General features: G+C 38.5%; 1 protein-coding gene across 1 annotated transcript; it reads left to right on the top strand.

The window, feature by feature from the left end:
• Nucleotides 1-16,281: 16,281 nt before the first annotated feature.
• Nucleotides 16,282-121,599, top strand: STAT4 (signal transducer and activator of transcription 4). The gene is made up of 24 exons (XM_005902977.3): nt 16,282-16,414; nt 19,038-19,166; nt 20,451-20,595; nt 76,983-77,081; nt 79,590-79,682; nt 80,596-80,674; nt 83,521-83,606; nt 85,296-85,447; nt 87,232-87,390; nt 88,189-88,281; nt 91,806-91,865; nt 92,169-92,186; nt 92,276-92,369; nt 94,989-95,033; nt 104,656-104,739; nt 106,402-106,500; nt 109,983-110,118; nt 111,869-111,918; nt 112,157-112,251; nt 113,372-113,508; nt 113,842-114,033; nt 115,676-115,742; nt 116,645-116,762; nt 121,212-121,599. Exons 2-24 carry the CDS (start codon nt 19,039-19,041, stop codon nt 121,236-121,238), a joined length of 2,256 nt encoding a protein of 751 aa, XP_005903039.1. The 5' UTR covers nt 16,282-16,414; nt 19,038; the 3' UTR covers nt 121,239-121,599.
• The last annotated feature ends 297 nt before the right edge of the window (nt 121,600-121,896 follow it).

The following is a 121,896-nucleotide window of genomic DNA, read 5'->3' on the forward strand; positions in this document are numbered from 1 at the left end:
ATATATGCTTATTTGGTCTTTGCTGTCAATTTGGTATCTCCTCAAGGAGATCCCTCCCTACATCATCTCATTCTGATGAGTGCAGTGTAGGAGCTTAGTGAATATTTCATACTGAAGTGAGTGGATTTACAAACAAGAATACAGCTCCTGTACCTAAAAGAGTCTCTGGGGACTTCTGCTTCAGACATGATGGATTAATAGGGATTAAGGTCACCAGATAAAGTCTAAGAAGCCCCATTAAGTTTGAATTTCAGATATAATTATACTGTAAGTATGGATTATAATAAAAAGTATTTGCTGTTGGTCTGATATTCAGATTTAAAAGAGTCTTTCCTTGTAGTTTTTGGGTTTTTTTGCCTTTTTTGTTTTGTTTTGTTTTTTTGCCTCGTGTTTTGTTAAATCTGGCAAATCTTCCATGTGTGGATTTACCCTCCTGCTTTAAACAACTTTGAAAAAGCTGAAAAATATATGAAACAATGGTTTTCAGACACAGTGAACAGGCAGTGCAAGAGAATAATATTCCCTGAGAAGAGTGAAAAAATGAAGGAATTTTTATGATTGCCTAGCTTATTTTTTAAAAGGACAAAATTTCCAGGCTGCAGCACAGTAAGAGGGAACTCAAACAGAGCCTGGCAGGTCCCCTGGAGCTGAGAGTTTGAGGAGGCCAAGTTGGCTAGAATCCAGAGAGCTGAGCACCAGAAAGGAGACTGTAGAAGGTGCCCCTTGACTCTTCAGCTGAGTACTGATCAGTATCCGTGTGTGGAGCAATTACCCAAAGTTGGAGGGAAAACCACTAGAAAGGAGAGGGTGGAACAATTTCTGGAGTTCACAGAGGACTAGGCATAGTCCCAACATACTCCCAACAGCCAGAGTGGAGGAAGTCCATAATACATGATAATAGCAGAAATTGGCCAACTGGTTAAAAAAAAAAAAGCAAGACCCAGTGATAGGGTACCTGCAAGAAACCAGCTTCTAATATTAATAAGTAGTTAAAAGTAAAGTATCAGGAAAATTGTATACCACATTAATGTGAATCAAGGAAAAGTGAAGTGGCTATATAAATATAAGACAAAGCAGCCTTCAGAGCAATATGCATTATCAGAGCAAAACACGGATAAAGAGGGATTTCATAATGATAAAAGGGGAAATCATCAAAAGGACAAAATAATCTTAAATGTTTATGCACTTAGTGTTCCTAAAAAAAAAGAGAACAGAACTAAGAGGAGAATAGACAAATCCAGAATTATAGCTCAAGATTTCAATACTCCTCTGATAATAATAAGATTAAGTCGGTTCAGTCATGTCCGACTATGTGACCCTGTGGACTATAGCCCGCCAAGCTCCTCTGTCCATGGGATTTTCCAGGCAAGAATACTGGAGTAGGTTGCCATTTCCTTCTCCAGGGGATCTTTTTGACCTCAGGATCAAACCCACATCTCTTATGTCTCCTGAACCAGCCACTAGTGCCACCTGGGAAGCCAAAACATATATTTTATTTATTTATTTAGGCTATTTTATTTATTTATATAGGCTGAACCGCTCTCAGTTGTGGCATGTGGGATCTAGTTCCCTTCAGGGATCGAACCTGTGCCCCCTGCATTATGAGCACAGAGTCTTGTCCACTGGGCCACCAGGGAAGTCCCAAAATGAAGGTCACTCAGTTGTGTCCAACCCTTTGCAACCCCATGGACTATACAGTTCATGGAATTCTCCAGGCCAGAATACTGAAGTGGGTAGCCTTTCCCTTCTCCAGGGGATCTTCCCAACCCAGGGATCGAACCCAGGTCTCTCACATTGCAGGTAGGTTCTTTACCAGCTGAGCCACAAGGGATTGAATAAACAGGCAAAAAAAAAAAAAAAAGAAATTATATAGAAAACTATCAGACCTAATTGATGTTCATAGGACACTCTACTCAATGGCAAAAGAGACTAGATTTTTAAAAACACATCCTAAATATTGAACAAGATAAATCATAGTTTATGCTGTAAAATAAAGTGCAATAAATTTAAAATAATTCAAATAACACAAAGTACAACCACAATTGAATTAAAAAGATAATACCAGATATTATCTTTTATTAAAAAGATAATAAACAAAAAGATACCTGGAAAATCTCCACATATCAGAATATTAGATGACACACTGGTTTAAAAACATCCATATGTCAAAGAAAGAATCATAAGGAAAATTAGAAAGTATTTTAAACAGAATGAATGAAAATTAAAAACAATACATAAAAATTTGTGGGATGCAGCTAAAGCAGTGGTAAAGGGGAAATATATACAGCATCCCATTCCAGTACTCTTGCCTGGAAAATCCCATGGACGGAGGAACCTGGTGGGGTGCAGTCCATGGGATCGAGAAGAGTCAGGCACGACTGAGCGACTTCACTTTCACTTTTCACTTTCATGCATTGGAGAAGGAAATGGCAACCCACTCCACTGTTCTTGCCTGGAGAATCCCAGGGATGGGGAATCCTGGTGGGCTGCCGTCCATAGAGTCACACAAAGTCGGACACGACTGAAGCAACTTAGCATACTGGGGCTTCCCTGGTAAGCTCAGCTGGTAAAGAATCCACCTTCAATGCAGGAAACCCTGATTCGATCCCTAAGTTGGGAAGATCCACTGGAGAAGGGTTAGGCTACCCACTCTAGTATTCTTGGTCTTCCCTGTGGCTCAGCTGGTAAAGAATCCACCTGCAATGCAGGAGACCTGGGTGCGATCCCTGGGTTGGGAGGATCCCCTGGGGAAGGGAAAGGCTACCCACTTCAGTATTCTGGCCTGGAGAATTCCATGAACTGTGTAGTCCATGGGTCCCAAAGAGTTGGACACTGAGCAACTTATATTGTACTAGGAAAGAAGAAAGATCCAATCAATGATCTAAGCATCCACCTTGCTGCTGCTGCTGCTGCTGCTGCTGCTAAGTCGATTCAGTCATGTCTGACTCTATGTGACCCCATGGACTGCAGCCCACCAGGCTCCTCCTTCCATGGGATTTTCCAGGCAAGAGTACTGGAGTGGGTGCCATTGCCTTCTCTGAAGCATCCATCTTAAGACACATAAAAAATGTGAATTGAAACCAAAGTAAAAAGAAGAAAGGAAATTTAAAAAACCAGAGCAGAGGTCAATAAAATAACAGAAAAACAGTGAAAATCAATGAAATCAAAAGCTTGTCTTTGATATGATCAATAAAATTGATAATCTAGTTAGATTGTTATGGAAAAAAGAAGACATAAACTATCAGTATCAGAACTGGCAGAGGTGACATTATATATATACTACAGATATTAAAAAGAACAAGAAGAGACCATGAACAACTTTATGTCTATAATTGTAACTATTTATATAAAAAAGATAAATTTTCAAATTGAAGTATAGCTGTTTTATAATATTGTGTAAGTTTCAGGCATATATAACAAAGTGATTTGTTTATACATATACATGTTTATGGGCTTCCTGGGTGGCGCTAGTGGTAAAGAACTCAACTACCAATGCAGGAGACATGAGACACAGGTTTGATCCCTGGGTTGGGAAAATCCCCTCTGGAAGTAGGTATGGCAACTCACTCCAGTATTCTTGCCTGGAAAATCCCCATGACCAGAGGAGCCTGGTAGGCTACAATTCATAGGGTTTCAAAGAGTCAAACACAATTGAAGCGACAAATCCCGCACTCATGCATATACGTATTTATCTATATTCTTTCCCATTATAAATTAGTACACAATACTGAATATAGTTCCCTATGCTATACAGTAAATCTTTGTTGTTTATCTATTTGGATATATGGTACTGTGCATCTGTTAATCCCATACTCCCAATTAATCCCTCCTCCCCTTTCCCTTTAAAGAATTTGCCTGCAATGCAGGAGACACTGGTTTTATCCCTGGGTGGGGAAGATCGCCTGGAGAAGGGAATGGCTACTCACTCCAGTATTCTTGCCTGAAGAATTCCATGGACAGAGGAGCTGGTAGGCTACAGTCTGTGGGGTCACAAAGAGCTAGACGTAACTGAGCAACTATTACTATCACTTTCCTCTGCCTTTGGTTACCATAAGTTTGTTTTCTATATCTGAGTCTGTTTTGTAAGTAAGTTCATTTTTATTATTTTTTTAGATTCCACATGTAAGTAATATAATATACGTCTTTGACATACTTCACTTAGTATGATAATCTCTAGGTGCATTTATATTTCTCCAAATAGCATTATTTCATTCATTTTTATGACTGAGTAGTATTCCATTGTGTGTATGTACCACATCTTCTTTATCCATTCATCTGTTGATGAACAATTAGGTTGTTTCTGGGTCTGGGCTATTGTGAACAGTGTCGCAGTGAACACTGGAGTGCACATATCATTCTAATTCAGTTTTCTCTAGATATGTGCCTTAGAGTGGGATTGCTGGATTATATGGTCACGCTACTTTTAGTTTTTTTAAGGAACCTCCATACAGTTTTCCATAGTGACTGTACCAATTTATATTCCTATCAACAATGTAGGAGGGTTCCCTTTTCTCCATATCTCCAGCATTTATTATTTGTAGACTTTTTAATGATGGCCATTCTGACTAGTGTGAGAATGTTGCAGGTATTTCGTTGCAGTTTTGTTTGGCATTTCTCTAATAATTAGTGATATTGAGCATCTTTCATGTGCCCATTGGCCATCTGTATGTCTTCTTGAAGAAATGTCTATTTAGATCTTCTGTCTCTTTTTTGATTGGGTTGTTTCTTTTTGTTATTGAGTTGTATGAGATGTTTGCATATTTTGGAAATCAAACTCTTCTTGGTTGCATCATTTGCAAATATTTTCTCCCAGTCTGTAGATTGCTCTTTGTTTATGGTTTCCTTTGCTGTAAAAAAGCTTACAAGTTTGATTAGGTTCCATTTGTTCATTTTTGCTTTTATTTCTATTGCCTTGTGAGATGAACCTAAGAAAACATTGGTATGATTTATGTCAGAGAATGTTTTGCCTGTGTTCTCTTCTAGTAGTTTTACGGTGTCAGGTCTTATATTTAAGTCTTTAATCCATCTCAAGTACCTTTGTTCAGGGTATGAGGGCGTGTTCTAGCTTCATTGATTTACATGTGGCTGTCACACTTGCCCAACACCACTTGCTGAACAAACTTTTCTTCTCCATTGTATTTTCATGCTTTCTTTCTCAAAGATTAATTGACCATAGGTGTGTGGGTTTATTTCTGAACTGATTTATTGAAGCAAATCAATTAGACCAACTGAAGGCAGCACTCAATGAAAAGCATCCAAAATGAGTCAAAAGAAAGGGCATTGTCTTCCATAAGTGGAGCACAAGATCATGTGTTCCTTGATGACCAGGCAAAAACTGTTGTAGCTTGACTCGGGAGTTCTGATTCACTGTTTTGATTACTGTAGCTTTGTCATATCATCTGAAGTCTAGAAGGTTTATGCCTCCAGCTTTGTTCTTTTTCCTCAGGCTTTAGCAGAAATTCTTTTTTTTTTTTTTTGGTTCCATATTTTAGGGTTATTTTTTCTAGTTTGGTGAAAATGTCATGCATAATTTGGTAGGGATCACATTAATGGATAAATTTTTTGAATTATACAAACTATCAAAGTTCACACAAAAGAAAATATTGGGTTGGCCAAAACTCTCCTTCAGTTTTTTAAGTAAGAATAAAAGACAGTTTTCATTTTCACCAGTATCTTTGCTGAATGAGGTATTAAGCATGTTGTTCCATGACCTTCTGCCATTTTTCAGGCAACTTCATAATTCCATCTTCCCAAGCTTTTTATCTTTTTAATCAAAGAACTCTTTCAGGTACCTTTTACAGTTTTTCAGGGAATTGAAAATTTTTTACCATTAAGGGAATTTTGTAAAGACTGAAATAAATGGATGTCCAAAGGTGAAATGTATGATAAGTATGGCAGATTAATTAGAACTTCCCAGACAAACTGCAACAATTTTTCCCTGGTCATCAAAGAAACATGTAGTCTTCCACTATCCTGATGGAAGATGATACATTTTCTGTTGACTAATTTTGGATGCTTTTCATTGAGTGCTGCCTTTAGTTGGTCTAATTGATTTGCTTCAAAATGGGGGTCAATGGAAAGTTTTGAGCAGTAGAGTCAAATGACCCATGTCTAATGATCTATATCAAGTTTTTTGTCTCTGTTGCACACCTTCTCCATCCCCCCAGACTTCATGAATGATCAGTATGGTTTTTGTTGCAATGGTATGAAAGAAATGAAAAGAGTATTTGAGGCAAGTTTTGTGCCATGTTTTGTTCTCTCTCTCATTCTTTCCCCATTTTCAGCTTCCTTTACCTTCCTGTATCTTCCTCTTTCCTTTCCTCTCTTATTTTTCTCTCCTATCTATTCCATTGTCCCAATTTCTATTTATGTCTTTAAGTGGAGTCCTTTAGCTGTTTTTTCACTTTTTCCTATCACCCCAAACAGCGTAACCAAACTCTTTTCCTAAGTAAAGATTATTCTCTCCCTAACATATTTGAGAAAATAAGAAAGAGAGAAATTGAAAGATGACTTCTTCTCTTCAACTTGTATTCAAATAGAATTAATGCACATCAAATTGCAGTCTTGAAATTGGAAGACACTTACTTCTTGAAAAGAAGGCTAAGACAAACCTGCTGCTGCTAAATCACTTCAGTCGTGTCCGACTCTGTGCGACCCAGTAGACGGCAGCCCACCAGGCTCCTCCATTCCTGGGATTCTCCAGGCAAGAACACTGGAGTGGGTTGCCATTTCCTTCTCCAATGCATGAAAGTGAAAAGTGAAAGTGAAGTCGCTTGGTCGTGTCCGACCCTCAGCGACCCCATGGACTACATACAGCCTTCCAGGCTCCTCCATCCATGAGATTTTCCAGGCAAGAGTACTGGAGTGGGGTGCCATTGCCTTCTCCTAGATAGCATATTAAAAAGGAAAGACTTCACTTTGCCAACAAAGGTCCATATAGTCAAAGCTATGGTCTTTCTTTTGTACAGATGTTAGAATTAGACCATAAAGAAGGCTGAGCACTGAAAAACTGATGCTTTCAAGCTGCAGTACTGGATAAGATTCTTGAGAGTCCCTAGGACAGCAAGGGGATCAAGCCTGTCAATCCTAAGGAAAATCAACCCTGAATACTCACTGGAAGGATTGATGCTGAAGCTCCAATACTTTGGCCACCTGATGTGAAGAGATGAGTCACTGGAAAAGATCCTGATGCTGGGAAAGATTGAAGGCAAAAGGAGAAGAGAGTGGCAGAGGATGAGATGGTTGGATGGGATCACTGACTCAAGGAACATGAACTTGGACAAACTCTGGGAGATGGTGAGGGACAGCAAAGCCTGCTCTGCTGTAGTCCATGGGGTCACAAAGAGTCAGACATGACCTAGTGACTGAACAACAACAACATAACTACTAATAAATGTATAAATGTGAGATGTCATAATAATCAAGTGTAGGGTCAAACTTGGCAGGGATGAAGGGACTTGACAAGGAAAGTCACTAGAGAGAGCCCTTCTCAGAACAGACTTTGATGATGGAGTCCTTCATCAACTCTTCTTCTGTTCAGTAAACATTTCTTGAAAACCTGCTCTGTTCCAGGCACTGAGCTGAACACTAAAACACAAAGAAAATGAGCATTTAGTCCTGACTCCCTAAATATTCAGTCCAGAGAGAGAATTGCATATGAAAAATACACAAAATAAAATGAGGTAGTTGAGGGCTATTTAACTGTCCACATAAGCAGAATTTTTTGGGAAAAGTCTACAACTCAAATATCCTAGCCTGCTATCAAACTTCATTGTCTCATTTGTGGCTCAATAGAAACACTCACCTCATGTACAGTATAAACAAGATGCTATAGAAGCATGTAATTTGCTAAATGTTTTGGAACACTGTTGGCAATGTGCCTATCATCATGATACATCAAGGACTTTTAAATGCATGGCTAATTGTCCATATGCTCCATAGGAATGCTGGAGAATCAGAGGATACGAATCATCTCTAACCAATAGACTATGTAATGAGTGTATTTTGGAATTTGTGTTTAGATCCTTAAATTTACCTCTTCCTTAACTCTCTGAGCAATTTATTGCTTTTATTATCAGAGCAGGTAAGGTTTTTTTTTTAGTAAAGCTGAACGGTTACAAATGTTTCTGGAGTCAGACAGTCTGGCGTTTCAATCCTGAAACTGTCCCCTTATCTGCTTAAGATTTACCAGATCCTCCAGCCTCATTATCTCCTTATCTGTCACTTGATGATAAGAATAATACTTAATCCTGGGGTATGTTGTAAGGATTAGCATTGTTTTAACAATGCATGTGAAGTTCTCAGCCCTTGCCTGCCAAGGAGTTAGAGCTGAAAAAGTTGTTGTTATTCAGTGGCTCAGTCATGTCAGACTCTTTGGGACCCCATAGACTGCAGCATGCCAGGCTTCCCCGTCCTTCACTATCTCCACCAGCTTGTTCAAACTCAAGTTCATTGAGTTGGTGAGGCTATCCAATCATCTCATCCTCTGCTGTCCCCTTCTCTTTCTACCTTCTATATTTCCCTTTATCAGGGTCTATTTCAATGAGTCGGTTCCTCGCATCAGGTGGCCAAAAAAAAGTTCTATTGCAGGGTGGGGGGTGGTGGGGGGGGGTGGTAAGGAGGTGAGAGGTGGGGTGGAGTAGGGGGATGGAGCGGGTGGGGGAAGGCAGATTTATAATTTGCAATGTTTTAGAGGGGACAGTAGAGGGAGCACTGTCATTGGGAATTGGACTTAAGTAGGTAGCAAGGCCTTAGCTTACAAAGCCCTTAGGTTACAAAGCCCTTAGCTTACAAAGAATAGCAAGGAGAGATAAGAAAGCCTACCTCAGTGATCAGTGCCAAGAAATAGAGGAAAACAATAGAATGGGAAAGACTAGAGATCTCTTCAAGAAAATTAGAGATACCCAGGGTTGGACATGACTGAGCGACTTCACTTTCACTTTTCACTTTCATGCATTGGAGAAGGAAATGGCAACCCACTCCAGTATTCTTGCTTGGAGAATCCCAGGGATGGGGGAGCCTGGTGGGCTGCCATCTCTGGGGTCGCACAGAGTCGGACATGACTGAAGCAACTTAGCAGCAGCAGCAGGGAACATTTCATGCAATGAAACAGCTCAATAAAGGACAGAAATGGTATGGACCTCACAGAAGCAGAAGATATTAAAAGAGGTGGCAAGAATACACAGAAGAACTGTACAAAATGGATCTTCACGACCCAGATAATCAAAATGGTGTGATCACCCACCTAGAGCCAGACATCCTGGAGTGTGAAGTCAAGTGGGCCTTAGGAAGTATCACTACAAACAAAGCTAGTAGAGGTGATGGAATTCCAATTGAACTTTCAAATCCAAAAGATGATGCTGTGAAAGTGCTGCACTCAATATGCCAGCAAATTTGGAAAACTCAGCAGTGGCCACAGGACTGGAAAAGGTCAGTTTTCAGATTCAGATTCAGATTCCAATCCCAAAGAAAGGCAATGCCAAAGAATGCTCAAACTACCACACAGTTGCACTCATCTCACATGCTAGTAAAGTAATGCTCAAAATTCTCCTAGCCAGGCTTCAGCAATATGTGAACCATGAACTTCCAGATGTTTAAGCTGGTTTTAGAAAAGGCAGAGGAACCAGCGATCAAATTACCAACATCCATTGGATTATCAAAAAAGCAAGAGAGTTCCAGAAAAACATCTATTTCTGCTTTATTGAATATGCTAAAGCCTTTGACTGTGGATCACAATACACTGTGGAAAATTATTAAAGAGATGGGAATACCAGGCCATCTGACTTGCCTCCTGAGAAATCTGTATGCAGGTCAGGAAGCAACAGTTAGAACTGGACATGGAACAACAGACTGGTTCCAAATAGGACAAGGAGTACGTAAAGGCTGTATATTGTCACTGTGCTTATTTAACTTATATGCAGAGTATACCTCATAAGAAACGTTGGGCTGGATGAAGCACAAGCTGCAATAAAGATTTCCAGAGAAATATCAATAACTTCAGATATGCAGGTGACACCACCCTTATGGCAGAAATGAAGAACTAAAGAGCCTCTTGATGAAAGTGAAAGAGGAGAGTGAAAAAGTTGGCTTAAAGCCCAACAATCAGAAAACAAAGATCATGGCAATCCAGGTCCATCTCTTCATGGCAAATAGATGGAGAAACAGTTGAAACAGTGGCAGACTTTACTTTTTTGGGCTCCAAAATCATTATAGATGGTGACTGCAGCTATGAAATTAAAAGATGCTTACTCCTTGGGAGAAAAGTTATGATCAACCTAAACAGCATCTTAAAGAGCAGAGACATTACTTTGCCAACAAAGGTCCAACCAGTCAAGGCTATGGTTTTTTCAGTAGTAGTCATGTATGGATGTGAGAATTGGACTATAAAGAAAGCTGAGTGCTGAAGAATTGATGCTTTTGAACTGTGGTGTTGGAGAAGACTCTTGAGAGTCCCTTGGACTGCAAGGAGATCCATCCTAAAGGAAATCAGTCCTGGATATTCATTGGAAAGACTGAAGCTGAAGCTGAAACTCCAATACCTGATGTGAAGAGCTGACTCGTTTGAAAAGACCCTGATGCTGGGAAAGACTGAAGGCAGGAGGAGAAGGGGATGACAGAGGATGAGATGGTTGGATGGCATCACCGATGCAATAGACATGAGTTTGATTAAACTCCAGGAGTCGGTGATGGACAGGGAGGCCCAGCGTGCTGCAGTCCATGGGGTCGCAAAGAGTTGGACATGACTGAGCGACTGAACTGAACTAAAACCCTTAGCACAAGGCATTGTCTCTGTTTTTTGATTGAGCTTGAGTGACCTACACAGATGAGCTGGTAAGACCCACACCAGACTGCCTTGTTCCAATAATCCTGTGTACCGCTCATTTGATACTAGCTACCTTGGAATCCAGTGTATCTTTCTGTGTGTATGTATTCTGTTGGTCCAATCAGCTAACCTACCCCTGTTCCCTTGGGACACACAAGAGAGGAAGCTTGGACAGAGAGGTAAGGTGCCACCACAAAAATCAAAACAAACAAATGTTTATGTTCTTTGTATAAGAATTGGGGAGAAGGTGGAGGTGGCTTGTATCCCGTGGAGGGAAAGTGACACCCCTTCTCTTCCTGTCTCACGGCCTCCAAAACAAACAGATCTCCTGAGCATAGCGGAAAAAGCAGTCAGAAGAACAGACTGAATCCTCTCTGCCACCGACTTACAGATGTGAACCTGTTTACCTCACCTTACCTGTCTTCATCCCATCTCCATTTGAAACCCTGTCTGTACAACCAGGGGGAAGGGAAAATGGAGTTTATTAACCTAGTGACCTCCAAAGTTTCTTACAATCTGGCTATGTTTATTATTCTATTCACAATAGCTACTGAGCATTTTTCCTTATCTCATTCCTGACATTAGACCTTTGAATCTTCTCAGCAATTTTGTATGGGCTATGGTATTGCCATTTTTATGGGTAGTTTGGAACTCAGAGGTTAGGTAGCTAATCCAACTTTGTACTGCTAGAAAGTGGCAAAATGAGTACTAGAATCTATATTTCAGGAAGTCTATAATCTGTTATTTCCGTCTTAAGATGAGACGAAAGACAACAAGACAAAACAGCAGTAGGGCTTATAAGAGGGCAGTTAGGGGACAATTTAAAGCGGAGAGAAATCTCTGAAGGTCTTTGGGTTTGGGAAACTTTATGGGGATTTCACATTAGAATGCTTTTGTTTGATTTGCTTTGAATTGTTTTGGGGAAGGTTGGTTTGAGGTTTTCTGTTTTTGTTTTGTTTGTTTCTGACGAGGCGCTGATGAGGCCAAGGCCAGTGTAGTGTCAAGAAATTGGGGACCTAGCTTTTTAGATTTAATTCAAAGAAAGAGAAGCAAGGGGGATATAGGGATACCCTTTCCTAGAAGCCTGGCTTAGTTCGTGAAATAGGAAAAGAACCAGAATTTAAGTGTATGTATGAAACCAAGAGACTGTTCATTTGAGTGGAGATTCCCTCATGATCTAGAACTCTGGGTAACTGACTACAGTAGACAGGAGATGGTGCATGGAGCAAGGATTCCGAAAGTGTTGTCTGAGGACCCCTGGGAGTAGTCCTCCAGGTCTTTTCAGGCTGTCCTCCAGGGTAGCACTATTTCATAATAATACTGGTTTGCCTTTTCACTTTGTTGACATCTACACTGATAGCATCAAAGCCATGATGGGTAATCTTGGTGCCTTACAATGAACCAAGGTGTGGTGCCAAATTATCCTAGTATTCACTGCATCCTTCACCACCACGCACTTCAGTTTTTATTTACTTATGTATTTATTGGCTGCGCTGGCTCTCTGTTGCTGTGCACAGGCTTTCTCTAGGTTTGGAGAGTGGGGGCTACTCTCCAGTTGTGCTGTGTAGGCTTCTCATAGTGGCGGCTTCTCTCGTGTGGAGCACAGGCTCTAGTTGGTTGCAGCCTGTGGGCTCAGTAATTGTGGTGCACGGGCTTAGTTGCTCCGTGGCATGTGGGATCTTCTTGGACCAGGGATCAAATCAGTGTCCCTTGTGTTGCAAGGAATATTCTTAATGACTGGGCCACCGTGGAAACCCCTAAAATTTTTTAAATGCCAGTGTGAGTTAAGAATTTACAAAAAAGTAGGAAAACATATTAATTGTATTAAATCTCAGATCTTGAATCCATGTGTCTTTAATATTCTGTGTGATGAAATGGGACATACACATACTAATATACAATGGTCACTTCAAAGAAAAGCAATTATGTGATTCTTTAAGTTGTCCACCCACTGTCCTGGCCATTTTTACTTGAAAAAAATGACTGACTATGGCTATGAAGACTTGGGTATTTGGAAGACATTTTCCTGAAAACAAAGTGAGTTATCACTTCAAGGAAAACAGTTGGCAATATTTGTTGCCATTAACAAAACCGGAGCTTTTAAGCAAGTTTGGAAAACTTGTATCTGTCATCACGAATTTAACAGCTTTCTAATACTTAAAATGGGGCTTCCCTGGTGGCTCAGCAGTGAAGAATCTGCCTGCCAATGCAGGAGACAGGGGCTTGATCCCTGGGTCAAGGAGATACCTTGGAGAAGAAAATGGCAACCTACCCCAGTATTCTTGCCTAAGAAATCCCATGGACAGAGCAGGCTGGTGGGCTACAGTCCTTGGTGTTGAAAAGAGTCAGACCCAACTTAGTGACTAAACAACAATACTTAAAACACTTTTCTAAAGAGATCAGTAGTGATGTTAACTACTGTGATTTTCTGTTATTGTATGTTGAAATGTGTCAGCATTTGGAAGAGTTGTGTAATTCAGTGAACCAATATTTTCCAAACTGAACAATGTGTGATATTACAAAATTCTGAGTGTGTTAAGAGTTCAATTCAAAAAACAAGGTATACCAATGGACTTTAATGTAACAGTGTATGTAAAGTTTGCTGATATGGCTTCACATTCCACAATACAACTAACTCCTAAGGAATTACCACTTGTTGAGTTTTGGTGTGGTACCAAAGAAGAATACCAACATTATCTGAAAAAGATTAAAATGTTCTTCCCTTTTCTAGTTACGTATCTATGTAAGTCCAGATTTTCTCCAGATACTTTAAGCAAAACAATATTTTGCAATAAATTAAATGTAGAAGTGGCTGTCTTTTCTCAAATCAGACATTAAAGAGATTTCTAAAAATGTAAATCAATGCCAATCTTCTATTTTGCCTGTCTGTTGGAAAATATGCTTGTTTTCCATTTTAAAATGTTTAGCACATAGTGGGTTTATGACTATAATTTTAAGTGAATAGATGTTTTAACTTTCAGAGTTAATTTTGAGTACAATAATTAAAAATGAATACAGAATAGAAATACACAAAAGTTCTTTGGGGTTGTCAACAATTTTTTTAAGAGTATAAAGGTGTCTTGAGACCAAACAGTTGGAATACTGCTGGGAGTATCCCAAGGTGAGGTTTTTAAGAGAAGGGAACAAACTCTCAGCTTTCTATAGCAGTCACTCAATAGTTGACTATAATGATGATAAAGACCCACAAAACCAGTGTGACTAATGTTGTAAGGCAGGAAGTGAAAAGTGTTAAATGAGTGGGCTGGTTCTACACTGTCCAATATGGTAGCCACTAGCCACATGTGGCTATTAAGCACTTGAAATGTGGAGACTCCTAACTAAAATGGCAAGTACACACCAGACTTCAAAGATTTCGTATGAAGTAAGGAGTATTTTCTCTCAGTCTTCTTTTTTCTTTAAGTTTAAAAAATTGAAGTACAGTTGATTTACAATGTTGTGTTAGTTCCTGGTACCCAGCAAAGTGAATCAGTTTTGTATATAATATACATATATATGATATTAAATATAGTTCCCTGTGCTATATAGTGGGATCTTTTGTATATGGAATGCTGTCTCTCATTAATAACTTTTTATACTGATTATATGCTGAAATGTTAATATTCTGTATGTATTGGGTTATTTACAGTATTAAAAGTAATTTAATTGTTGCTTTTTCCTTTTTTAACATGGCTACTAGAAAAGTGAACATACGTTGCTTGCATTTTATTTCTCTTGGACAGCATTAGCTTGGACATGATCAGAATTCAGAGCAGGGAAAAGTTGCTTACAGGGTTGGAGTCACTGGTGAAATCTTCACTGAGAAGGAGAGGATTTCAGTGAGTAGACAAGTTGGGGAAGAAACTGCAGCTGAAGGGAGCATCAGTACTAAAATATGAGAGGATAATCTAGAAAGCAGAGGAGACTGATACATCAGATCATGGGCTCTCAGGGTGGGCCAGGAGGGTGGGGGAGAGAAGTTTCTGAAAGAGGTTAGGACCAAGTTGAACAGAACTTTGAGTGCCAAGAATTTGGACTTTTTCCTATAAGGCACTGTCCGTGTCCCCTGAAGAAAACCAGGCTTTGCCTCATGGCTGCTGGAGCAGCCCAGATGAGGCACTTCTTTCAGGTGGGGACAGAGCAGCATAAGTTCCTGGAAACTGCCCAGTGAGCAAGCAACCAGGACTAGCTCTACCTGACAAATGAATTTAGATGATGACTTTGAATTTAGATGTTTGACTTTGGGGTTGATTGACTTGTTCTTTGTAAGTGAGGGAGAGGGGTGGTAAATTTAATCACATGATGATATCTCCTGAAAGAGGAGGAGAATCCTCTGTGATGCTGGCTAGCACCATGCTGTGAAGCAAGGGCTTTGACCTTGGCAGATCTCTCCAGGCATGTGCATAAACAGATTGAGTCGTTCTTTCTACCTCTTTTAGTCTATCGTCCATTTTTGTTTTTGTGTCTTTATTTTCCTGAACGTTTGTAGAACTCTTACTGCATGTCAGGGGATGTTAACATCTGGCTCAGAGATGAAAAGAAAACAGCGCTTAGGAGGTAGTTGAACTCCCCAGGTTCTTATCCAGTCTTTGCAGGTAAATCATTGAGTAACTCGGGTCACCTCTTTGGGCCCCGTGTCTCTCCAGATAGGAAAGAGGAGTCAGAACCAGATGAGGCCAAGACTCCCTCCAGCTCTGGGGTTCTAGAACCAGTCCACCTCACAGAGGGAGAAACACATCCCCTTGCAACCAGACGTAGCTACTGGGTAGGGGCGGATGATTCTGGGCTGGTAAGGGCAGGTGTCCACCTGCGCAGGAGCTGGTTCCAGCCGCTGGGTGAGGTTCGTCTGCTGGTGAGCAGACCCTGTTAGAATCCGCGCACAGTGAAGTCTTCCATTGGCTGTTTTCATCCTGGCGACCCACTCCTTTCATCCCTGGGGCTGGCTGCCACCGTGGTGAGTAGAGTCTGTAGGGAGGAAGCCGGGAAGCCAGGAATTTAGGTCGGGGCAAGTAAGTCTGCGCTTCCCTGATAGTTCAGTCAGTAAAGAATCTGCTGGCAATGAGGGAGACCTGGGTTCGATCCCTGGGTTGGGACGATCCCCTGGAAGAGGGCATGGCAATCCACTGCAGTATTCTTGCCTGGAGAATCCTCCTGGCCGGCTACAGTCCATGGATGGGGTCGCAAAGAGTCGGACAGGACTGAGCGACTAAGCGCGGCACAAGTAAGTCTGCAGGGGCTCTCGGTCTGGGGAAACCGGAAGAAAAAGAGAGTGTGGCCCCCACCCACCCTCTTCTTCCTGACACCCTCGGGCCACAGGGAGTGGCTGGAGTGATTGATGGGGATGAGGAGAGGGCGCCCCGCGTGGTGGCTTCAACCTGTTTCTGCTCTTTAGCGTTTCTAGAATAGGCAGTGGGTGGGAACGACCCTAGTAAAGTACCGGAGGTTCTAACACTGACGCACAGGAAAGCCTCAAGTAGGAGGAGAAATGCAAATCCCCTCTGACGGAGGCGTCAGCGGCTAGGTCCTGGGGGACCGCGCTGGGCGATTCCCATCCCGGACTTGAGCACCGCCTGGGACGCGGGCAGAGGGAGCCAGGTAAGGAGGCAGACCGCACCTTGGCGTGGCTTCTCTGGAGGAGGGCGGGCCAGGACGTGGTTCTGCAGGACGCTGCTGAGGTTTTGCCGCACCCGTGCTGTATTGACAGTTACTTCACGGTAATCTAGCTGAGGAAGAGTAGTTTTAGAAACAAGCGGTCGACTCCATGATTCAAAGGTTCGCGGTGGCGCGGGTCTCTCCGCGGCAAGACCCGGGCACTCTGCCCGGGAGACTGTGAACTTGGGTGGGTGCGACCGCTGTGGCTGCAGCGGGGGTGTGTCCACGCCGAGTGTGGCCCCTCCGCTTCACTTTCTTAGCCAGCGGCTCTTAACTCTCATGCTTGGCATTAGATTGCTTGCCTGGGTTTCAGCCAGAAGCCCGCGACGGAGGTAGCCAGTGATTGAGGCTTTGATAAGAGCAGTGATGTTTTAGGGTAAGTCGCCCCCTTTTCACAGAACCCCAAAGCGGCAGCGTTAGCCCCCAGGCGGTGGGAGAAAACGCCCGTTTATCAGGCTTCTTCTAGGGCCAGGCATTCAAAGAGACTAGGCAGGCACTCAGTCTTCAAAAGAAATGCTCGGTAGTTTTCTTGGGATGGGAACAATTAGCCCTTAGAGAGTGAAGGTGTTTTTAGGTCCTTTAAAGACATTACTAGAGGCTGCAACAGAAAAAAGTGTCCTGAGTCTATAAACCTGTCTTTCCCCCGTTCAGCCTTGTGTTCATCTCTCTGGAGGGTGGATTCAGATCCTAGGAGTGATCTAACTTTAGGATGGGTTCAGTCCAGTTAATTCTTAGTTAGAAAATAGATTTTCATCCAGATCATAGCAGAGATTGAACAATAGTAGCAGTTACAATTATAATGCTATTCTCAGCACCTGTTCTTTTATCATTCACTAGAATAAACTGATAGAGCAGAGCCATGGGGATAGTAGCATGGCAACACATGTTGCAATTTTGAGAGGAATATATATACACCCAACATCAGGAAAGACAACCATGTGTAGTGTCAGGAGACCTCAGGTTGTTCCTTAGGAGCTGTGTGTCTTGGGCAAGTCATTTTGCCTATGTGTCCCTCAGATTTTTTTTTCTTTTCATTTTAAAGTCAGAATAATACTAGCCACCTGTGCTATTTACAGCATCCAGAGACCCACTCATTCTTCTCTTAATGAGTACTTACTGAGCACTTTTGCCTAGGATTATATGTATAAATATAATGATAAGAAAGTGAAAAAATTTTTTCCAGTCACTTTCGTTTAGCAAAACATTGGCATTAATCTTTTTTAAATACAAAAGGTACTCCTGAAATGGTTCCCTTTGAAACCTGAGAAATTTATCATCATAATGTTCTGTAAGCAAAAGGAAATCTTAATATACCTACAGGGTAAGTTGAAACACCATTGTGATTGATCACATAAAAGGTTTCTTTGTTTGATCTAGAATTAGTGACAAAACAATAAAAAATTTGACTTTGGGAAAAATAAAATACTGTAATTTCAAGGAGAGATGTCATATTCATTTCCTTGAGTTAAGAAATACGTCTAAAGCTTCTAAATTGGACAGAATGGGGTTATGTTGGGGAAACACATACTTTTGTTTTATGACACACCGCCAACTGCATCAAGTGGTTTCTTCTTCAGTATGTTGAGGGTTTAACCACTGTCAGATACACATCAGAGACTGATTACAAGTAGACTTTAAAAGCTTTGCCCAGCAATAGTTGATCATTCCAGAGAGAAGTGAAAATATTTCTTTGTTCAGAGGTATTTTGAACTGAAAGAAAAGCCCACATGAAACTCTTCATATAGGTAAGACTGAGACTAGAAGTCTAGGAATATGACTGATTCTAGAAGCCAGACAAATCTGGAATAAAAAGGGATTGGACAGTTTTATATAAAAGAAGTTTTTATTGGGTAGTCCTCACATCAGGTGTCCCTGGTGGCTCAGATCGTGAAGAATCCACCTGAAATGCGGGAGACCTGGGTTCGGTTCCTGGTTTGGGAAGATCCCCTGGAGAAGAGAATGGCAACATACTCCAGTATTCCTGCCTGGAGAATTCCATGAACAGAAGAGACTGGTGGTCTACAGTGTATGGAGTCACAAAGAGTCAGAAAGACTGAATGACTGATGCTGCAGCACATATAAAGCCTTAAGAGAATCTTAAGAGATATAGTTTAGTTTGTTGTTTACCTTCAAGTTGCTCAAAGTCTAATTAATAGTGAGGGGGAGCACAGACTAGGGAAGGAGATTGTTGAGAATACACATATCTGTGTAGACAGATGTGAGGGGTTTTGAGGGGGAATGAAAGCTTTCTAGAGAAGGTGGATCTGGCGTTTCTTTTAGAACAAAGAAAAATATGGCTCAGGGTAGAAAAAGAATCCTTTTTCCTTCCTTAGGAATGCCTTAGGAAAAAGCTCAGAACTGCATTATCTTTGGATTGAAAACATTTTCTTGTTTCTGTTTTCTTTAATTGAGTGACTATAAAATAAATTTTTTTTCTCCAGTTACTTAATGGATAACATTGTCTTTGTCCGAAATCCAAAAAAAAAAAAAAAAAGGAAAAGAAAACATGTACCATAGTTCTTAATTAACATTATTTTTAAGTTCTATTTTTTCCTCTTCTTTATAGCATGTCTCAGTGGAATCAAGTCCAACAGTTAGAAATAAAATTTTTGGAGCAAGTTGATCAATTCTATGATGACAACTTTCCTATGGAAATTCGGCATCTGCTGGCCCAGTGGATTGAAAATCAGGACTGGTAGGATCAAATGTTATTGTATTTTCCCTAGAGGACTTACACATGGACTTACTCTATGGTCCACTTTTAACTCAGTAGATACATTCTTTTCAGGTACAGAACTTTCTTTGAGGCTTTGGAAAGCTTCCTTAAGGGAGAAGAATCATTGTCCTTTCTGGTTTCATCCATTGTAGATTAAACCTTTATGGTTCTAGTGCTTTGTTTTTATAAGCCAACCCCCAGTGATTTTCTAAGTATTAAAAAGCCAAGAAGTAAGTCTATTGTTTATATCAATTCTCCACCATAGACTCAATAAAATAAACATTTTTTCTTAATATGTTTTATAAACATTTTTGGAAGCTCCAGTCACCTTGTACAATTTTTTTTTTTGCTTTTGTCTTCTTAAAATTTTTATTGTGATAAAATATGCATAACATAAAATTTACCATTTTAACATTTGTTAGGTGTTCAGCTTAGTGGCCTTAAGCATATTCACATTGTTGCACATCCATCACCACCATCCATCTCCAGAACTTTTTCAACTTAAAACTGAACTGAAACTGTGTACTCATTAAATAATAACCCCTCATTCTTTCTACCCCAGCCCCTGGCAACCACTGTTTTCTGTCTCTTAATTTAACTAGCCTAGGTACTTCATATAAGTGTAGTCACACCAAATTAGTTATTTTGTGACCAACATTTTATGTAGCATATTCTTTCAAGGTTCATTCATATAGCATGTATCAGAATTTCCTTCCTTTTTAAGGTTGAATAATATTTTGTTGTATGCATATACTGCATTTCTATATTTATCCTTCAATGAACATTTGAGTGATTTCTTCTTTCAGCTATTGTGAATAAAGCTGATTTAAATGTTGATGTACAAATTATCTACTCAAGTCCCTGCTTCAGTTCTTTTGAGTATCTACCCAGAAGTGGAATTGTATGTAATTTTATCTTTATAATTTGAGGAATCGCCATACTGTTTTCTACACTGGCTATACAGTTTTCCACTGCCATTGGCAATATACAAGGAGGTTCCAGTTTCACATCCTCACCAAAACTTATCTTGTGTTTTCGATAATAGCCATCCAAATAGGTGTGAAGTGGTATCTCCTGGTTTGATTTGCATTTCCTTAATGATTAGTGGTGTTGAATATACTGTCATGTGTATACAATTTAATTTTTAAAACCATTAAATGCTTATCACTGTGGGATATATTTATCACTTTAAAATGATTATGGTAAAAAGTAGGCATTTTTATAAGTTGTTTCCCGCTGTGTAATAACAGTTTTGTTTTTTAGGGAGGCAGCATCTAACAATGAAACTATGGCAACAATTCTTCTTCAAAACTTGTTAATACAACTGGATGAACAGTTAGGCCGTGTTTCCAAAGAGAAAAACCTACTTTTAATTCACAATCTGAAAAGAATTAGGAAAGTCCTTCAGGTGAGAATGCATTCTACTTTTTCAAAATATTTGTCTTTATAAGTCTTAAATTCAATTAAAAAAAATGTAGTCTTATTGTATTTCTGTATCAGATTTAAAAGGGAAAAAGCTGAAGTCTCTTATGACTTTACCTTTTGTGCTCAATTTTATTTCATTACCCAACGTTTGTTTTTCACCAACTTTTGAATCTTAAGATGCCCACAAAGGGGAGAAATCATGCTCTCCCCTTTGTGGGCATCTTAAGATTCAAAAGTTGGTGAATTTGCATGTGACTGTTTACTAGTTAGATCAAATTGATGAGAGTCTGGGACAGGGATCTGAAAGATGCTCATTTCATAGCTGTCCCTCCAAACCTTTCTTGCCTTTGTCTTCTATGTAACAAATCAGAGTTGGTATTGTTTTCATTCATAGGTGGAGGCATTATGGTCGTATGTCTTCTTCCAGATTTGGTTCAAACTTCACCTTCAAAAACGTTCTTTGGTGTCCTGTAGCTTCCCATTCCAAAAGTTCATCCAGGGTTCCCTTTCCAAAAGTTAATTCCAAAAGTTCACCAAGGTGTTCCCGTAACTGCAACTCATCTGTACTGTAGCATTTACTGTATTCTACATTAGTGTTTCTTCTGCATTTCTTCTCCCTCAAATTGTGGGTTACTTAAGGCAAGGACTTTAACATTCAGTTTTGAATTCCCAGTGACCACCACAAAGTTGGACATATGGTAGATGTGTAATATTCATTGATTAAACAGATGAATGAATAAGTGAAACAAGGATCTAAAGAATTAAGAGCAGGCTATTATTGACCTAAATGCAGAGATGCTAATGAAGCAAACTCTGAACGGACTGCTCTAATATTTATAAAGTGCTTATACAACATATTAGAGAACATGAAATATACATGTACCATTTCTTAGTGATACATCTTTAGAACCTCAAACTTAACAATGAATGCATTTTTAGAAGACTTTTCCTAGACTATAATAGAAATGTCCTTGATATTACTAACATCTGTGAGAGGGAAATAGATATTAATTTTTTATTGTTGTTTGGATTGCTGTTTTTTAAATTGTTAATGTTTTATTGTTGTTAGGATTGGATTTTTTTTTCATTGTCCTTTTACTGTTATCTTTGCCTTTGTAATCCCCTACAAATTTGCAAGAGACTAGGCCGGGGTAGGAAATGAACTTGTTACCAGCAAAACAGAGTTTTTCACAGTGTAAAGCAAACTATCTCTTCCAGAGATAAGACATTTAATCTTGGCTTCATTTGCTATTGTTCTAATCAATGGACATAAAACAGGGGTTTGGCATACTGGTAGCCACAAGTCAAATGTGGCTGTTGCCTGTGCTTGTATGGTCCATGACTAAGAGTGGTTTTTGCATTTTTAAGTGTTTAAAAAATAAAAGTAAAATAAATAAGTTTGTGACATGAAAATTATAGGAAATTCAAATTTCTGTATTTTAGTGAAATGTAACTTACTTAATTAGTTATGTATTGACTCTGGCTGCCTTTGCACTGCACTGGCACAGTTGAGTAGTTGTGACAAAGACTGTATGGACCTACAGCCTAAATTAAAAATGTGTGCATATGTATATGTGTGTGTGTCTGTATTAAGCACACTTATCTGGCCCTTTATAGGAAAGTTTGCTGACCCTTGGTCTTTGCTAGAGGGACATAGATGGATAAAATGGGTGATTCATGGTCTTTGGAAATTCTGAGTCTCAAAATGTGACCTTGGGCAAGTCACTTAATTTTTCTAAATTCTTATATCTTTTCATGTAAATGAGGATAATTATTTGGGATTATAAGAAAAACTGGAGCTTTTATCCTGGCAAAAAAAAAAAAATAGGCTTTCAAAAATGGACCTTGTTATTGATAGAGAAAACAGTAGGATCTTCTTATTGAAGAGTAAGTATCCAACCCAACATTTTTCTGAGTGGGGATAAGATTGTGAGGGAGCCCAAGAACCCGTGGTAATTCCAGTCCCATTTCAGCTCAAGCACAAACGTCTCTGCTTATGTCACAGACCTCTCAGCATCTTGTCTCTATTCACCTTTTCAATAAACTGCCCCAAACTCCTCCACATTCCTGCCCTAGGAACCATAGATCTACTCCTTGTTCCTGAGCACAGCAAGCTCACTCTTGAATGACTCTGAGCCTTTGTCCGTGACAATCTGGTGGCGAGGAACGCTCTGCCATCTCTCTTCCTCCAGTCCAGCTCCCAGCCATTCCTAGAGGACCTGTGAAGGCCCCAGGGCAGCAAGGGAACCTTCACCTGTACTTCACCCCTTTTTCTCATTCCCTGTGGAGCATGGGCCGTAAGATAACCAGCCTCTCGTCTGTGGGGGATGTATCCAAGAAGGTCACAAGCTCTTTGAAAGTAAAAATTTGGGATCCTTTTGTGACCTTCCTCTTCCCTCCAGTACCCAGTGTGGTACTAGAAGCAAACTAGAAACTACTACAAACTAGAAACTCCAAAAATAGTTTGATTGATTAGGGTATTTTGAATAGACAAAACCACTTGCTTTTACTTTGACTTATAAACTATACTTATTGATATTTGTATTAATTCAAAACAATAGAAAATAGTGATAAAGAACATCACCAATTAAGACAAATCTTTTTGGTAAAGCAAGATCCCCTCCCCCAAAACGAAGGAGAAAAAAAAAAAAACAAAAAACCTGCTGCTGAAAGAATATTGACACTATGTTTATCTGGTTTGAACATTTTCATCCTATGGGATTTTAAATGCAATCTGTTTTAACTTTTATAGAATAAAAGATCAAACAACATGATCCCAGGGGAACTAAGCAGGTGTAAGGTAAATTTATTTTAGCGGTTGTCAGAGCAACTGAGGTCTCCGGTTTCAATATTTTAATTTACCGTTTATATCCCACCTACTTCTGATAAAAATTTGGGATGGCTTGTTATAAAAGACAAATTAAACAAAACCACTGAACCAAGAGTCAAGGCAATCTCTGAGTTGGAAGCAGTGAACACTGATGTCCAGGTTACCTTAGTCCTTTTAAGGGGAGGCAGCCTCAGATCAAGGTCAGGAGGTAGGCCTGTATTGGGTTGAATCCTGGTTCTATGACTTGCTTGCTGTGTGGCCCAGGGCAAAACGATCACATTCTCTGGCCTCAGTTTCCTCAGCAGTATGAGTGGAATCACAGTGGTATCGACCCCACGAGGATGTTAGGAGCATTAAAAAATTGCAGAACATGTAGTAAGGACTGTGTTAGGATTTTATAAAAATAAATATCTGGCCCAGATATTTCAAGAACACTTCACTCTGTTCTTGGGGCTTATTTTTTAAACTAATAGAATTTCTTTTTTAGAGCAGTTTTAGGTTTAAGGAAAATTGAATAAAAAGTAGAGTTCTGTATATGCTCTCTCTCCACCTGCCTCTCCCTACTTTCTCTTATTATCTGGCAATTTTCTGTACTTTGTTTCAGTTGATGAACCTATTGTAGTACATTGTTACTAAAGTCCAAGATTGCATTAGCATTTACTCTCTGTGGTGTACAGTTCTGTAGGTTTTGGCAAGTGCATGATGTGTTGGATCTGCTATTTCAGTTTCACTGCCCTGAAGATTTCCTCTGCTCCACCAATTTATTCCTCCCTCCCTCCCCACGCCCCAGCCCCTGGCAATGACTAATCTTCTTACTCTATAGTTCCACCTTTTTCAGAATGTCATATAGTTGAAATCATATAGTATGTAGACATTTCAGATTGACTTTCCTCACTTATTAATATGTTTTAAATTTCCTCTGTGGCTTTTTGTAGCTTGGTAGCTTTTTTAAAATCGCTGAATGATAATTCCTTTTTATGGAGGTACTACAGTGAGTTTATATGTGTTGGGGAATTATAAACAAAACTCATATTAATATTTATGTGCAGGTTTTTGTGCGTTGAGTTTTTAACATATTTTTAGCACCTTGGAGTTTGATTATTGGATCTTTGTTCTTCAATTTTCTATTGAAAATCTCTTGTTTATTCATCTTCCTGTCTGGGTCTTAGTCTGTTCTGGATGTTATAACAAAATACAATTGATTGAGTAAATTTTACATAAAAGACATTTATTTTTCACAGTTCTGGACAGGAAGCCCAAGATCAAGGTGCTGGCATGTTCAGTGTCTGATTCAGCTTTACTGTAACCTCACAAGGAAGCTCTCTAAGTTCTCTCTTAAAAGAATGCTAATCCCATTCAAGAGAGCTCTGCCCTTACGATCTAATCATTTATCAGAGGCTCTACCTCCAAATACCATCACTTTTGGGGGTTGGGTTACAGCATATGAATTGGGGAGGCACAAACATTTAGCCTCCAGCAACCTTCTACTGTCTCTTTTCCTCAGATAAAATGACTTTAAAATAATTAAAATGGTGCATATTCATAATTTAAAAAATTGAAGCAATATAAAATATGCAAAGAAAATATGAAATAATACAAAATCTACTGCTAAGATATAATCATATTAATATTTGATAAACATCATTCCTAACATCGCTCTCTCTCTCATTCCATATGTGTGTATATATATATATGGATGGATAGTAGAGCAGGCTACTTTTGACATTTTATACTCAGTTGCTATCAGTATCTTAGTAGCCTCCTGTTTCCCCACGCCCAGTTCCTCTCTGCTCTCTCCCCACTCGCAGTAATCACTAATTTAAATTTTGCATTTATCAGTCTCTTTCTTTTTGTTACAGTTTACCATATATTGGCATCCTTAGAGGATATATAGGTTTGCAAGTTACCAAATACCACTTAAATAGGATCATATTTTTTATCCTATTCACATTAATAGGATCACATATTTATTCTTCATGACTTTTCTTCATGCAACATAATTCCTGAGATTCACCCATGTTGGTGTATATAGCAGTAGTTCATTCATTTTCATTGCTACAGAGTATTCCATCGTGTGACTATGTCATAGCTTATTTATTTTACTGTTGATGGACACTTGGGTTATTTCTGTATTTCTTCTATTTCAGACACTGTGGTCTGAATATCCTTGTGTGTGCCCTTTGGTGCATGCAGTTCTCTGAGACATAGACCTAGGAGTGAAACAATGAATCTTGGGTTATGTCTATCTTTAATTGTACTGGATCATGCCAAAATTGTTTTCCAAAAATAGTTATACAAGTTTACATTCTCCCAGTAAAGTAAGAATTCTGGTATTCTTGTCCATACTTGTAATGGACACATGCGTGCATGTATGCATAGTTGCTAAGTCACGCCCAGTGACTCTTTTAAACCCCATGGACTGTAGCCCTCCAGACTCCTCTGTCCATGGGATTTCCCAGGCAAGAATATTGAAGTAGGTTGCCATTTCCTCCTCCAAGTGATATTTCTGACCCAAGAATTGAACCTGCATCTCCTTTGCCTCTTGTGCTTCTTGCATTGGTAGGCGGATTCTTACCACTGATCCACCTGGGAAGCCTAATGGACATATATCATGTACCAATCTGGTTCTATATCCATCTAATTTCTTCAGTTTAGTTTATTCTTTGTCTAAATTCTTTACTCAAATACTTAATTTCCAACCTTTTTTTCCTTATACATGAATTTAACACTATACATTTTTGAGTGAGAGAAATGTTCTATATACTTTAATATGGAGCGCTCTTGTTTATATCTAATCTAAATGTTTCATTAGTCCAATTAACTTCTATTTCTAGCTAGCTAAACTTAAAAATGGTCTCACTAAAAATACATAAAAATGCTAGATAAAATGTAATAGATTTTAAATGCATAGATAAATTTATCACAAATTAAGGCAAGTTATAGAACCAAAAGGGCTTCCCCAGTGGCTCAATGGTAAAGAATCTGCCTGCACTGCAGGAGAAGCGGGTTTGACCCCTGAGTCAGAAAGATCCTCTGGAGGAGGGCACAACAACCCACTCCAGTATTCTTGCCTGGGGAATCCCATGGGCAGAGGAGCCCAGTGGGCTCCATAGGGTCGCAAAGAGTCAGACATGACTGAAGCAACTGAGCATGCACACATACACATGGAACCAAAAATTTTTTTAACTATAAAACAGATCTGTGAGCAGCAGCTGAACTGGTGGCTGTCATATATCCTGTCATTTATCCACGTGCATGCATGGTAAGTAACTTCAGTTGTGCCTGACTCTTTGTGACACTTTGAACTGTAGCCCGCCAGGCTCCTCTGTCCATGGGACTCTCCAAGCAAGAATACTGGAGTGGGTTGTCATGCCTTCCTTCAGGGGATTCTTCCCAACCCAACGATCGAACTCAAGTCTCTTATGTCTCCTGCATTAGCAAGCAGGTTCTTTGCTACTAGCACCACCTGGGAAGCCCATCATATATCCTTTAGTTCAGTTCAGTTTCTCAGTCGTGTCAGACTCTTTGTGACCGCATGAGTTGCAGCACGCCAGGCCTCCCTGTCCATCACCAACTCCTGGAGTTCACTCAAACTCACGTCCATCGAGTCACTGATGCCATCCAGCCATCTCATCCTCTGTCGTCCCCTTCTCCTCCTGCCCCCAATCTCTCCCAGCATCAGAGTCTTTTCCAATGAGTCAACTCTTTGCATGAGGTGGCCAAAGTACTGGAGTTTCAGCTTTAGCATCAGTCCTTCCAAAGAAATCCCAGGGCTGATCTCCTTCAGAATGGACTGGTTGGATCTCCTTGCAGTCCAAGGGACTCTCAAGAGTCTTCTCCAATAGTACAGTTCAAAATCATCAATTCTTCGGCGCTCAGCTTTCTTCACAGTCCAACTCTCACATCCATACATGACCACAGGAAAAACCATAGCCTTGACTAGACAGACCTTTGTTGGCAAAGTAATGTCTCTGCTTTTCAATATGCTATCTAGGTTGGTCATAACTTTCCTTCCAAGCAGTAAGCGTCTTTTAATTTCATGCCTGCAGTCACCATCTGCAGTGATTTTGGAGCCCCAAAATATAAAGTCTGAGACTCTTTCCACTGTTTCCCCATCTATTTGCCGTGAAGTGATGGGACCAGATGCCATGATCTTTGTTTTCTGAATGTTGAGCTTTAAGCCAACTTTTTCACTCTCCACTTTCACTTTCATCAAGAGGCTTTTTAGTTCCTCTTCACTTTCTGCCATAAGGGTGGTGTCATCTGCATATCTGAGGTGATTGATATTTCGCCTGGCAATCTTGATTACAGCTTGTGCTTCTTCCAGCCCAGCGTTTCTCATGATGTACTCTGCATAGAAGTTAAATAAGCAGGCTGACAATATACAGCCTTGACACACTCCTTTTCCTATTTGGAACCAGTCTGTTGTTCCATGTCCAGTTCTAACTGTTGCTTCCTGACCTGCATATAGGTTTCTCAAGAGGCAGGTCTAGAAATACAGGCCCCAAGCATAGTAAATCAAAAGAAAGTATAGGACACCAGAGAGAAAGAAAAGATCCTGAAAGTAGCAAAAGAGCCCAAATATATTACCTACTTAGAAATGAGAAAAACTGAAAGCCAAATTTAAAAGAGTATCAAGTGAGATAAGAGTGTAATATCTTCACAGTGCTAGAATACAATATCCAGAAACTTAGAATTCTATACCCAGCTCAATTATTATGCAAAATTAAAAGTTTTGTATAATACTATACAAAATCTACAATGGTATGCTCACAGAAGGAATTACTAAAGGAAATCAGACACAGATGATAAGCACACATGATAAAATTTCAAAAGTTTCACTGCAAAAAAGTAAAAATAGAGTACATGAAAGGTTGAAAATGTGCAATAATATACCAGAAAAAACTATTCACTCTGTGGATCAAACTTAGCAGTTTAAGACAAATTATAGTTTTTACAAGAATGTGTCTAGAACATGAAATAAAAAAGTGATGAGATCAAAGACGTGAGCCTGGGTTGCCTTGTACAGAATCTTGTGGGCCCTTGTCAAGATTCTGAGTCTTATTCTGAGTGTGATGAGGAGCCATTGAGAGGTTTGGGCAAAGGTGTGACGTGAACTGATTTCTGTTTTTCAAAGCTTACTCTGATTTTTAAATGAAGTGTAGTTAGTCAAGAAAGAATCAGGGCAACCTGTTAGAAAATCCCATTGATTTTTAAAGTGGTATACTGAGTCAATCTTTTCTATTATTGGGGTTTATCAACACTTGAACTTCTAGAAGTTTTTGCTTTGTGTATTTGTTACTACGTTGTGAGGAGCATAAGTACAAAATAATATTGGTGAATTCAACTTTAAAAAATTCATATAAAATATCCTCTTTGACCAGTTTATTATATTTGCATTTTGAAATTGTATTGTGTGGCTTTCTTTTTGTTACTGTTTCCTAATAGGCAAATGATTGTATCTTTCCATTTTCATACTTTGTCACTTTGTATTGAGTATTTTATAAATATCACATAGCCAATCTTATTATCTGGTCAACAAATATTAGACAAGTTCTTATTATATTATCAGTTACATCTTAAGCACTAGGAATACAATTGGAGGAAGTCATGAAGTTTACAGTCTAAAAAATTCACACCTCCTATGTTTTGTTTTTAACGTATAGGACCCTCAATGGCTGTCCATCACAAATTAGCATCAGGAAGGGGAAACAGACAGTAGCAAACTTGTCTGATTTAAAATAAAAACAAAACCCTCCATTAGAACGCTGAGTTCAGGGTTTTGGTGACAACTCTGTGGTTAGTAGTCCCCTCACCTACAGAACATTTTTCACCCACCAGGGCAATGAGTCTGTTAGTGAGAGTTTTAGACCCTATGAGTGAGGGGGCACGAGCAAGTGCAAACCACACCTAACATGTTCTATTCTCTGCAATCTTGTGGCCTCTTTGTCAGAGGTGTTTGGATTTGCCTGAACAAAAATACATGCTGGGGTTGAAAGGTCCTCTAAAGTTGGGTAAACCGTGGTTCCTTCTGGTCCAGTCTGTAAAAATCCTACTGTTGGTTCTGAGTATCGAGCAAAGTGAGATTTTTAACACGACAAGGTGAAAGATTAGAAGCACATTTTTGCAGTATAATGGAGAAAAATGTTTGGGTTTTTTTTCCAACTATTGAGTGGCTCTGAATCTACCAGACGGTCTCCTCTAACTCGTGCTGCTTTCTTAGTTCACTCCTCTTCCTTCCCCTCGGTACACCATATACAAGAGAGGCGACGAGATGACCTCAGCCTCCAACCTGAACAGAGCCTGGTGTAGCCAGTCGGTGTTACCTCTGAAGGAGCCAAATGAAAGCTTCGTCCTTCAGGTTATTTTCTACACATGGGCAGCAGCCAGTTTGCCATTTTCATGCCACAGTTATTTTCCCAAATCCTCAGGACACATCCCTATTTTCCTTCTGAGATAATTACCTGATGCCAATATCAAAATGCTCACATTTCAAAGGCTAAGAGACCTGCAAGTCATGCAATCTAAGATGAAATGTGAGTTAGGTGTCAGGATTTTGTTTGCTGCATAATCTGGGACAGCCAACAAAAGGTGGAAAGTGTACATCACAATGCTCATGCACATCACACTGAATTGGAAATCCCAGGTGATCAACTCAAGATCCCACCCACCTGAGACTTCATTCATGGATCATTTTTTGCATATTCCTCCAGGCCTTTATCTTATCCAGGCCTGCCAGGATTGCTCTCCCTCCTTATTAAGTCTTCTCTCACAGTGTATCAAGTCTCCGTAATGATTTGTTCTTTCCCTCTTATGAAATAATTATTTGTTTATAGTCTATATGTATTTAAATTCCAAATGATGATTTGGATTTCTTACAGTCACAACAGAGTTGGAAACATTTGAGCTGGTTCTAAGAGGACGATTCAGAACTCTGACAAGAAGAAGGGAGGGAAGGGAATCATGTACAGAGGAAAAGCAGGAGCGGGAACACGACAGGGGAATGAATCCCCATCCCTCAAACAAGCTTAGCACTCAAGCATTAAAAGGGGGTTGTATGAGGACCTTGTATGAGGTCCATCTAGTCAAATCTATGGTTTTTCCAGTGGTCATGTATGGATGTGAGAGTTGGACTGTGAAGAAAGCTGAGTGCCGAAGAATTGATGCTTTTGAACTCTGGTGTTGGAGAAGACTCTTGAGAGTCCTTTGGACTGCAAGGAGATCCAACCAGTCCATCCTAAAGGAGATCAGTCCTGGGTGTTCTTTGGAAGCACTGATGCTGAGGCTAAAACGCCAATACTTTGGCCACCTCATGCGAAGAACGGATTCATTTGAAAATACCCTGATGCTGGGAAAGGTTGAAGGCAGGAGGAGAAGGGGACAACAGAGGATGAGGTGGTTGGATGGTATCACCGACTCAATGGACATGAGTTTGAGTAAACTCCAGGAGTTGGCGATGGACAGGGAGGCCTGGCGTGCTGCAGTCCATGGGGTTGCAAAGAGTCAGACACGACTGAGCGACTGAACTGAACTGATGAGGACTTTGAATGCCATGCTAAGCAACCTAGACAGCATATTAAAAAGCAGAGACATTATTCTGTCAACAAAGGCCCATCTAATCAAGGCAATGATTTTCCCAGTAGTCATGTATGGATGGGAGAAGGCAATGGCAACCCACTCCAGTACTCTTGCCTGGAGAATCCCAGGGATGGCAGAGCCTGGTGGGCTGCCATCTATGTGGTCTCACAGAGTTGGACACGACTGAAGCGACTTAGCAGCAGCAGCAGCATCTATGAATGTGAGAGTTGGACTACAAAGAAAGCTGAGCGCTGAAGAATTGATGCTTTTGAACTGTGGTGTTGGAGAAGACTCTTGAGAGTCCCTTGGACTGCAAGGAGATCCAACCAGTCCATCCTAAAGGAGATCAGTCCTGGGTGTTCACTGGAAGGACTGATGTTGAAGCTGAAACTCCAATACTTTGGCCACCTGATGTGAAGAGCTGACTCATTTGAAAAGACTCTGATGCTGGGAAAGATTGAGGGCAGGAGGAGAAAGGGATGACAGAGGATGAGATGGTTGGATGGCATCACCAACTCACTGGACATGAGTTTGGGGTAGGCTCCAGGATTTGGTGGTGGACAGAGAGGCCTGGTGTGCTGCTGTTCATGGGGTCACAAAGAGTCAGACATGACTGAGCGACTGAACTGAACTGAACTGAAGCAGTTTGGACTTTGGCAATGGGGAGCCATCAAAGGTTTTTAAGCCAAGTGGGACATGAATGTAGGTTTTTTTGAAAACACATATAGAGCAATCTTTCTCTCTAGAAAGATCCATCCCTTATCTGCTGTAGGCAAAACAATTTTGGAGATTTATCCTAAGACTTAAAGCTTTTTCTTTCCTCATTCCAGCCCCTATTTTCCCTCTCCTCAAATCATCTAAATTTAGTGACTGGATAAGTTTTATTTCCCCTAATACAAAGCCTAGCTATAGTGTTCCCAAGGGAAAGGAAAAAAAAAAAACTATTCTTTTTTTTTTAATGATTTTTTGATGTAGACCAACTTTTAAAATCTTTATTGAATTTGTTACAATATTGTTTCTGGGTTTTTTTGTTTTTTTTTAATGTTTCTTGGCTTTTTGGCTCCCAAGACATGTGGGAGCTTAGCTCCCTATCCAGGAACCAAACTCGCACCCGCGTGCAATGAAAGGCGAAGTTCCAACCACTGGACTGCTAGAGAAGTCCTGAAACTAAACATGAAGCTCATGAAACTTATCCAAGAGCTATCATGAAAATTCCAGACATAGGGATGAGGCCTGAGTCTGTCAGCCTGTAACAGAAACTTTTAGAGGAGCTGCCAAACCCCAGAGAGAGCAGTCACCCCCAAGAATATGATTAAACAGATTTCTATAGCCCCTAGTATGGTGACTAATCTCACCATTGAGAACGTGGGTGGAGAGACACAGATACCAGTTAGGGCAGAGGATATGAAAATGTTAAGTGTCATAAGCTGATGTTTACTATCCATGGGTTCCATTTGCTGGTGGCATCATGGTGACTGAAGAAAAAGCTGAGCAGATGTTCATCTTAAAAGTGGAATAATTGTATCATTCTGCCAGCATTTTTTTTTTAATTAGTTTCTTTTTTTAGTTGTCCCCATCTCATGGAGATGAAGACTTATAGGAAAAGCTTAGTTAAACTTTTCTGAATCCACTGTGACCTGGAAACTTTCCAAAGAGATACTTAGTCAAAACCAAGGTAATTTATAAGGCTTGCTTGTTACCTTAGTGTTTGCTGCTTTAAATATTTTTTTACAAGTTTAGTGAAAGCATAAAAATTGGAGCAAAAATAAACAATCCACTTGTAAACAAGTTAGTCAGTATAATCCAAGTTTGTAAGAAACCATTTTATTTTAGCTTTAAAACTGTGATCTGAGTGAATAATGATCAAGTTGCTATCGAAACTTAGTACATAATTAGATTTAGTTCATAGTGCCTGTGTGTTAAGCCAATTCAGTCATGTCTGACTCTGTGATCCTGTGGACTGTAGCCCACCAGGCTCCTCTGTCCATACAGTTTCTCTAGGCAAGAATACTGAAGCAGGTTACCATTTCCTGCTCCAGGGATAGAACCTGTGTCTTTTATGTCTCCTGTATTGGCAGGTAGGTTCTTTACCACTAGGACCACCTGGGAAGTTCTTAGTTCATAGGCATTGAATGATTGCCTTTACTTGATCCAAATAACTTTAAAGGTATCAATTGTAATTTGTCAATGAAAAGTTCATTGTTTGGGGAAGAAGCTATTTTCTCACCAAGTCACCAGTTCACTTCTGGGCTTATCTTACTGATTTCTCCAGAAATGACCTGGGAGGCAGAAGATTTGCTCAGTTGACACCTATCTCTTACACTACTTCCTTTAAAAAAAAAAAATCAGGGTATAGAAAGGCAATGCCAAAGAATGCTCAAACTACCACATAATTGCACTCATCTCACACGCTAGTAAAGTAATGCTCAAAATTCTCCAAGCCAGGCTTCAGCAATACGTGAACAGTGAAATTCCAGATGTTCAATCTGGTTTTAGAAAAGGCAGAGGAACCAGAGATCAAATTGCCAACATCCGCCGGATCATCAAAATAGCAAGAGAGTTGCAGAAAAATATCTGTGTCTGCTTTATTGACTATGCCAAAGCCTTTGACTGTGTGGATCACAATAAACTGTGGAAAATTCTGAAAGAGATGGGAATATCAGACCACCTGACCTGCCTCTTGAGAAATCTGTATGCAGGTCAGGAAGCAACAGTTAGAACTGGAGATGAAACAACAGACTGGTTCCAAATAGGAAAAGGAGTGTGTCAAGGCTGTATATTGTCAGCCTGCTTATTTAACTTCTATGCAGAGTACATCATGAGAAACGCTGGGCTGGAAGAAGCACAAGCTGGAAACAAGATTGCTGGGAGAAATATCAATAACCTCAGATATGCAGACAACACCACCCTTATGGCAGAAAGTGAAGAGGAACTAAAAAGCCTCTTGATGAAAGTGAAAGTGGAGAGTGAAAAAGTTGGCTTAAAGCTCAACATTCAGAAAACAAAGATCATGGCATCTGGTCCCATCACTTCATGGCAAATAGATGGGGAAACAGTGGAAAGAGTCTCAAACTTTATTTTTTTGGGCTCCAAAATCACTGCAGATGGTGATTGCAGCCATGAAATTAAAAGACGCTTACTCCTTGGAAGGAAAGTTATGACCAACCTAGATAGCATATTCAAAAGCAGAGACATTACATTGCCAACAAAGGTCTGTCTAGTCAAGGCTATGGTTTTTCCAGTAGTAATGTATGGATGTGAGAGTTGGACTGTGAAGACAGCTGAGCGCCGAAGAATTGATGCTTTAGAACTGTGGTGTTGGAGAAGACTCTTGAGAGTCCCTTGGACTGCAAGGAGATCCAATCAGTCCATTCTGAAGGAGATCAGTCCTGGGTGTTCTTTGGAAGGAATGATGCTAAAGCTGAAACTCCTGTACTTTGGCCACCTCATGAGAAGAGTTGACTCATTGAAAAAGACCCTGATGCTGGGAGGGATTGGGGGCAGGAGGAAAAAGGGACAACAGAGGATGAGATGGCTGGATGGCATCACTGACCCAATGGACATGAGTTTGAGTGAACTCCAGGAGTTGGTGATGGACAGGGAGGCCTGGCGTGCTGCGATTCATGGGGTTGCAAATAGTTGGACACGACTGAGCGACTGAACTGAACTGAATGGAGCCAAATATTTGGTACTTGGTGCACTTATTACCATAATCCTGTGATTGGCTACCTTGGTCAAGGACATAATGACGTCACTTCCTGTGTGTTGAGTACACAGTGAGGTGCTAACATGGTACAGGTAGCCAAGAACTATGCTTACCAGAACAATGAAGACCCTCCTGTGTGCCTGGGGAGTCAAGAACCTGCCTATTTTCTGTCCTTTAATCTGTCATCTCAGTCTCAGTTGCAAGATGTGGAAATGAGAAAATAAACAGTGTCATATCAAACTAAAAAAAATACCAGCCAACTGCGTTTTCTACTTGCCAGGTTTTCATAACTTACCTCATTTCTGTCAAGATTTTTTTTGGGAAAAATTAATATCTCATTGGTTCTCTGTAGTTCAGTATACCATCAACTCAGTATTTCTCCTCCTCTAGACTCTTCTGTATCTTTCTCTAAACAATAAATAGTCTTCCCAGAGAAAGAGGTAGAGATGATAGACAGATAGGCAGAGGCTTCATGGCAACAGTGTGGAGCAAAAAGTGGCAGAGGTGAACACTTAGGCATGGAGACCTGTCCAGACATTATTGCAGTAGTTCAAGGGATGTTGAGCTGGGCAATAACAAGGGTGAAAAAAATGTGCTGGAGTTGTGAGATAATTTGGTAAAAGAATGTATCACTTAATGAGTGGATAGATATGAAATGTGTGAGATGGCAGAGCAAGAAATGAGAGATGATTGAGAGTTTTAGTTTGGGTTACTGTATGATGTTGATGCATAATGATTACATTTGGGGCAGGAAGTGGGATAACAAAATAGAGGAGTTTGATAAATTCTAGTGGAGTGCAGCAGAAAGTTAATGGAAAATAGCTAGAACTAATGTGTCTACATACTTACCTGTTTTCTCCCCAAGGCTGTGAGCTCCTTGGCATGTTCATCTCTGCATTCCCAGAGCTTAACACAAGCCCAGCACATAGTAGGGGCTCAGTGTCTCATTTAATAAACAGTGTAGTTGATGTTGAAAATGTGAATCTCTCCTTGTTACAATCAGTATCCTAAATAAATGGAGCAAATGTCATGTCATCATTGCGATTGCAGTTTAGCGTCCATAAGCTCAACTTTGATAATAAAACTTTCTTGCTGAAATCACCAGTTTCTAAAGATGAAGGGGATTGGGTTTGGGAAGAGTGTGTTGTACATATGAGGGAATTTGGACTGGATGGGACCAGAAGCAGCAAAAGCAGAGAAACCTTTGAGGAAAGGATACAAAACCACAGTCTAAAGCTTTTATTCTTATATATATATATATAAAATATATATTTAATATGCACAGTATGATGATTTGATATACATGTACATAATGAAAAGATTACTGCAGTCAAGCTAATTAGTATTATCTTAGGTATCACTTTCGTGTGTGTGACAAGAACATCAGAAATCTATTCTCTTAGTGTATTTCCATTATTTGATACAGTATTAACTATAGTCAATCTTGCTGTACATAATTTCAACTTCCCCACTCTTCCACTACCCCCAAACTTCTGGCAGTCACCTAAAACATCCATATGGTTAAATCTTTCATTTCTCCTGGCAATGTTTTTCACTGTTCTTCTGTAGGTCTTTCCTATCTTATGGATGTACCTTACTTTACCCAGTCTTCTAGAACTGGGCATCTAGTTTGCAGTTTTCACTCCATTGCGTCTCTACAAGTACAATGAAATTTAAAACCTCACGTCTGTCTTTTGCTTGTCATTTTAAGTGCTATAATTATCATCTTGCCGCTAAGTCACTTCAGTCGTGTCCGACTCTGTGCGACCCCAGAGACAGCAGCCCACCAGGCTCCCCCGTCCCTGGGATTCTCCAGGCAAGAACACCGGAGTGGGTTGCCATTTCCTTCTCCAGTGCATGAAAGTGAAAAGTGAAAGTGAAGTCGCTCAGTCGTGTCCAACGCTTAGCGACCCCATGGACTGCAGCCTTCCAGGCTCCTCCGTCCATGGGATTTTCCAGGCAAGAGTACTGGAGTGGGGTGCCATTGCTTCTCCATTTTAAAGTGCTGTATTGGTACTGAACACTATTCATTCTCCCCCTTCTATATTCTCATCTATAAGCAAGAAGCCAAAGGGCAAAAACAGATTACCAAGGGTGTCCCACCCTTTGGTTTTTAAAACCACAGCTGAACCACTTCAATCTATTTCCTGTTATTTAAAATCTCTAGGGAAGGCTACTGCATGAACAGACTTTGTAGCTTTCCAGTACCAACATGGTTATCAGAAAATGCCTTCTTTTGTCATTTTGCTATAAATTGAACCCATTTTCCCATTGTTCACTTGTCAGTGAATGAAAGAACTTATCACTGAATGGAAGAATATCTGATTTTTATTTTTTAAAAATAGTTCTCCATGAATTAGAAAACAAACCGTATTGGGGGCCCTATTAATTTGCCGTGTCTTTAACTCTTTTTATCTCTACATATTGGTCCTAAACTCCAACTTTGCAAATCAACTAATAAACATGCACTTGTTGGTAATCTGCTCTATAGGAGCCCTTTTAATAAGCACGTAAACACTTTAGCTTCAGGTCTCCTCTCAGAGGCAGCCAACTGTCCTGAGTTATTAAGCCTCAAACAACACACATCCAGAGCCTTATAGGTGGTTTATCTCCGAGTTCCTATAGATTATATCTTTCTGCTGATGTAGTTCAATATTATAACTACTGATTTTTAAAGAACTTTATTTTTTTATCACAAAAATATTTATGTATTGGGTACACATCCAATAATGAAAGTTTAGAAAACATAGATAAAAAGGAAAAAAGAATCATCTGTAATCCCATCTTTAACTGATAACCACTGTTAACATGATAGTATCATAAAATAGTATAGTATATTTCCTGCCAGTGATTCTACTCAAATATATCTTCTAACTTAAAAAAAAAAAAACAACTGATATTGTTTTGTATCCTTCCTAAGCTTGCATGCATGTGTGCGTGCTAAGTTGCTTCAGTAATGTCCAACTGAAACCCTGTGGACTGCAGCCAGTCAGGCTCCTCTGTCCATGAGCATTTTCCAGGCAAGAATACTGGAATGGGATGCCATGTCCTTCTCCAGGGGGGATCTCCCTGACCAAGCCTGATCAAGCCTGATGTCTCCTGCTTTGGCAGGCAGGTTCTTTACCACTAGCGCCACCTGGGAAGCTTAATACAGTTAAATAATCACTTTCACTTTTCACTTTCATGCATTGGAGAAGGAAATGGCAATCCACTCCAGTGTTCTTGCCTGGAGAATCCCAGGGACAGGAAGCCTGGTGGGCTGCCGTCTATGGGGTCACACAGAGTCGGACACAACTGAAGTGACGCAGCAGCAGCAGCAGCAAGCAACCAACCATGGAATAGCATTCCATGTCATTAAATATTCTTTTTCAGCATTATTTATATTCACCTATTATTTAGATATCTACTACTTTTTCCTATTTTTCACCCATTTAACAAGTGAAGTGCACATGTTGTTTAGTGACTGAGTTGTGTCTGACTCTTTTTGTGACCCCATGGACTGCAGCTTGCCAGACTCTGCTGTCCATGGGACTTCGTAGGTAAGAATACTGGAGTGGGTTGCCATTTCCTTCTCCAGGGGATCTTCCCAACCCAGGGATGGATCCCACGTCTTCTGCTTTGCAGGCAGATTCTTTACCACTGAGCCACCAGGGAAGCCCCAAAGTACACATACCTGTTATTAAACTTTCATTCATATTTATGATTATTATGTTAAATGGTGGGTTTTAACACTATGCATCAAAATCATTTATAGAGTTGTTTTTAATACACCCACTGCTGACATGAGTGTAAACTGATATATTAATGAGAATAATACTAGTTATTTTATTAAACTATCAGACAGTAGGATTTTATTTATCATGCACATAATAGTTTAGTATTGGTTAGTCTATAGATAAGTGGGTGGCTTTCATTTTCATTACAATTCAGGGATCCAAGTTTCTTCCACACAGGGCTTGGCTATTCCAAAGGGATCTCTTTGGAGATAGACAGGAGCTGGAGAAAGAGAAAGAGCATGAGGTCACAGCCACATCCAAGATTCCTTGGCCTAGAAATGACACACTGTGTCTATATCCCATTAGTGTGAACTAGTTACACACCTTCCACATCATGTAAGGAATGCTAAGCAGTGTAATCTCTGGATTTGGGGGAATAAGTAGGTTGGTTTGCCACATTTGGTAAAACTATTTTTGAAAAGCAGTTTGTCAGTATCAAAGTTTAATGCAACTCATGAAATCCATTTCTGGATATTTATCCTATAGAAGTTCTTACACAGATAAAAAGAAGGATATCCATACAATTATGTTCATTGTTTTCTTATTTATAATAGCAAAATGTGAAAATGATCTCAAATGTCCATCTTTAAATAATCTCAATTCTTTTGTCATTGTCTGTCACTCGGTTGTGTCCAGTTCTTTGAGACCCCATGGAATGCAGCACAACAGGCTTCTCTGTCCTTCACCATCTCCTGGAGTTTGCTCAAACTCATGTCCATTGAGTCAATGATGCCATCCAACCATCTCATCCTCTGTCATTCCCTTCTCCTCCTACCCTCAATCTTTCCCTGTATCGGGGTCTTTTCTAATGAGTCAGCTCTTTGCATCAGGTGGCCAAAGTATTGGAGCGTCAGCATCAGTCCTTCTAATGAATATTCAGGGTTGATTTCCTTTAGGATTGACTGGTTTGATCTCCTTGCAGTTCAGGGGACTCTCAAGAGACTTCTCCAACACCACAGTTCGAAAGCATTAATTCTTCATCACTCAACCTTCTTTATGGTCCAACTTTTAATTCTTAAATAAGTTGAATTATTTCTGTTGAATAAACAGATATTAAAATATTAGATCTGAATATGCTTAAGTGGAATAAAAATATATGTTATGGGGTGAAGAAAATGCAGAACAACATATTCTGTGTGATTACCCACAGGAAATGAGGGAAAGAAGTAGAACATGGAGCTGTCAGCAATTTTTAACTTTTCTATTACCTGAAATTAAAACCAAAAAAAATGTCCAATTGACATGAGTATTTTCAAAACCCAGATTCCCAGACCTTGCCCCAAATCGACAGAATCATAATCTCCAGGGAATGGGGCCCAGAAATCTGTAGTTCATATAAAAGCCTCACAAGTGATTCTGATAAATTGCCAAGGTTGAGACCACAGCCTTAGGGTAAATTTCTAAACGTGGAATTACTATGTCAAAGGGTATGAAAAATGTCAAGGCTCTTGATCAGAGTTGCTAAATTGTCCTTTAGTAATGTACCATTCACATTTCCACCAGCAGTGTGTAAAAGCTCATTCCATCATCAATGCTGAGTGGTGCAAAGTGTGTTAATCTTTGCCAGGCTGATAAATGAAAAATGGTATATCTGATTTATTTCGACAGAAGCACTTGTTTGTTGCATTTGGTTCTCTTTGGGGACATTCTGTCCCATCTATCTTCCTCTTGAATTGTGTAGAAAGATTCATTATGCTAAATTAGCGTTCCATTATAAAAATTGCTTGGGGGACTTGTTAAAAACTTCTAGCACCCACTTCCAATTCTGACTGAGCAGGTCAAGAATGTGGTTTGGGATGTGGATAGAAAGGTAGGATTCACAAAGTTTACAAAGGAGAGACACATTCCAGGCAGAAGCAACAGAAGCCAATATGAACAATGGTGGATGTAGTTTATGAATGTTTCATATGCCCAGAATAGAGGCATTGCTCATGACTTGCGCTGCCCTCTGCTCCCCTTTCCTTCCAACATCTATTCAGTTCCAGTCCAAGACCTCTCTCTGTGTCATTAAAAATCCACATTGATTTCTCCTTCCTCTGCACTCCCCCAGCCCTTTGTGTCCAAACAACTTACCCTGACAATCATATGCTGCAATTACTTTAGATAGATTGGCATTGACTTACAGTAATAAAGATACAGGCTTATGAAAGTTGTAGAAGTATTGTTTCAGGACAAGAAGAAATGCCCCAGGATAGCCTGGAACATAATCCTGAAGTAAATTACTTTTGTGTTGACACTAAATTAGAAGCATTGCAACTCTGCAGAAGGTGAAATTTGAAGTCAAATGGACTTAAAGAATTAGAAATGAGTGCTTCTCCATCAAAACAAAACAGAGGGCACTTTTTATCTTCCAAATTGGCAAAGTTTTAAAAACCACTCAGGTTGATTGCAGACCGAGCAACCCGGGTGATTCTTATAATCAGACAAGTCTGGGAAAGAATGCCTTTCCATCAGTGTTCCCAACATTGCATGCTTATTAGAATCATCAGAAACACATTGAAAAATTCACCATGCTCGGCCAACCCCACCGCAGAGATTGTTTCAACTGGGTTTTTTAACCTCCTCAGATGATTATAATGTGCAGCCAAGATGGAGACTCATCAAAAGTAATGCAAAACAACCAGGTGTAGATCTCACATATAATGTATTTCATAATTTTTGCCACTTTAAATGCAGGGGATAAGTGAGTTGCTTTTCCAGTGGAAATGATTCCCAAGGGTTTATTTACCATCTCCCTCAAATCCTTTGTCATCTGTTATGAGAAGTTTGAGTAAATTTACTTTCATTTATTCATTCATCCAACAAGTATGCATTGAGGAGTTTCTCTGTCAGGAGTCTGCTGATGTTGGGGATATTGACTTCCTGGTGTGTTTAATCTACCAGAGCAGATGGAAATTAAATAAGTAATTGCAAATAATTACACTGGAGCTGAATCTGTGAGTAGGCTTCAACCATTATGGACCATTCCCAAAATATGCCATCTTTGTCTTAATTGAATGCAGTGTGTTTAAGAACAACTTTTCTAATTCTTTGAGGTTATTTCTTCTATTTTATTATAAATCAGTTATTTTATTCAGTTCAGTTCAGTTCAGTTCAGTCACTCAGTTGTGTCCGACTCTTTGCGACCCCATGAATCACAGCACGCCAGGCATCCTGTCCATCACCAACTCCCAGAGTTCACTCAGACTCACATCCATGGAGTCAGTGATGCCATCCAGCCATCTCATCCTCTGTCATCCCCTTCTCTTCCTGCCCCCAATCCCTCCCAGTGTCAGTGTTTTCCAATGAGTCAACTCTTCTCATGAGGTGGCCAAAGTACTGGAGTTTCAGCTTTAGCATCATTCCTTCCAAAGAACACCCAGGACTGATCTCCTTCAGAATGGACTGGTTGGATCTCCTTGCAGTCCAATGGACTCTCAAGAGTCTTCTCCAACACCACAGTTCAAAAGCATCAATTCTTCGGCACTCAGCTTTCTTCATAATCCAACTCTCAAATCCATACATGACCACTGTAAAAACCATAGCCTTGACTAGACGGACCTTTGTTGGCAAAGTAATGTCTCTGCTTTTCAATATGCTATCTAGGTTGGTCATAACTTTTCTTCCAAGGAGTAAGCATCTTTTAATTTCATGGCTAATTTTCTATACTACTCTCAACTTATAACATTTCTCAACTTTAGTTAGGCTATTATTTTTTATTATGACTAAACTGATTCTTCTTTATGTAAACTTTAGATTGCAAAGTAATTGTATATCAACAAGACCACCTGATGAGGGCTTGAGGCCAGGTTGGAATGTAGTGACTAGTATGATCCTGTAGAGAAAGGGATACCAGATTATAGGTCTAAAACTATTGCATTATCAAACTGTTTCCCTCTTGTCAACACCAACGGACAAAGGGTACATGTGACCCTTGTCTCACGTTGGGAATGGAAACAGTGGAAGGAACCATCAAGATTTCCATCTGTCAGTCATGGCCCTTACCAAAGTATTTCATGTTATAAGCAGGATATACTCCAAGCAAATGCTGTTTTTCTGACAATCCAGTATCATTCAAAGTTTTTCTCATGATCATAAGGTTCATTTGAATAATAGGTTCCATGACCATAGGTCCATTAATCCCATTTGACCAATCTCTTATTCCTGCAAGAATTAAGCACTACTACATAAAAGACATAATCTTCTCTGGCATCTTCACTTAATCCTGCTTGAAAAGGCAACAGAAGACCTAGTATGTAGAATCTGAGTACATTTTTGGACCCCTCAAGAATTGATGTATACAATTATTATATTCTTTGTATAATGTACATAAAATGATTCCTAATTTATTAAGGAATTCTTCACTGTGCATTGGTAGGAAGTCATTATTTTTGAGGACCAAGGTTATGTACCAGCCTGGGCCCCCAAATAGTTAAATGTAGCCTAAGATCCTCATTGGAAACATGGAACTATAAGCTATTGCAATTTTCCTACAGTGGGAGCATCATTCTGTCCAACTGTACACAGGTGAATAAAGACCCTAATGAGACACAATAAAAATGATGCATAGGTTGGGGAGTCTGATAAAGTAGCATTAAGCACAAAGCCAATGTAGATGCTTTTCAAAACAGTAGAACTTTCAAAGTCTTGAAGTATGGTTGACAGGCTATGCCTTGTACAAATACATGAGACTTGGGGACAAACAGGGATCCCTCTTATGAAGCTGTGTGTCCTGGTGTGAGACTGCCTAGGTTGTTTTATTACAAGTCACATTAAGTCATCCTAGGGACCAACAGCTGCTTTATTTTTCTTTTTTAAACAATTTTTTTTTAATGTACCACATGGCTTGCATGATAGTGCCAAGTCCTATCTGCCTGTGAGCCCTGACCCTTCCTTAGCCAAGATATATCCAGTTTTTTATCCTCTTGGGTTGGCATTTTTTATGATCCTTTCTGACATCATGAGGCAAGACATGACCACCAGCCACAAGGGAGAGAGTCCAGTGTACACATGACTACTTCAGGAGCAGTTGAGGCATCTTATTGAGTGAGGTCAGGACTTAAAAACTCGTCCAACTTCAGGGCTGTGTATGCTTAACTAAGAAATTATGGAGCTGGGAGAATGGTGTTGCTCTTTTGCTTCAGTGAGGCTGTATGTGTGAGGAGGCTGTGTTCAAATACTTCTAAAAAAATGATACAAATGAATTTACACAACAGAAACAGACTCACAGACTTTAAGGTGATGGGGTAGTAGGGAGGGATAGATTAGGAGTATGGGATTGACATATACATACTACTGTATTTAAAGTAAAATGCTTTTCAATGAAAAAAGTTTTTTATAAGCACAAGGTAAAAGCACATAAACTAAAAGGAAGTACCCCCCAGTGCTTAGTTTGGAACAAAACCTAGAGTTTAAACTAGCCTTTTACCCTTTTCATCATCCTGCTGAAGTCATGAAGAAAAACTAAAGGACACAATACAGATTAAATCCAGCTCCTGCTTCAGAGCCCAGATCAAATTACACTCGCTCATTGGATTCATCTCTCACCCCTAAGAAGAGCTATTTTCTTCTCTGGGCTTTGAAAAGTAACTTTGTTCACACCACTAATAAAGCAGACATGTCATGGCTGTTTACATATCTATATTTTCTATTAGATTCTGAGTTTTTGAGAGCAAACAGCCTGAAATTACTTTAACAAATGATCTTTTAGTGAACTGGTTTTTGATGAATTGAATTTATATGGCAGTAGAATTGTGTTTTATTCAACTTTCCCCATCACTTAGCACAATCTCTGGCACATAGCAGATGTTCCTTAAGTGTTGGAGGAATTGAAAACCAGGTAATATTTTTTTTTATGTTTATAAAAGTAATGCACTTCCATGCTTGTCAAAAAAATGTGGAATACAGAGGAAAATATCAACAAATTTACCTTTTAATCAAACAAACTAATGTACACTAGCACATCAGTTTTGAGAACAAAAAAATAATACTAGAAATGATGATGATGTTCAGTTACTCAGTCATGTCCAACTCTTTGTGACCCCATGAACTGCAGCATGCCAGGCTTCCCTGTCCCTCACCATCTTCCAGAGTTTGCTCAAACTCATGTCCATTGAGGCAATGATGCCATCCAACCATCTCATGCTCTGTTGCTCCCTTCTCCTACCTTCAATCTTTCCCAGCATCAGGGTCCTTTCAATGAGTTGTCTCTTTGCATCAGGTGGCCCAAGTATTGGAGATTCAGCTTCAGCATCAGTCCTTTCAATGAATATTCAGGGTTGATTTCCTTTAGGATTGACTGGTTTGATCTCCTTCAAGTCCAAGGGACTCTCAAGAGTCTTCTCCAACACCACAGTTCAAAAGCATCAATTCTTTGGCACTCAACCTTCTTTATGGTCCAACTCTCACATCCAACCTTCTTTATGGTCCAACTCTCACAGCACGATGTCATGATTTTACACAACTACTGGAAAAACCATAGCTTTGACTAGATGGACCATTGTTGATAAATTGATGTCTCTGCTTTTTAATATGCTGTATAGGTTGTTCATAGCTTTTCTTCCAAGGAGCAACCGTCTTTTAATTTCATGGCTGCAGTCACCAGCCGCAGTAATTTTGGAGCCCAAAATTGGAGTAGCAGTGATGACCACACTGAAAACAAGGTATATGAAATTTTGCCATTAGGGGTGGGAACATAACAAAATGCCAGTTGGCTGCTAAATTGAATGAAAGCAGAACTCTGTCCTCTTCTATTTTCATATTTGCTGTCTCCGCCTCCAAAGGAATCTCTAATTTCTCTACCCTTCAAGGGGCATGATTAATAACACTGACCCTATTTAGTGATGTATCTTAGTAGGGAGAGCCCCAGGGCTCTGGCTGAGATGAAGGTGACATCATATGTGATAAGTTGTGTCGTGGTATTCTCACTAGAACTGACTTCATATTTCTAATAAAGGCTCAGCTGAAAAACATACAGAAAATGGAAAACACAAATTATGCAACCGAGAGTTGTAACTTCCTGTTGAACTTCATGGAGGAGGTGATAATAGAACAGTAAGAGATAAACTATTCTTAAACGCTTTTTTTTTAACATATTGTTTCTTCTTTTGCTTTTCCTACTGTCTATACTATACACAGAATACTATATTATCTGTTTATTACACTATATGTATAAGCATCCTAGAAAAATAATATTTTTGATATGAAAGGGACCATAAGAATAATGAACATGTGTGCAACAAATAAACAGCAAAATAGTTTTTGTTTCTTTTTGTTGTTGTTGTTTTTTAGAAAAAGGAACATTGTTTTGTTAACAGTCTCATTATCATGACTTTGAAAAACCTTCAGGCTATAAATTTTTAAAAATTTTATGTCTTGTTCAATTTTAGAAATGCTATTAGCAGCCGAGCATTGCATACAATAACACTTAAGGCTTGGGGGTCTTTCATTAATTTCACTGATAATTATTCTCCTGTCTCTATTGCAATTTAGTTGCTTAAACGAAGTCTAAAAAGCTACCTATGTTGTAAAACAACTGTGACCCAGACTAAATTCTAACAGCAGCTTCCTGTATATCACACCTTTGCTCAGACCACAGCTTTCTTAAGAAACAGTGTATTTTAAACATCAGATTTGATCAACCATAAACTCCAGGCCTTAGAGTCTAGGGGAACCTCCAGTCTGTGGCAGTTCTGAGCAGAAGAAAAAGACGTAAAGCTACGTAAGAAAACATTTTCTCTATATAACTCACTTTCTCTGTTTTAAAAACCTCTAACGTTCATACAACATTCTCTGTGGCTCTTGGGGAGAACTTTCTCTGTGAAAAGCTGCTTTTAAAAACATTTTAAATTTCCACAGATTTTCATTATACTGATCTCTGTAATTATTTTCCTTGATACTATTTCCCAGGTTCTTTTGTTGAAACTCCCAGGTGAAGTACTCTCTAATTCTTATCCTTAACCTATTTAATCCCTCTTCCAAACGACAAGAGATGGTGAGAGTTGTCCGCAATGACATCTAGTTGCCTTCCTGCATCTCTCTGGGGAGGTCAAAAGTTTCCTCGAGTTTCTTAAACCAATTCATACTTGTTCAGGTTTGGCTCCCTTGTGTGAATTTCTGATCATTATTTACATCAAACTTTTTAAAAATTGTATCAGATTCAACACTTTCCTTTCTCTTATATTGATACATTTCAAATAAGAGTTTGCCTCCCACATCTCAAGTGCTGTATACTGAACCTGTCATAGCTCTAAGGCTAAAGGAACAACTACAATATAGGGCTTCCCTGGTAACTCAGATGGTAAAAAAAAATCTGCCTGCAATACAGGAGACCTGGGTTCAATCCCAGGAATATCCCTTGGAGAAGGCAATGGCAACCCACTCCAGTATTCTTGCCTGGAGAATTCTTGGACTGGAGACAGTCCACAGGTTACAAAGAGTGGGACAGGACTGAACAACTAAAACTTCCACTTCATTTCACTTCACAGTATAAAAGTGAAGGTCAGATTCAAAAAAGGGAAGAAAGATGGAGGAGGTGATGCTTGTTCGGTGTGGTTTTCTGAGCATCCAGATCAGTGCCTGGCAATACCTGTTGTTTAATACAAATTTATGGAGTGAATGCATGAATAAATAAGTTGCATCAGTAATGTCTGCAAGCATTGGCAGGATTTTCATAAACAGAGGTGTGAAAGATGGACAAAGCCATGTATGCAAAGGCAGAGAGGTAGGAAAACAATGTGAAGAGACATAGGAACCTGGACTAGGCAATTTGTGGTCACCCTTGACTCATGCACTTGAGTCTTGGGAAGACAGGTCAGAGCGATGGAGGACTTATATGGGCACTCTTCCCATGAGGGAGCACAGGGAACTGGCAGTGGGGCGCAGGGGAGAAAGATGCTTTTCCTTAATATTTGCTCTACAGATACATAAATATAGACATAGGACTACAAATTGTCTGTTTACTCTGAGTCCCAGAATACTTATTAACTACATTTGAGAAATGACCTTGAATTTCCTTCCTGTGATTTCTTCAGGTTTAAGGTGCTCGAGAGCCCTAGACCTGAAGTCAGACTGTCTGTGTTCACTCATTAGCCAATGACTTACCCTGCTTCTGCTTCAGTTTTCTTAGCTGTAGAATGGGGGTACTAATAAGCCTTACCTCACATAGCTGTTAAAACTAAGATGATGTTTGAGAAAGCAATAACAGTAATAACAAAAGTCTCATTTTTCATAGATCAGTTCATTGCTTCTTTTAGGTTCATCACTATCCTATATTCTATGTCGATTGTGCCACATTATCTGTGTACATGTCCATACATGTTCATACATGTTCTTGAATACATCTTAGAATAACGGTGCATGCTTAGTGTATGTGGAGTCCATTCTGATACCTACTTTCATTAGCTCTGTTAATCCTCACAACAATCCTATGAGATAGCTACTGTTATTTTCCCTATTTCACAGATGAGAGAACTGAGGCCTGGAAAGGTCACACAGCTAGGAGGTGAGAGAACTAAGATTCAATCTCAGTTTTTCTGAATCTAAAGACTGTGCCTCAAATAGTATACACACATAGGTACTTTCCCCAATTCTGAGTTTATATTTCTCTGAAAAGTATAGTTTATGATAGTTGTTAATAAATTATTGAGGCATAATGACATATACTAAACACATACAGTGTACAATTTGAGAAGTTATGACATAAGTATCCACTCATGAGACCATTGCCACAGTCAAGATAATGAACATATTCATCACTTCTAAAAACTTCCTTGGGTCCTCCTGTATACCCCTTCCTGCCCTGGGTTCCTTCCACAGGAAACCACCTATCTCCTTTTGCATACTAAAGATTAGCTTGCATTTCTTAGAGGTTTTTTTCTTTTAAAATAGAATTAAGTTTTTTTTTTTAAGATTTATTCATTTATTTATTTTACTGTTTTTGGCTGCACTGGGTCTTTGTTGCTGCACATGGGCTTTCTCTAGCTGTGGTGAGCCAGAGCTACTCTCCTTTGTGGCACTTGGGCTTCTCATTGTAGTGGCTTCTCTTGTACCCAAACACGGGCTCTAGGCCCTCGGGCTTCAGTAGGTGCAGCAGAGGGGCCAGTCATTGCAGCTCCTGGACTCTAGAGCACGGGCTCAGTAGTGGTGCACGGGCACATAGACTTAGTTGGGCTTCCCAGGTGGGTCAGTGGAAAAGAATCTACCTGCCAATGCAGGAGACCTGGGTTCAATCCCTGGGTAGAGAAGAACCCCTAGAGAATGGCAACCTACTCCAGTATTCTTTCCTGGAAAACCCCATGGATAGAGGAGCCTGGCAGACTACAGTCTCTGGGGTTACAAAGAATTGGACATGACTTAGCAGCTGAGTATATGCACACACACACATGCACACACACACACACACACACACACACACACACACACACACACACACACACACATGCAGACACACATACGCGTGTGAACACACACACACACACACACACACACACACACACACACACACACGGGCTTAGTTGCTCTATGGCATGTAGGATCTTCCTGGATCAGGGATCAAACCCATCCCCTGCACTGGCAGACAGATTCTTAATCACTGGACCACCAGGGACACCCTTGAGTTTTTATGTAAATATAAGCACACCTTGTGCTGTCCATTTAAACTGGCACCTTCAGTCGCTAAATTGTGTCCGACTCTTTGTGACCCCATGGCATCTTTAATACATCATAATTACTTGAGTTTATTCCTTTTTGTTGTTGAGTAGTATTCCAGCAGTATGGACATATTGTAACAAGTTTATCTATGATAATTTTTAATAATTCCCCATACTCTAGAATATTCAGGAAGTACAAAAGCAAATTATGTTCTTAAACTTGTGATATTCTGATCCTTAATTTCTATTTCTCTTAATACTTCATGCCCTGTTTCCCTGAAATATTAAGTAGATGTCTAAACTGAAAAAGAATAAGATAGGGAGTTAAGAGAGGAGAGAGCACAGGATGGATAAGAGTTTATCTCCCAGATGTGATATCTCTCTGGTCTTTCAAAACCATAAGTTAATTTTGAAATTTTACCCTCACAAGCATGCACATAAAATCTGTATTTTTGAATTCTATGCATAAAATTCTGCATTTGAAATACTATGTTTATAATTAACTTAATCCAATATGGTGCTACAAACTATGAAAACTCACTCTCTAATCCAGTGCTTCAGTTGTATCTGTTGAAATACATACATCTTTTCCTTGGTAATATAGTTGTAAGTGGCCAATAACTGTTCCCACTTTAAAATGGTATTTCCTCTCCCTGCCCATCCCAGGTCCTTTTTTCTAGAGACTTCTTTAGGCTCCCAGGGAAAGTAAGGACTCCTTTTACCATTTCTGGTTTAGTACTTTTCATATACTTTCCTCCCATCAACTGTCACAGAGACAGGCACATAGCTAGTGCTGGAATACTTGTTGAATACATGCCTGAACGGGACCTTTTTATCCAGCCCTGGCAAATAGTTGTGTAGACTGAGGAATGGGAGGGCCTGTCCATGCCAGGAAAGGCATGAAGCACCGTCTCTCTGGGAGACTGAAGCTATTGTGTGGTTGGCATTTGCTGCAGGGGCCTTGTAGATGGTGCTGTTAGTTGGATCTTTGGTGGAAGGTGACAGCTCAGATTAGAAACCAGAGGTTTGCTAATTGTGATCTTTCTTTGTGAATAGGGCCCCCCTGGCAAATATAACAGCTTATCAAAGGCCGTTTAGAATAGCTTAGGTGTTGACACACCCTCAAAGTCAGTGATGAATAAACCAAGTACCTTGCCATTGTGCAAAGTCAGAATATTAGTTTCCAGGGAGTCGATCAAGAGACCCTTGTGAGACTTTAAATCTTAGAAAATTGACCATGTTGAGTGAGAAAGTGAAAAATGGCAAACTTGTTGCCAACATCAATAGGTTTCCTTAGACAATGTTTCTGGGTCTACAGTTAGCCCTTTGGCCGTCAATGGTTGTTCTGTGTGTGCTGAGCCTCTGTCGACCGCACTTGCTCCCACTCCAAAAAAGAAAGCCAGAATCGAACTCTAAATGAAAACATAAACACATAAAACCATTGGGGTTGTTTTGAGGGATGGAGTAGGACATGGGAAATAACAGGACTGAGAAATAAAATGTTCTCAAGAACATTTTAAAAACCGCTGGCATAAGATAAATTCAATGCAACATAAAACTTAAAAAAGAATGGCCAACCTGTGTAACCTTCTCCCTTCACCATGATAGAAAGACTTCTGGAGGAACAGGAAAATTTGGTCTGGATTTCAGGTCAGCTTCTAACGAGGTCAGTGACCAGGGAAGCCACTTTACTTTGAGGATGCTCATTTCTCCCTTCTGTGAACTAGTGATTCATGGCATTGATCTTAATCAGACTACTTAGAAGAGAACTAAATGAGATCAAAGGGAGGACAGACAAACTGAACACAAGACTTAGCACATAGTATTCAACAGGTTTTTGTTGTATGACTGCCCCCGCCAAAGCCTCCTCCTCTTAGCTGCACAATGGAGAACGTCATTCAGGCTTTGCTCCTTCTCTTTAAAAAATTTCTTCATATTTTATAAATTTCCTGAAAAGCTGAATTTTTATCAGAACTTCTCTTCTGCCTCTCTTCTGTATCTGTAAAATGAGTATAAATTCACCTGCCTCCCAAAGTGTGTGTGAGAACCACAGGTAATCAGGGAAAGTGCTTACTGCATACCCAGCATACCACCACTCAACAAGTACCTAAAAGCACTGCTTTTTCTCAGGAGCAGAAACACACTGCTGATTGCCAATACTAGTCAGTATGTGAACCATTCAGAAAGGTGGAGAGTGTCTTTGACAAATAGGAAAGTAAATAAAGCTAATATTTTGTAATTTTCCATTAGAAACCAAGAGGTTTCTGTTTTTGCCAAAATGGAAAAAGATTTGTCACATGCAATCTTATTTTTCAGGTAGTTTAGTAGACATGGAAAATTCAATTTTAAAAAGCTATTTTGTTAGTGAATCTCTATCAAATTTTTAAGGGTATGTACCCAGGGTTTTAGAATTTTAGGGGAGTTTCCATTAGTGAATAGCACTTGCTTTGGCTGTGACCTTTTGGCTGGTTTAAACCTGTTGGATCCAACCACAGAATCATGGTCCCAAGACACAAACTTGTTTTCTCATTTTAGCCTGTTCATCACCCCTGTTTTGCTGATGCTGACCAAAAGGTTTCCTTTTCTAAGTAAGAAAAATTCATCTGCTTAGCCTCGTCTAACTTGCACGCACAAACTGAAGTGAAATAAACCTTATTTCATGTCCCTTTCTTCTTCCCCCACCGCCTCCTCTTCATTTTATATCCTGAACACACCAAAATCAGTTTCTGATTCTGTTTCTCAAAGCATCACTGCATGTAAGTGAAAAAGTATCTGTTTCCAAAAGAACAGATATTCATGTAGAACAGCACTGCAGCTATCATTACATTTACAGATAAATAAGTTCCTTTTTTTCTGTTACATCTCCATAAATTAAATGATAGATAATCTCTTTATTTCATCTTTTGTATGCTTCATAAATTATATAATTTAGAGGTCATAAGAAACTACCTCTATGTTTTCAGAGATCATAGAAACTACCTCTTTTTGTAAAATGTGGGCATCAATCAAGTAAGAAACATTCTATAGAAATTGGGACGCTTCAGCCTATAGAAAATGTGGGACTTCCCCACATCATAAATACTTGATAAAAAGCTAGAGCTATCATTGAGATTCTCTTTCTGTGACCAGATGGTAGAACAGCAGGAAGGGTGGATAATAATTCAGATTGAGACAATGAAAAACAATTATATTTTGAATATTTCTACTTAACATGGGTAAGCGGCTAAGCCACACTCAGTGACCTTCAAACATATATATCAAAACTAAACTAAGAAGTGGAGACAATTTAAAAATAACAGCATAATCTTTAACTGTACATGCATTCATGAATCAGACTACTTGGATGGACTCCTGGTTCTGATTTACAAGCTGTGTAACCTTTGACAAATTACTCAATCCCTCTGCACTTCACTATCCTTATATCTGCATTTCTGCCCTATCAAATGGGGAAAGTAGTAGTGCTATGCCCCTTATCATAGGGCTGTTGTGGGCTAGAGGATGTAATTCATGTAAAGAGCTTAGCACAGTGCCTGGCGCTCAAAAATCCCTCAGTATATGTTGTTTTATAAATATTGCCATATCTAGAACTGAGTGTAAATGACACGGTAGACTAGTAACAGGCAGGATAATTACAAAGAGAAAATAAGGATGATTTGGGGGAATTTCAGCTCATAAACATGCTTGCAGTACATATTGAGGTCATCACAGATTTGACATTGGAGATGAAAAAATGACTACAGGCTTCCAGGGTGGTGCCTAGTGGTAAAGAACCTCCCTGCCAATGCAGGAGACATAAGAGATGTGTGTTCGAGCCTTTTGTCAAGAAGATCCCCTGGAGGAGGGCATGGTAACCCACTTTAGTGTTCTTGCCTGGAGAATCCCATGGACAGAGGAGCCTGGTGGGCTATAGTCCATAGGGTGGCAAAGAGTCTGACATGACTGAAGCAACTTAGCATGCACGCATTACACTACAGATCTTACAGAACAAGAAGGTTGATCTCTGAAACTTTTCAAAATAGGTCTATGTATATACATTTAAAAAAATATTTAAATATGCATTTATTTGACTGTGTCAGGTCTTAGTTTCAGCACTCGGGATTTTCACTGCATCACCTGGGATCTCTAGTTGTGGCGTGTGGACTTCAGTAGTTGGGGCTCATGGGCTTAGTTGCTCCGAGGCATGTGGGATTTCAATTCCCCAACCAGGGATTGAACCCTCATCTCCTGCACTGCAAGGCAAATTTTTACCCACTGTACCACCAGGGAAGTCCCTCTGAAACTTTTGAACACTTTTTGTCTTACTGACCTCCCTGAACACTGCATTAAAAAAAAACACCAAAAAAAGAACCCGCCTCCCCCAAACCCTATGTTCTGTGCAGTCACAAGTTTCTGCTGATGGTGTTAAATGTATAGAAGCACTTGAATTCAGCAGATATGCTGATCAGCAGATCACTGGCAAATCCAATATCACGTGACTGACACTATAGGTATATCATAAGCACTAAACATGGCACCTCTCAGACAGCAACATCCTGTACAGTTTGCTTTACAATATCTTCCTCACCTAGAGGATTCTAGGAATGCTGTCTCACAAAAATGAGGTTTCTCCATATACTGTGGGCTTCCCAGGTGGCCCTAGTGATAAAGAACCTGCCTGCCAATGCAGGAGAGAAGTAAGAGATGCAGGTTTGATCCCTGGGGCGGGAAGATCCCTGGAGGAGGACATGGCAACTCACTGCAGTATTCTTGCCTAGAGGATCCCATGGACAGAGGAGCCTGGTGGGCTAGAGTCCATGGGGTCACACAGAGATGGACATGACTGAAGTGACTTAGCACGCATACACACCATCTACTGCAATATTCCTAATGGGATCTGGCCTAATTCTAATGCTGGGCATAGGCATGCTGTCACATGAATGCAGTCTTGCTCTGCTCCTGAAGGATGTATGTTTGCTTTTCCTAAAATGATTTGTTGACTCATACACATTCTTTTTCCAGAAAGCTCCTTAAATTTGGAACATTTTAATTTTTTTCCTATGCAGTCACTAAACCATAAAACTTAAACAGAATTAGGCATGTGTTTTGATTTGTCTCCTGCTCTGCCAAGTTGGAAGAGTTCCCAGTACTGAGTGATTTATTTGCCAGCAAAGCCACAAAAGCACAAATGAGACCCCAAGGGTTACAAATGCTTTTGTAATATCTGTGTTCTAATGGATGGCTAATTATTTTTGGCTTGAGACCTGTTTATAACAAAACAAAAATTAGGAGAGCTGGAATTCTAACATCATTTAATCTAACTCTTAATGTTACTGATGAGGTCATAATGACCTGATCAAAATTCCTCAGTAACAGAAAAGCTGATGGGGGATCTTTCTCCTGCAGAGCTCACAGCAAATCCCAGTGATGCACCTGTAGTCTTAGACTATCATAAGCCTCTCTGCTGACACCAGCACTGTCCCCCTCCAGAAGCTAGGAGTTAGCTATTTTCCGTTCATATTATTAACAAGGATGCCTGTGTGTGCACGCACGCACGCTCAGTTGCTCAATCGTGTACAACTCTTCTGCAATCCCACGGACTGTAGCTTGCCAGGCTTCTCTGTCCATGAGATTCTCCATGTAAGAATACTGGCGTGGGTTGCCATTTCCTACTCCACGGGATCTTCCCAACATGGGGATTAAACCTGAGTCTCCTGCATTGGCAGGTGGATTCTTTCACCACTGAGCCACCTGGGAAGCCTGATTAGCAAGGATAGTGAATACTACCATTTAGAAATCAGGAACAACCTGAATATTTATAACAGGAAACTAATACTATAACTGTGGCCTTGCCAGATAACTCAGTAACACACATTTATCTAACACCATGTTTTTGAAGACTGTTTAATGACAATGAAAAATAATTGGGACGTATGTACCCATGAACTCATGACTTTGGCTTGGCTAGGACAGTGTAAAGACTGTGGCTTTTATTTTGAAATGAGAAACTGCTGGAACGTTTTGGTTGTGGAGTGGTATGATCCCGCTTAGTTTTTAATAAGATCGCACTGTTTAGCCATACTGAACAAGGCTGGTTGTGGTAGAGGTGATGAGGTTTGGATTCTAGCTAGTTATCTATCACAGTGTTAGGTTTTGAAAACTATTTTCCCACAATCTATCATTTATTATATGGGGATTTAAATATGTATTTAATATATTTTATCAATAGAATTTATGAGGAACTGCAAAAACGTTGGGTGATAGGTCTTCTCCATGAAAATAACACCAAGTCTGATTTTTCCTTTCCTTCTCAAACACCTGCTTCTATACCAACCATTACTCTATCTCTATGGAGCCAGGTAAGATTCCTTTGGGACTTCTTTGTCCAGTCACCAGAAGAACCAAGTTGAGGTCCAGGAAGCATCAAACATCAGTTAGGGCCCATCCTTAATAAAATATTCACTGGTCAGCAACAAAATAAGAAAATTTACAAAGTCAAATATATTCCTTTTAAGGGATTTTTAAAAAAATTCTGTAACATTTTGTATCCTTGGGATAGAATGTTCTGTTTTCTTGAAATGATGATGTGCATGGTAATATTTGTGAAGCTTTCCTTATATACTTATTTAAAGCAGAATAAAAAGTTTGCAACTTTATATTAGTCACCAAAAGTTCTACTGTTTCTGGTCCATAATGCTCATGTCTGAAAAGCACAGCATTAGTCTGTATGGCAAAATCTTTTCACATATGCCTATTGTGAATGCCTCTTTTTTTTTTTTTTTCTTTGTAACTGAATGAGAAATGACCACTAAAATTTTGTATTCACAATCTACTTTTATCTTTTCCCAGGAAATAAATGTTAGTTGGAACTGAACATGGGAAAAGCAAAATTAATTGGTTTAATTCCTTCATCATTAAAGTTTTGCTCAGTTAGAATAGAGTAGTTTTTACTTTGGTTATATAAGTAATACATATTACTTATATGTATTATAGGAAGTTTGAAAAATATGGCAGAGAATAAACTATCCATAATGCTATCATGCAGATTTCAACCATGGTTGATACTTTAGTATATTTCTTCTTATCTTTTGAAATGTGTTAGAGATGGATGCATGTATTTTTTTCACAAAATGGAGATTACATGGTTGTTTCTTTAGTATATTACATCAAAAAGCTATTATAGAGGCTCTGATACTTAGAAAACTTAGCAACCCATTACTCATACTCTCAAATCTAGTTTGCTCATCAGAAATGTGCAAATGAAACTGCATATATTTGAAAGACTGGGGTGATGAAAAACATGCATGGGAAAAACTACAGGTTCCCCAATGTCTGAGAAAATTCCTTCAAGTTAAAATAGAGCTTAATTGATCTTAAAGACATATTACTATATCATGAGACTAATAAGGTAAAATAGGGACAAGCAATTTTTAAAAATCAAATTATGCTTCAGCTTGGCATGGAAGTAACCCTATAAGCAAGAGAAACAGGTCTTTCTATTTTTGCTCTTAGGAACTCTGACAAGAGATTTAAATTTCAGCACATCCCTAAAGACTTTTCTTTCCAGTTTACCATAGTGCCTGGAAATCATGCCTTTGACTTTGGTAATGAAGACTTCAAGTTTACAATTGCATATAAAAATCTCTCCAAGCTTCTAGATAAAATACATTAGAGGAGAAAAGGACAAAAACATACAACATTAAAACCTAAAATGACTGGACAGTTAAATACAAAAATACGAGTGAAATCTTTACAGTATCAGGCACATAAATAAAACTAAATTAGGAAATCAACCCCACATTCATCTATTAAAACATTGCCTAAAGATACATGCTTGAGTCTTATGAAAAAATCCTTGTAACAAGAGACTGGCAGGCTCAAAAGGATGTATTTTAAAAAACACATACTTCTGAAAATGATCTACTCCACAACATGAAGTTTTTCAGGAAGCCATGTGTATAAAATAAGAACAGAAATATAAAAGAGATAAATAGGTTTAAATAAAAAATTCAAACAGATAATATGAAAAGAGGGAGATGTAGGAAGGGATTCTAAGGAGGGAAAAATAGAAACAGTAGAACGAAAAACATATTGGATGTAAGAAAGGACAATTGATAGTATGGAGAATGAATAGTAATGTGGGAAGTGAGCTTCCCAGGTGGTTTTTCTGGAACTCTCTTGCTTTTTTGATGATCCAGCGGATGTTGGCAATTTGATTTCTGGTTCCTCTGCCTTTTCTAAAACCAGCTTGAACATCTGGAAGTTAATGGTTCACATATTGCTGAAGCCTGGCTTGGAGAATTGGGAGCATTACTTTACTAGCGTGTGAGATGAGTGCAATTGTGCAGTAGTTTGAGCATTCTTTGGCATTGCCTTTCTTTGGGATTGGAATGAAAACTGACCTTTTCCAGTCCTGTGGCCACTGCTGAGTTTTCTAAATTTGCTGGCATAATGAGTACAGCACTTTCACAGCATCATCTTTCAGGATTTGAAATAGCTCAACTGGTATTCCATCACCTCCATTAGCTTTGTTAGTAGTGATGCTTCCTAAGGCCCACTTGACTTCACATCCAGGATGTCTGGCTCTAGGTGAGGGATCACACCATCATGATTATCTGGGTCATGAAGATCTTTTTTGTACAGTTCTTCTGTGTATTCTTGCCACCTCTTCTTAATATCTTCTGCTTCTGTTAGGTCCATACCATTTCTGTCCTTTATTGAGCCCACCTTTGCATGAAATGTTCCCTTAGTATCTTTAATTTTCTTGAAGAGATTTCTAGTCTTTCCCATTCTATTGTTTTCCTCTATTTTTTTTTTTTTTTGCATTGATCACTGAGGAAGGCTTTCTTATCTCTCCTTGCTATTATTTGGGACTCTGCATTCAAGTGGGTATATGTTTCCTTATCTCCTTTGTTTTTTGCTTCTCTTCTTTTCTCAGCTATTTGTAAGGCCTCCTAAGACAGCCATTTTGCTTTTTTACATTTCTTTTTCTTGGGGATGGTCTTCCTCCTTGTCTCCAGTACGATGTCACGAACCTTTGTCCATTGTTCATCAGGCACTCTATCTACCAGATCTAGTCCCTTCAATCTATTTCTCATTCCCACTGTATAATCATAAGGGATTTGATTTAGGTCATATCTGAATGGTCTAGTGGTTTTCCCCACTTTTTCAATTGAAGTCTGAATTTGGTAATAAGGAGTTCATGATCTGAGCCACAGTAAGTTCCTGGTCTTGTTTTTGCTGACTGTATAGAGCTTCTCCATCTTTGGCTGCAAAGAGTATAATCAGTCTGATTTCAGTGTTGACCATCTGGTGATGTCCACGTGTAGAGTCTCTTGTGTTGTTGGAAGAGGGTGTTTGCTATGACCAGTGCATTCTCTTGACAAAACTCTATTAGCCTTTGCCCTGCTTCATTCTGTACTCCAAGGCCAAATTTGCCTTTTACTCCCGGTGTTTCTTGACTTCCTGCTTTTGCATTCCAGTCCCCTATAATGAAAAGGACATCTTTTTTGGGTGTTAGTACTAAAAGGTCTTGTAGGTCTTCATAAAACCGTTCAAATTCAGCTTCTTCAGTGTTACTAGTTGGGGCATAGACTTGGATTACTGTGATATTGAATGGTTTGCCTTGGAAACAGAGATCATTCCGTCATTTTTGAGATTGCTTCCAAGTACTGCATTTCAGACTCTTTTGTTGACTATGATGGCTACTCCATTTCTTCTAAGGGATTCCTGCCCACAGTAGTAGATATAATGGTCATCTGAGTTAAATTCACCCATTCCAGTCCATTTTAGTTCACTGTTTCCTAGAATATCAACGTTCACTCTTGCCATCTCCTGTTTGACCACTTCCAATTTGCCTTGATTCATGGACCTAACATTCCAGTTTCCTATGCAATATTGCTCTTTACAGCATCAGACCTTGCTTCCATCAACAGTCACATCCACAACTGGATGTTGTTTTTGCTTTGGGTCCATCCCTTCATTCTTTCTGGAGTTATTTCTCCACTGATCTCTGGTAGCATATTGGGCACCTACCGACCTGGGTAGTTCCTCTTTCAGTATCCTATCTTTTTGCCTTTTCATGCTGTTCATTGGGGTTCTCAAGTCAAGAATACTGAAGTGGCTTGCCATTCCCTTCTCCAGTGAACCACATTCTGTCATACCTCTCCACCATGACCCATCCATCTTGGGTGACCCTACATGGCATGGCTTAGTTTCATTGAGTTAGACAAGGCTGTGGCCCATGTGATCAAATTGGCTAGTTTTCTGTGATTGTGGTTTCAGTCTGTCTGCCCTCTGATGCCCTTTCTTGGTGCCTACTGTCTTATTGGGGTTTCTCTTACCTTGGATGTGGAGTATCTCTTCATGGCTTCTCCAGCACCCCTACAATAGTTTCTTGGGATGATAAAGAAATCATTTAGATATGGGAAGTATGCTAAATTCTTATTTTGACATGGGAATTTCAAAATAACAAAAATTAACTTCTATTTCAGATACCTAAAATGAAGTTTCAATGGTAGTACCATACAGTCAAGGCACCTTGTGATTGGTGCAAGTGAAAATGGCGGAATTATAGATGGTGCAAACTGGGAGTTGTACATAGTGTACAGCCTCTTCTATCAATGCATCAGTGCATAGAGGAGTATGGGGTGGGTGTGAGGTAATCCACCTGGAGACTGTGGTGAAAACTAGGTTGTGAACTACTGGGCACAAAAAAAACTTTTGATAAATTCAATGATAATTGCTATAAGCATGTAAAACAGTATTTATACCTTCCCACATAGTGGAGAAGGGGACAGAAAAGAAGTATGGGCTATCTGTAACAAAAGACAGGCAAAGGAAATAGAAAAGTAGGTGACAGAGTACAACTGAACACATAAATATGGCAGTAAATGCAAGTGGATTGAACTCCTCTTAAGAGTAAGAAAGTCTCATTTAGAAACAGAAGTTTCAGATTTCAAAACAGAAAATTCAGTGACATGCTATTTACCAACAACCCCTAAAATGAGGTATATGTGTGTGCTCAGTCACCAAGTCATGTCCAACTCTTTGCCACCCCATGAACTGTAGCCTCCCAGGCTCCTCTGTCCATAGGATTTTCCAGGCAAGAATACTGGAGTGGGTTACGATTCCTTCCTTCAGGGGCTCTTACTAACCCAGAGATCAATCCTGGGTCTCCTGCATCTCCTGCATTAGTAGATGCTTTACCACTGAGTCACCTGGGAAAGCCCAAAATGAGGTATAAGGAGAATTAAAAGGTTGGGTAAAAATAATGCAGACAAAAATAAAGTATGGTCACTATATATTGTTATAATAAAAATAATAAAATAGAAATGAGCTGACACTTACTTAGTACTCCGAATGTATAACATTTAATCCTCTTGGTGGTTCTGAGGTGGTTAGACAATGTCAAATTCCAGTTCAAAAGCAATAATCAGGACAAATATTTTATCAGAGATAATTTCAAATGGAAATGTAACATTCACAGATCAATATGCACCAAAGAGTATTGAATCAAAATATAAAGTAAAAATTATAAATACAAGAAATGAGAGACATCAAAGTGGAACACTTAAATAAACTTCTCTTAGTTTCTGACATATCAAGTAGGAAAACCATAAATGAACAAGATCTAAATACTGTAATTTAACAACATTGGTTTAATCAATATATCACAGCATTTTAATGGTGACAAATTATAAATAATCTACATGTCAACAGTGGAGAGTTTATTCAATAGATTAGAGCTAATATAGCCATTCATCAGCTATTAAAAATGATATTGTAGATGTTTTAATGACATTGTAATTTAATTATCAATTAAATGGAAAAGCAGATATATAATAATATATAAAGCATGTCTGAATTTTGTTTTCTTAAATGTCTGCACATGGAAAATATAAAGTAAATGGCACATTAAATGTTAATATCAGTTATCTCCAGATCTTGTGATTATGGGTGTCTTTTATTAGTATTAATATTTTTGCACTTAAAAATTCCTCTTCAAAGGATATTTTTGCTTCTGCAATCTGAGCAAAACATAATTGACCTTTGTTTAATGATTGACTCTGATATTCTGAACATCCCACTTGATTCTCACAACTTAAGAGGGCAGCGTACAGATTTTAAAGGGGAGAAAAATCAAAGTTCAAAAATGTAAAGTGGCTTTTTTTAATGTCACAGTTAATGGCAGGGCTGGGTAAAACCCTGATTCTGACCTCAAATGCTGAGGACTTTCCAGTGCCTTCTGCGTAAACCATGTCTCCACAATGGCCTGGCTTCAGCACCTCAGGTGATTCACGCCCTCAGGTAGTAAACTGTATAAACCTGTACAGCTTAATAGGAGTTTTCATCTAAGATGATGGGAAAAAGAGGCAACTACATTGATTATTAGCACTGCATGAACAAGGAGTGTAGGAATGAGATGAATACATTTTGATGGATGCTGATGGTACAAATAGTCCCGGAAGCCAGAGCCAGTCAGTTTAAAAGGCCTTGAAGGACAAGTTCCACCGGGTTAGTATCTTTACTAATGTAGCCTTGAAAGAAAGTGACCCTTTAAATATAAACATGTTATTGTGACTTGCATTTTAAGCCTCAAGACCACTTTGAAGTGTCACTCTGGGTATCTGTAAACCAACATTAGGATTCCCAGTTTTAGAACCAGCTCTGAGACCTATCCTCATGGTCACAGTTGAGTAATAAGTCACTTGGGCATCACTTTCCATTATTTATGAGCTATTAGCAACCCTTCAGTTTCCATTTCTCTCGGTAGCTGAACAGTATTAGTGCCTCAACTACAATTCAAATAGATTTCGGATTTTTGTTCAATGGAAAATGTTTAATGGTCACTTTGAGGTTTGCTTCATAAGTGTCAACAGTCTTCAGAGAATGGTTTTATTTCTTCCGATTGGAATGGTTTTCCACTTCTAGATGTAAGAGGTCTAATTTCTAATTTTTGCACAATATGTAAATTAATTTAAGTCTTTTACTAAATGGACATTTTGATATCATGGAAATAGCTTTCTAATTTTTCCCTAATTGCTTAAATAACATGTCTTTGTGAAAATTCAGACAATAATGAAAAATCTAAGAAGAAACTAAAAATTCCCTAAAATTCCACCAAAATAAAATTACTACCACTATCATTTTTGTCACTATCTTTTCATGTTTTTACTGCACATTCACACATAGTCTACCATAAGTTAGATATAATATATGCTGCTTTTTTATTACAGAGTTCTCTTTTTCCTCACCCCCATCCACATCATCACCCCCCAAAGACATCAGCGTTAACATCAATGGGTGCTCTTCCATACCTATATCTCATTTCTAAATAAACTAAGAACATATGTAATTTATCCCCATGAACATTATATGTTCTCTGAAATTTTGTAAATGAGAAGACAGGATCTTGTCATGAAAAAAAAATGAAGTTGTGTTAATCACTTCTCTACTTTCTAAACTTTACATCACAGAAATCTCTAGATCTTATGGTCGCAAATGCTCCATGGAGTGGATGTGCTGTACTTTATTGAGCCCTTCCCATTAGTGGAGCAGGCACTTCACCTCCAGCTTTTCTCTACCACAGTGTAACAAACAACCCGGTGCGTGTGTCCCTGTGGGCTAATGCCCTTATTTTTATGGGATGGATTCCTAGAAATGGACCTTCTAGTCCAAGGTATAGTTGAATTTTAATAGGCATTGTCAAGATTGCTTTCCAAATAGGTTGTAAAGTTCACATTTCCATCAGCAAAGTCTATGAAGACCCTCTTTCCCATATCTCAATTAATAGTAGGTATTTTCATTTCTTTTCATCTTGTGTACCTGATTGTTAGGAAATAATATCTCTTTTTACTTTGTTTGCTTTTCTCTGACTACATGTGAAGCTGGTCATCCTTTTTCATATTCATTTGTTACTTAGATGTGCTCTTTTGTCAATTTTCCATTCACTTTTTTCTATTGGGCTCTCCCTTATCAATTTCAAATGATTATATATTAAAAACACTAAGAATATTTTTCATGTTAAATAACAGTTATTAATAATTACCTCAATCTACCATATGTCTATTGGCTTTATGACATCTTTTTCTGTACAAGAAAAAATCTTTAAATGTAGTTAAAAATTCATCTTTTTGTATAGTTTCAGGGGGTCTAGCCTTGGTTAAAACTCTCCCAATTCTTAAATTATACATGTTTTCCTGACTTATTCTACTTTTTTAAAAAAATTATCTTTAATCTACATAGAATTCTTTATATAAAGATCCAACTTGTCTTCTGGATTAATAGACAATTATACCAGCAAGACTTTCTAAATGATCATTTTTCCCCACTGAATTGAGATGGTTTTTGTATGTTCATTTTTATGTAATAATTCTCCTACCACTCTCTTGTTATGCTCTGCTAGTCTAGATATATGTCAAAATTAATTATTATAAAGTATGTTATATAGTGTATTTATACCTTATAAATATATTACATTTCGTAGTATATTTCAGCATCCTGTATGGCAAGTCCTTCTCCCCCCAGCTTGGTGACAATTACTTGGTGGTTAATCGGTTGAAAACACACACTCTGGAGTCAGATTGAAACTTGGCTTCAAGCTATTTCATCTCTCTCTCTCATCGTACCTATCTGTAAAATCAGGATGATAGTATTGATCACAAACAGTTGTGAAGATTTAGTGAAATATAACATAGAACACTTAGAAAATTCCCTGATATATTTTAAGCACTGAAAACTTAAGTAGCTTTTGTAATTTTCTTAACCGTTGTGCAACTTTTCTTTCATATGAATTGTATTACCTCTTTCTTTCAATCCAAACTCTCCAAAATCAACTCTTGGAAGTCTAACTGCAATTACATTAAAAATGTGTATTTATTTTGGGATGATTAACATTTTTAGGATAAAGTCCCACATCCTAAAATTCTGTTATGTTTATTTTATGTTGTTTGTAATTTATGCCTTTTCAGATCTTTACAGTCTTCAGTATGACCCTAGTTTAATTGATGTAAAATGTGTACCTTTCTTTTTACATTTATTCTTAAGTTTTAAAAATATTTTCTTACTATTTTGGATGCAACATTATTTCCATTTTCAGTTTGAGATGATTATTACCAGTGTAGGAAAAAAGTGTCATCTTGTTTATCATTCTAGAATTTTTTATTAGTCTCTCATTTTTTCTAGATAAAGACATATCAACAAGAGAGATGTGTGTATACCTTCTTTATCAATATTAACATTTAGTATTTCATTTTCTTTTTTTTTTAGTATTTCATTTTCTTGTCTTTATATTCTCATCTAAATATTCTTTGATTATAAGGATGATGTATTCTTGCTATCATGAGAGCAAAGGTGAGAGGGTGACTAAAGGATTCTACTAGACGTAAGCAAAGGATATCAATTCTTTTACTATAAGTAAAGGATGTGTCTTACCATACAGAGAGCAGGGGACTCTCAGAGCATCATCCCTAATATTCAAGTCTCCCCAAGGCAGCCTCTACCAGTGATAGCGGTCAACCAGGATGAAGATCCCACCAGGGCTTTTTGAAGCAAAGTCACCATCTCCAGGAGTATTTCATATCTTGCTAATCTCTTCCAACTAATCTCAGAACTCCAGTGTTATATATTCCTGGCTAATAGGGTTAGGGAGAAGGCAATGGCACCCCACTCCAGTACTCTTGCCTGGAAAATCCCATGGGCGGAGGAGCCTGGTAGGCTGCAGTCCATGGGGTCGAGAAGAGTCAGACACAACTGAGCGACTTGACTTTCACTTTTCACTTTCATGAATTGGAAAAGGAAATGGCAACCCACTCCAATGTTCTTGCCTGGACAATCCCAGGGATGGGGGAGCCTGATAGGCTGCCGTCTATGGGGTCGCACAGAGTAGGACACAACTGAAGTGACTTAGCAGCAGCAGCAGCAATAGGGTTAGGTGACTAATAAAAACTCCAGAAGAATTTAAAGACAATCTCTTTACTAACACTGAGATTGAATAATATGCTTTTTCTATTTTTTTCTCAGTTAAGAGGGAATTACTGTAATTTACTCATCTTCTCATTTGATCATTCAGCAAGCATTTACAAGGTTCCTGTAAGGTGACTGCTACTACAAGATTTGTCTTGAAAGCTGATTCTTGCTTTTAGAAGATGCCAGTATAGATTGGGAATAAGACATAGGAACAAATAATGGAAATGTTACAAGTTTATAATACAAATTGGTATTGAGAAACATGCAGGATCTGGAATTTTACCCTTTAACAAATGAGCTTATTGTTTCTTGTGCCAGTTAAAGACTTGAGACTTCCGGATAATAAAGATTTTATTATTCACGGCAAAAGTAGTAATCAGAGCTTCAGGCTCATTTGCATTAGTTTCCTTTGTCCTCTGGGTCCTACTACGGTGACACAGGTACTACAGCGCGCCCACCATGATTGTCAGCACACTCAGTGGGTTGTGTCACAGGAGAGGAACATTGAACTTGAGGAATTCACTGCTTTTACAGCTATGGGAGGCCAGCCTGCTCTAAACGGAGACATTACCACATCACTTAAGGCTGTCTCAGAGAAGGCACTGACATCCCACTCCAGTACTCTTGCCTGGAAAATCCCATGGACAGAGGAGCCTGGTAGGCTGTAGTCCATGGGGTTGCAAAGAGTCGAACACGACTGAGCAACTTCACTTTCACTTTTCACTTTCATGCATTGGAGAAGGAAATGGCAACCCACTCCAGTGTTCTTGCCTGGAGAATCCCAGGGATGGAGGAGCCTGGTAGGCTGCAGTCCATGGGGTCACACAGAGTCACAACTGAAGTGACTTAGCAGTAGCAGCAGTAAGGCTGCCTGCTGCAAATACAACCCCCCAAAATGAGACGAGTGATGAGTGGTCAGGGATTTGTATTCTTGGCACACCAGCAAGATCACACAGGAGCACTCAGGGTCCATGGCAGATTGCCTGTATGAATAGCAAGTACAACAACCAGAGGTTATTAAGACTGAAGTCATTTCAGGAAATGTGATTCAATAATTTTACAATCAAACACATAGTAATTTTCTGTTGGTTGGTTTAACCACTGCAACTATCTTGAGGTTCCATAAAGAATGGTTAATCCTTGAACAGATTTATCATGGGCAATATTATAAAGATAATTTCCAGGGAGAGTAAAATTGAATGCAGCTATGACTGAAGGGGTCCACTTAAATAAGAAATGCATTTTGAAAAAGACAGTAGTGATTTGGAAAGGTGATGGTTTATAGAATGAGATACACCTGTTTTTTGAAGCACTCCTTCGCCTTAACTTAAGAGTTCAGTGCCGTTAACAAATGACGTGACCTCTGGGCTTCCTAAAAGGTACCTTGCAGACTATTGTCAGCTTTTATAATGCACCCTACATATAATAGGTATTCAGTAAATGGCAGGTTCTAGTATTGTTATGTTCAAACATATAAATGATAAGTAGAGTTTGTTAGCACCTATCTTGTTTTCTTCCTGTCACTTTGAATTAAGCAATTAATTTATCTCTTAATTACAAGACTGAGTTCCCCAAGAGCATTGAAATTTAGTCACTATAATGATCTAAGTAGACTCTGACTCTCCTTTTTTCTCTTTTCACCTGAATGACTCATTTTCAAAACCAACATTCATCTTTTACAAAAACTTCTGCATAAATCAAGCCAAGACAAAGATCTGGTATGGCGCATATATGAGTGATTTATCACTACTTATTTTGTTTTAATCATAAAAGTAACACACGCTTAAGTAGAATTCCAACAATACCAAAGAATCGAAATCAAATGAAAGTATCCAGCTCCCCACCCCCGCCCCGCCCGTCTCATTTCCCCAAGGATGATCATTAATGAGAGTTTGTCATGTTCCTTCTCAGGTCTTTCTATTTGTTTAGAAAATGTAGTATTGATTATTTTCTTCCAAATGGTTTATGAATTATGCTCAGGTGGGAGCACTGTATTATTATTTCTTATTGCTAGCTTGTATGCATTGGTTTTTTAAATTTAAAGCAGCTGTGTATTTGTGCACATGTGCAAGTTAATCCTAAAGAAAAGCTGGGAAAGTCCCTGCTGTTTAATGTTTTGAAAGTCCCCAATACATAGTCTATCTTTTTCTGGAGTTTCTTTTACATTCATGTAAATATATTTCCCAGAAAACACATTGGTCTTTATTGGCTTTTTAGTCAGTTTTCTTCCTTTTCGTGAAACTAATAGGAAGATTTTTATGTTGTTTTCATTGATTTACCATTTATGATCTTTAAACTCTTCTAACACCCCCATGAGACAACATAAAAAAACCCTCTTCTCTTTTTAGAGCACTTTATAAGTTACATGCTTACAAGCTTCCCAGGTGGAACTAGTGGTAAAGAACCTGCTTGCCAATGCAGGAGACAAGAAAAGTGGGTTTGATCCCTGGGTTGGGAAGATCCCCTGGAGGAGGTACATGGCAACCTACTCCAGCATTCTTGCTTGGAGAATCCCATGGACAGAGGAACCTGGAAGGCTATAGTCCTTGGGGTCGCAAGGAGTCTGAAGCAACTGAACGTGCACAAGTTACAAAGCTCTTTCTCAGTTGTCTGGCATGCCCCTCGAGATGACTCTCTGATACCAGTATTGTTATCTCAGCTGACTAAGGAGCAAATGGTAAAGTGTCTGTCTGCAATGCGCGAGACCCAGGTTCCATCCCTGGGTCAGGAAGATCCCCTGGAGAAGGAAATGGCAACCCACTTCAGTACTCTTGCCTGGAAAATTCCATGGATGGAGGAGCCTGGTAGGCTACAGTCCATGGGGTCACAAAGAGTTGGACACAACTGAATGACTTCACTTTCACTTTCGAGGAGCAATTAGAGTAATGAAGGTTAAGAAGTGCCTTGCCTAAGGTCACACAGCTAGTGACAACCACAAACTCAGGTTCCCCTGACTTTATGTAGAATTCTCCCACCGCTTCATGGAGCAGTTGTCTAGGATAAGCTAAGCCTTCACAGACACAGAACATGGCACCAGAAATAGACTCAGAATTTAAGTCCGATACCTTTAAGAAGTATTTTCTTTAGTTTAAAAAATAAACCAACACAAAAATAAAAAGTAAACCAAGACAAACTATTTACATCTACAGCTAATTTTAAGTTCATTTAAGATGAGAAGGCAATGGCACCCACTCCAGTACTCTTGCCTGGAAAATCCATGGATGGAGGAGCCTGGTAGGCTGCAGTCCATGGGGTTGCTGAGGGTCGGACACGACTGAGCAACTTCACTTTCACTTTTCACTTTCATGCATTGGAGAAGGAAATGGCAACCCACTCCAGTGTTCTTGCCTGGAGAATCCCAGGGACGGGGGAGCCTGGTGGGCTGCCATCTATGGGGTCGCACAGAGTCGGACACGACTGAAGTGACTTAGCAGCAGCAAGATGTATGTATTATTATTAGCATAAATAGAAATGGGGCATTAATAATTTGTATGCATGGAGAATCTATACCTCATTTCTTTTTTATTAAGAAAATCTTTGTGATGATGAGAAAATTTCAGTTCAGTTCAGTTGCTCAGTTGTGTCCGACTCTTTGCAATCCCCTGGACTGCAGCATGCCAGGCTTCCCTGTCCATCCCAGAGCTTGCTCAAACTCATGTCCCTTGAGTCAGTGATACCATCCAACCATCTCATCCTCTGTTGTCCCCTTCTCCTGCCTTCAATCTTTCCCAGCATCAGGTTCTTTTCCATTGAGTCAGTTGTTCGCATCAGGTAGCCAAAGCACTGAAGTTTCAGCTTCAGCATCAGTCCTTCCAGTGAATATTCAGGACTGATTTCCTTTAGGATTGACTGGTTTGATCTCCTTGCAATCCAAGGGACTCTCAAGAGAATTTAAAGCCAGCTAAACAACAGAGGCAGGCAACTATAGTCATTTGAATTTTCTCTTTCTTGGTCAAAGGAAAAGCATAAGGATATGTGAAAACTGTGACTTCTGAATGATTTTTTTTTAAATAGACTTTTTAACTTTTTTAGAATGTCTTAGTTTTACAGAGAAATCGAGTGGAAAGTACAGAGTTACCATATACTACCTTAGCCTCTCTCCCTGCCCCCACCAGAGAGTTTCCCTTGTTATGAACATCTTGCATTATTAGTGTAGTATATTGAATGTAACTGATGAACCAATAATACATTATTATTAGATAAAGTTCATAGCTTGCATTACCCTTTGTTCTTTGTGTTACATGGCCCTTTGAATTCTAACATATGCCTCATACCATCTATCCACCATTACTGTATCATACAGACAAGTTTCACTGCCCTGAAAATCTCCTGTGCTCCCCCTCTATTCATCCTTCTACCCAACCCTGCAAACCTCTGGCAGCCACTGATCTTTTTACTATCTCCACAGTTTTGCCTTACAGTATTCATGTAGTAATATGTTTTCGTTTTCCTCCATGTCTTTGTGTAGCTTGACAGCTCATTTCTTTTTATCACTGAATAATATTTCATCATAGAAATATTGGTGGTGGTTTAGTCGCTAAGTTGTTTCTGACTCTTGCAACCCCATGGACTGTAGCCTGTCAGGCTCCTATTTTTAGCAGTAGAATTTTTCTAGGCAAGAATACTGGAGTGGGTTGCCATTTCCATCTCCAGGAGATCTTCCCAACCCATGGATCAAACTTGAGTCTTCTGCATTGCAAGCAGTTTCTTTAACGTCTGAGCCACCGGGGAAGCCCTCATGGAAGTATGAACCACAGTTTATCCACTCACCCATTCAAGGACATCTTAGTGGCTTCCAAGTTTTGATAATTATGAATAATGTTTCTATAAACATTTTCTGATTTTTATGTGAACATAAGCTTTTAATGCATTTGGGTAAATTCTTAGGAGCATGATTGCTGGGTTGTATGCTAAAGGTGTTTTTAGCTTTGTAAGAAACTGCCAAAGCGTCTTCCACATTTAATAGTTCTGTTGCACTGTATCCTCACCAGCATTTGGTGTGGTCAGTGTCAACCTAACAGTTGTGGAGTGGTACTTCATTATTGTTATAATTATCATGAAAGAGAATTGCTTTTTAAATCTATTAGACTGGCCAGTCTAAATCAGCCTTAAGATGACTGGATTAGCTCTTCTTCTATTTAGTTTTTTTTTTTTTTCACCTTAGACATATCCTTATAATTCTAGTGAGGAAATCTTAGGAAAAGCCTTTAAGAAACATCGTGTGCTCAGAACAAAGGGAAGGAAATAGTAAGAAGCTGAAGCTGAGAGTGTGTTGTCATGGCCAGTGTGTTTGATGCTGGTAAGGAGCAAGAATAAACATGATTTAACAGCAGTATTCAGGATGATAAAAGGGGATAGTGTGAGCTGACAGCCAGAAGTGTGCAGTAGATTGCAGATTGACAATAAAAACATGAATGAAAACATTTTACCCAGTAGTTGGAAATAACTGCTTCATATCTCAGAGATACCATAAAAGAAGAAATATCAACATTTGACTCTAGTGTGGTTGCAGGTAGTTTAAAAAAATAAGAAATCGAAAATTTCTCAAATTGAGGTTAGGAGGAGAGCTGGTAGAGCAGAGATAGGGGCTGCCCTGCCCATAGCCCCTTGGACCTTATGGCTTTAGTTCAATCGAGTGGACTTCAAAGGGCCGGCATCTGTGGGTTTTTGCTTTAGGGCTAGTAATGACAAGAGCTGATATAAAAATACTCCAGTTCCCAAAGCCCTGGCATAGATAAATCTGTGCTGTGCTAAGTCACTTCAGTCATGATTGACTCTTTGACACCCTATGGACCATAGCCCATCAGACTCCTTTGTGCATGGGATTCTCTAGAAAAGAACACTGGAGTGGATTGCCATTTCCTTCTCCAAGGGAATCTCTCTGACCCAGGGATCGAACCCACGTCTTTTACATTTGTCTCGTGCACTGGCAATCAGGTTCTTTACCACTGGCACCACCTGGGAAGCCCAAATAACTCTAAGGCACATGTTCTATCCTATCCTGGGGGCTCCCAGCCCATCTGAGCCAATGGCTGGGTGGCGCACCCTTTACTGGATGCCTTCTCTTCTTCATCTCACTGACCCACTCCCATAACTGTGTTTTTGGGGATGAATTTTCAGTTATACTTCTTGCACTGGCATCTTTGTCTCAGGGTTAGCTTTTAGAGAAACCCAGGCTCAGACAGTTGTTGGTTACACATTTATTCAGAATCCTCCAGCCCCTTCAGTTACTGTGCCTCCTTCTTTCAAGGCTGTCCTGAAACTTCCCCCTTTATTTGCCCTGGAATCCATTACACTCAGCCTGCAGGCACCAGGTCACTGCAGCCAGAGAGCACATCTGATAAATCCTTCACAGTGCAGAGGGAATTACTTAAACGCAGTGTTAACTCTCCCTTATGTCTTTGCATCTTAAAGGGGATCCTTGGGAAGACTGAAAGTCTAGCGATGAAATCTCAGATTTCATGCCACCTGAATGAAGGAGATTGTTTTGAGCAGCCTTATCACTTCCTTTACCTCTGACTCTGGTACTCTTTGGACTATCTGGGAGAAAAAGAGCAGAGAAACTAGTGACAAATCAAATTTAGAAATTAAATGGAAGGTACTAGAAGAAAAATTTACAGGAAAGCCAAGGAATTTAGCCAAAAGCAGCAAGAATAATAAAATAGCACATTTGTTGATTCTAATGGAGGAGGAAACGGTAACCCACTCCAGTATTTTTGCTGGGAAAATCCTATGGACAGAAGAGCCTGGCAGGCTACAGCCCAGAGAGTCACAGAGTTGGACACGATTGAGCGACTGAGCACGTTGATTCTAAGACATTTTTTCCTGCATTTTAACGTCTCTGAAATCAAAATGCATCTTATGATCAATAGCATCTCTAGTTACTACTGTTAGGTAGCAGTCACAATGTTATGGCCATTTCCTGTGAAGTAAAATTAAGTCATAGCTCTTCATGTCACTTTGGTTGAGCTATGTGCACTGTTGATACAAGACATTGAATTTAATTGCTGTTTAAGTGTCATTAATGTAATACTGTGATTTAGGATTGAAACAAATAGTTTTCATGTATGCAGAATGTTGTTCTTCAATTGCTCAGTGGTGTCTGACTCTTTGTGACCCCGTGGACTGCAGCATGCCAGGCTTCTCTGTCCTTCGCCATCTCCTGGAGTTTGCTCACATGCAGGATGGGACAGGAACAAATCAGCAATGCATAAATTTGATGTTTGTTAAGCAAGTTAATTGTCACTAGGTGGATGGTCCTAAATTCCATGTTTTCTTAGAAAGCAACAATAAAGTACAAGATATAAGAAAGGGAGGAAGATGCCCACTATTAGAAGTTGTATTGTATTTTATTTTTGAGACTCATGCAAAAGGATTGCCTATCATAGACAAAGCAACAGTGGCAAGAGAAATCACCAAATGCCTCACAATAGATGAATAAAATATCAGCACAATAGCAGGCTGGAGGAAATGAATCGTGCACAGGACTATCATTACGATGTACAATATACATTTATCAGAAACTTCCTGCTGCCTTTAAACAGAATGCCCTTAATTTACAGCATGATACCACTGAGGAAAAATTAAAATACGTGTTTAATTATTATCATTTACACTGCTTTTCATAATCCAAACTCACACTCTTGATCCTTTTAAGGATCCATGTGGGGATCCCTCCTACACTGTTGGTGGGAATGTAAATTGGTGCAATCATTAGGGAGAACAGTATGGACAGTGTGGAGATTCCTTCAAAAACTAAAAAGTAGAGTTGCCATATGATCCAGCAATCCCACTTCTAGGCCTATATTATATTTTCGTTTCAAGGCAAAAAGCATTCTTAAAGATAAAGATCAGTTCATAGTAATGAAAGATTTGACTAGTAATATATAACAAGTATGAATGTGTATGAAAGAACCACGAGAAGAAAAATTCACAAACTAGATTTTAACATGCCTTTTTCAATATTTGATAAAATTAATGAGGGAGAGAAAAATCAGCAAGGATACAGAAATTTGAACAAAACAATTAAAGTTAGGTTAATGAACATGTATGAGACATTTGCACCCAAAACTGCAGAATTCACATTCTTTACAGGCTCACATGAAACATTTACAGAAAATCCATAAGCTGGGCCACAAAACAATTCTCAGTGAATTTTGTGACCGAAGTCATTAAACAATCTATTCTGATCAGACTTTAAAAAATCTATAACAATTAGTTAAAAGGATAATAGAAAATCCCTATGTTTGGAAATTAACCAATGCATTTGTAAACAAGTCATAATGTGAAGGTGAAATTCTGATGGAAATTAGATAAAGGAAAAGGGGGAAATGTTATCAATAGTCATGTAAGATTTGATTCGTATTTGCAGAAAAATCCAAAAGAATTTACAGATAAATTTTTACACTTGGTAAGAGATATTATAAGTACATTATTAGAATTATTGGAATTTAGCAAAGTTGCTGGATTCAGTCAATACATAAAAGTCAAATATATTTCTACATACTAGTGAAAACACTTAAGAAAGAAAGATACTATCCATTGATCAAAAATACCAACTACATAGAAATAAACTAAAAAAAAGGTGTAAGATCTCTGTGGAAAGATATAATAATGGGCATTAAAGAAGACCTAAATAAATAGATTAGAACACAATTATAAAGATACCAAGTATCTAAAGATTTAGTGCCATTCAGATTCTCAACAGGGTTGTGTGCATGTGTGTTTGTAGCTTGATGAGGTGATTCTAAAATTTATGTGAAAATGCAGAGAAAGCCTATTATACTTGACATCAAAAAACTTGTTATATAACTGTAGTTGTATAACTGTAGTTGTATTAAGATGGTCTGTTGATAAAGCAGATAGAACCATAAGGTGGAATGGAGTCAGAAGCCAATTCATCCATATATGGGCACTTGGCTATGACAGTTCACCCAGCAGTGGTGGTGAAAAACTAAAATGTTCAATAAATATTGTTGGAACTAATATTTGTATAAAAAAAAGTGAAAGGGACCACTCCTATTAATAAGCCCCAAGTGAATTACAATTAGGAAAAACTCTAAAGGTTTACTATATATATATATATATATATATATATATATATATATATATATATGGAAAAAGTCTCCATGGCTGTAGATTAGGGAAAGATTAAGTCATAAAAAACTAACTATAAACAGAAGAATTAATAAATTTGACTTCACTAAAATTAAAAACTTCTCTTTATTGACACTAAGAGATAGTGAAAAGACAGCTGGAGACAGAAAGTATTTGCAATACCTACACACAAGAGAAACAGACACACACTAGAAAATGGGTAATTTCCCTTCCTCCCTCCAACTTGGTGGCTTAGACGCTAGAGAATCACCTGCAATGTGGGAGACTGGGGTTTGATCCCTGGAGGAGGGCATGGTAACCCATTTCAGTATTCTTGCCTTGGAGAATCCCCATGGACAGAGGAGCCTGGTGAGTTACAGTCCATGGGGATTATGAACAATTGGACACGACTGAGCAACTAAGCACACAGCACACATACATCAGAGAAACACACACACACACACACACACACACACACACACGAAAAAGGGTAATTTCCCTTCCTTCCTTCCTTCCACCAACATACACTTAGGGGTGGGTTTTCTGTTTTTTTATTTCTGTTTTTGTTGTTGCTTTCTGGTAGGAGGAGTGTCCATGGTCCATATACACAGTAACTACTGAAAGGTGAACATAACTACATCTTTTAGTACACACACACACACACACACAGCTGAATCACTTTGCTGTACACCTGAAACTAACACAGCATTGTAAATCAACAATACTTCAATAAAAAATAAAAATTTTAAATTTACCTGATCATTTTAAAAAGTGCTAGTTTTGTTTTGAATCTATAGCGATCAATTTTCCATAAGATGTTTTCATCTCATATATTTAAGTGAGATAAAGGTTTAGGAAAATACAAAAGGAAAGTGAAAAGATAGCCTGGGTAAAAAATGTGATTCTTTGCTCTTAACAAAGCAGAAAAAAATGAATAATGTAACCTCACAGGGGGGAAACTGAAATGTGAAAGGGAAGATAAAAGAAGTTCAAGTAGGAAAGAAAAAGGAAGAAATGTAGACAAAGAAGCTGAGAAATGTTTAAAAATAGTATCTGAATGATCAACAATGAAGAACTTCTAAAACACTGAGAAAAACAAATAGTGGTGATTCTTAGGATCTTAGAGGAACTCCTGATCTTGCACAGAAAAATCTTTCAACTTAACGTAAGTGACAGAGCCTCCAAACTAGTCCTGGGAGAAATCCTTTATTGTTTTCAGTGGAATATTTTAAAAATAAGGGCAAAATGAGAAAACAAAGCTTTTCTTGGAGAGTTCAATAGAAGATATATGGGGAAAAATCAATTGATGGGAAAATTTTAACAGGAATAAATTCAAACTAAGGAGAATCAGAAATTGTTAGCATGCAGAAATCAGAATTTTTGGTATCCCAGCTTAATGAACAGGATAATTTTAACTTCTTTACCTTAAGAGTTTTTGTCAATTCATTTTTGTTTTTTTCTTTTGGAGTTTTCTGATTTTAAAGGGGGAAAATGTTTTGAAAACAATAGAATATGAAACCAGATACTTGGTGTTTACCCTAACTTTACCAATAGAAATGCTAATTAGAAAGCATCATCTAATAAAATTGTAGCAATGGTCAAGGCCATAAAAATGTTTACAAACAATAACCTCATTTCTTTCCCAGAAATACCCTTTGATTTACTAGTCTGTATAATCTACTTTTGATTATTAATTTTCCACTTTGTGGTTTGTTATTTTATCTTTTCTACTGTTGATCTTTTGGCCATTTTGTGGATAATTAGTGCCTCCTTCAGAGAGGAGGGAGAAGGAAACTAAATAAAAAAATAAATGCATTTGTTTACATTTATTGTGCTTCCTGTTAATCTTGCCATGGAGAGGTCTAGTAACAAAGTTTAACGCTATTGACCAAAATGATGCTGTTCAAATTAGTCCTGTAAACCAAGAAAACACAGACACCTATGGGAGCCTAGCAGGTAAAGGAAGTGAGTGCTTGGGTCACTCAGTGATGGATATTATGGCAATTTGGGGTAGTACAAGCTCCCCTGAAGGAACTACAATATTTCAACTTACACAACATACCTTATGGCTGAATTAGGCCCACGGGCTGCCAGTTTACATTAGCATTGGTAATAAAACATGTATATGCTTAGATGTCATAAAAATGAAAGTGAAAATGAAGTCACTCAGTAGTGTCCGACTCTTTGAAACCCCATGGACTGTAGCTTACCAGGCTCCTCCATCCATGGAATTTTCCAGGCAAAAGTACTGGAGTGGGTTGCCATTTCCTTCTCCAAGGGATCTTCCCGACCCAGGGACCGAACCCAGGTCTCCTGCATTGCAGGCAGACGCTTCACCATCTGAGCTACCTGGGGGGTTGCTCTAGCATACTGACATAATTATGAGCTAGTTGATACAAAGACCACCAAACAGAGACCAAAAACAATGCGTTAAACAAGTCACGAAGAACAGAGTTAACAAATGAACAGCTGGGACCACCATGGTTCCTAATAATAATTTACAAAGAAGTAACTCTTGTAGAACTTATCCTAAGCCCAAAGTAAACCAATCCTTCTGAATGTGTGTTCAGAGCCTTTCCTACAAAGGTGCTCAAGAAGTATTTTTAATCATTAAGAATAACTTCTGGAGAGGGAACAATATGTTACATAGATGTCTACACTCACAATATAAGTTTCTTTGGCTTTATAATAGAATAGATAGTTGAAACAAATCCCAAACAATTTCACATATTTATTGGGAGGTTATTTTAATCTTCAAATAGTGATGTATATATTTAAGATTTTATGTTGTTTTTGTTCAATTTTTTTCAGGGAAAATTTCATGGAAACCCAATGCATGTAGCTGTGGTTATTTCAAATTGTTTAAGGGAAGAGAGGAGAATATTGGCTGCCGCCAACATGCCTGTTCAGGTAATACTTTCTCCAGTTGCGATCTTTTCACCCAGAACTCAATTTTTCTAAAACAGAAATTCTAATCTTCTTTCCAACCATCTTCTTCTGTCTACATTAATGGTGCCATTATCTGTTCAGCCAATTGGAATCAAGGTCTTGGGATCCTCTTTGAATAGTTGCTTTTCTCTGCCTTCTTACTGAGATAACTACCAAGTCTTTCCAGAGTTTGTTTCTGAAATCTTATCTATATGTTCTTTTCTGTTTCCACTGCTCACACTCTGATCTGTGGTCTTATAATATCAGCTGAAGAACAGAGTAACCACTTCCTGGCTAAATTCCTAAGTACCATTTAGGCTCTGTTTCTTTCAGCATGTTTATCCTCAGGGACAATCTTGCTCGAAACCCTTCAGTATTTCCCAGTTTCCTACACCACAGGTCCAAACTAGTCCATAAGCAGGAATTTTCTTACAGAAACTCCATAAATACTTCTTGTCTGTTTCAGTGTGCTCTGCCCTGCCATATTTTAGAGTACATTTTATCCCACTATGCTGAAAGAATTCAGAGTCCCCATCAAAGATAAGTAGAGGAGTTAACGAAGGCCTTGGGAATACTCCATTTAAAAAGGAAAGAGCATGTAGATAATCAACTTTCTAAATGTCTTGCTGAGTAATTTAGTGATTCACATTACTGTATTTATTTTTGAAGATCCAAAGTATCTTTTTTTCAACTATTAAAAATTCTCAAATTTGCTTTCTGTCAGTTAATGGTTGTTTCTAGAGAAGTATGAAGTTTTAACAACTTACTCTTATTTTTTAGATGTGAATAAGAATGATATCATCTTTAATTTTAAAATCTAAAGTTAGTAAGTTTCTAAAGTAAACATAGTTTGATTCAGTGAAAATTTGGATGAAAATTAAGATTCTACTACTAATATATGATATTTTCATATATTCTCAGTTATCCTTTTTTGTAGCCCTCTTATCTCTAGTCATTATATATATATGTGTGAGTGTGTATTGTTTTTGTTGTTCTCTTCACATATCAGGTATCAGCCAAGTTAGAAACATTTATTTGAATAGATGCTTATCAAAATCATTTCTCAAACAAATCTTCTAGTACTACATACTACCACAAAAGAAGCACTGGTTTGTAAACTTCAAAGCAATAAACAATATATGGAGATACACACACACACACACACACACACAGAAATAATGGGAGCCAAAATGAGAAAGAGGCAATTTTACAAATCATCTGAAGAATGTGATACAGTTGAAAGAACATTTGATTGAAAGTTAAGGACCTGGGTTCCACTTGAGGTTCTGGGACTCATTTTCTATTTAATCATCACCCTTTCTAACCATACCTCCCTATCCAAGTATAAGGTGAAGGATTTATGGACATTCTCTCAACTCTAGACATCTATGTAAATATTATAGCTAAAGAACAAACTCAGATAGGTTATTAGAGTGGCCAAGAAACATGGCTTGGAGTAGCTGGTTAGTCTTTCCATTAATACTTAACCAGGCTAAAATTTTTACATATTCTTTAGTAAACTCTCTTTGTTCCAAAATAAAAATAAATTTCATCCTGGCAGATTCAACATCTCTAATTCTGAATTCAAGTACAACTTAATGTAGTTTCATATCTTATAGAATTTCAAAAGTCACATGGGTCTGATGTAGAAAAACAGGAAAAAAATTTTAACCGTAAAATCATCTGTAATTTCACTGTTCAAAGATAACAAATGATAATATTTTGGTGTATGTGTTCTTCCAGTCACATGTGCTTGAGTTTACATGTCTATACATATATCTAGATATTTATAAGTAAACACATACATACACAAGCAACAAAGATCACAAACATATAGTATCTTATAATTTGCTCTATTTCTTAATACTGTAACACTACTCGTATGTCCTTAAGGGCTCCCCAGGTGGCTCTAGTGGTAAAGAACCTACCTGCCACTGCAAGAGATGCAAGAGAAATGGATTTGATCCCTGGGTTGGGAAGATCCTCTGGAGGAGGAAATGGCAACCCACTCCAGTATTCTTGCCTGGGAAATCCCATGGACAAAGGAACCTGGCGGGCTGCAGTCCATAAGGGTCAAAAAGAGTCAGACAAGACTGAAGCAACTGAGCACACATACATGTATGCCATTAAATATTTTTCTACAGCATGGTTTTTAATAGCTGTAGAATATTTCATATCATACCAATCCAGACCTCAGTTCAAAGTATATTACATATACTACATTCATCATAAGCCTGTTTCATCAATATGTTGAAGTTTCAGGGATTTCACTGGCAGTACAGTGGTTAAATCTTTGCCTTCCAATGCAGGAGGGTACAGGTTGGATCCCTGGTCAGGGAGCTAAGATCCCATATGCCTTGCAACCTATAAACCAAAACACTAAAAAAAAAAAAAAGAAGCAATATTGTAACAAATTCAATAAAGACTTAAAAAATGGTCCATATCAAAAAAATTTTTTTAATATGTTGAAATTTCCAAACGTTTTTCCAGGGACCTCTGGAGAAATCCTTACAAAGTTCTTCAGTTTCAGAAAGACAGAGGAATGTGGAGCACAAAGTGGCTGCCATTAAAAATAGCGTGCAGGTGAGTGATCTCTTATAGATAGTAGAAAAGACGAGCAGTGGTCCCCGTTCTATGCACCTTTCTCTTGTGTGCCCAAAGTTACTGTGTACAGTAGTCATGGGGTACTTGGTTATAAGATAAATATCTCTCACACGCTATGTTCATATTAGAAAAGATTTCTTTGGGGAAAGCTTTGAACTTCAATTTACTGAAAATTGGAGTCACACTGTCTCCATCAATGAGAAGCCATGTGGCTTCAGGCAAGTAAGTTACTTTACATCTCCAAGCCTCTGCTTCTTCATCTGTAGAAGTAAGGATAACCACTCTAACAAGCTGGTTGGGAGGACTACATGAGATTTAATACTATATAAAAAGCCTTTAGCTTAGATTCTGACATCTTTATGTCTGAGAAGAAAACATCACTAGATTTGGAGAAGAGTTAAAGCAAAAATCTCAAAGACAGAAATGAACAGGAGACACACAGGAGGCATAAGTATTTTCTAAGAGGTTCAGAGGAAAAAAATTTTAACTGTATTGTCATATATATCCTTTGATAAAGGAGACTTTAAGCAAAAAGATAGTCGGTACATTAATACAGAGCTATATGGAGCTAAGTGGATAAAGTATCCATATTATAAAAAAGATGTTAGTAGCATCATTTGGAATTTACTGAGAAATGAGAGACAAGATGCTGAAATTTGCAAACACTCAGGAAGAGAAAATGGAAGAGCAACTTCAGTCTGGTTCTTCCAGAGCCATTCAGTTTTCATGGGAATTAGCTCTTTAGAAATTGTGGTTCTATATTATATTAGTCTGGGATATTATTGGAGATTGGAAGCACTAAACAGTGTATTTTGAAATACTGATGATGGATGGTATTGTTTCATTGGCATGATTAATTGCAACAACAGAGTATGTTTTCTTTTGTAAAAAGATGACAGAACAAGACACCAAATATTTAGAAGATCTACAAGATGAATTTGATTACAGGTATAAAACAATTCAGACAATGGGTAAGTTTTTGTTTTGTCTACAATTCCACAAAGGGATATGACTAGGGTTTCTTCTTTCCTGAAAGAATTGATAAACTAGTTCCTTTTTTTTGAAGAGAGGATGCAGGAGAAGAGAATTTAATTTACTTCCTTCTTTTCTTTCATATAAATATATATTTTTTACCAACCATTCAAATTATAAAGCTCACGAGAAATAACCCCTATTTCAGAATGGTTCTCCAAAAGCTAAGAACGTTTTCCTGTAGAATCAAAATATCATTATCACAATTAAGAAAAGGAATAATAATTGTCTATTATGATCAGGAAATTACTAATATTATCTCTAGGTGAGTTTTTTACTATAATTTTTTAAAATTAAAAGTAGAAATGTTATTCACTGTAGGAAATTGGGAAAGTATAAAAAAAGTTACAAATTTAAAAATCACACAAAATTCTGCTATCTAGATATAACACCATCAAAATGTTAGTATATTTTCTTCCAGGCTTTTTCTACATGTTCAAAATACATCCATAGAGATTTATTTACAAAAAATGAAATCAGCTTGCACATAGTTTTTGAATAGTATTTTAAGCTAAACTTTTATTTTACATATTTCCTCATATAAAAAAATCTTCACACACATAATTTCAATAATTATATAAATATCAAAATGTAAGGACACTGCAATTTATTTCACTGTTTCTTTGTGGTTAAATATTGAGGTTGTTTACAATTAGGTATTTTTAAAGAAATGTAAGGAAAGAATGAGAATATGTACAAAGATCTAAGATTTACAAGTAATAATAGATTGGTCACTTAAAATGCGCTGCAATTAGTGGAACAATTAGAGAAATTTTAATCAGGTCTAGATTAGTTAATAGGATTGTACCAGTGTTAATCTACTGGCTTTCACCATTGTACTATGGTTATGTAAGACATTAGAGGAAGCTGTGTGAAGTCTATATGGGAACTCTATACTATTTTTTGTAACTTCTTGTAATTCTAAAATTATTTAAAAATAATTTTTAAAAACACGTTAGATATAAATTCTTTTTATAGATGATTTACAAAATCATCCTTAACTATTGAAATGCTAGCTTAAAATTTATCTGGAAGGAAGTAATATGGATGATTGTGATCAAATGCTTATTAACTTCCTATCTAATATTTCAAAGAGAGGATATTAGTTTTTCCTGGCGTAGGTAAGATGTGACATGTTCTCCTGGCACCTTCAGGATGTCTTGACTCCCATGAAATGTTGATTATTATGTTATGATTATAAGTATGTTCATGAATTTGTATGCACAATTATTTGTGTGTACAGTTTTTATACATGCATAATTGTATGTACAATTTTTTTCCTTTGGAGAAATTCATACAACACAGGTTTCAGCAGATTATCAAAGGGGTCCATGATCTTAAAAAGGTTTAGAACAATTGCACATTTAATCAACTATTACAATTCATTGAAAGCAGCCTCATTCTAAATTTCATATGTGAACTACCAATTTTATTAATTAGAATATAATAAAATACATTATAACAATAACATTATTTTTGAACTTATGTTACAATTGGTTACTTTAATATCTTTCAGTACTTCATAAGAAGTATGAAGGATAAAAATGATTATTTTAATGCTTAAATCACCAAGTATTTATTTTGTTGGTTATAAGTGAAAGGAAATGTTTTAAGTGAAATGAAAGATACATGGGAAACAAGTTATATCCTTGCTGGTGAAGAATGAAAAGTATTAGCTAATTAAGTTTTGAGTTGATAAAATGCTATCTAAGCAAGAGTTTGCTATACATGGGATCTAGGAGTTAGTGAATTTGTGAATTAATACAGCCAGAAATACTTCTTGGAGACCAGTGCTATTTTGTAGAGAAATTTGCCACAACGTTGTTCAGGAGCCTCTTTTTCACAATTACTGAAGCCCTGTCAGTGTTCCAGACCTTCATTTAGATACGTGAACAGTTAGGCCTTCATTTAGATACATGAACAGTTAGGCCTTCATTTAGATACGTGAACAGTTAGGCCTTCATTTAGATATATGAACAGTTAGGGCTTCATTTAGATACATGAACAGTTAGGCCTTCATTTAGATACATGAACAGTTAGGCCTTCATTTAGATACGTGAACAGTTAGGCCTTCATTTAGATACGTGAACAGTTAGGCCTTCATTTAGATACATGAACAGTTGGTATAGTCACTTACTATATACCAATACATTTTTAAGTTCAAATTAAATAATATGATGTTTATTGTACTTTTTCCATTTAAGAGGATAAATCATTTGGGGTTTTTTCAGCCAGAGATTTTTCTTAATTTCCAACTCCCACTTCTGGTTTCACTGTGAGTCTAGCTTGTTTTGCAAAGAAAAAGAGAAAGCAAAGGATTTGGTCATTATTAGTTCAGGAGACTGTATAAAAGTACAACCCTTACAGGAGATTGAGTCAAGACATCAGGAGGGGTCAATATGATTTAATCATGGGCACAAAGAAAGGCCCCTTCCTTTCTTACACATGCCTACCAGCCAAAGTCATTATCAATGTAGAAATGATCTAATAAAGAATCCATTATAAAAATATTTGTATCTCCTCTCTCCCAGCCCTTAAAAGGAATATCGTGAAGAATGGTGTTCTCTCAAATTCTGTCAGATAGAGTTCACCTCTGCCATGCTTGGATGTAATCCTTCCTGGCAATATGAGCAGTCAAGGATTTACTTCCAAGCGCATCATTAATGGCCACATTTCTGCTCTTACATCCTGGATCTTAGGATGGCAGGTTACAGCCAGCTTGGCTTTCAGGACAAAGACCCTTTCCTTGGAGAGGACTCTAAATCTGATCTCTTCTCCTTCACAGATCAGGGTGACAAGAACAGTGCCCTAATGAATCAGGAAGTTTTAACTCTGCAGGAAATGCTGAACAGCCTGGACTTCAAAAGAAAGGCTAGTGAAGAACTCTAATTTGGCCTTTTGTCTACTTTTCTCCTTTTTCTATATCTAGTCCTACTGAAAAGAAGCTTTTTGATTTTATCAGTTCCATTTATGCAATGTTTCTAGGAAGAGTATCATACTGTTTGCCATGTTTCTCTACCTAAGTTTACAAAGCAGACTCTCTCTAGAGTCTATTTATTCTGCTTATGTGGTGCCTGTACTATAGCTACCATTAATTTCAAGAACATTTTACCTAGTTTTTATTTGCCATTATTTCAGACATGACTATTTTAGTTGCTGTACTTAATATGCTGAGATGGGTTCTACTGTACATGTATAATTAAGATATTACTTGATGACTACTAACATTTTATTGCAGAAATGTGTCCCAGTTTCTATTATGAGAAAGAACGTATTAAATAATTTTGTAGATTTCAGGATAGTCCATTGAATCCTGAACATATTCAATCTCATCTCTTCCCAAGGAGAGGAAGAATATTTTTCTGGCTCAATAAAGTATTTTAAAAGAGGGGAAATATCTTTGTTTCAATTCTACCTCTCTTTAAAAAGAAACACAACTGAAATTAACCAGTTACTGAAATTGATAGTTTATTTCTAAAAGTTTGGCTTCACTTTTTTTGTGCAGGAATTTGTGTAAGCACAAATAAATGTAAGATTATTTTCACCCTAAATCAATTATAAACTTAAACAACCATATATCAGATTTTAAATATATAAATATTTAACCCAGGATAAGCTTAATACTTTTATACATAATGAATCTATGCTATACGTTTTATGCATGCTATCTTATTCTACTTTAAATAAGATTTTAAGGAGAAGGGGAACCTCAGAAATAATTCAGTCCATTCACCTGGCTGTATAGATGAGAAAGCAAAGTAAAATGACTTGTTCAAATTTACATAGCCTGTGACCAAGCCAGGGTAGAAATTCACATCTTCTAATCCTTAAGCCTTTGAAAATTATCCTTTCCCACTATGCTTCCCCAAACCCAGATAAAGTGGTAATAAAAACTAACGTGTGTGTGGTATAATGCTTGAATCATGTCTGACTCTTTGTGACCCTATGAACTGTAGCTGGGCTAGGCTCCTCTGTCCATGGGCTTCTCCAGACAAGACTATTGGAGTGGGTTGCCATGCCCTCCTCCAGCGATCTTCCCAACTCAGGGATCAAACCTGCATCTGTTAAGTCTCCTGCATTGGCAGGCAGATTCTTTACTAGGGCTCTGAGAAGCCCAAAAACTAACACAGAGAGGCTCAAATTTTAGTCAGTACATTTAAGAATTAATGCATTAAGATATTTATAAGAATGTAAATTCAGTTTATAAATGGCTTTTTAAGAAGCAGATAAATAGCTTTTATGACTACAGTATTCAATATTGTCACAGGAGTTACAAAATCAACATATTTATATTGATGATATGAGACTATTGTGAGATATTATGAGAATGTTAACTGTGATCATGCTTTTTTCTTCATGATGTTATTGAATTGCAATAATTTAATTATTTGAAAAGGCAGTCCTATGGCAAATAGAAGGTAGTATTTGGTAAAATGTTTGGTCAAAATTTTTACCCAGAGTTTTATCTCCCAGGTTAGGCAGGCTGTATTCTAGATTGAATTGTGAGTGACTTTGGTTGCACGTCATAAGAATCTTCTCAGTAGTCACTTTTGTTTTTAGGAAGCCCTGAGTAAGATGACACAAATAGTGAATGAGACGGACTTGTTAATGAACAGCATGCTGGTGGAGGAGCTGCAAGACTGGAAGAGGCGACAGCAAATCGCCTGCATTGGAGGTCCACTCCACAGTGGGCTCGACCAGCTTCAAAACTGGTAAAACGCGCTGACTTTAGTTTCTAGTGAAAACCACAGGAAGTACACACACAGCTTCAGTGTCGCTGAGCTGGAGAATGCAGGCTTAGACCTCAGCGTCAGTTCATTCAGCTTGTTGATGGCTTATGAGCAGCTGGAACTCTTGAATACAAATAGATGTAATTGTCTAAGTGTTCTGAGTTCCCATTCCTTGGGGGAGAAAAATAAAGCATCTATAGAAATTTATAGACTGCATAAGAATTGCTCATTTTCACATATATAATATGTCAATATGCAGTCTTAAAAGACTCAAATGAATTTTTTTCAAATCATCAATAAATACACTTTCTTGAAGAACATAAGAAACACTGGCTTCAAACACTGTATCTCATTTTTAAAATGTGTATCTTAAGATGGCCACATAAAACTAAGTGTTAGTGATTTGTTTTTGTAGTTAAATGACAAATCTCAAGTGGCTAATACAACATGACATCCCCTGCCTGTGAACACATGCACACAATCATGTACAGATATCCTTTGTACTAAACAAAGGTTTATAGGGTTTTCCCCTTCATCAGTGCAAAAGAAAATTCTCTGAGTGAAGGAACAATTAGAAAATATAATGAAAAAGAAGGAAAATTTTTGATTGAATCGAAAATTGCTTTCCAGGGGTACAATCCAATGCGATAAAAACACATATAAGTGGGCACACTTGCACTAAAAGCTCTGCACTTCCAGGACTACTTCTCAAGAAAAGTAACTGGGCTCTGTTTAAAATTTGTTGATTTCCTTGGGGAAATATTTTGATTCGCTAACTTCACTGTTGTTGTGAAAACAAGATAAACAACAAAGGGTCCTCTCTGCTATAGAGAGCATAGCAGAAATGGTGCTTATACCAAATTCAGTAAGAGGTTGACAGTTCTTTCTACCATGTTGTGGGGAATAAAGTTTACCTAGAAAGAGCTGCTGTCAGGGCACATGGACTTAGTCAGTGTGATGAGACTTCTGCCTCCTCTTAGTTGGAGGCCCCTTCTGTGTGCCTTTCAATCTCCCTCTTTCCCAGACTTCCAGCCCAAGCTGCCACCTCCATTTCTTAAGTGAGATCCAAGGTCCAAAATTCTAAGCAGATAATTTTCTTCAGAAAGATCCATTGACAATCTTTTGGTTAATACTTAGGACTTGTATAAATATATATGGGGGGAGGTCACATTATTTTTTCCATCAGTATACTTACACATAAGATTCTTCATAAAATGTATTTTTAAAGTTTTAAATTTGCTCTCTTTGCCCTTTAGTGAGTACCATCTTTTAAAAATATATATGTTTAATAGACTTTTTAAAAAAGATAATTAAAAGGAATTTGGGGGGAGTTTCCTAGTGGTCCAGTGGCTAAGACTCTGTGCTCCCAATGCAGGGAGCCTGGGTTTGATCCCAGGTTAGGGAACTAGTTCCCACATGCTGCAACTAAAGACCCTGTGTGCCACAACTAAGACCCAGTGAAACCAAATACGTAAAAATACCTTAAAAACAAAGGAATTTGAATCCAGACATTCACAAAATTTTCTAAATGATTTCTTGTCTAAAACTGAAGGTAAAAATTTTAAATCATTGAAAACAGGTAACATCTATCAAGCATTTTAGAGAAAAACTGAGTTAGGAAAATAAACGTAAAAAACAAGTCACTAAGCTAATGGAATTAAATGACTAATTAATTTAATAATTATTTAGTAATACTTGCTAAATAGTTAAAATGGTGCAGTTTAGAAGAAAAAAACTATCTGCATTTTTCATTGACTGTTGAATAGCTTTACACTGTTGGCAGAAAGTCTGTTCCAACTCAGACGGCAGTTGGAGAAATTAGAGGAGCAATCTTCGAAAATGACATACGAAGGAGATCCTATCCCATTGCAAAGAGCACATCTGCTAGAAAGAGTCACCTTCTTGATCTACAACCTTTTTAAGAAGTAAGTCAACACTGCTCTATACCCGCAACTTAAACAAATTGTACATCAACTATACTTCAGCTTAAAAAAAAAGAGTAAGTCAAGTGTTATCCATTTAGATGCCTCCTGGCAGCTTCAGTTCTATGTAGTTGGGAGGACACCCTGGTTTGGTTTTGGTGCTCAGGTGAAGGAATGGGAGAGAAGTGTTAAACAGTGAGCTTTAGGGTGCAGTGAATAAAGCTCCAGAGAGTTCCAGAAACATTTTTTTACTCATCACTATTTATTCATCAACACTTCTTCCACCACCTAACCCAGTTTTTCGTGAGTCACCATGTTGCCCACCCAAAGTTCATTTTTCATATTTTAGAAAAAAAGATTTCAAGGATTTCTACTTAAGTATCAATACATATTCAAGAAATGAAGGGTGGAGAAGATGCTTATGTTTATAAGCGCATTTAAGAAAAAAAATATTACTGTGTACCAGAAATCCTGATATCTAGGTCAAAAATGGCATGAAATTAACTTTCTACTTGATGTTTATTATGATAAAAAGAGACTGGGGCTTTTATTCTTGACCTAAATGTAATAATTAAAAATTATTACTGTTGTTATTTAGGGAAATCTTTAGGCATTTCCCATCTCTTGATAATTATTTATGTGAAGTCTTGGAAAGATTTGAGCCTAACGGGAGTTTGAATGTCTTATAAGTGTAGAAAATTTGGATCTTATAAGAGGACAGCATCCTGTTACTCTGTGGTTTTCAGCCTGTCAATGTCTTCAGTATTTTCAAATGACATGCTTTATTTCCTTTGACCCCAGCTCATTTGTGGTTGAACGACAGCCATGCATGCCAACCCACCCTCAGAGGCCGATGGTACTTAAGACTCTCATTCAGTTTACTGTAAAGCTAAGGTAGGCAGAATGTATTCTATTATTTCATATTTATGGTGCTACGGCCACTGTGTAATTAAGGCTCATTTCTTTCAATGTGGCTTTCATGCAACTATTCTTTATTGAGTGACACCTGCATGCCCAGCTATGGTAAATTAAATACCCACAGAAATATTAAGGTGAGAGCCCTACTTATAAAGAGTGGAACAATGAAGATGAGGGCATGAGAGTCATTAGCATGAAAGTATGAAATCACAATTTCGGATGACATGGGATTAATTGCTCAGAAGATTGACTTGAGAGAAGACTGGGGAGCCTAGAGAATGCTTGTGGTCACTGTGAGGAAGGACCTTGAGGGAAGAGCAGGGGTGTGAGAGTGAAACTGTTAGAAATAAGGACTTTCTAAAATAAGGAGTCACTGTTCTATAAGCATGGGGAGCAGGGGAGAGAGAGAATTGAGAAGATAGATTGGGACAGGTTGTAGAAGGTTCGAATATCCTATCCAGGCATATGGTGGCACATTCTTTACCTGTGATCACCCAGAAGCTACCTTATTGAATTTTCCATGAAAACTCTCAACACCATGATTTTCAGCACATTCTTATTATGTACTTGATTTAAAGAGAAATGATTATGTTGTTGCTGCTTTATCTATGTATGTGATTCTTTTCATTTTCATGAGCAAACTAACACATACAGTTTTCCTAATGACTTTTTAAAATAATGAGTTTGACTTCAGACTTTCAAAGATTTTCATCATGCCTCAATCTCCAAGTCCCAAAGCTTTAAATTCCTAATCACTAGGTCATCTCTGGAAAGCTGAAATTCCAGACCAGTACAAGAGGTTGTGATGCCATGGTAGATGGTAGTTAAGATCCCATGATAGCATCCTTGGTCACAGATCACTATTAAAACTCCATTTTTAGTTCAGTTTCATTTTATCGAGACATATTGACATACAACACTGTGTAAGTTTAAGCATAAAGACTTGATGTGCATAAACGGCGTAATGATGACTACAATAAGTTTAGTTGACACCCATCACCTAGGAACTTCATTTTTTAAAGGAAGGTATTTGTCTTTCATTTGCATTTCAGAAACCCTACTTGAAATTCTGAATCATTTCCTTTGTGTGAATTTGCACCACAACACTAAGAAACAAAAATAAAAGGCAGAAACCAGGTTCCTTTTTTAAAATTTTCTAATTTTCAAATGTATTCCTTTCTCATCCCCACATCTTTATACAACCCAGAAAATTGTAACACTAAAGGGAAATAGGATAGAAGGGTGGTACATATATCCTGCTTTCCCTTGAGACACCCATATATGATATATTCAGTCCAAGATATTCTCTGGGGCAAAAGGGAAGATGAGTAGGGATTGCTCAGCGAAGAACTCTGAGTGGAAGAGGTCCTTGAATGGGCATCACCTGGCATGTTGTTTAAACTGACTGCCAGAGGCATAGACCATTAGTCCCTGGCAAGGGTATTCTGCCCTCCTCTTCCATCTAACTGTTCAGTCCCCATTCTTCTTTTCTGTACCCAATTCCCTCACTGTCTTGACAGCTGATCCTTTACTTGGTATTTAAGATTTTTTCCTAAAACCCCACTCTACGAAAATATTCCATCCTCCTATTTCAAAGGAAAGAGGTGACATGGGACTCCCTTTTGTCATCAGCACTTAATAGTGAGCCAGATCCTGATACAGGATAGAGAGGAAGGCAAAAAGGGAAATCATTTCATCTTACTTCATATGACTTCCTCAGTACCAGCAGCTGTATTCAGTTCAGTCAGTTCAGTCACTCAGTCATGTCCGACTCTTTGCGACCCCATGAATCACAGCACGCCAGGCCTCCCTGTCCATCACCAACTCCTGGAGTTCACTCAGACTCATGTCCATCGAGTCCGTGATACCATCCAGCCATCTCATCCTCTGTCATCCCCTTCTCCTCCTGCCCCCAATCCCTCCCAGCATCAGAGTCTTTTCCAATGAGTCAACTCTCCACATGAGGTGGCCAAAGTACTGGAGTTTCAGCTTTAGCATCATTCCTTCCAAAGAAATCCCAGGGCTGATCTCCTTCAGAATGGACTGGTTGGATCTCCTTGCAGTCCAAGGTACCCTCAAGAGTCTTCTCCAACACCACAGTTCAAAAGCATCAATTCTTCGGCACTCAACTTTCTTCACAGTCCAACTCTCACATCCATACATGACCACTGGAAAAACCATAGCCTTGACTAGACAGACCTTTGTTGGCAAAGTAATGTCTCTGCTTTTGAATATGCTATCTAGGTTGGTCATAACTTTCCTTCCAAGGAGTAAGCGTCTTTTAATTTCATGCCTGCAGTCACCATCTGCAGTGATTTTGGAGCCCAGAAAAATAAAGTCTGACACTGTTTCCACTGTTTCCCCGTCTATTTGGGACCAGATGCCATGATCTTCATTTTCTGAATGTTGAGCTTTAAGCCAACTTTTTCACTCTCCACTTTCACTTTCATCAAGAGGCTTTTTATATTATCATATCCCAAACCCCAAAACCAATTCTGGCAGGATTTTTAAGAAACCTTGATACGTTCTTTTTGTTTTGTTTGGGTTGTTTGTTATCTACGATTATATTTCTCTAATGTCAATCAGTTGCTTATCACCATTCTTTAAATTTCATCTGTTTAGCTGGACTTCTTCCTTTGATTTATCACCATGTCTACTCTGCTCCTTCCTTAATCTTCATTATGCCAGTTTCCCACTGCCTGGGGCTGTACTGGGCTTATATAAGAAGCTCAATGCAGCTGAGTGAATAAACAATGTTTGGGATGAGTGTATATGTAAATGAATGAGTGAGTGAATGACAGAATGAATACCTCTGAAACTGAACTGAACCTGCAGAGAGGTTATGTCAGAAGGTATAGCTTAGAAAATTTGGGGAAAGCTAAGGAGACACCTGAAGGAATTCAAGGAATTGTTATTTTGACCTTTAATCATTTATTTGTGTGAAGTTAGGTCTTTTTCAGTTATAAAATTTTTGCTGTCACTTACATGTAATATCTTTAAAGTCTGCAAATGCATTTGAAGTGGAATTTTCCATATTCTATCAGCGTCCTAGTCTTTCTCAGTATTTTACCATAAAACAGTTATCAAAACATTTAGTTTTACTAAGCTTACAATTTTTTATAATATGAGAATTAAATGAATCCACATAAATAGATTTACAAAAGTTTTTTCTTTTATTTATATGTCTAACCCAAATTTAGGCATTAGTCAAAATATATAGCTATTTTTCTGATCTAGCCAATGCATTATCCAACATACATCAACTAAAGCAATATGGAAATACTTTCCAAATATGTGTTCTATTAAGCAGGTGATGTCAATATTAGTAAAACGGTAAAGTAAAGAGGAATTGACATTTTTAAAACACACTAACATAAGACTGGAAATAATGTGAGCTTGATTTATATATATTTGGCATAAATATATTTAAATCTTTAAATATAAAAAGGCTTTTTAGCCATGAAAATTTTTATCTTTAATTCTTTATGTATTTTTTCCAGACTGTTAATAAAATTACCAGAACTAAATTATCAGGTAAAGGTGAAAGCATCAATTGACAAGTAAGTTTCTAATTTCATTTTGAAACATGAAATTGTAAGACTTTTTAAGAAGAATTGTCCTTATTTTATAGAATAATTTTTAACTTTTAAATTTACTTCTCTAACATTATATATCAATGTACTTCAATATTTGACTTTAAAGTTCAAACATTTAACAGAACTCTGATGAAGACTGACTTTATAAATTTTACTATAAAGACATGAAATGAAATTTTATATACTATCCTCATCCTCTAAAGTAGCATAGAAAAGTCTTTTTTTAGATCTCTTAACTCATTTTAAAGAATCTTCTTGGTTTTACAGGAATGCTTCAACTCTAAGGTAAGACATTTACTTTAGAATTTTTTTGTTGTTCCCATAAATACATTTTTACCTGAGACCATTGTAAATAGCTAAGATTTCCTCTCTAGCAATCGAAGATTCGTACTTTGTGGAACTCACGTCAAAGCCATGTCCATTGAAGAATCTTCCAACGGGAGTCTCTCTGTAGAATTTCGACATTTGGTGAGTTAAGCAGTGAAATGACCCAAGTTCCCCCTACCCTCCAAATCAGACACATCTAAACTAATAGAGCTTATAATTTAATGTGTTTTGTTCTTTAGTGTTTCTTATGTGAATTAAGGATCGTACTGAAAAATAAAACATGCCATCTTTGAAGAATTAAAAGTGGTAAAAAAAAAAAATTGAACCTTAACTCAGAAGGTCTGATTTCCTAACAATGGTGATGTTGTACCTAAATATATGACTTAATTAAATAAATGTCAAACAAATATATGTCAAAATATTTTGGTCATGATGACAGAGATAATATGTCTTAAAGTAGATAAGCATTCCTGGCTTCATTTTTAAAATCTCCCCAACTGATACCCAATAACAAGTACTCCTGCCTGGAAAATCCCATGGACGGAGGAGCCTGGTGGGCTGCAGTCCATGGGGTCGCTGAGGGTTGGACATGACTGAGCGACTTCACTTTCACTTTCATGCATTGGAGAAGGAAATGGCAACCCACTCCAGTGTTCTTGCCTGGAGAATCCCAGGGACCGGGGAGACTGGCGGGCTGCTGTCTATGGGGTCACACAGAGTCGGACACGACTGAAGTGACTTAGCATACAATGGCAGGTCTGGCTAAAATCTCTGTCATTTTAGGAGGATTGGCTTGGGGAAATAGGATGGTTTTAGGTGTGAGATGCACACAGTTGGCCTTAGCATTTCTAGAAAGCTTCTGACCCAGCCTCATCCTGTTCTTGTTTTTACCACTTCCTCTTAACCTAGAGTTCTCTTCCTGCTTCCTTTCTAATTCTTTGCATAGTTCTTAGATTCCCAAATACCCTATTGCTGTCTAGCCAAAAACATGTTACTCACCTGGCTTATTAGCATTGAGAAGGTACCTCACCTGAATGTTGGGACACCAGTGAAGCAGCCTCAAAAGGTTTACTTTCTAAAAGATAAAATTTATGTTAACAGAAAGATAGCTGCATACAAAATTTATACTGGTGTTCAATTTTTATTTTGTTTTTGTGTGAATCCTTGAATCCCTCTGTATGAGACTGCTAAATCAATTAAATGTAATGATGAGTGATCATACATATACATTCTTATAACTAGCACTCTTTTTGCTTCAGTTCAATTCCTATTCTCAAGAAACTTTAATAATGGCCAATGTTTGCTAATAAGTGAAGCCATAAAAGGCTCTTAATTTAGAGATACCTGTCTCCCAAAAGAGTCATTTGAAAAAGGAAGGACAAGAAACATACCAAAAAGTGGTCGAGTCTGTATTCCAGGAAGGATAAAATATAAAATAACAAAACTTTAGTTTTCATGATGCTTTTCTAATTGCAAAGCATTTTCACATACATTACCTTTTATATAATACCTTCGGAGAAGGCAATGGCACCCTACTCCAGTACTTTTGCCTGGAAAATCCCATGGACGGAGGAGCCTGGTAGGCTGCAGTCCATGGGGTCTGTAAGAGTTGGATACAACTGAGCGACTTCACTTTCACTTTTCACATTCATACATTGGAGAAGGAAATGGCAACCCACTCCAGTGTTCTTGCCTGGAGAATCCCAGGGACGGGGGAGCCTGGTGGGCTGCCGTCTATGGGGTCACACAGAGTTGGACACGACTGAAGTGACTTAGTAGTAGTAGTAGTATATAATACCTTTCATCACTTTTTAATACCAAAGTAAATATGGAAAATCAGCAAAGCAAAATTTTAAAAATTAAAAACCACCTATATGATCCCAACACCTTGACATAACACTATTGACATCCTTATTTTTACATTTTCATTCATATATATATATATATATGTATATGTGTGTGTATACATATATAGAGAGCTTCCCTGGTGGCTCAGACAGTAAAGAATCTGCCTGCAGTGCAGGAGACCTGGGTTTGATCCCTGGGTCAGGAAGATCCTCTGGAGAAGGGAATGGCTTACCCACTCCAGTATTCTTGCCTGGAGAAGTCCAAGGACAGAAGAGCCTGGCAGGCCACAGTCCATGGAGTCACAAAGAATCAGACACGACTGAGCAACTAACACTTTCACTATATAATATATATATATATACTTTTATATTCTTTTTTTAAGTGGATCAGATTGTACACATTAATTATTTTTCCATCCTATTTTCCCACTGAGTAGTCTATGTCATGAACATTTTGTGTCTTCTCTCATGGCATTTAGTAGCTCACCATGCCATGTGCATACTGGCCCGTGTCTATTTCCCCAGGCCTGTGTGTTAGACGTGATTTCATAGGCATTGAGAATCGTCATGGCTTAGCTCAGATGATACTTTCCAGGTACAGAGGAGTGCTGAATATATTCTAAAACATCGCAATATGATTTCCTCTTTCAAAATGTGGCTGAAAAACAGTCTTATACCAGCTTGCTCCCTTATCTCAATGAAACTTCCTCAAGTGGCGTCCCATGAGATGAAACAGGAAACTTTCTGTTGAATCTGGGCAGCTATGTTAGGTTTCAATGTGTTAGAAGACATCTGGCTTACTGTTCTAGAAGTCAAAATTCTGACTGAGAAAACCGCTATAATAGGTACAACCAACTTGGTATTTAGCAGATAATGCTTCTCCATCCAAACATTGTTGTTTCCTCTTTCACAGCAGCCAAAGGAAATGAAGTCTAGTGCTGGAAACAAAGGAAATGAGGTAGGAAATGTTTTCTCCGAAGGAATTTTTCTAGGAAATAATCTTATAATGTCTTATTTTTACAAAGCTCATGAACAATATGAAAAGGCAAAAGCTCTTAAACTGCCCTTTATATTTTTATATAAAATCAAATTCATGTTTCTCTAATTACAAATGTAAAACTTGATAATTGCCAACTGTATAAGAAATTTTGTTTTAAAAAGAAGAGCATAGAAATTGCATATAACATCCTCCTAAGAAAACAACTATTAATGTTTTGGTTCACATCATTCTAGACTTTATATGTATACATTACTTTAAATGTATATATACACACAATTTTTCATAATTTGCTTTTCATCACATAGCAATGTGAAGTGAACAGTTTTCCATAAACTTACTCTTGGAGGACATGATTTAAACTGGTTGCATCGTATTGCTGTAATTTCTGTAGTCAGTTCATTATTATAGAATATCATAACGTCACTCATTTTCCACAGGTAAGAGGTAAGTCTTTGAACATCATGACCCAGTATGTGAAAATCATAAGTGGAAAACAGTTCTATTACTTTATGGTATCAATTATTTTACTCGTATATCTAAGGTTGGCACTTCAGTGGATGAATCGATTAAAAGAACAAACTGATGCAGCCCAGGTGTTCCAGTTTGTCAGTAAATAATAGAGTTGCCAAATCCTGAATTGGAAGTGGCTTTGGGAATCATCTATTTAGTTGACCTAGATACTAGGGCAATGGCAACCCACTCCAGTACTCTTGCCTGGAAAATCCCATGGACAGAGGAGCCTGGTAGGCTGCAGTCCATGTGGTCGCTAAGAGTGGGGCATGAGCGACTTCACTTTCATTTTTCACATTCATGCATGGAGAAGGAAATGGCAACCCACTCCAGTGTTCTTGCCTGGAGAATCCCCGGGACGGGGGAGCCCGGTGGGCTGCCGTCCATGGGGTGGCATAGAGTTGGACACGACTGAAGCGACTTGGCAGATACTAGGGCATTTCTCTATGCCCTACGTATTTGGAATTAGAAAACCTGGGCTTGAGTCCAGTAACTGTAAATATGTTTACAGTTAATGAAACTGTAAATATGTTTACAGTTTCAGTTACAGTAACTGAAAATATGACCCTTGGCAAATGATCTGATAGAGAAATATTGCATTTTTTTTCCTCTAAGAGATCAGAGTCATAATGCCCAATGCTCCATGCTCAGAGAAACTGCATGTGTAAGACCACCTACATGATGCAGTTAGAAAGCAATGAAGCTTATTGTGGTGTGGTTGGTATGAATTAAATCTCCTGGCTTTAGTGTTACAGCTCTATGAGAAATTTCTTCAAATTATTTGGAAGAAAATACACTTTATAAATCCAGCATTCGATTAGTCAATCTAGCCCACTCCACAAAACCACAAAGATCCATCACAACAGTTTTCATGCTCTACATTTTTCCCTTCCAAGAATTCTTCATTATCTTACCCATGTCTTAAAGTTCTTTTGCCAGATATCACTGCTCCACCAAGGATGAGCTAAGCTTTCTTCCCAAGGTACAACCTTGGCTTACAGCAGACTGTCAAACAGGTTTCTCAGCCCAGATACAACAGGAACAAAGCTTTTGAGTTTAAGAATATTCTAGTAAACCAAACAAATAGGGGTTATTCTTCCCACCTTATAGAAATCCATAAAGGTTTTCCAAACTTCCTAATTAAAACATTAGCATATTATAAATAAAAGTCTGTTTCACAAATCTTGGAATTTTCACCAAAGTTGCAAACAGCATTTCATGCAGTGACCTCTCTGAATAGTATTTCCTAAGTCTGAATAGACTAAGCACAATGCTTCTAAACTCTTCTTAAGGAAGACAAATCAAGTGGGAATAAATTAAGTAGCTGAATTCTTCAGTACTTTGTCATCTTTGTGAATGTAAAATCAGAATCTACTTGAATTTCTCTAGAGACAGAGATCTAAGTAAATCAGCTTCCACTATAGAAAAACAATGTCTCATTAACACTGCCTATTTATCTCATTTTGAATTTATTTCCTCTCATTTTCTGATTAATAACAAAATCATGCAGTTATAGCAGAATGATTTTCTTTTTTTCCCCCCAAGTTTGCTGGAACTGGATAATTTTATTTTAAGCTGTTCTTTGAGCTCCCCCTGTTGACAGAATTTTAATATGACTCCTTGGTACGTTCAAAACAAACCATAGACTTGAATGCTGTTTTATGTGCTATAGGAACCATTGAAAAGTCACACAATATATGCAGTGGACTCAGAAAGATGAGATGGGAATCAGGAGCTTGGCCAAACTTAGGGGTGACAAAAGGAAAGTTAGGAAAGAGTGGGGGAGGATCTGGTGATTAAGTGGAATTCACAAAGTCATGGGGCCAGGAATTGCAGTAACCAAAATTTAGGGAGAACGGGAAGCCAGGATGTTATAACCTCATTTTCAAATTTCAAACAGTAGCTGTTGCTTATCGCTTATCTATGTACCTGCAGCAGGAGTTCATAGCCTGATAAGGACTTACTTGACAAATCCTTGTGTCGCATTTACTCTGTATCACACTGTCTAATAGCTTTGCTGGCACTGACTGATGTAACTCTCTCAACTGTGCCAGGAAGTAGAGACCATTAGTGTCATACTTATTTTGGCCAGGGAAACTGAGGCACTGAGCACTCGGGCTTAGATTCAAACCTCAGCAATCTGGCTCCTGGGTCCATGCTTTTGGCCACTGTGCCACCCTGCCTCTGGTGGGGCACACCTTCCCTGGGAGAGGCTGTGATGGTTGACATTTGCTTTGACCTCTTTAGCTCATCACACCTACACACCCGCCCACACACACCCACCCACCCACACACACACACCCGCACACATGCACAGAGGCCATGATGGTTGTCACTCCACTTTGACCTCTTATCACACACACACATATATAGAGGCCATGATGGTTGTCACTCTGCTTTGATCTCTTTATATCATCACACACACACACACACAGACTATGATGTCACTCTGATTTGACCTCTTTATCTCATCACACACACACACACACACACACAGAGGCCATGATGGTTGTCACTCTACTTTGACTCCTTTATCTCATCACACACACACACACATACACACACCCAATTTGCTGGGATTCCTATAAGATCTCTGCAGGTTTGTGGGGAGCATCTCATTCTTTCCTCTGTTTAAGCTACTGTTTTCCTCACTTTACCCACCTGCTCAGAAATCATGTAGCTACCTCGCACCAGAATCCTTACAAAGTTTAGAAGAATTTAAAATCATGCTTCCCAAGAAAACTCTCGCTGCTACTGTATCTCCTGTGCACATTGGTACAGTAGAGGAACCAGCACTGCTGATGGCCCTGCCTCTTACAGGCAGCTGACCTTGCACCAGCCACTTTACCTCACTAACTCCCAATCTCCTTAACTATAAAATGGTTTCATGTTCACCTGCACTTCATAGGGTTGTTGTGAGGACCAAACAGGATGAAGTGTGTGAGAGTCAACTGCAATGCACTGTGCACCTGTCTGCCATGGGCTTCTTGACCAGCCCGCCAGGCTGCCCCCTCTGTAACAGGTGCGGAAATGACTCTAAATGTGGTTCCTGGCTTAGGATAAACTATGAATCCCTAACATCCCTTCTCTGCCAGGTGCTCTGCTGGAAATATTCCCTTTAAGGGCCACTGAGCATGTTCCTCTTCTGGCTCCAGGTCCATGAAACCTCAGACCACTATGTATATACACCCCTTTTATAGGCTTGCATGTCTACTCTCAATGCCTGCTGCCTTACAACTTCCCCAACCTGGTCCTCCTCTCCTACTTTAGAGAGGTTAGACTGAATACTCATTAAATGATTGAGAACATACCATGACAGTTTCCTCAAGACTGCCAATCCAAACCTCTTTAGAACTTCAGCGCCCCCTGGCATCTGACTCTGAGATCATCTGGGAAGAAGTGACCTGTCGGGAGGTGCAGGGGGCTCCTGGCAGGAGCACGGGGTGAAAGAAGGAAGTTGCACTAGACACATGCTGTCCCTAGACCGCTAGGAAGACCAGTGGAGTCCCTCTTTGGTTTTGGTTTGGTGAATGGTGGAGCTCTGGACTTCCCACCCCTATTTCAATCAATCAGTCCTATTTTAAGTATTTTACAGATAGGGGCCCAGGTAGGAAATTTACTTCTAAGAACATGTTCCAGGGTTAAAAAAAGATTTTAGAACCATTAGACTACACAATCTCTGAAGCTCCTTTGACAAACATTCTATAATCTTCAGAAGTGCAGCAGAGAATCGGGTCATTTTTCAAAATGCATTTAATTTAAAGGATTTGCTTTGGAATGAGGAATCTGTTGACATGCTGTCACAAATTCAAGATTTGCAATTACTGGTTCTTTCTCCCACCTTTGTTTTTTCCTTGGAATAATCATGCTGAAGATAAGATTCCATCATCTAGCAAGTTGCCAAACTTGGTGAAAGCTTCAGTCTATCTCTATAAAATAAACACTCCAAGGAAGCAGGCTTTCCTGGAGGTCCTAAGATATGGCTTGAGAGTGATTGTTGAAATGGCAGAAACTGTTTGAACAAGGAGGCTGAAATTGCAGTCTCTTGAGTTTGTTCTGTCAGTAGGCTTTAACTGATAAATGACAGTTTTAGCCACAGACTGAGGTGTTAGGTAATTTTGTTTATGTGGTGGAAAGTCATGAAGCACAAAGAAGCTATTAGTAAAGCCTGGCTGACTTGAGTTTCATTTAACAAAATAGCCAAACAGATGTTCTTTCAAGGTTCAGTGTTCTCAAACACAGATCCACCACTCACACTCCAACCGGCTCAAGCATTTTCACAGGAAGTCGATTGCCTTCTGAACTAATTTAAGTAGTTGCAATGCTTTTTAAAGACAAAGATTGGTGCACAAATAACACTAGAAACATATTTTTTGGGGCAATATCTTCCGTATAGTCCCTTTATTTTATGGATTGAGAATTAGTTGTTGCTTTACATTTATTTCCTATGATTCTGTGATTAAGGTCTCTCTATCATATGACTCTACCATTGTTTCCCCTCTTATTATTGTTTCCCTGGATCTAGGCCAGGGTCTAACACATGATAGGAACTCAGCAAATACTCATTAAGCAAATGGATTATTGCAGTTGTTTTCTATTCCACATAGTTTTCCATGTGCAACATTATCATAGATTACGGTTTGTTAAGAGATGAGCAAGATAAACAACAATGTCCTACTCTATTGGGGACTTCCCAGATGGTGCAGTGGTAAAGAACCTGCCTGCCAATGCAGGAGACATAAGAGACATGGGTTCAAAGATCCTCTGGAAAAGGCCATGGCAACCCACTCCAGTATTCTTGCCTGGAGAATCCTATGGACAGAGGAGCTTGGCTGGCTACAGTCCATAGGGTCGCAAAGAGTTGGACGTGACTGAAGTGACTTAGCATGCATGCACAGAGGTAACAAAAAGAATATGGTGACATCTACACCTTTCATTAGGTTCCATATATTTTCCTAGGTGGAGCCCTGGTCAGGTTGTTTAGCCAGTTTTTCAGTTTCTTAGCAGATTATCCAGTGGGTGCTTTTCTTTAAAAGTGCAATACATTCAATCCAGTTATATCATCAATGTCATTAATATAAATATCATAAATATGGATATTTTAAATCTATAATAATCTCAGATGGTTGAAATAGCTTTTAATACAAACATTAATGGTCCATCTTATCTATGATATTTTCACAGTCTGTAAGGAATGGACCCTGGGAATGTGAGATTGAATAGTGTCTCTAGCTTGGACTGCACTGATAAAATAATAAAGACTATGACTGGTGGCCATGCAAGCTTGGAAAGTTAATGACACTGTCTTCTGTCAGAGCTGCTCTCCTCCAGTCCTGTATATTGTTGATACACATGTTGAAGCTGATGTCAGCTTCTTTGTTGGATTTCGTTCTAAATGTACCTCACGGTTGCATCAGAAGTTTAAAGCAAACACTGGAAATTAGTTTGAATCTGTATGTAAACCTCTCACCATCCACATTACAGTTCAACAAAGTAATATTTAAGTACAGCGTCTTCTTCCAAAGTTAATGGACAACCCTGTGTGTCACTGCTCTGTAGAGCCCTGATTTCTCACACTTTGAGGGACTCTTGCCCTTTGGACCAGTGAGCACACAAGTGCCATAACCCAAAGGTGTGAGGGAATTATATTGATGATGAATTATTATACACACACATTTAATTAAACAAATTAAACTACAGAGACTAGAATGAAGGAGGGATATGAAATCCAAAGGCTCACTTTGGCAGTCCTCCCACTGTAGCCCTCCCTACAGAGAGAGATGTCTGGGTAGTCAAGGCCACGTGCTCACCAGAGCCCAGGGCTTCAGCATTCCCAGCCCAGAAGACCTCAAGCCCACTTTCAGGGCTGTACAGACCTTTTCCCCAGGTCTGCTCTCTCAAGCACTGATGAAACCATCAGTGCAAACATTTTCAGGCATGAGGAGAGGCCTCAGGGCCACACTCGTCAGGTCAGCCCCTCACAGAGGTAGAAGAAAGAAGGATGGGAAGTGGTCCCAGAAGGTCATGCTCTCCCCAGGACAGCATATTTCAGCAGGACTTTGAGGAGTTAAAACCTGGCCAGTTAGGTCATGTGAAAGCTTAGCTGTTGAGGCAGGAGACTAGCCCATATTTTAATGTTTGTTAACTTGATTTATAAAGGCTAAATATTTAGACATATGGTATGTGGTCTCCCTCTGAGCGCTTGCCTCAGGCCTCTCGAATGTTCTGTTCAAATCTACAAACACAGGCTTGTATCCTTTCCACCACTGAACTCAGAATGTGAGTGGCACCCGTTAGTGAACATGGGCTTGTGGATTCTTCTGTTGTCTCACTTTGCATAGTGTAAATACCTCCTCCCAGAGGGCAGTGAGAGTTTCTGTTGTTTAAAAAAAAAAAAAATGTGGTTTTTGTTCAATTTGGTGCCTAAACATGACCATTTCATCTCATGGTCAATCAAAGGAAGAACAATTTAGTTCTACATAATAAGTAAATTGGGGGAGGGGGCTGGTTGTTTGGTGTGTTGGGAATAATTTTAGGGGTGGTCTAAGAGAATTTTCAAAAGAATTTTCAGTAACATAACTTTCTACTAATCCATAAGAAGCAGTCTCACTGAGTCAATCTAACCACCTCCAGGCACTGGAAGGTACCACAATGCTCTGGCCCAAGGGAAAGAGGAGTTTTTAATTTTCTATTTTATTTTAAAATTTTAACATTTTAACATTCCTCCTGGTAGGCTGCAGTCCATGGGGTCGCTAAGAGTCAGACACGACTGAGCAACTTCACTTTCACTTTTCACTTTCATGCATTGGAGAAGGAAATGGCAACCCACTCCAGTGTTCTTGCCTGGAGAATCCCAGGGACAGGGGAGCCTGGTGGGCTGCCATCTATGGGATCGCACACGACTGAAGTGACTTAGCAGCAGCAGCAACAGCATTATCAATAAAATCTTCCTCATGTAGTTGTCATTCATATCATCATATTAGAACTTTTTTTTTTTTTAATTTAACACAAAAGGACTCCAGCTTGTTATTAACTATATTCAGTAGCAAGAGCTCCCTTTCAGAGCTGACTCAGCCACCCACAACCCCACCCTGACTTTTCTAATCTAGATAATTCCACTTCTGCTCATATGTTCCCACAGGACTTATTTTTTAAATCGTTTAAGCTTTCTATATCATCTCCAATTTTTCTACATCCCTTTTGAGACTAAACACAATGTGGATACATCACATTGAGAATAATTGCCTCATAAATTCCACCTGGGGTTCTTGTTAAAATGCAGAATCTGGTTCAGTAGGCCTGGAAAGAGGCCAGAGAGGCTGTTTTTCTAACAAGCTCTTAGATGATGACAGTACTGCTGGTTCTGGGCATATAGCAAGTTTCTGTCAGATTTCATCCTGGGAAAAACAGCAATTTCTGTCTCACTCCTTCCCACTCCAAACCCACTCCTCAGAGGTGATCACTTTTTGAGCTCTAAATATTATGTTAAGAACATACTGATATTTCTTGATATTTTTGTTTATATACTTCTGAATTATTCCTAGAAAAAGATTAAGCTGTGGCTCTCTTTTTAAAAAACTTTTTATTCTACACTGTAGTATAATTGATTAGGGGCTTCCCTGCTGGCTCAGATGGTAGAAGCATCTGTCTGCAATACAGGGGACCTGGATTCAATCCCTGAGTGTTGCGTTAGTTTCAGATGTACAGCAAAATGATTCAGTTATACATATACATGTATCTATTCTTTTTCAAATTCTTTTCCTGTTTAGGTTGTTATGTAATATTGAGCAGAGTTCCCTGTTCTGTACAGTAGGTCCTTGATGGTTATCTCTTTTAAATTAAGCTATGGCTCTTAAATACCAGCTCTTCATACATATGAATTTCACCCATTTTTACAATATTATTGTATAGCATTTAGTTTATTTAATATATTCAGTGTTTCGGGTTACAATAGTAACAGGTAGATAAAACAAATTGATTAAGTAAAAAGTCTGAGGCAACTAATAAGTCCAGGGAAAACTAAAAATAATATAAGAATGGAAATGCAATCATACTGTTATATGGTTCATCTGTTAACATTTTTTTTATAATCATAGTAATGTAAGCACTGGATGTATTAACTAACCAAAACCCCACCAGGGTCAGGGCAGTTGGGAACCTCATTGCCTAGGCTGAGACTAGTAACTACCTGTCCTGTTCAGCCCTCACTCTCCAGCTTCGGGGGGCTCAATGCTTCCACCCCTGGTTCTGAAACACATAGCCCCTAACTGCCACCCTCGCTCCACACTCCCCTAGCTTTCACTCCCAGACCTAGGTTACAGTTTTATTTTATTGGAAAGTAAACAAAACCCCAGTTGTTACTTTTATTGAAGTTTCTGGAAGAAGCTGAGGAAAGTACATAGTTTTCCCACTTAACCATGTTTAACCGTGTTTGATATTGCTTTTAAAAAATCCATTATGATACTGACTTGTTTTTGTTATAGCTACACACATCTGGCTTTCTTTTGTTAATAGCTGATAAGTCAAAAGGACAAATTTCCAAAAGTAAAAATAAAGAGCAACTTATCTGGATTTCAACTCATGAAAATATGCTGGAATTGTTGAAGCTAGAAAATTCATTGTTTTAGAGACAATATCATTCTGTTTGTGGAAAGGAAGAGTTCTCAAACTCTGTATATCCTTTAACTTTTTAAAATAAGGAATGTTCCATAACAAGATGTTTGAGGGTATTTTATACTTTATACTTTAAGAATTTGTTAGTTTTTATAAAAGCACATCTAATAATAGGTAACAACTATACATATTTGTAGAAGGCTTCCCAGTTGGCACTAGTGGTAAAGAACCTGCCTGTCAATGCAGGAGACAAGAGACACAGGTTCAATCCCTGGGTTGGGAAGATACCCTGGAGGAGGGCATGGCGACCCACTCCAGTATTCTTGCCTGGAGAATCCCATGGACAGAGGAGCCTGGTGGGCTACAGTCCATGGAGTGGCAGAGAGTCACGACTGAAGCGACTTAGCGCACATGCATATGCATTTGTAAGATAACACTTTATTTCTTTCCCCCTTAGGGCTGTCACATGGTGACTGAGGAGCTTCATTCCATAACATTTGAGACACAGATCTGCCTCTATGGACTGACCATAGATTTGGAGGTAGGTGTTTCAAGGAATATTTAGTATTTACTAATAACATTTTCAGGAATTGGTATTTGAAGATGAAAACTCAATATTTTCTAGGTTTTAGTACATTCCTTATTCATTATTTTTGTTGTAATTTAGGAAATCAGTTTATCAAATATTCACTCATTAGTCAGCATATATTATTCTGATTAAATATAAATGATAAGGGAATTCCTTGGTTGTCCAGTGGTTAGGACTCCACACTCTCATTGCCAAGGGCCCAGGTTTGTTTCCTGGTCAAAGAGCTAAGATCTCACAAGCTATGTGGTATGGCCAAAAAATAATTTTTAAATTATATATATATACATATATATAAATGATAAAATCTCAGTCATTATAATTCAATACATATTGAATAATTTGTTGCTGAGACTGTATATTTTGTTTGTTTTCTGGGATTCCCAGAGTCACGGATACTCAGTGGAAAGCTTAAAAAGAAATAAATATACTTGAACCATGTCATGTATGATTTCAAAATTTCAATTTGTACATAAAATTGCCTCAGAAGAAAGGTATTTATAGTGTGATGAGCAAAGACCAATAATAGGAACATTAATAGCAGATTGTTTTGATCCTCTGATAACAGTCACCATTGAACTCAAAGAAGGAATCAAGAAATGGGGAATTAAATTGAATATAATTAACAATGAGCTCCTTGAAGGCAGGATATCACACCTTTATCCTTCCATTACCAGTGCCCAGCACAGTGCCTGACATATAACAGATGCTCAACATTTGTTGAATAAATGAATGAATGAGTGCATGAATGAACACAATTTCACACACCTGAATATGGTTCTATTTGTAGAATATATTATTTTAGCATTCTGCCTTCACTCTTTTATCTTAATGAATGTGAACATATTTATAAAATTTTCCAGAGATTCCTTCATCCCTTTTCCCTAAATGTCTGCTTCCATGAACTGTTAAGTTCCTCAAGTGGGCATTTCACTGTCTACAAGCAATATAACTTCTGTTAATGCGAAGGGACTAATGTAAGTTGATTAGTTTCCCAGATTAGTCTGTGAAGCCTGTTTGTTCCATAAGGTTGAAAACGTTAGACCAACAGTACTAAGTTGAGTGCTATGACAATAGAAGCAGCAGTTCTATCTCCCAAAATGTTTTGTATTCCAAAGTCACTTACCTCTCCCTCTTCTACAGTTAAAACCCCCATATCTGATACTGATATTAATGAGATGTTAGATAATAATTTGAACATATTAATCCATTTCAGAGATAAATTTTAAATTAGATTATTTGATGTAACTTATTAAGAAGAAGGTTGCTAAGTCAATACAAGCTCTAGTTAGTTACATTTTAGGCAGAACATGATACAAGAAAGTAAAAATATCTACATAATATCAGGGAAGATATTGGAGCCGACTGACCAAGCACTCTGAAAGGATCCTTATTTTTATTGCTTCTTTCCTCCCTGTACTTTGACTCATGTATGCTCAGATGGTTCCAGTGCCTTCATGAATCATTTTAGTACCAAAGCAGTGTAGACACCAGGATTGGAGGAGTGGGGTTGACTTGAGATGGCCCTTTAGGGGAAAGATCCAAGTATAAAATCAATGTAAGATGCTACTACCTGTAATAACTGTGCCTTTTGTTTTTTTAAAAAACAAAAACCAGACCTGCTCATTACCTGTGGTGATGATTTCCAACGTCAGTCAATTACCTAATGCTTGGGCGTCCATCATTTGGTACAATGTGTCAACCAACGATTCCCAGGTAGAGACCCTATTCTTGTTTCTCCCCCTTTAATTCCATTTGGTTTGTTTTATGGTCAACAAAACCCATGGGCCCCAAAAGGTATGTGTATATGTGTGTGTATAAATTTTGGCATATCTTTGTGGATTGTTTATTTCAAAACTCCCATATATTCATTTGTGTGATTCCTCCCTTGTGTCATATTTAAAATAACATGTTCTGATGTACTTGGACCATGAGAGAGTTCTGGCTAGCAGAAGTGACAGACAGATGTTCTTTATTTCTGAGGTCTGGTCAGTTCCCAACTCTGTGCATCACAGAGGGTTCTAGGGCCATCCAGTTGCTCTGTTTACTGGACTCTGGAGAATCCCTTCTCCAAAATTTGAGGTCTGACTGCTATGTTTACCTCCTCAACTACTTCTGGCCACACCCTCTCCACACTGGCTCTTCCACAAAGGTCAAGAATTGGTTTCAAATACTTATTTGAATTTGAATTGAAATTGACTAGCATTTTCACCAATCTCACCTAACAACACTACAGATTTTCAAGTTGATTATAGATTTAAATCCATTCTAGGCTCAAATTGGCTTCTAATGCCATCTGGTGGTTATTTAAGATATGGATGAAAAATTGGTCTCAAGTTGCAAAGGAAGTAGAGAGAAGAAGCACTTCTTAAAGGAGCTTCTATTAAGACCATCAAGGAAGGGTGTGGCAAAAAAGATGAGTCAGGATTTCCCTCCATTCTCTCTTAACAAAACCCCAGTGTGTTGTCCTGGAAACCACCAAGGTCTAGCGAAAATAGATCAGATGTAAATACCTATTTCTTCTTGATGCAAAGCAAATGTGCCTTCCAAAGGGAAGAATTTTTCTACCTCACATCCCAGAAGTAGGAATAGTCATAATGAGTCAGCTCCAAGCATTCCCTCCCTTTTGTCTAATGTGCTTAAAAAAAACACAGCATAGAAAATGCCTCAGCCTTGTAACTTCTCATCCTCTGGTGCCCTGCATCTGAGTCAGATTAACTGCAGAGAGGAAGGCGCAGAGTGTCCTGTGCCTTGCTTCCTCTCTGCCTGCAGTAAGAAGAACAGAACTCACTAGAAAAGTTCAGTTCAGTCACTCAGTCATGTCTGACTCTTCCCAACCCTGTGGGCCACAGTACGCCAGGCTTCCCTGTCTATCACCAACTCCCGGAGCTTACTCAAACTAATACATGTCCATTGAGTTGGTGATGCCTTTCAACTATCTCATCCTCTGTCGTCCCCTTCTCCTCCTGCCTTCAATCTTTCCCAGCATCAGGGTCTTTTCCAGTGAGTCAGTTCTTCGCATCAAGTGGCCAAAGTATTGGAGTTTCAGCTTCAGCATCAGTCCTTCTAATGAATATTCAGGACTGATTTCCTTTAGGATGGACTGGTTGGATCTCCTTGCAGTCCAAAAGATTCTCAAGAGTCTTCTCTAACATTATAGTTCAAAAGTATCGATTCTTTGGTGCTCAGCTTTCTTTATGGTTGAACTCTCACATCTTTTCATGACTACTGGAAAAACCTTAGCTTTGACTAGATGAATCTTTGTTGGCAAAGTAATGTCTCTGCTTTTTAATATGTTGTCTAGGTTGGTCATAGCTTTTCTTCCAAGGAGCAAGTGTCTTTTCATTTGCAGTGATTTTGGAGCCCCCAAAAATAAAGTTTGACACTGTTTCCATTGTTTCCCCATCTATTTGCCATGAAGTGATGGGACCAGATGCCATGATTTTAAATCGTTTTCTGAATGTTGAGTTTTAAGCCAATTTTTTCACTCTCCTCTTTCACTTTCATCAAGAGGCGCTTTAGTTCTTCTTTGCTTTCTGCCATAAGGGTGGTGTCATCTGCATATCTGAGGTTATTGATATTTCTCCCAAAGTTATTTCTAGAATATTTCCGAAAAGTTACCTGGTCTGTAAAGTCAATAACAGTCAACACTTCTGAGATTTAATGTCATTCTCCATTAGAAACTACACGTTTAGAATGTTTCATCCAATTCCAGGATATAGGAAGAAGATGGACTAGCCTCAGAGTGCAGTGCCACCACCCTTAGCTTTCTTCAGCATCCTTCTTCTATGAGAAAGCCACCAAAGATGTCTGCTTTAGCATCTCAGATTCTGCTCTAGTTTTAGATGAGGAACCTGGAGATGTATTTCATATACAGCTCCTAACACATAAATGCACAGCCAGCTTACAGAGTTCAGCATAACAGCTAACTCTAGCTTCTCTTAACTATTCCGGTTCAAAACCTAAGCTCCTAGACCTTAATTATGTTCTATGCATTTTGGTCATCTGTCCAGATACGATCTTCATGTTCAAGGAAGTTCTTTCTCTCTACTCTTCCCTCTCCTATCTCTCACTCCTTACAGAATGCCATGTCTTCTTTTATTCCCACCTTCTGAAGTCTCTTGAATTGGTTCCTTTTCTTGCTGCCCAGCTTGGTCATGTTTGCCAAAGACCTTCTCCCCATATTGCAAAGGATTTCTTAATTTCTCACCCACCTTCTTCCTTAAAATATCTTTCTTGGCTTTCTCACCTTCTCCTTTCCAGTAATCTGAGGTGAAGTCTTCTGTTCTGCCATTGTTGACCCAGTTGCTGTTATAAAGAGTTGATCTTTTGCAGTTGATCATACAAAAGATCCTCTTGTCTAGAACAATATTAGAAAAGACCATCCTAAAACAGGAGTCCCAAGTTAATTATGAGTTCATATTATAGGATTCCCTTCCTTAGCCTGGGACTTAACTATTTTTGTACTTTGGGATGCTTTGTCTGGTCAAGGTATAACTTGTACTAACCCATGATAAACCAATTAAATATCATGATACAAGTTTTGTTTAAGATTAATATTATTTCAGGGGACTTCCCTGGTCCAGTGGTCCAATGGTTAAGAATCCACCTGCCAATGCAGGGGACACAGGATTGATCCCTGGTCTGGGAACTAAGATCCCATATGCTTTGAGGCAACTGAGCCTGTGCACCACAACTACTGAAGCCTGTGTGCCACGACTAGAGAGTAGCCCCCGTTCACCACAAATAGAGAAAGCCTACTTGCAGCAACTAAGAGCTCCCGTGCTGCAATGAAGACCCAGCACAGCTGCAGTGAAGACCCAGCACAGCCAAAAATAAATATTTTTTAAAAGATTAATATTATTTCAGAAGAGAGTATCTGTTTAATTATTTGTTGGACAGTGTTAAGTACTTGTATGAGTTGACTGATAGTCTATAGTCCAGGGAAAGTTAAAGAGCTGCCCAATGATTCTTTAGGGATAAGATAGAACCATATATTACATTAGACTCAAAGAACCAGGAACTCTTTAGGAAAAGACAAAATCAGTCTTAATTTAAAAGCACAACAGAGATGAGACAATAGATCTGTATTGTTAACTTAGGTTAACCTGAAGAGTTTAATCAGGAATCCTATATATTGAGCTGCAATGTATTCAGTGTGATTAATACATACAATCATCAATACAACTCTGTTTCAGAACTTGGTTTTCTTTAATAATCCTCCATCTGCCACTTTGAGTCAACTCCTGGAAGTGATGAGCTGGCAGTTTTCATCATACGTTGGTCGTGGCCTGAACTCAGATCAGCTCAACATGCTGGCCGAGAAGCTAACAGGTAAGAGCTGGCATATATGGAGGACTTGCCCCTGTTTCTGGTAATCAAGAGTTTTAAAGAATGAGGGTGATATTACTACTAATAATAATAATGCTCACCACAATTTATTGAGTGCCTACTATATTGCTGGATATAGGGCTAAATGCTACATTTTCCTTCTCACAGAAATTCCTTAAGGCAGAATATTGAGGATAACTAATTATTCTATTTTTTTATTCTATCCATTCTATACATGAGGATAGCTAAGTTCAGAGGTTAAATGACTTGCCACAGCTAGTATGTAGCAAGGACAAGATGCAGGCCAGGACTGTTCAGTTCTAAAGTACCTTCCTTTCTATTGGCACTCCAGTCTCTAGGATATTCTTATGCCATTTCCACTGAATGTACTGTGAAGCCTTAATGCTGCCTTGATCTTTCATATTAATATTACAGTGGTTATTAACCAACTGGAAAACAGCTGATCCCAGGGTCAGGAAATTTATTTGAAATTTTAAAAACTACCCAAAGTGAAAGTGGTAGTCACTGAGTCATGTGTGACTCTTTGGGATCCCATGGACTGTATCCTCTATTTATGGATTTCTCCAGGCAAGAATACTGGAGTGGGTAGCCATTTCCTTCTCCAGCAGATCTTCCCAACCCAGGGATGGAACCCTGGGTCTCCTGCATTGCAGGCAGATTCTTTACCATCTGAGCCACCAGGGAAGTGCCTGATCATAGTTAATTCTTCATAGCAGGAAAATTTCAGTTTTGACTGCTATGTCTAAAGTTTGCCAAATAGTCGTTGGTACTCCATATAGTGACTACAGTGTAAGTTTTTTCTAAAAGAATTTTAGAAGATATGTATGTTTTGACAAACCTAGGGTGAACACATTTAGCACCAAGAAAAGAGTTAAAATTGAATTTGTATACATTTCTAAAGTACAGCCAAAGATGTATTTGATTAGCAGTAGTGAGTCATGTGTGATTTGGTTAAACTTGACTTAAAAGGGATGCCATGTTGCCCTTGGATCTACTATCTGAGCACTTGATGTTTAAATAAATTGGGAATATTACAAAATTTACTTAATATAAATATTGTTTTTGATCCTTATTTAATTCATAAACCACAATAGTGGCATTCAATAAATATTTGTTAATGAGTGAATAAAGCTTTTAAATATATAGTATAAATAGCAGCCATATTTTTTTCAGATCTTCATCAAATTATTCTTATAATTTCCTTAAATTTTAGACAGAAATTCTTTTTTCATTGCCCTGGATCAGAACAGTCAGTGGTGGTTCCTTATTGCTAAATGGATCTCTAGTTCATTCTTTTCATGATAATATTCAAGACTCTTGGCAGTCTTGTTTTCACAGATTTATTTTATAATGTTTATTTACCAACATTAGGCTGCTCTTACGGTCTCATATATAAGCCTTGTTCATATCCACTATGCCTAAACCTACATTACTCTTGCTACTGGAGTGGCCTCTTCCTTGACAATTTATATCCTATCCATTCATGGAGGCCTGGTTCTAGACACCCACCCACTTCCTAAGGCTATCTTTAGCTCCTCCATCGAAAAGAATTCTTTCCTGGATAAAAATTTTCATGACATCTTATTTTTACTGTTTCTAGCATTGAATACACTGCAAACCCATAGCAGGTGCTTAGGAAATGCTTGGGGGAGTGCAATCCAAATTGAGCACCAAGTTGAAGAGTCTAATTATTTAATAAAAATCTCAATCTCATTCTTTTCTTTCATTCTAGTCCAGTCTAGCTACAATGATGGTCATCTCACCTGGGCCAAGTTCTGCAAGGTACAAACGGGGAAAGGATAGCATCATTTAGATTTTTTTTTTAATGTTCCTTTTTAAGCCTCCATTATCATAATTTGAGATTTTGAGGGTTTCCTTGATAAGGTTATTTTAAGAAAAACCTCTAAAGTGTTTTCTCATTTAAAATATATATTTCACTGGAAAAAGCACAACTTGAACTATCATACCAACATTACTATTGGCACAATTATTGTCCTAACATGTTTGTTTATTCCAATAGGAACACTTGCCTGGTAAATCATTTACCTTTTGGACCTGGCTTGAAGCAATTTTAGACCTAATTAAGAAACACATTCTTCCCCTTTGGATTGATGGGTAAGTTCCATGGAATAATATGGAAGATTATATTTTCCATTATGAATTCATTCAGTTATTTTTATACTGTCAGTTTTTTAAAAATTGAAGTGTAGTTGATTTACGTCATGTTAGTTTCAGGTGTATAGCACAGTGATTTAGTTGTACATATTTATTCCTTTTTAGATTATTTTCCCGTATATGTTATTACAAAATATTGTATATAGTTCCATGTGCTATACAATAGGTCTTTGTTGGTTATCTCTTTCATATACAGTAGTGTGTATATGTTAATCCCAACATAAATCCTAATTTATCCTTCCCCTCACCCCACTTCCCCCTTTGGAACCATAAGTTTGTTTTCTATGTCTGTGAGTCTGTTTCTGTTTTGTAAATAAATGCATTTATATTATTTTTTAGATTGCACACATGTGATTCATATAATATTTGCGTTTGCCTGACTTACTTCACTTAGTATGATATTCTCTAGATCCATCCATGTTGCTGCAAATGGCAATATTTCATTTTTTAAATTGCTATGATTGCATTGTATATATATATCATATATATGTTTTATATATATGATATATATATATATTATACTACATCTTAAGCCTGTTGTCTGTTGATGGACACTTATGTTGCTTTCATATCTTGACTGTTGTACACAGTGCTACTATGAACAGAAATAATAAATATAGGAGAGGGTGTGGAAAAATGGGAACCCTTGTACACTGTTGGTGGGATTGTAAATTGGTGCAACCACTATGGAGAACAGTATGGAGATTTCTTTAAAAAATAAAAATAGAGCTGCCTTGTGATCCAACATTCCCACTCCTGGGCTTATATTCAGAAAAGACAAAAACTCTAACTTGAAAAGATGCATGCACTCTACTGTTCATAGCTTCTTTGTTTACAGTAGTCACTTTTTCTTTTCTTTCCTTTGTAAGCATATTTAGTGTCATAGAATGGAAAATAGTTGCAGTTTCTTACATTCTTTATCACATATTGATATTTAATCTGTATAAGAGTATTTTAGGCATTATTGACTTTTGATTATATTAAATTCAGGTCTGTTCTTTGTGAATGCAACAAATTATAGTCTTTGATCAGATGAAACTATGCCATGTTCTGTTTTTAGGTACATCATGGGCTTTGTTAGCAAAGAAAAGGAACGACTCTTACTAAAGGATAAAATGCCTGGGACCTTTTTGTTAAGATTCAGTGAAAGCCACCTTGGAGGAATAACTTTCACCTGGGTGGACCATTCTGAAAACGGTACATGCTCACTATTATTTATTCATGTGAAATTAGCATTGAGTTTGGTTATTGGTCTTTCCATCTTCAGAAGTGTGTGGCCTGTTGTTCTATTTCTCATGTGTTCAGTGGGTTTGAGTATTAATTGTTACAGTTGTTCCAGAAGAACGTAGCATGACTTTCTCACAGCCTATGTGGGTGTCCTCTATCATGTGGCCATCTGTACTCTACTTAGGCAGAGAAAGGCTGGCCTTGTTTTATAACCAGTGACATGAAGAGAATGTAGGCTGGAAAAATGGCCACAAAGAATGCCTGCAGGATCCTGAATATTCCCTCTGTTTTCTCTTTTTCCAGGAGAAGTGAGATTCCATTCTGTGGAACCCTACAACAAAGGCCGGCTGTCCGCTCTGCCGTTTGCTGACATCCTTCGAGACTACAAGGTTATTATGGCTGAAAACATTCCCGAAAACCCTCTGAAGTACCTCTATCCTGATATTCCCAAAGACAAAGCCTTCGGTAAACACTACAGCTCCCAGCCATGCGAAGGTTAGGTTCTTTCCATTTGCTTTTTCTTCTTAAGATTTTGGAAAATAATCTCAGATTGCAGTAAAGTAAATGAAGTTCCTCTCTTTATGTTGACTTTGATCATTATAAGATCTAAGGGGCATGTGGAGGTCAAAGCCTTAGAAATAGTGTGTGAGCAGTTCCTGAAAAGAACAGCAGGGACTGTCCAGCTAGCAGAGCGGTTAGTAATCAGTAGCTAGACTTCCCCATGGCTATGGGAACTTCTCAGCCACCAACAGTTTCATTTTTCTCCCTTCTAAAGTAGGAGTGGCACCAATTTCACCTCTATGCCTGGGGAGAAAAAAAGAGAAGAAGTAATGATTAGAAAGCTGTTAAAAGTCAGGCAAGGCTGTTTTCCTTTCTTACAAAAGAAGCTGAGAATTGATGAGCTTTGTATTTTTTACTTACTGTACTCTCACAACTCAAAGACTATTGTTCCTTTGCCAGGGAGGGGACAAGGGGGTCTTTATGCTTCATCCCCTCCTTCCAGCCTATCAATAACAAGTCTTGACGTGCCTGCCTTTCCTGGTTGTATGTAAAGGGCTGAAAACGATACCTGGACAAAATAGGCATTTGGTAAATATTTGTTGAATACATGAAAAGAACATTCATGAAATAGTGAATTGTAATATGTTTACCATTCTGTTTCTTTAAATGAAGTATATATGTGAATGTGTGAATGTGTTAGTCACTCAGTCATGTCTGACTCTTTGTGACCACATGGACTGTAGCCCGCTAGGCTCCTCTGTCCGTGGAATACTCCAGGCAAGAATACTGGAGTGGGTAGCCATTTCCTTCACCAGGGGATCTTCCAGACCCAGGTTACAAACCCGGGTCTCCTGCACTGCAGGCAGTTTCTTTACTGTCTGAGCCACCAGGGAAGCCCAGAGTATATATAAGCTGTTAAAACAGTCATCCATAGCAACTTAATATATGAGCATCACCTTGAGGAATATGGAACAGTTGTCACTCACAGCAGTGACTTGCTGCCACCCTCCTTCATCCCCTTCTGAAACAAGCAAAAGACAGCAACCACCACAAAAACCTTGAGACTTTTAATTGTTTCTATATCTGATCAAATGAAATAATAAATGTCAATGCAACAGATTACACTTGAAAAATTACAGTTGGTCCTTACAACTGGATCAATGGAGTAAACCAGAGGAATTTGAGGGTGAGGATTGCACACAATATTACTGCTACCACAAGCAGTTATTGTACTTTTAACACTGAAGTCTGTGCTTCAAAACTTTGTGTCATTATAATATTATAATTGGAGTCAGTTTTAATGAAAAGAACTGCATTGCTATAAATCCCCAATCCATGAATAAATCTGTCCTTATAATTAAACTTAAATACTACAGGTAATATAGTTGATTCCCAATTTTGCTCACTCATTTCAGACCATTAATATGTAAAGTTAGATCAGGCCTGCCAAGAGATTTGTTTTTCTCTTCTTGCACATTTTATGCTCATCTGAAATGTCATTTCATCAATTCAACTAAAAAATGTGAATCACTAAACAATTATATTATCTCTCTTCCTTTTAGCATTATTTATCCTTTTGTAGATTTATAATTTTATCAACTATAATATTTTCCCCCAACATGCCTTTCTTTTCCAGTTTCAAGACCAACAGAAAAGGGAGACAAAGGTTATGTCCCTTCTGTTTTTATCCCCATCTCAACAATGTAAGTAATCTTAGTCACATATAAGATAATTATTATTGAACTTATCAAAAAAGCTGGAAACTTAAGGGTAAAACAGTGTACATATAACTGAGAATAAAGCATTTTAATGCTCAATGTCCCATTTTCTTTAACCCGTAAGTCTTTAGGATACACTACAGTCCATCATGAATGAATTCTAAAGTTGCCCTTTCAGTTCAGTTCAGTTCATATGCCATTTATTCCGTAGTGGGCTGAGTGCTCTGTTTTCAAATGATGAATTATTTGAAATTCAATAATCTCAGTGTCACAATAGAAGAAACCCTAAAAAGGTTCTTTTGAGGAGGTAGAAATTACCCCCTCAAGTTCTTGTGACTGGACTAATAATAAAATTGATACTAGGCAGATTAACAGGAAAAAGGAAAAATTTTAATTGATGTTCATAGAATTCTCATAGAAATGGGACTTAAGAAGTGGCCAGAGCAGGCAGCTTTTATACTTTTTGCACACCAAAAATCAATAACTTTGGGAGTAATTGACAGGACAAAGATACTTAGGCTTTGGGTGCTCAGGTAGTAAAGAATCTAAACAGAGTTTGGGCCTGCGGTATTAAATTAAAGAAGTAACAAGGCCCAGGCTTGTACAGGCTTCTCAGCCCCAAATGAATCCCCTATCTCTAGCAAAAAGGATGTTCTATCTCCAGAACTGGGAGGGCACCTCTCACAGAAGAGACTTAGTTCCTGCTTTCAGGGAGGCAGAGACAAGGGTCTGAGTGTCCCTCCTGCTTTGGATCCTTTAAAGTAACTTAAATCATTTAATTCAAAATAATCAATATGCCACTGAGGTACATTTTGGGGTGGCTTACCCTGGGCCCTAACAATTGCTAATGCAGTATGTTTAATTCTCTTCAATATTTACTCTGTTAGCTCTTCAAGCCGAAGTGATTCTACGGAGCCACATTCTCCATCAGACCTTCTTCCCATGTCGCCAAGTGTATATGCAGTGCTGAGAGAAAACCTGAGTCCCACAACAATCGAAACTGCAGTATGTTCCCTTTCTTTCCACTGCTTTCAAGGGCATTTCTCAGGAAGTGAAGGTGGTATGTGAATTAAAGAGGGGGTGAAGATATGCCTGGGCAGTGAGAAAACACATTTGTTGGAACAAATCCATGAGCATAATACAGTTCAGTTCAGTTCAATCGCTCAGTCGTGTCCAACTCTTTGCCACTCCATGAATTTGCAGCACGCCAAGCCTCCCTGTCCATCACCAACTCCCGGAGTTCACTCAGACTCATGTCCGTCGAGTCAGTGATGCCATCCAGCCATCTCATCCTCCATCGTCCCCTTCTCCTCCTGCCCCCAATCCCTCCCAGCATCAGAGTCTTTTCCAATGAGTCAACTCTTCTCATGAGGTGGCCAAAGTATTGGAGGTTCAGCTTTAGCATCAGTCCTTCCAATGAACACCCAGGACTGATCTCCTTTAGAATGGACTGGCTGGACCTCCTTGCAGTCCAAGGGACTCTCAAGAGTCTTCTCCAACACCACAGTTCAAAAGTATCAATTCTTTGGCACTCAGCTTTCTTCACAATTCAACTCTCACATCCATACATGACCACTGGAAAAACCATAGCCTTGACTAGACGGACCTTTGTTGGCAAAGTAATGTCTCTGCTTTTGAATATGTTATCTAGGTGGGTCATAACTTTCCTTCCAAGGAGTAAGCATCTTTTAATTTCATGGCCGCAATCACCATCTGCAGTAATTTTGGAGCCCAGAAAAATAAAGTCTGACACTGTTTCCCCATCTATTTCTCATGAAGTGATGGGACCAGATGCCATGATCTTAGTTTTCTGAATGTTGAGCTTTAAGCCAACTTTTTCACTCTCCTCTTTCACTCTCATCAAGAGGCTTTTTAGTTCCTCTTCACTTTCTGCCATAAGGGTGGTGTCATCTACATATCTGAGGTTATTGATATTTCTCCTGGAAATCTTGATTCCAGCTTGTGCTTCTTCCAATCCAGCGTTTCTCATGATGTACTCTGCATATAAGTTAAATAAGCAGGGTGACAATATACAGCCTCGACATACTCCTTTTTCTATTTGAAACCAGTCTGTTGTTCCATGTCCAGTTCTAACTGTTGCTTCCTGACCTGCATATAGGTTTCTCAAGAAGCAGGTCAGGTGGTCTGGTATTCCCATCTCTTTCAGAATTTTGTTTGTTTGTTGTGATCCACACAGTCAAAGGCTTTGGCATAGTCAATAAAGCAGAAATAGATGTTTTTCTGGAACTCTCTTGCTTTTTTGATGATCCAGCGGATGTTGGTAATTTGATCTCTGGTTCCTCTGCCTTTTCTAAAACCAGCTTGAACACCTGGAAGTTCATGGTTCACGTATTGCTGAAGCCTGGCTTGGAGAATTTTGAGCATTACTTCACTAGCATGTGAGATGAGTGCAGTTGTGCGGTAGTTTGAGCATTCTTTGGCATTGCCTTTCTTTGGGATTGGAATGAAAACTGACCTTTTCCAGTCCTGTGGCCACTGCTGAGTTTTCCAAATTTGCTGGCATATTGATTGCAGCACCTTCACAGCACCATCTTTTAGGATTTGAAATAGCTCAACTGGAATTTTGTCACCTCCACTAGCTTTATTCGTAGTGATGCTTTCTTTTTTTTTTTTTCTAATTTTATTTTATTTTTAAACTTTACATAATTGTATTAGTTTTGCCAAATATCAAAATGAATCCGCCACAGGTATACATGTGTTCCCCATCCTGAACCCTCCTCCCTCCTCCCTCCCCATACCATCCCTCTGGGTCGTCCCAGTGCACTAGCCCCAAGCATCCAGTATCGTGCATCGAACCTGGACTGGCAACTTGTTTCTTATATGATATTTTACATGTTTCAGTGCCATTCTCCCAAATCTTCCCACCCTCACCCTCTCCCTCTCCCACAGAGTCCATAAGACTGTTCTATACATCAGTGTTTCTTTTGCTGTTTTGTACACCGGGTTATTGTTACCATCTTTCTAAATTCCATATATATGCGTTAGTATACTGTATTTATGTTTTTCCTTCTGGCTTACTTCACTCTGTATAATAGGCTCCAGTTTCATCCACCTCATTAGAACTGATTCAAATGTATTCTTTTTAATGGCTGAGTAATACTCCATTGTGTATATGTACCACAGCTTTCTTATCCATTCATCTGCTGATGGACATCTAGGTTGCTTCCATGTCCTGGCTATTATAAACAGTGCTGCGATGAACATTGGGGTACACGTTCTAAGGCCCACTTGAATTCACATCCAGGATATCTGGCTCTAGGTGAATGATCACACCATCGTGATTATCTTGTTCATGAAGATCTTTTTTTGTACAGTTCTTCTCTGTATTCTTGCCACCTCTTCTTAATATTTTCTGCTTCTGTTAGGTCCATACCATTTCTGTCCTTTATCAAGCCCATCTTTGCATGAAATGTTCCCTTGGTATCTCTAATTTTCTTGAAGAGATCTCTAGTCCTTCCCATTCTGTTGTTTTCCTCTATTTCTTTGCACTGATCGCTGAGGAAGACTTCTTTATCTCTCCTTGCTATTCTTTGGAACTCTGAATTTAGATGCTTATATCTTTCCTTTTCTCCTTTGCTTTTCACTTCTCTTCTTTTCACAGCTATTTGTAAGGCCTCCTCAGACAGCTATTTTGCTTTTTTGCATTTCTTTTCCATGGGGATGGTCTTAATTCCTGTCTCCTGTACAATGTCACGAACCTCCGTCCATAGTTCATCAGGCACGCCATCTATCATATCTAGTCCCTTAAATCTATTTCTCACTTCCACTGTATAATCATAAGGGATTTGATTTAGGTCATACCTGAATGGTCTAGTGGTTTTCTCCACCTTCTTCAATTTCAGTCTGAATTTGGCAATAAGGAGTTGATGATCCGAGCCACAGTCAGCTCCTGGTCCTGTTTTTGCTGACTGTATAGAGCTTCTCCATCTTTGCCTGCAAAGAATATAATCAATCTGATTTCGGTGTTGACCATCTGGTGATGTCCATGTGTAGAGTCTTCTCTTGCGTTGTTGGAAGAGGGTGTTTGCTATGACCAGTGCGTTCTCTTGACAAAACTCTATTAGCCTTTGCCCTGCTTCATTCCGTATTCCAAGGCCAAATTTGCCTGTTACCCCAGGTGTTTCTTGACTTTCTACTTTTGCATTCCAGTCCTCTATAATGAAAAGGACATCTTTTTTGGGTGTTAGTACTAAAAGGTATTGTAGGTCTTCATAGAACTGTTCAACTTCAGCTTCTTCAGTGTTACTGGTTGGGGCATAGGCTTGGATTACTGTGATATTGAATGGTTTGCCTTGGAAACGAACAGAGATCATTCTGTCATTTTTGAGACTGCATCCAAGTACTGCATTTCAGACTCTTTTGTTGACCATGATGGCTACTCCATTTCTTCTAAGGGATTCCTGCCCACAGTAGTAGATATAATGGTCATCTGAGTTAAATTCACCCATTCCAGTCCATTTTAGTTCACTGATTCCTAGAATGTTGATGTTCACTCTTGCCATCTCCTGTTTGACCACTTTCAATTTGCCATGATTCATGGACCTAATACAAGGGATGTCTATATGTCCTGCATGTTGCTCTTATGGTGGGCACTGAAAGCAGACACCTATGCTGACCTGAACTGCTTTAAGGTCTTCCATCAAAAGCTGCCCAACGGCAAAATATCCCTGTATACCTCCCCACCTAAGTACACTTCATCCCTACTTCCACCATCAGCCCCGCCAGTCCCAACACATATCAGTTGTTAGATATGAAAATCTAGTATAATATTTATGTTAGCAGTTCAAGCACCAAAAATGCCAATTTTTCTTGATTATTACTTGCCTCATTTGTCCTGTCCTGGGATCTTCTTCAAGCAGTATATGAACAACAATCAATAGCAGCATAATAATGCTTTTTTGAGAACTAAATCATAGTGTTAAATGCAACTATATGCTCTAGGATGCAGTCTATTATTGTTCCCCAATATTGTCAAGCAGTTCAAAACTCCAGTTACATGAGGATGCGTGTACATCAGAATAACAGTGTCTTGCAGAGATCATGAGCCCCAAGAAATTTATATCTGGCTATAAATCAAGTGGTGTTTCATGTTTCTCTTGAAGATTTCCAGGGATGAAAAACTTACTCTCCAGTGTTAGTTGTCCTTAAATCATTTAGTTATAAGAGAACCTTTGTTACATTTTACACTCACTTCTTCATTATGTTTTTGTGGGACGAATAGGCCTTCTTAACATAGTTTTTATTTATTTAAAAAGTACCTTTAATTTTAGATTGACCAACCTCAGTTACTTTTGCAAGTACTGTAGTTAATTGGTAGAAAGATTATGAAGTAAAGTATGTATTTAATAGACAAGAGAATGTTTACCTAAGAAATGGTAACATATTTGCAAAACAATAGTTTGCTCAAAGGTTATTTTCATTTTTCAATTTTAGATGAAGTCTCCCTATTCTGCTGAATGACAAGATAAACTCTTGACACTCAAAAGAAGGAAGCAAATGGAAAAGTTTTAAAGACTGATCTTTGCCAACAATCACATCTGGTTTCTTCAGCTTTATATATACCAGTTTCCAGGAAATGATTAAATAGGAAGCTTTCTTCTCATTCTTATGATACCCCCAAATGGGAATGTCATTGAAATTCTAGAGACCCAAGCTTCTGATAAACTTGTGAGATAAAACACTTTAAGAAACCAGTGTTAATATAATATTAATGAAAGATTCATTTGTATGTGTTTCATTTCTGGTTTTGTTTCTGTTGTGTTACTTATGATTTTGACTCTAGAAGTTTTAAGTGTAAAGACTGCACAATAGGTGAAACATAACAAAGTCATATACACATTACTCACAAACCAGCAGGAAGGCTTGATGGAAACTGAATAAGCGAACATCCTGAGTTCTCGCAAGTAAGAGTCATCACACTGAATACAAGATGGAAGCAACGACAGGGCATTAACAGCAGCAATTCCCAGGTGAATTAGGAAGCCTCTTTGTTGCCATGTCAGTACTGTTCCAGCTTCAGGATTCACAGCTGCTGGCATCACTGCCAGGGCCTGTTAGGGGGAAGGATCCAGAGTCATCCATGGTGGCAAATCTCAGGCAAATTACACTGAAAGCAGAT

The sequence above is a fragment of the Bos mutus genome, chromosome 2 (genome assembly GCF_027580195.1).
Source record: "Bos mutus isolate GX-2022 chromosome 2, NWIPB_WYAK_1.1, whole genome shotgun sequence".
NCBI classification, from domain to species: Eukaryota; Metazoa; Chordata; class Mammalia; order Artiodactyla; family Bovidae; genus Bos; species Bos mutus.

Excerpts from the sequence above, each read along its gene's own strand:
- STAT4 (XM_005902977.3), top strand. The coding sequence starts at position 19,039 with ATGTCTCAGTGGAATCAAGTCCAACAGTTAGAAATAAAATTTTTGGAG. Across the intron at positions 77,082-79,589 it reads CCGCCAACATGCCTGTTCAG|GGACCTCTGGAGAAATCCTT; the intron begins GTAATACTTTCT and ends ACGTTTTTCCAG. Across the intron at positions 92,370-94,988 it reads CTGTAGAATTTCGACATTTG|CAGCCAAAGGAAATGAAGTC; the intron begins GTGAGTTAAGCA and ends CCTCTTTCACAG.